The following is a 144,179-nucleotide window of genomic DNA, read 5'->3' on the forward strand; positions in this document are numbered from 1 at the left end:
AAGGGGCAGAAAAACTTTGCAAGAATTTATTTTTTAGATGATTATAAGCTAAACTTGAGATTAATGGATAGTTTACTTAAGAGTACTTAGAAAAAAAAAATCTTGGTAATACTCAGTAGCCAATTGTCAGTAAAAAATGTCAAGGAAAAGGGGTCATTTTATAATCAATATATTGTTTAACCTACAATTGGTTAAAAATGAGAAAGGAGCATGAAAATATCCTCAGACTGACGTCTTTTGCAGGAAGAATCTGGCAGCGGCATCCGGTACCAGCTGGCGTTTATGCAGGTTCCTCCTGGGCCAGAAGCCAGGAGAGGATTGCAGTAATCTAATCCTGAAATAACAAAAGTGTGAAAGACCACTTCAAGGTCTAATTCAAACAGACATGATTACAACCTAATAGGGAATTAAATATTTTAAAACAAAATAAATCTAGGAAATACAGAAAGCTATAATATTTTATGATTATTCATTTCTAGTAGCAATTAAAACATTTAGCTCAATAGAAGAGGAAAAGTTCAAAATAAACTACAATATGAAAGATAATTAAGACAAAAAAGGGGCATATTGCAGCTTTTATTATTTCCATAAGTATTCTTCCACAGTTCATAATTAATATATGTCATACAGTTATACTGTACATAATCTAGTTGGCTAAGTTGTAGGAACCAGGCAAATATATACTGCTACTGACTAACCTTTTTGCTATTGATTGGAGTTTAGCCCCACTAGAAATACTTTAAAATGTGCAAACATAGAAAGTGATACATTACAATGATGCATTAAGAGCTAAAAGCAAAATATTTGTAATAAAATGAAAAAACATATTTTAAAAAGCCAGCTGTATAACACAGACTGAATGAAGAAGAAAATAAAAGAACTCTTTTGTCAAGAAAAATAGTAAGTTAATGCTACAATGTGTGATCATAAATTGCTCTGATTGAAACAGTTGTATGTATTATACTCGATGTGAGTAAGTTTGCACATGCTTAGTCGTGTCTGACTCTTTGTGACCCCATGGACTGTAGCCTGCCACGGCCCTCTGTCCATGGGATTTTCCAGGCAAGAATACTGGAGTGGATAGCCATTTCCTTTTCAGGGTATCTTCCTGACCCAGAGATCAAACACAGTCTGGTCTCTGGCATTGCAGGCAGATTCTTTGCCATCTGAGCCACCGGACAAGCCAAAATTTGCCAAATGATGGTATGAAATATCCAAATGTTTAAATAATTAAATTTGAAAACATATCTGTTCATCTATTCCTTCTTAAAAAAGAAGAAATAGAGTCTCTTGTATTCAATCATATCTAACAATTTCTATTCACTAAACAATCACTTTGGAAACAAGGATTATGAGATTATAAAAACAGATCAAAATCTTAATAGATGCTTGAAGCTTCTATTTAGTGAAAATTTCAGTCATTTTGAAAATTTACAGAGGAACAGTTCTACATTTACTTTTGTGAATTTTATGTAAGAGAGCTTGAAGACCAATATATGGAGTATTATTAGAGTCATACTGAGGTTAGCACTCAAATACAAAGAAAAAAGAGTATAAAAACAGCTCTTTATAAAGAAAGTAGAGAAACAGAAGAGGAAGGGAAAAAAATGCAATAAGCTGAGTTCAAGCACATAAGCTCAGGAAGAATCGAAGTTTACTGAGTAAAGTGGTTAAAGTGTTCCCCCTGGACTGTTGTAATGAAGCCATGAAAGTAAACTATTTCTGGAGGGAAAAGTGGGTCTTTGATCTATACTTCACCTCAAAGCCTAAGGGATGCAGGTGGATTATATTTTGAAAGCAAGATCAGAAGACTGTCAAGAAACAACCAAAAAAGCTACCAGGAAATATTGGTGTTGGCAAAAGAAAGAGATTTTCTCTTATTTATTCATACTATCAAAAGGAGTCAAGATTCCCTGACTCTCAGGACAGTCTCTGATATAGACAAACCAGGGTCCTCTCATCTTATCTTTTATCATTGATTTTTGAACCTAAATAAAGACCTTCAGATTTATCATCAGAAAATCACTTTAAAAGGTAAAACCTTCTAGTTTGGGGAAGTCTTGCTTTTGACAAATCAAAAAGTAACAGAAGCACAATAGATTATCATCAATGATCTGTCTTCCTTCAGCACCTACACAGAGTAACTGTCTATTGGTAGGTGTTCTGCTGGTAACTATAACCCTCAGGTCTGTCATTAGACTACATGTCTACCCTGCAAGCCAGGAGGATAATTTTTTTTTTTTTTTTCTGCCTTTCAAATAGGGCTTCTCAGGTGGCGTTAGTGCTAAGAATGTGCCTGACAGGGTGCAATGCAGGAAACACAAGAGATGCAGGTTCAATCCCTGGGTTGGGACATGACAATTTACTCTAGTATTCTTGCCTGAAAAACGCCGTGGACAGAGGAGTTCATGAGGTCACAAAGAGTCAGACACGACTGAACACACTCACACACACCTTTCACATGTTGCCAAAATTTTGCTGACAACATTGTCGGGAAACATGATTCCTCTTTGCCAGTATGGTTTATAAAAGAAAAAAAAAATTCAAGAGGACATAGATGATAATTATATCAAAATACAGTAATTAGAAATATGTAGTTGCTAGTTAACAATCAAAACAACATCGTCAAAAAATTGTAACAAAATTTAGCTGCTGGATGTAGGAGCACAGAAAGACCCATAACTTTTTTTTTTTTTTTAGTCTAGCAGTACATATTGGCTAAAATCTGGAGAGGAAGAGAAGGGAAAGATGAACATCAAGAAAAAAAAAAGGTAGATTTATAATACTGAATTTATTCAGTATTATTTAATACCGAATAATATTTATTCAGTATTTATTCAGTAAATTCAATGCTGAAATTATTGAGGGAATATTTAAGATCCCTCCATTTTTCTGTCTCCTGTATAATTTTTAATTATACCATTGCTGAACACCGTTGATTTATTAAACAAATGGCCAAATACACTTTCTTTCCACAAATTACACACACTGGACAAGCCTGGGCTAAATAGATATTCTATCCCTTAAATTTAATCAGTGGTAAAGTAATACATAGGAGTGAAATGAGAAAGCAGTCCATTTCTACAGTTTGTAAAGAAACCATGTTAAACTCTCATAGATAGCTCATTTCCTATTTAAGAATAGATGTTTTCTCCTTAAATTCTGTCATATAATTCACATAATTCCAAAACATTCCTTTGTGTATACAGTAGGCAGTATAGTTATTGCTATTTCCAACCAATCCTAATCATACAGAAATTGTTACCAGAGAATGGATAGTCAGAATAGATGATCAGGGAAATGTAGACTAATCCGTAACATGATGGGAGAATAAGACAGTGAGATTCCACTAAATATCAGTTCTGAGCTTACTTGAATATTTCATAAATCTGGATACCACTGCTGTCCTTGAAGAAGACTGATGTATTACAGGAATCACATGACAAATATAGTTAGATTGTGTAGTGATATCCTTTATCAAAACATTGTCATTTCCTCCACTCATGAGTACATAGTAGAAAACATATACTCAGCTCCTAGAAAAATTCTAACATTAAATTATAGTAATTTTGATTTTGAGAGCTTAATAGAACATTTTGAATCTCTATCTGTGATGCACATTTCTGAATAACTGCTTGAAACATTCAACTGTAAAGACTTAAGACTTTCAAAATTAAGTAAGGCAGTGGCTGCAACTGCAACTGCTTTTCAAAAATTGATAAAGCTTCTGTCTTCTGGTATATGGTTATCAGCTTGACAGAGATTTAATCTGCAAGGAAAGTATATAGACATAAACACATGTATACATTAAAATAATGTGTATGTGTATAATATATATACACTATATTGGCAGATTGATTAAAGTTGATGAGCCAGTTATACAGAAATAAGGAGTTTATTATAGATATTAAACATATGTAATTGGGGGGTGAAGCTGATGGAGAAGTCTAAAAGGCTGTTAACTTCTGCATACCATGTTAGAATTTAAATCACCATGATAAGTGAGGCTGGTAGTCATAGGGTGAAATGGCAGAATGCGTGGAAAACCGAAACACAAAAGGGAAAACTGAAACATAATAATATGGAACTATTAAGCACGAAATGAGATGATGAATGAAAAACTGGAACTCACATATATCTGGTGGAATTATGGACCTGACTCATTACCTCATAAGAGGCCAAATGGTAAACGTTGAGAATTTGTTAAGGCAGTGAACATAAAATAGATCATGTGAGAAACTTTTCACCATGGAAATTGGCAGATTCTTCTAATTAGAGATATTTTTTTCTGGAAATCATAATTCAAAACTTTACTACGATAGCACTGCATCTACCTCCGACCTCTACCCTCTCCAGTGTTGCCACTGACTCATGTTACACCCTCTACCACTACAGAGACACACTGCTGCTTAGCCCAGAACTCCAAAAAGCTGAAAGAGAAAATCTGTGGGAGCTGGAACAGCAACCTGGGTGGTCCCACCATCAAGGAGATGAGTCAGCAACAACATATGATCTGATGTAAGCAGAACACCTGGCCCTGACCTTCAGAGCATAAAAGCAGCCATTGCTTCACTTCTTTCTCCAAATCTTGCTCAGTGTTTCTGTACTGTAAACCCTATTTCAGAAGTATTCAGGGAAAAGAACTCAAGAAAATGTAGTTTCAACTAAGTAAGGTGACAAAGCACAAAGCTACTACATAGTCGGACACCATACATTTGCTATAGCTCTTTTCCATTCTGTTTCAGAGACATGTTAAGTCTTTGAATAAGTACAGTTCTGCAGAATTGCTAATCATCTACCATGCTGATGACACTGTTGATAGAATCTGAAAAATGTGGCATTTAGATTTCCAATTAGGAGTCTTAAAATAAACCCTTTTGGTGGCCTGGATCACACTTACAAATAACACTGTGGTAGACTGAGTTTCATTTCCAATTCTTCGCTTCCCTTTAGTGCTACAATAAGCCACACACTTGCAGTGGTTTCATTGTGAGAGGAGCACATTTCCATTTTCCCAAGCCGTACTTTTGGCGAGGTCATTAACTTGCTTTAGCCCAGTGAAATGAGCGCATCAATATGAAATACGTGTGGATGTTTGGACTTAGTACTCTCGTACTTCTGCTACTGGAAAGTGAAAGAAATACTCCAGACAGCCACTATCCATGATGTCTGGAGCTGAGGCCAGCTGAGCCCAGCTGAAGCCAGCTGAGTTCATGAAAATTTAGCCAACCTGCAGATTTGTGACTTGAAGGTGAACCATATTAGCTAAACCAGAGAGGTATGGAAAAGAGGATAAATGCTTTTTATCAGATATCACTGATTATCCAGTGGTTAATAACCATTATTGTGACAAGGGCTAACTAGCACAGCTACTTTATAAGGAGGCTTTCTTTTGGTGAACAAAACATGCTTGAAATTAACTGAAAAAAATGGCTTAAACATATATTTGATAAAACTTGATTGTAACATATCAATTTGAATGTAGAGAAAGACATTTCCATTTAAAATGTTGAGAGTGACAGGACTTCCCTGGCAGTCCAGTGGCTAATACTCCATGCTCCCAGGGCAGGAGGCACAGGTTCAATCCTTTTTCAGGGAGCTAGAGCTCACATGCCACTATTAAGTGTTTGACTGCCACAACTAAACATCCGGTGCAGCCAAAAAAACAGATATATATATTTTAAATATTAACAGTGAGATTGGCTTTTAGTCGTGTATAAAATTAATGGTTTACTTCCTAGTCACTCCCAAAATTCAAATTCAGTACTACTGTCAATGGACTTCATAAATATAAAGAAGCAAATAGCTGTCTTTCCAGGACAGCATGAAACAACAGAACATGCATACAATTGATGGTAAAGATACAGCATCTGTAAACAGCCATTGTCAAATGCATTCTACTACCTGCTTCAGCTCTATGAAAAATGGACACAACTTGATACCTGACAACACATCACCGCGGCCTCTCTCTGCATTCAGCAGGTGCCTTCTGCCTTCAGTGGCAAGTATCACCTCTTTCATTAATTTTTTTTAACATCATCCTTATCTTTTGACCTGAAATGAGTGGAAATAGCTTTTAAATAATTTTTCTCAAACCTCTTAAGGATCTATATTATTTTCTTAGCTTTGTTATAACAAATCACAACATACTAGGTGCCTTGAAGCAATAAACATTTATTCTTACATAATTCTAGAGACTAAAGGTGTGAAATGAAGATGTTGCCAGAGTCAAGCTCTCTCTGAAGGCTTTAGGAAGGAATCATTCCTTCTCTCTTCTAGCTTCTAGCAGCTTCCAGTAACCCTTGGATTCTCTCCCTTGTGGCTGCCCTCTAACATCTGCCTCTATCTTTAAACAGTTTTTTCTTCCTCTTTATAGACACCAATCCCTGGCTTTAAGGTCTATCCTAATTCAGTACAATCTCACTTTAACTAATTACATCTGAAAAGATCTTATTTCCAAATAAGGTAAAATTCTGAGGTTAAAGGTGAACATGAACTTTTGACCACTGGTCAGCAGACTCTTGGTTCCCCTAAAATTCCCACATCCATTCCGCTTGCAAAATACATTCACTTTGTCTCAATGTCTTGCAAAGTCTTAACCTATTCCAGCATTAATCCTTGCAAATTCTAATCTAAATGACATCAACTGAATCTTTTCCAAATCTCATCATCTATATCATATATGGATGAAACTCTGGATATAATCTACACTGGAACAAAATGTTTCTCCATCTGTGGACCAGTAAAAATTAGGAAGCACAGCATCTGCATTCAAAATGTAACAGTAAAACAGGCATAATGTAGGCATTCCCATTAGGAAAAGGAGAAAATGAAAGAAAAAAATGGGATTAATGCTCCAAAGCAAGTTTAAAATCAAGCAAAGCAAATTCCATTAGATTTTAAATCTTTTGTGGCTTTATACTGTGTCTTCTGGGACCTTGGCAGCAGGGTTGGTTTCACTCTGCAGACCAAACCACATATAAAACTTTTGTCTTAAATGATAACTTATGATTATCACTAAAGATTCTGGGGGTTGACTTGGCACAGCTTGCAGTACTTGCTTGGATTTTTCATGCTGTTACAAATAATCTGCCGCTAGAGGCATCTTAATGCAGGACAAACCAGTTGGTTTGTTGAAAAGACTGATAATTAATATTTGTCATAGGATGGGACTTTTGCTAACCATGATATGGCCTCTCTGTGTGTCCTGGCTCTTGAAAAAAGACATCCATGTTCTAGGAACAAGAGTTTTGAAAATTAGAAATCTCAGCTACTAAGAAAATGAAAGGCTCCTTCCAGAACTACTACGTGCCACTCCTACCAAGTGGGATTGGTCATAGCAGTTACAAGTCTGCTCGGATTCAAGAGGGCTGAGAAACAAGAGCCGTATCTTGATGGAGGAGTTGCAAAGTCACATTGCAGAAGAGCATATCATATCAGAACTACTGTTTGGACATCCTTTTAGACATGCCAGTTAATTAATATGTATGTACACATACATATGTATATCCTATGTTATCTTGTTATATACTATATAATTTGGGTATATTAGTAAGGATTTTCCAGAGAAACAGAATAAATAGTGTGTGTGTGTGTATATATATATATATATATAGAGAGAGAGAGAGAGAGAGAGAGTGATAAAGAGAGAGAGAACTGACTCATATGATAATAAGGGTTGAGAAGTCCCATGATCTGTCATCACTAAGCTGTAGATTCAGAAAAGCTAGGATGTAGTTCTCATCCCATTCCCAAGGCCTGAGAACCCAGGGAACCTCTGCTGTAAATCCTGGCCCAAGGGCAGGAGAAGACAGATGTCCCAACTCAGCAGAAAAAGAGGAAGCAAAAAGGGCAAACACCTCCTTTCTTTGCCTTTTTATCCTGTTCTGGCCTCAATGAGTTGGAGGATGCCCACCCACATAAGGGAGGACAATGAACTTTGTTGATCCACCAATTCATACACTAAACTTATCTGAAAACACATGCACAAACATACTCAGAAATAAAGTTTAATCTGGGCACCTCTTGACCCAGTCAAGTTGACACATAAACTGACCATCACAGTGGGTCACATGTTTTCTCCAACATCCATTGAAAGATTTTCTTTTTTCCAATCTTCTGAAGGTTTTAGGATCCCTCCCCTATCTACAATCCTAAAACCAATGTCACATGATTTGCTGATCTTTTTTAAATAACAACATCTCATTCCAAAATGTAATTTCTGGAATTTCCAACTATCTATTATTGCATGCCAAGTTACCCTCAAATTTAATAGGTTAAAACAATTATTATCTTCTGTATTTCTGTGGATTGTCTCAGCCTAGCTAACAGGCATTTCTTAGCTCTCTTATCCATTAGGTGACAGATAGGACTGAAGCCATCAAGTAGGGTCACTGATAGGGCCTCTGGTTCTGTTTGTCACTCAAGAATCTCAGCTGGAACTTTCAGCCATAGCACTTATCTTTTTTAATGTAGCTTAGTCTTGAAACAGGATGGCATCTTTGTTCCAACTATGCTTCCCTGTGTTTAGTCATTCAGTCGTGTCCAACTCTTTGCAACCCGATGGACTGTAGCCCACCAGGCTCCTCTGTCCACGGGGATTCTCCAGGCAAGAATACTGGAGTCGGTTGACAGGCCCTTCTCCCGGGGATCTTCAAAGCCCAGGGATCAAACCCAGGTCACCTGCATTGTAGGCAGATTCTTCACTGCCTGAGCCACCAGGGAAGCCCTGTTCCATCTGGGAGTATCTCAAAAGTCAGCACCCCAAATTATGAGAAGCTGCAAACTTGATTGAGGCCTACCTCCAGAACTGGCAAGGTGATATTTTTCCTGATCTATCTGTTAAAGTAGGCCCAAGGCCTGCTCATATTCAAGGTATTGGAGAAATGAGCACACTTTCTTGATGAAAGAATAATGCCACTTAGTAGAATCACACACAGGAATGAACACATGGTTGTAACCATCTCTGGAAAAGATGACTGAGGAAGTGGTTTCTCTTGTGAAAGAGATCAAAAGATAACTGCTATGGTATAATGTTTTTGTCCCCTCAAAACTCATGCATTGAAATCCTTGCCACCAAACATGATGGTATTGAGACATGGGATGTTGAGGAGGTGCTTAAATCATAAGGCTGGAACCCTCATGATGGGATTAATGCCTTGTAGAGGGGCTCCACAGAACTCCTCTGTTCATTTGATCATGTAAGGATATAATGAGAATTTGTGACACAGAAGAGAACCCTCACTCAACTCTGCTGGCACCCTGGTCTCACTCTTCCAGCATCCAGAACTGTGAGAAATGAATTTCTGAATCTTATAAGCTTTGCAGAGTAAGGTGTTTTCCTATAGTATTCTGAATGGACTGGGAAGAGTAACCATCTAAATACATTTCCACTTCACTTGGGACACAGAAGGTATTTCTAGTTTCTTGAACTTTTAGGAATGACTATATCACTGACATGGTAGAATGAACTTAGAAATGTGTCTACTACTTCCATACTTATTTCCATCGTGCTATTGCTCACTTTTTTGTTGTTGTTGTTTGTTTTCTGGTTTTAGTTGGCTAAGACAGTGATACCCAGGGCAGTCTGGGAAACAACAATATGTTAAAGACCAAAGAATCTGTGACTCTGTGTCCTTAAATGACTGTGTGGATTATTGTTGCTTTTCAGTCACTAAGTCATGTCTGACTCTTTACTACCCCATGGCCTGCAACACATCAGGCTCCTCTGTTCTTCAATATCTTCTGGAGTTTGCTCAAATACATGTCCACTGAGTAGGTGATGCTAACTAACAATCTCATCTTCTGCCACCCTTTTCTGATTTTGCATTCAATCTTTCCCAGCATCAGGGCCTTTTCCAATGAGTCGATCTTCACATCAGGTAGCCAATGTACTGGAACTTCAGCAACAGTCTTTCTAATGAATATTCAGGGTTGATTTTCTTTAGGATTGATTGGTTTGATCTCTTTGCAGTCCAAGGGATTCTAAAGAGTCTTCACCACAACAATTTGAACACATCAATTTTTCAACACTCAGCCTCCTTATGGTCCAACTCTCACATCTATACATGACTACTGGAAAAATCATAGCTTTGACTATATGGACATTTGTTCACAAAGTGATGTCTTTGCTTTGTAATACTCTGTCTAGGTTTGTAATAGCTTTCTTTCCAAGAAGCAATTGTCTTTTAATTTCACGCCTGCAGTCAACATCAGCAGCGATATTGGAACCAAAGAATATAAAATTGGCTCCTGTTTCCAATTTCTCTCCATCTATTTACCATTAAGTGATGGGCCCAGATAGCATGATCTTAGTTTTTTGAATGTTGAGTTTCAAGGCAGTTTTTTCACTCTCTTTTTCACCCTCATCAAGAGTTCTCCTTTACTTTCTGCCATTAAACTAGTTATCATCTGCGTGTCTGAGGTTGTTGAAATTTCTCCTGGCAATGTTAATTCCAGCTTGTGAGTCATCCAGCCCAGCACTTTGTGTAATGTACTCTGCATATAAGTTAAATAAGCAGGGTGACAATATACAGCCTTGTCATACTCCTTTCCCAATATTGAACCAGTCTGTTTTTCCATGTCTGGTTCTGATATTTCTTGATTCATTATACAGGTTTCTCAGCAGACAAGCACAGTGGTTTGGTATTACCATCTCTTTAAGAATTTTCCACAGTTTGTTGTGATCCACACAGTCAAAAGGTGATGCCATGAAAATGAGGCACTCAATATGTCAGCAAATTTGGAAAACTCAGCAGTGGCCACAGGACTGGAAAAGGTCAGTTTTCATTCCAATCCCAAAGAAAAGTAATGCCAAAGAATGTTCAAACTACCACACAGTTGCACTCATCTCACAAGCTAGTAAAGTAATGCTCAAAATTCTCTAAGCCAGGCTTCAGCAATACATGAAACATAAACTTCCAGATGTTCAAGCTGGTTTTAGAAAAGGCAGAGGGAAAAAAAAAAGAAAAGAAAAGAAAAGGCAGAGGAACCAGAGATCAAATTGTCAACATCAGCTGGCCCATCAAAAAAACAAGAGAGTTTCAGAAAAACATTTATTTCTGCTTTATTGACTATGCTAAAGCCTTTAACTGTGTGGATGACAATAAACTGGAAAATTCTGAAGGAGGTGGGAACATCAGACCACCTGACCTGCCTCTTGAGAAACCTGTATGCAGGTCGGGAAGCAACGTTTAGAACTGGACATGGAACAACAGACTGGTTCTAAATAGGAAAAGGAGTACGTCAAGGTGGTATATTGTCACCCTGCTTATTTAACTTATGTGCAGATTACATCATGAGAAATGCTGGGCTGGAAGAAGCACAAGCTGGAATCAAGATTGCCAGGAGAAATATCAATAACCTCAGATATGCAGATGACACCACGTTTATGGCAGAAAGTGAAGAAGAACTAAAGAGCCTCTTGATGAAAGTGAAAGAGGAGAGTGAAAAAGTTGGCTTAAAGCTCAACATTCAGAAAACTAAGATCATGACATCCAGTCCCATCACTTCATGGGAAATAGATGGGGAAACAGTGGAAACAGTGGCTGACTTCATTTTGGGGGGCTCCAAAATCACTACAGATGGTGACTGCAGCCATGAAATTAAAAGACACTTGCGCCTTGGAAAGAAAGTTATGACAAACCTAGACAGCATATTAAAAAGCAGAGACATTTCTTTGCCCACAAAGGTCCATCTAGTCAAGGCTATGGTTTTCCCAGTGGTCATGTATGGATGTTAGAGTTGGACTATAAAGAAAGCTGAGTGCTGAAGAATTGATGCTTTTGAACTGTGGTGTTTGAGAAGACTCTTGAGAGTCCCTTGGACTGCAAAGAGATCCAACCCATCCATCCTAAAGGAGATCAGTCCTGGGTGTTCATTGGAAGGACTGATGCTAAAGCTGAAACTCCAATACTTTGGCCACCTCATGCAAAGCATTGACTCATTGGAAAAGACCCTGATGCTGGGAGGGATTGGGGGCAGGAGGAGAAGGGGGCAACAGAGGATGAGATGGTTGGATGGCATCACGGACTGGATGGACATGGGTTTGGGTAGACTCCTGCAGTTGGTGATGGATAGGGAGGCCTGGCGTGCTGCAGTTCATGGGCTCTCAAAGAATCGGACACGACTGAGTGACTGAACTGAACACAGTCAAAGGCTTTAGCATAGTCAATGAACCAGAAGTAGACATTTTTTTCTTTAATTCCCTTACTTTCCCTATGATTCAGTGGATGCTGGCAATTTGATCCCTGGTTCCTTTTCCTTTTCAAAACCTAGCTGTACATTGGAAGTTCTTGGTTTGCCTATTGATGAAGTCTAACTTGAAGGATTTTGAGCATAACCTAACTAGCATGTGAACTGAGCACAATTGTACAGCATTTTGTATTGTGTGGAGTAGACTAAGCCATTGCTGACATAAAGTCCTCATCCTGATTCTTCTATGTGTACTGTGTATAGAATTCTACTAAGACATCCTCCATCCTATGATCAACATCCTTGTCTAATTCGCTTTTGTTGAATGTGGAAAGAATCTATAAATATGATGAAATATTTCTTCCATGATTTTGCTATTTTATAACAAATGAGATTTTGCAGATAGTTTTCAAAATCAGTAGACTTTCATATAGGACAACTATTATAGGTGAGCTGGACCTAAGAGGCTCTTTCTTTAGAAAAATATTCAAAGATAGAAATTTGCAGCATAAAAGGGATTTGATGTGTTGAATATTCTCCATTGCTGGCTGTGGCAAGTAATCTATATGGCATTTAGGACCTAAGAGTGACTTCTGGATGATATCCAGCCAAGATATGGGGATTCCATTTCTATAGCTGCAAGGAACTGAATTTGGTCAACAACCTGAATGACCTTGGAAAAGTTTCCCAAGCTCCAGATGACAACAGAGACTTCCAAAACCTTGATTTCATCCTGACATGGCCCTAAGCAAAGATTGCAACCACATAGAACCTTGATTTCTGCTGTATAGAGTAATAAGAGTGTGTTGATTTTTAATTTGCTGTTGTCTTTTTTTTTCCTTTATTGCACAGGTAAATTAAGTATAATTTTTAAAATTTAATAGGCTTTTTTATATTTTATAAAAGTTTTAAGCTGACAAGAGCATTGTGCAGAAAGTTCAGGGAATTCTTTCTCTGCAGAGTTTCTCCTATTAATGTATCATATTATTGTGGCACATTTATTATAACTAATGAAACAACAATGATACAATATTATTAACTAAAGCAGTGTTAAAGAATCTGCCTGTCAAGCAGGAGATGTGGGTTTGATCTCTGGGTCAGGAAGATCCCCTGGAGAAGGAAATGACAATCCACTCCATTATTCTTGCCTGGGAAATCCTGTGGACAGAGGAGCCTGGCAAGTTACAGTCCATGGAGTTGCCAAGACTCAGACACAACTTGGCAACTAGACACCACCACACTGTAGTTTACTTAGGGCTTATTCTTTATGTTGAATGTTTCCATATGTTTTTACAAATGCATAATATCATGTATCCATCATTAGAGTACTATACAGAGTAAATTTACTGCTCTAAAATTTCTGTCTTCTGTTTATGCCTCCCTCTCTTAAATCTCTAGCATCCAGTGATCTATTTTACTGTCTGTATAGTTTGTCTCTTCCAGAAAGTAATTTAGTTGGAATCATACAGCATAAAATCATCTCAGACGGACTTATTTCAATTAACAATACTAATTTGTTTCATCTACATTATTTGGGATTTGATAGTTAATTTCCTTTTATCATTGAATAATATTCCTTTTCTATGGGTTTACCAAAGTTTATCTGTTTGACTATTGGAGAACATCTTGGCTGCTTCCAATTTGGGGCAGGTGTGAGTAATATTGCTATAAAGATTTGTGTGGAGGTTTCTTATGTAGATGTAAGTTTTGAATCCATTTTGACAGATATGTAGGAATATGATTGTTGGATCAAATTCTAAGACAATATTTAACTTTGTGAGAAACTGTCAAACTGTTCTGAGGTGGTTGTACCATTTTGCATTTCCATCAACAATGAATGAGTGCTCTTATTGCTTCATATCTTGGCCAAAATTCGATGATGTCTGTATTACAGATTTTAGTCAATATGATAGGTATGTAGTGGTAACTTATTTTCATCTTCAGTTCCCTAATGACATATGATGTTGAACATCTTTTTATTTGCTTATGTGACATCTGTATTTCTTCTTTGGTGAGATATCTGTAGAGATCTTCACTCTTTTTTGTCTTTTTTATTGTTGAGTTTAAAAAGTGTTTTGTATATTTGAAAAGAAGTCCTTTAACAGATATAGGTTTTGGATATAATTTTCTCCTAGGCTATGACATGTCTACTCGTGATAAGAGTAACTTCCACAGAAAGGACTATTTAATTTTAATGAAGTTCAATTTATTTTTTCATGGGCTGTGATTTTAGTGTAGTATTTAAAAAGTTATCACATTTGAGGTCATCTACATTTTTCCCATTTTTATCTTCCAAACATTTTATAGTTTTGTATTTTACTGCTATATCTATGCTCCATTTTCAGTTAATTTTTATGAAAGTTTTAAGGTCTAGGGAGCTGTGTCTAGAATTATTTTCTTGCATGTCCATTTTTTCTAGGAGCAATTATTTAAGGGAACATCTTTTCTTCATTGAATTACTTGTCCTTTTTGTTTGTCAAAGATCAATTGACTGTGTTTGTTTTTGTCTATTTCTTGTTTCTACTCTGTTCTATTCATGTTTTTGTTATTCTTTCCCTAATATGACAATTTCATAATTTCCATTAACTTATAACAAATATTTGGAGTCAGGTGGTGTCAGTCTTCTGACTGTTTTTCCTCTATGGATATTGTTTTAAGCATTCAAATTTATGGTTATGACTTACTCATCATTGGAATAGGTTAGAAATGAGTACACATTGTTATCCTTACAACAATGTTGGGTGTATGTGTTGTTGCAGTACAGTCTATCATATATACACCTCTTAACATTATCTAGAAAAGTTTGGTAATTTGGAATCTTTTTTTTTTTTCCATAAATGCCTTGTAGAAATCTCTGCTTAAAGCCTTCTAGCCTTAAGAGATGTTTGTGTAAAAGTTGATTACTGATTTGAGTTTTCTGAAGTTTATAGGCATATTCATTTACATGTATTCGTAAGTCAGTAATACAAATTTTGGTTTTAGTATTTGTCCACTTAATTTTGACATTCAAATATTTGGCATAAAATTTCATTTAATATTTAATAACTGATTTTTGTGTCTTTACCATCTGTTGTGATATCCTTTTCTTGTTGCTAATATTTTTATATTCACTGTCATTTTCATGATTTTGTAAAATAATTTTAGTATTATCACAGCTTTACAAAGACATTTTTGAGCAAAATGCTGTTAATTAGAATTTGGCCTTTCTGCATAGTCTAATAACTGTTCAATTTTTGTAAATACTTTATGTGTGCATGAAAGAAATAACTATGTTATCATAATTGGATGTATTTTTTCATATATGTATGTTAGGTCAATCTGTAATTTGCACTATGCAATTCTGTTATACTCATAATTTTGTCTTCTATCAATGACCAAAAAAATGAATTAAAATTTCCCAATATGATTGGGAATTTGTCTCTTACTCTTTATAGTTTCTCTTTCTTGCTACTTGTTTACCTCCCTCTCTCTATTTCTTTCTCATTTTTTGTCTCTTTCTCTGTGTATGTATCTATATCTCTGTGTGGGTGTGCTCAGTTGCTCAGTCATGTCTGACTCTTTGTAACTGTAGCCTGCCAGGCTCCTCTGTCCATGAAATTTTTCAAGCAAGAATACTAGAGCGGGTTGCCATTTCCTACTCCAGGGGACCTTTCCAACCTAGGGATTGAACTCGCATCTGGTGCACCTTCTGCATTAGCAGGTTGATTCCTTACCATTGCACCACCTGGGAAGCTATATCTATAGTGAGATAGATATAGATTGTCATTATACTTCTCATTATATATATATATGCAAGCATATATATCTATTTATATGCAAGCATTGTGCTTGCATGTATGCTAAGTCAGTTAAGCTGTGTCTGACTCTTTGTGACTCTATGGATTATAGCCTACCAGGCTCCCCTGTCCATGGGAGTCTCCAGGCAATAGTACTGGAGTGGGTTGCCATGCCCTCCTCCAGGGGATCTTCCTGAAGTAGAAATCAAACCTGCATCTCTTACATCTCCTGCATTAACAGGCAAGTTATTTGCCACTAGCACCACCTCATATATTATGGCTGAATAATATTCTATTTTATGTGTATAGATACATATACATACATATGCACATACAGATCACAGCTTCTTTACCCATTCATCCACCAATGAACACTTAAGTTGTTTCCAAATCTTGGTTATTGCTAATAATGTCTCTATGAACATGACAGTGCAGATACCTTTTTGAAGGGTATTTTTGTTTCCTTTGGGTATATTCCCAGAAGTAAAATTGCTAGGTCATATAGGAGTTCTATTTTTAATTTTTTGAGGATCATCCATACTGCTTTCCATAGTAACTGCACAAATTTACAGTCCTACCAGCAGTACATAGCATTTCCCATTCTCCACATCTCTTGTCTTTTTAATGATGGTCTTCCTAACAAGATTGAGATGATGTCTCATTGTGGTCTTAATTTGCATTTTCCTAATCACTAGTGATGTTGAATATCTTTTCATGTATCCATTGGCATTTTATATAGTTTCTTTGGAAAAATGCCTCTTCAGACTTGTTGCCCATTTTTAAGTGGGTTATTTGTTTTTGGTTTTGGTTTTAATTTTTTGCTATTGATTTGTAAAAAGTTTTGGATGTTCACCTCTTATCAGATATATTACTTACAAATATATGACTTTTCCATTCTGTATATTGTCTTTTCACTCTGTTTGTGGTTACTTTTACTGTGCAGAAACTTTTAGTTTGATGTAGTCTTACGATATATCATTTTTGAAGTATTATTTATGAGATATCTTTGAGGGCTGGGATAAAGATAATGTCTTCAAGAAAGTATTTGGGTATGCTTCTTGTAGACTCAAATCAATACATATTTAGTTTATAATTTATAACTTGAAGTTCATGGGACCCTGGTGATGCAAGCTTGGGCGGTAAATCAGTGTGCATGCCAAAAGTATCTGCTACTTCTTAAAAACAGTTTTCTTCTTCCTGCCATATATAAAAACTAAGAATACAAGTGTCAAAGTATTTACTACTAGTCCAGTTGTCTCAAGAGCACATATCCCTTGAGGATCCAGACTAAATATGGGGAAAATCTCTTTTAAGCTACTCAGTTTGGTAGTATATGAACTATGATTTCTAAACTCCTCACTCTACAAGACCATCAAAATTACAGTAAATTTATTTTTAATATTGGGAAGTTCTCTCAGGAAAAATGTGGTTTTCTGTCTTTCCTTCCTCTCTGTAACCTAGCTTTCTCTTAATTGTAATCTTTTATAAAGCTCCTATGATTTTAAGAAAACTTTTAAATTGCCCATCTACATTTCTATTTGTTTTCAGTAGGAGATTTGGTTTCAATATTCTAGTACATTCTATCCCTGCAAATTAAACCTTAAATAAAAATCTTGTTCACATTCACCTGGAGCAAAAGCTGAAGTGAGGCAAATATGCAAACTAATTCCTGGGCAGTGGCTGATTATCCAGCCAAAAGATAAGTAACCTGTCTGTAAGTAGATGACGAATGTCAAAGATGTTTTGGAAAAAAATTAAACCAAATAGACCTCTTTAATTACCTCAGCATTAAAACTAGTTGACTGAGCATGTGTATCAAGAGATTCAAATGACATATACGTTCTTAAGAGTCTGCTAGAGAACGTGACCATTCTTAGATTAATGAGCTTGTGAACAGAATGTGAATTGTGATAAGAATTTTGACTACTAATGGGCTACTTTTATGACATGTATCTTTAACTCTGCTTCAAAAAGTTTGCACAATTTCAATTTTCTTGAAACAATTCCCTCAAATATGAACCCCCAATATATTACAGTGGTCAATGATTTGTCTTACACTTAATAAGTAATTATTTTGTAATTTTAGTTAGTTCGATTTCTTTTGCACTGTTAAGATCTGGACATCCACTGAAGATCATTATGATGTATAGCATTGTACCTAAAAAGTAATTCATATCACAGTAGAAAGCTAGTTCCTGTGAATTATATGTTTTCTAACATTTACCTTGACAGTGGAGGCCATTTTATTTTACTATAAAATGTTAGTATGGCTTTGAAAATCAAGCCACAGCATAAACAATGTGACAACACATTGATATTTTTGAGGCTTTCCAGCAGAACATAGAATATGCTATAATAGATTTGTAACTTACATATGATTGTGTTCCTCTTAAGTCAAGAGTACATGTTGCTGGGTACCAAGACGTAAGGATAGATGAAGGGTCTATTATTATTATTATTCCTAAATATATTCCCTAAATATTAACTTTCCTATAATTCATGGGGTCGCAAAGAGTCGGACACGACTGAGCGACTGAACTGAGCTGAACTGAACTGATCAGTATACAAAGGGGTATGTTGGCATAAATACTTTCAGGAATACTTTCACCAGAGATAGCTTTTGAGACAGCAACTTTGCCATTCTCAAGTCTACAGGGCCCCAGGTTAGCTGGGCACAGCTGAGGTGATTGCAGCTGTTTGTTCAGATTTACACATGGAAGTAGAAATGCTACCTGCAGTTAGCACTGTGAAGCCCGCCAGGCTTCTCTCCCTATGGGGTTTCCCAGGCAAGCATACTGGAGAGGGTTGCCATTTTCTTCTCCAGGGGATCTTCCTGACCCAGGGATTGAACCCACGTCTCCTGCATTGCAGGTGTAATCTTTACTGCTGAGCCACCAGGGAAGCCTGGTAGTACTGACAGAGAATTAAACATAATATCTTCAGAATGGCAGCACTGGAGTAGTTGACCATCTTTCCTGGTGGTTCATGTTCTGGCAAACAATGCAGAATTCACATGACCTTTCTGACTTTGAAGTAATTTATGCAGTTTTATGTGGGTCAGACAGTGGAGAACTCATTTATGTTTATGAGTGTCTCCGAGAATTGGGGACCAAATTTAAAACTACCATAATGGAAATTATTTTTTATATATGAATTATAGTGATTCTGTTTCTCTAAAAAAAATCTTGTTACAGATTTTAGTACTGAAGATGGTTCAAAGTACAGAATTTTTAAGATGATTTTTCTGAATTGGTTTTGAGGTATGTGGAATTGCCTCTCTATCCTGATTAAAAATGTCAGTGACTAATTCTAGTAGTAAAGAGAACACTAACAGCCTATGGCATGAACTGGTCAGAGATATGCAAAATGTTTATGTTACATAACACTAATCTGTCACTTATAAGAAACAAGGAGATGAGTGACTGTGTGTGCCCAGAGGGAAATCCCTATCTCCTATGGCTTCAATACTGTAATTGTTGAAAATCAAACACAGAGTCTCATCCTGCAACTTGGTAAAATACAATGCAAATTGAGCTCCAAGCTTGGCAGGGTGTTTACTTTTATTTATTTATTTTTCAATTTATCTTTAATTTAGGCAAAATTGTTTCACAAAGTTATATTGGTTTTTGCCATACAAAATGCAAATTATCCATAATTATTCATATATCATTTCCCTCTTGAGCCTCCTTCCTCTTCCCAATCACCCCTGTAGGTAATCAGTGAGAAGGCCAGGCTGGGCTCCCTGTGTTTTACAACTTCTCACAAGCTGTCTCTTTCACACATGGTCGTGTATACTTGCTGATGCCACTTTCTCCATTCTTCCCACTCTCTCCTCCCTGTGCACTGTGTCCACAAGTGCACTCTCTGTATGTGAGCTCTCCATTCCTTCCTGAAAATAGGTCCATCAATACCATTTTTCTAGATTTCATTTGTATGTGTTAATATACATTATTTATTTTTCTCTTTCTGATTTCCTTCACTCTGTATCTCTGGTTTCATCCACCTCACTAGAATTGACTCAAATCCACTCCTTTTTATAGATGAGTAATATTCTATTGTATATGTGTACCATATCTTTATCCATTCAGCTGTCAATAGACCTATGTCCTAGTTATTGTAAGTAGTGTTGCTATGAACATTGGGGTACATGTGTCTTTTTCAATTATGGCTTTCTCAGGGTATATACCCAGTAGTGGGGTTGCTGGGTCCTATTGTAGATTTATTCCTAGTTTTTCAAGGAATCTCCATACTGTTCTCTATAGTGGCTGTATCAACTTACATTCCCACCAACAGTGCAAAAGGATTTCCTTTTCTCACATCTTCTCCAGCATTTATTGTTTCAGATTTTTTGATGATGTCCATTCTCTCTGTTGTGAGGTGATATCTCATTGTAGTTTTGATTTTCATTTCCCTAATAATGAGTGAGTTTGAGCATCTTTTTATGTGTTTATTGACAACCTGTATGTCTTCTTTGGAGAAAAGTCTCTATAAATCTTCTGCCCACTTTTTTTTTTTTTTTAATTGGGCTGTTTGTTTTTCTGATACTGAGTTGTATGCAGTGTTTACACATTTTGGATACTTTGTCAGTTTTTTAGTTTGCAATTATTTTCTCCCATTCTGAGTGTTGTCTTTTAACCTTGTTTATTGTTTCCTTTGCTATGCAAAAGCTTGTAAGTTTATCTAGTTCCATTTGTTTATTTTTGTTTTTATTTGCATTACTCTAGGAGGTGGGTCAAAGAGGATTTTACTATGATTGATGTCAAAGCATGTACTGTCTATATTTTCCTCTAAGAGCTTTATAGTTTCTGACCTTACATTTAAGTTCTTAATCCATTTTGAGTTTGTTTTTGTGTGTGGTATTAGGAAATGCTCTAGTTTCATTCTTTTACATGTAGCAGTCCCAGTTTTCCCAGCACCATTTCTTGAAGAGGCTGTCTTTTACCCATTGTATATTCTTATCTCTTTTGTCAAAGACAAAAAATGCCATAGGTACATGAGTTTATCTCTGGGCTTTCTATCTTGTTCCACTGGTCTATATTTTGGGTTTTTTTTTTTTTTTTTCTTTTTTGGTCAGTACCATAACATCCTGATTATTATAGCTTTGTAATATAGTCTGAAGTCAAGAATGTTGATTCCCTCAGCTCTATATGTCTTTGTCAAGATCTCTTTGGCTATTCCAGATCTTTTGTGTTTCCACACAAATTGTGATTTTTTTTTTTTTTCCTAGTTCAGTGAAAACTATCATTGGTAGTTTGATAGGGATTGCATTCAGTCTGTATATTGCTTTGGGTAGTGTGGTCATTCTCATATATTGATTCTTCCAATCCAAGAATGTGGTATACCTCTACATCTGTTTCTATTCTCTGTGTTTTCCTTTATCAGCATCTTATAGTTTTTTGAATACAGGTTTTTTGTCTCTTTAGGTAGGTTTATTATTAGATATTTTATTCTTTTTTTTTTTTTGCAATTGTGAATGCAATTGTTTCCTTAATTTCTCTTTATGATTTATCCTTGTTAGTGTATAGAATACAAGGGATTTCTGTGTATTAATTTTGTATCCCGTGACTTTACATTATTCATTGATTAGCTCTAGTAAATTTCTGGTGGCATCTTTAGGATTTTCTATGTATGGTATCATGTCATCTTCAAACAATGAGTTTTCTTTCATTTTTTTCCCAATCTGGATTTTTTTTTAAATTTCTTTTTCTTCTGCAATTGCTTCAACTATGAGGTTCAAAAGTTTGTTGAATAATAGTGGTGGATGTGGGCACCCTTGTCTTGTTCCTGATCTTGGAGGAATTGCTTTCAGGTTTTTAACATTGAGAATAATGTTTGCTGTGGGTTTAATGTATATGGTCTTTCTTATGTTGAGATAGGCTCCTTCTAAGCCTCCTTTCTGGAGAGATTTTTATCATAAACCAGTGTTGAATTTTGTTGAAAGTTATCTCTGCATCTATTGAGATGATCATTTTTTTTTAATCTTTTGATTTCTTAATATGGTGTACCACATTGATTTGCATTTACTGAAGAATCTTTGGATCCCTGGGATAATTCCCACTTTGAATTATCATGATAATTCATTATCATAATAATAATGATAATTCAATATCATTATCATGATAATGATCATTATAACATGCTGTTTGTTTCACTAGAATTTTGCTGAAGAGTTTTGCATCTATATTCATCAGGGCTATTGGTCTGTAATTTTTCTTTGGTGGTATGTTTGTCTGGTTTTAGTATCAGGGTGATGGTGGCCTCCTAGAGAGATTTCCTTCCTCTGCAATTTTCTGGAGGATTTTGAACAGGATAGGTGTCAACTTTTCTCTAAACTTTTGGTAAAAGTTAAAGCAATTAGCCTCCAACTAATAAAAATAAATGGAAAAAAAAAAAAAGTTGCTTGGGAAATCATCTGGCTCTGTGCTTTTTTGGGGGAAGATTTTTCATTGCAATTTCAATTTCCATGCTTGTGATTGGACTGTTCATATTTTCTACTTCTTCTTGGATCAGTTTTTGGCAGGTTATATTTTTCTAAATACTTGTTAATTTCTTCTAGGTTGTCCATTTTACTGGCATATAGTTTCTAATACTATTATTTTATGACCCTTTGAATTTCTGTGTTATCTGATGTAACTTCTTTTTCATTTATAATTTTATTGATTTGAGTCTTCTTTTCTTTTTCCTTGATGAGTCTGGCTAATGGTTTATCAATTTTGCTTATCTTTTCAAAGAACCAACTATTGGTTTTAATGATCTATGCTATTGTTTTCTTTGTTTCTTTTTCATTTATTTCTACTCTGATCTTTATGATTTCTTTCCTTCCACTACCTTTGGGATTTATTGTTCTCCTTTCTCTAGCTACTTTAGGTGTAACATTAGGTTGTTTGTCATTTCTCTTGTTTCTTTAGATAAGCTTGTATTGCTATAAATTTCCCTTTTAGCATTGTTTTTATTGTAGCCTATATCCTTCCAGTTGACATTTTCTTTAACTCATTGTCTAGATAGCTTTTGATTTCCTCTTTGATTTCTTTAGTACTTCTTGGTTATTCAGAAGTATATTGTTTAGCCTCCATGAATTTGTGCTTTTTACATTTTTTTTCCCTATGAGTGTGTGCTCAGTTGCTCAGTCATGTCCAACCCTTTGTAACCCCATGAAATGTAGCCCACCAGGCTCCTCTGGCAGTAGGATTTCCCCAGCAAGGGTACTGAAGAATGTTTCCATTTCCTGCTCCAGGGGATCTCCTGACCCACGGATCAAATCCACATCTCCTCTGTCTCCTATATTTTTCCTGTAGCTGATGTGTAATCTTATAGCCTTCTGGTCAGGAAAGATGCTTGAAATAAATTCAATTATACATTTTTTAAACTTACCAAGGTTTGATTTGTGACCCAAGATGTGATATATCCTAGAGAATATTCCATGTGCACCTGAGAAAAAAAGTGAAATCTATTCTTTTTTGGATGAAATGCCCTGTAGATATCAATTAGGTCCATCTGGTCCAATGTATCATTTAAAGCTTCTGTTTCCTTATTAATTTTCTGTCTGGATGATATGTCCATTAGTGGGAGTGATTTTTACCCCCCCCCCCCCCCCACTATTATTGTGTTACTATCAATTCCCTCTTTAATATTAGTTAGCATTTGCCTTATGTATTGAGGTGCTCCAATGTTGGGTACATATATATTTATAGTTGTTATATCTTCTTGGATTGATTCTTTGATCATTAAATAATCTTTTCCTTTGTCTTTTGTAACAGATTTTATTTTAAAGTCATTTTACCTGATAAGAGCATTTCTTCTCCTACTTTCTTTTGATTTCCATTTGCATGTTATATCTTTTTCTAACCCCTCACTTTCAGTCTGTTGGTGTCCATAGGTCTGAAGTGAGTCTCTTGTAGACAGCATATATAGAGGTCATTTTTCATATCCATTCAGCCAATCTGTGTCTTTTGATAGGAACATTTAATCCACTTGCATTTAAGGTAATTATTTATATGTGTGCTCTTATTGGGTTTCCCTGATAGCTCAGTTGGTTAAGAATTCACCTGCAATGCAGAAGAACCTGATTTTATTCCTGGTTCAGGAAGATCTGCTGGAGAAGGGATAGGCTACCCACTCCATTAATCTGGGGTTTCCCCTGTGGCTCAGTTAGTCAAGAATTCACCTACAATATGGAAGACCTGAGTTTTATCCCTGGGTTGGAAAGATCCCCTGGAGAAGGAAGAGGCTACCCACTCCAGTACTCTAGCCTGGAGAATTCCATGGACTGTATAGTCTATGGGGTCACAAATAGTTGGACATGACTGAGCAACTTTCACTTAACTTCATATGATCCTATTACCATTTACTTTATTGTTTTCACTATGTTTTTTAGACCTTTTATTTTCTTGCTTTTTTTACTGTCTACAGAAGTTCCTTTGACATTTATTGTAAAGCTACTTTGAATTTACTTAACTTTCACTTATCTGCAAAGCTTTTGATTTCTCCTTTGAATCTGAATGATATTCTTCCTCGGTATAATAATTTTGGTTGTAGGTTTTTTCCTCTCATCACTCTAAGTAGATCCTGCCACTCCCTTCTGGTCTGCAGTTTCCATTGAATGATCAGTTGATTACCTAATGAAGATCCCCTTATGTTATTTGCTAACTTTCCCTTGTTGCTTTTAATATTTTTGCTCTGTGTTTAATTTTCATTAGCTTGATTAATGTGTATTTTTGTGGGTTTCTCTTTGTGTTTATCCTGTATGGGACACTCTGGGCTTTCTGTACTTGGGTAGCTATTTCCTTTCCCATGTTAAGGACACTTTTGACTATAATCTCCTCAAAATTTTCTTATACCCTTTCTTTTTCTCTTCTTCTTCTGGGCCCTCTATAATTTGAATGTTGGTGCATTTAATGTTGTCCCAAAGGTCTCTGAAACTGTCCTCATTTTTTCTATTTCTTTTTCTTTATTTTGTGCTTATCCACCATTCTGTCTTCCAGCTCACTTATCCATTCTTCTGACTCAGTTATTCTTCTATTGGTTCTCCATAGTGTATGTTTAATCTGTTATTCTGATTTTCATTGCTGATTGTCATATACGTATATATATGTATATATATGACATATATATATGTATATATATGACATTGCTGATTGTCATATATGTATATATATGTATATAATCAGCAATTTTCATTGCTGATTGTCATATATGTATGTATATGTATATATATATGTATATATATGACAATCAGCAATGAAAAACATATATATTTTTTTTCTAGGTCCTTGTTAAACATTTCCTTTATCTTCTCAATGCATGCCTCCATTCTATTTATTTCTGCTTTCATTTTATTTCCAAGACTTTGGATCATCTTTACTATTATTACTCTGAATTCTTTTTTCAGGTAGACTGCCTACTTCCTCTTCATTTGTTTGGTCTTGTGAATTTTTACCATGTTCTTTCTTTGGCCACATGTTTCTGTCATTTCATTTTGTTTAGTTTACTGTCTTTAGGGTCTTCTCTCTACAAGCTGGGAAGTTGTAGCTCCTCTTATGAGTGGAATCCACACCCTCATAGGTAAAGTTGGACCAGTGCCTTGTGAAAGTTTCCTGGTTGAGGGACTTGTGCCTATGTTCTGGTGGAAGGAGCTTAATCTTGTCTCTCTGAAAGGCAGTGTCATGTCCAGTAGTGTGTTCTGGGGTGTCTATGGGCTTCAGGTCCACCTGTCTGCTAATGGGCAGGGTTGCGTTCCTGTTTTGCTGAAAGTTTGGCGTGATGCATCCAGCACTGGAAATTGTGGGTCTTTGGGTGGGGTCTGGTCTTAGTGTTGAGAAGGAGGGCTTTGGGAGAGCTTTCACTGATGAAGGATCCATTGGGTCAGGAATTATCTACTAGTCCAAAGTCCTGGACTCAGGTCTCCGACCATGGAGGTTCAGGCCCAACCCTTTACTGTAGCACCAAGACTTCACAGCCCATGCAGCACAGAAGACAAAATGCTAAGACTCATGGTGAAAGCATTATTCAGTATCCAATAACATCTAAAGAAACCCAAATATTTCTCTCTACAAAGAGAAATTAAGAGAATAAAAAGAGAGAGAAAAAATAATAAAAACAGAAATAAAAAATGAAGAAAGCAATCAAGCCCATAAGCAAACCTGTAAGTGAAACTGAACACTAAAAACTAGACCAACAAAAATACAAAATCAAGAACATGAAAAAAATGCAGTATAGCTAAATAATATTGTAAAAATAGGAAAAATAAGTTTATTAAAAATAAGATTTTTTTTTAAAAAAGGAAAAAGGCTAAAATACAAATTAAAGGATTAATAAAGAAAGAGCAATATTAGTATAATGCAAAATAGGAAAAAAAAAAAAAAAAAACAAGAAAGGGAAAAAAAATAGAGTGGCAATAAGAAGAATTTCCTCCAAATTCCTCCATTGCTTCTTCATACCACTAGACAGTTTGCCTACTCTGGAAGTCCTCCAATATTTCTAGGAAGGTCTCTGGGCCTGCTCTGGGTGCTGTGCGATGTCAACTCAGGTTAAATCTGGCCTTATCCCAGCTTGTATTTTCTCCAAAAGTCTGCAGTTGCCCCCTAAGTCCACAGTCTCAAGATCATTGTGGGGTTTTAATCTGCTGCACCTGTGGCTACAGGATTGCATTCCCTTTCTCTTCTTTTCTCACACAGCCCCTGGTGCTTTGCTATGGTTTTGAGCCCACCTCTGCCTGTAGGCCACCGTCTGGTGTTTGTTCCCCACCCAGACCAGAGGGGATAAAAGTAACTGCTTATTAGGGCTCATTTGCTCAGCTGGGCTGGGGAGAGGGAGGGATATGGCAGCCACAACTGTGGTGTTTGTGGAGTTCTTGCTGCAGCTTGTGGGAAGCCACTGTGTCTGAGGTGGGTTTTATACTCTCCCAGAGGAACTATCCAAAGGTCTTGTGTCCCTAGGCATAGCCAAGCTACATAGGTTCCCAGGAATTTTGGGGTCATAACTTGTGCCTGCTCAACACTTGGCAGCTGCTACCTCTGGGGTCAGGACTGCAGCAGCAGCATTTTGTTCCCTACCTTTGTCTCTTGCCCTGGTTTTGGTAGTGGCTGTCTTGTTTGCATTCCCCACTCTGGGATCATAACTGCAGTTGCATCCAGTCCTATCTCTGGCACTCATGCTGACTTTGGTGATGAGCAAGCATATCTAACTCTGAGGTTTGGCCATTCATAGCCTTTAATATGGCATTCACAAAGTTTGTTCTTGTTTTATGAAAGCAAGGAGAGTTAGAGGGCCCCAGTGCAATGATTTCTTTCACTCCAGGCTTTTCCCTGGACTCCCTCAGATATGCTGCACTAGCCCCCTCAGAGTATCCCTGGCATTAAACCCCAGTCTTCTCCATGGGGTCTGACCTCTGAAACCTGAGCCTCAGTATCTAGCCCCCACTTGCTGCAGCAGGCATGCAAGATGCTTGGCAATGATCCCTGTGGTGGATTCTCTCCATTTTGATTTTCAAGCTTCTGTTTTCCCCTCTGAGGTTCCAAAGCCCCACCCCCCGTCCCCACTTATGAGGGGGTTTCCGAGTATGAGAAAACTTTTCCTCCTTAATGACTCCCTTCCCAGGGCACAGGTCTCTGTCCTGACAGCCTTTGTCTGTCTCCTTTTTTATCTTTGTCTTTTGCCCTACTTCATTCTGAGGATACTGGATTGCCATTTTGGAAGTCTGCTATCTTCTGCTAGAATTCAGAAGGTGTTCTATAGACATTTTCCAAATGCAGAGGTATTTTTGATATATTTGTGGGGAGGAAGGTGATCTCCCCTTCTTACCCCTCCACCATCTTGAAAGTCACCCCAGGTGTTTAATTTTAAAGAGAGGGGATTGATTAAGAAATAATCTTTTAAATTAGTGTGATGACATATGGGAAGACCCTGATGAACCTGGAGATATCAGGTCCCTAAATTCTGATGAGACATTTTTGCCAGTGGAAGAGGCCTCCAGACTTTTAGGTATTGGCCTTTCCATTCCCACCTGCATTGCCTGAGGAAACTCTTATGGCTTCCTCGATGGCAGTGGCCACTCAAGGCAATGCTAATTCTCCTGAGGACCCATCCTCAGGACTCTTTTTTTTTCCTAGACCTTTAAGTAGACTCAAATCCCAACAGGCCTAAGAAGGTGAGGTACAAAGTGTATTACACTACAAAAGAATCATTTGTATTTCTAATTTATATAGAGAAATACAAAGAACATGCATAGGAATGTGTACTAAGGATGTGGGACCATAGTAGAGGGAAGATATGGTTGGATCACATTGAATTGATAGATGTGGTTTACTGAGCAAAGATTTAGCATTTAATGTGGTAGCTCCAGGAGTTAGATAGGTTTGTAACAGTTTCTTTGGTTGCCTTGATTCATGGACTGAAATGTGACCCACAGTGAGTAGACTTGAAATGCCCAATCTGCCTTTGCTAATGGGGAGGAAGGGATTCATGGGCTTAAGGAGACTGAAATTTTGATGACATTTTTCATTTAAAACCTACTCATTCACACTGGGAGGTCAAAAGACAAGGCTTCCACAAAGATTGTGAGAAGTTTGTGATGGGCAGTCAACTGGGAAGCTTAAGTGCAATGAGAGTTATTGTATCCCCAGGTATTAGATACTAAGTGGTGCCATTAAACCACTAAAGGAAAGTTGGGCGTGGTTACCTTAAGAGACAGGAGGGTCAAAGTAGCAATCAGAAAAGTGTTTCTCCTATTAACCTATGCCATCGGTGAATCAATCATGATGTTCCCAGAAGGGAAATAAGTATGAAGACTACTAAATTCTGATTTGATCTGTAGAAGTAGAAAAGTCCTAGATCAAGTGGACAAAATTCTAGCTTAAATCATAAAAATAATGAGTTATGATCCTTCGTTCAATTCCCAGACTTGAGTCTTTACAAAATCAGAACCCCTTAAGTGGAGGAGAGAATGGGTCTTCTTGAGGAAGGACCCTGGTTCATGCCCTAATATTTATACTGTGAATCCTTTTCCCAGCCTTTTCCAAAGAGAACTACTATCTTTTATCAGGGTAACTGTGCACTGGGGAAAAATAAATAATCAGAACTTTTGGAGACTAGTAGACACTGGGTCTGAACTGACTCTAAATCCAGAAGACAAAATACATCCTTGTGGTTCACTACTCAGAGTAGAGGCTTAAAGAGGTTAGATAACCAATAGAGTTTTAGCCCAGGTTAATTTCACAGTAGTCCCAGCATGGCCTCCAAACACATCCTGTGGCTATTTACTCAATCTCCAACTGGATTATTGGAAAAGACACACTTAGCAGTTAGTAGAAAATCCACATCAGTTCCCTGACCTATAGAGTGAGGGCTATGATGGTGAAAAGGGTAAAATGAAAGCCACTAGCTTGGCTCTACCTAGGGAAATAATAAATAAAAAACAATACCACATTCCTAGATGAATTACAGAGATTAGTGTCACCATCATGGTTTTGAAGGATGTAGTGGTGCCAATTCCTACCACATTCCTATTCATCCTCCCTAGTTGGCCTGGATCTCCAATAAAGACAATGCCTCTCCTGAGCTTAAGCAGGTGGTAATTCCAACTACAGCTGCTGTGCCAGGCGTAGCTCCATTGTTGGAAATAATTAATACACTCCCTAGGACCTAGTATTTAGTTATTAGTCTGGGAAATAGCTTTTTTTATTTTTTCTCCTCTCCTATCAATAAAACCAGCCAGAAGCAGTTCCTCCCCCACCCTAGGGGGCAAGGACAATAATACACCTTCAGTGTCCTATACCAATGGTATCAACTCTCAGCCTTTGTCATAAACTAGCCTGCTGGAGTCTTGATCACCTTTTCTTTTCACACGGGGTTATGCTGATCCATTACATTGATTGAACCTACTAAGCAAGAAGTAACAACTTATTCATTAAATGAATATTGGTAGTAGTACTTATTGCTAAGATATTTGTGTATCATGGGGTGAGAAATAAATCTGACAGAAATCAGAGACAACTATGTCAGTGAAATTTCTAGGGGTCTGTTGGTATAAGGCCTGCCAAGATTTCCCCCAAAGGTGAAGGAAAATTTGCTACACTTAATCCCTTCTATTCCCCCCAAAAGCACAGTGCATCTCTTTGAATTTTGGAGGCAGCATACCTGGGTGTGTTATTTTGACCTGTTTTCTGAGTGATGTGAAAAGCCGCTAACTTTGAGTGGTGCCTAGAAAGAAGGCTCCGCATCAGGCCCAGGCCGCCAAACAAGCTGCTCTATAACTTGAGTCATATGACCCAGGAGATCCAATGGTGCCTGAAGTTTGAGTGGCAGATAGGGATAATATTTGGAGCCTTTGGAAGGACCCTCAGACCAGGTGGGGGTCTGACAGGGTCCTTCAAATTTTAGAGCAAAATCCTGCCATCCTCTGCAAATAACTCTTTTTGATAAACAGCTCTTTGTCTACTGGGCCTTAGTGGAATCTGAATGCTTAATTATAGGCCAAAAGTCTCATTTTCACAGCAACACTCCATCATCAAATGGAAATGGTACATATATAATGGGGAATAGGCAGGCCCTGAAAGTGTAAGTAAGTTACATGAAGAAGTGTCCCAAGTGTCCATGATTCCCACTCCAGCCCACCACCTTCCCTCTTCCAGTCCACACACATGGCTGCATGAGGGATTTCCTATGACCACTTGACAGAAAAAGAGAAAACTCAGATCTGCTTTACAGATGGTTTTGAACTATATACAGGTACCATCTGAAAGTGGACAACTAAATCCCTATGCCCCTTTTCTGGTACATCTCTGAAGGACGTTGGTAAAAGGAACTCCTGTTAGAGGCATAACTTCAAGTGGTGCAACTCTTTGTTCATTTTCTTTGGAAAAATGGATGGACAAGTATGCAAGTATATATTGATTTATGGACTTTGACCAATGGTTTTGTTGAATGGTCACAGACTTTGAAACAACATGATTGGATAACTGGTGACAAAGATTTTTGGAAAAAGGTGTGTGGACTGATGTTTCTGAATTAGTAAAAAAAAAAAAAAAAAGTATGAGTATGTTCATGTTTTCTGTGAATGTTCACCAAAGGATGACCCTAGCAGAGGAGGATTTTAATAATCAAGTAGATGGGATGACCCGTTTTGTGGATCCAATTTAGCCTTTCTCCAATCAATCCTGCCATCATCCAGTGTGCTCATGAACAAAGTGGTCATGGTGACAGGGATGAAAGTAATGCACTGGCTCAGCAAAATGTTCTTCCATTTACCAAGGCTGCCTGACTATGGGCACTGCTGAGTGTCCAATCTGCCAACAGCAGAGATCAATACTAAGTCTCTGACATGGCATCATTCCCTGGGATGGTCAGCCAGCTACCTGGTGGCAAGTTGATTACTTTGGACCACTTCCATCGTAGAAGGAGCAGCCTTTTGTTCTTAATGGAATAAATACTTCTGAACATGGACTTGCCTTCCTTACACATGTTTTGTTGCCAAAGCTAACACCCGAGTAGTTACAGAATGTTTATGCAATGTCAAGTTATTTCAAACAACATTACTTCTGATCAAGGAACTTACTTCATAGCAAAAACAAAGAAACAAACAAAATCCTGCACCAATGGATCCATGCTCATGGAATTCACTGTTCTTGCCATGTGAGCCATGTTGAAGCAGTTGGTTTGACAGAAGTATGGAATAACCTTATGAATAGTTGGTTACAGCATCAACTGGGTGGCAATACATTACAGTGCTGGGGCAAGGTTCTCTATAAGGTTGTATATGCTCTGAATCGAGGAGGGCATGGCAAGCCACTCCAGTATTCTTGCCTGGAGAATCCCCATGGACAGAGGAGCCTGGCTACAGTCCATAGGGTATCAAAGAGTAGGATATGACTGAGTGACTAAGAGCAGTGCCTGCTCTGAATCAGCATCTAATATATTGTGCTATTTATTTCATAGCCAGACTCCATGGGTTTAGGAATCAGGTGATGGAAATTGGAGTTGCACTGTTTACTATTATTATTTTTCCTTCAAGTTTCCATGACTTTATACTCTGCTGGCCCTTAGTTCTTAGTTCCAAAGGTAGAAAAGCTTTCCACCAAGAGACATAAAAATGATCCCATTACTCTGAAATGTAAGACTGCTGCCTGGTCACTTTGGGTTTCTCACACCTCTGAATCAAATAAGGAATGTAAGGTAGTTACTGTGCTGGCTTCTGTCTATTAATGAGGAAATTGGACTGCTATTTCTCAGTGGAGTAAAAAAGAATATGACCAGAGTACAAGAAATTTCTTGGGGGTATCTCTCAGTATTATTATGCTATGTGATTAAGATTAACAGAGAAAAGATATAAACCAATCCAAGCAGGGCCACCAGTGACCCAGATCCTTGAGAATAAAATTGTGGGTCACCTTACCAGGTAAAGAATCATGATTAAAAATGATGCTTGATGAAGGCAAAGAGAATACAGACTGGGTAATAGAAAAAGTAATTACAATGAGAAGTTGAAACCACATGAATAGTTACCACAATTGTTGCAGTTCAATTGCTAAGTGGTGTCCAGCTCCTTGCAACCTCATGGACTGCAGTACACAGGCCCTTCTGCTTCCACTGTCTCCCAGTCTGATCAAATTTGTGTCTATTGAGTGGATGCCTGCTCAGCTTCTTCCATCATTTTGGACTTTTTGCAACCTCATGGACCAAAGTCCACCAGACACCTCTGTCCATGGGATTTTCCAGGCAAGAATGCTGGAGTGTGTTGCCCCACTCTCCTCCAGGGGATTCTCCCAACCTGGGATGAAGCTCACTCCTCCTACACTGCACACACATTCTTTACAGGTGAATCACCTAGGAAGCCCCATCCATTGAGTAGGTGATGCTATCTAACCAACTCTTCCTCTGCCAACCTCTTCTCCTTTTGCCTTCACTCTTTCCCAGCCTCAGGGTCTTTTCCAATGAGCCGGCTCTTCACATCAGGTGGTCAAATTATTGGAGCTTCACTTTCAGCATCAATCCTTCCAAATAATATTCAGGGTTGATTTCTTTTAGAATTGACCGGTTTGATCTCCTTGAAGTCTGGGACTCTCAAAAGTTTGCTCCAGCTTCATAATTCAAAAGCATCAAATCTTTGGCATTCTGCCTTCTTTATGGTCACATCTGAACGTGACTGCTGGAAAAATCATAGCTTTGGCTATATGGACCTTTGTTGACATAATGATGTCTCTGCTTTTTAATACACTGCCTAGGTTTGTTACAGTTTTTCTTTCAAGGTACAAGCATCTTTTCGTTTCATGACTGCAGTCACCATCCACAGTGAATTTGGATCCCAAGAAAATAAAATCTATCACTGCTTCCACTTTTTCCCATTCTGTTTGCCATGAAGTGATGGGACAGAATGCCATTATCTTATTATTATTATTATTTTTTAAGTTGACTTTCAAGCCAGCTTTTTCACTCTTCTCTTTCGCCCTCCTCAAGAGGTTCTTTAATTCCTGTTCACTTTCTACCATTAGAGTTATGTCATTTGCATATCTGAGCTTCTTGATATTTCTCCCAGCAATCCTGATTCCAGCTTGAGATTCCTCCAGCCTGGCATTTCTCAAGATGTACACTGTGTGTCAGTTAAATAATCACGGTGACAAGATTCAGCCTAGTCATATTCCTTTCTCACTATTGAACCAGTCCATTGTTCCCTGTCCCATTGTAACTGTTGCTTCTTGACCCATATATAGGTTTCCCAGGAGATAGCTAAGGTTGCCTGGTACTCCTGTCTCTTCAAGAATTTTCCATAGTTTGTTGTGATCATTACAGTCAAAGGTTTTAGTATAGTCAATGAAGCAGAAGTAGATGATTTTCTGGAACTCCATTGCTTTTTCCATGATCCAATGAAGATTGTCAATTTGATCTCTGGTTCCGCTGTCTCTTTGAAACCCAGGTTTTACACCTGGAAGTTCTCATTTCACATATTGCTAAAGCCTAACCTGAAGAATTTTGAGAATAATATTGCTAGCACATGAAATGAGTGCAATTGTACAGTAATTTAAACATTCTTTGGCATTGCCCTTCTTTGAGATTGGAATGAAAGCTGGCCTTTTCTAGTCCTGTGGCCACTGCTGTTTTCCAAATTTACTGACATATTGTGTGCAGTACTTGAATAGCATTATCTTTTAGGATTCTAAGTAACTAAGCTGGAATTTCTTCACCTCTACTAGCTTGTTCCTAGTAATGCTTCCTAAGGTCCACTTGATTTCACATTCCAGGATGTCTGACTCTAGGTAAGTAACCACACCATCTTGGTTAGCTAGGTCATTAAGATTTTTTTTTTTTTGTATAGTTCTTCATGTATTCTTGCCACCTCTTCTTAATCTCTTTTGCTTCTATTTAAGTCCTTAATATTTCTATCCTTCCTCATGCTCATCCTAGCTTGAAATATTCCCCTTTTTTACCTCCAGTTTTCTTGAAGAGATCTCTAGTCTTACCCATTCTATTGTTTTCCTCTATTTCTCTGCATTGCTCATTTAAGAAGGTCTTCTTGTCTCTCCTTGCTATTCTCTGGAACTCTGCATTCAGTTGGGTATATACTTCCCTTTCTCTTTTGCTTCCCTTTTTGCTTCTCTTCTCTTCTCAGCTATTTGTAAAGTCTTCTCAGACAACCACTTTGCCTTCTTGCAGTTCTTTTTCTTGGGGATAGTTTTGGTCACTGCCTCCTGTACAATATTACAAACTTCTGTTAATAGATCTTCAGGTACTCTGTCTACCTGATTTAATTCCTTGAATCTATTTGTCACCTTCACAGTATAATCATAAGGGATTTAAGCCTGCAATTTACAATAAAGAGCTCATGATCTTAAGCCACAGTCAGCTTCATGTATTGTTTTTTGCTGACTGTATAGATCTTGCCCATTTTTGGCTGCAAAGAACAGAATCAGTCTGATTTTGGTATTGACCATATGGTGATGTTAATGTGTAGAATCATCTCTTGGGTTGTTGGAAAAGGGTGTTTGCTATGATAGGCATGTTCTCTTGATAAAACTTTGCCCTGCTTCATTTTGTACTCCAAGGTCAAACTTGTCTGTTATTCTGGGTATCTCTTCACTGCCTACTTTTCCTTTCCTATCCCCTCCAATGAAAAAGTCATTGTTTTTTGGTTTTAGTTCTATAAAGTGTTGTAGATCTTCATAGAAGCAGTCAACTTCAGCTTTTTCAGCATCAGTGACTGAGGCATAGACTTGAATTACTATGATGTTAAATGGTTTGCCATGGAAATGAACCAAGATCATTCTATCATTTTTTCAGGTTGCACCCAGGTACTGCATCTTGAACTCTGTGTTGACTATGAGTGCTATTCTGTTTCTTCTAAGGGGTTATTGCCCACAGTAGTAGATATAATAGTCATCTGAATTAAATTTGCCTGTTGCTTCCAAGCATTCTCTGGTGGCTGAGATGGTAAAGAATCTGCCTGCAATACAGGACACCCGGGTTTGATCCCTGGGTTGGGAAGATCCTCCGGAGAAAGGAATTCTTGCCTGAAGAATTCCATGGACGGAGGAGCCTGGTGGGCTACAGTCCATGGGGTCCCATAGCATCGGACATGACTGAATAGCTAACACTTTTGCTTTCATTCCCTTTCATTTTAGTTCACTATTTCCTAAGATGATGATATTCAATTTTGCCATCTCCTGCTTGACCATGTCCAATTACCACATCCAAGTTACCACAGCCAGGACTGTAATTACCATGAGTAGTCCTCTTGTGTGTGTATATGTACGTGAATGGATCACAGATATCTGATTCAATGTTATTTCTGGGTGTGTCTGGGAAGGTATTTCTGGAGAAGATTCACTTTTGAATCAGTAGACAGAGTAAAGCAGATTGCCCTAACTAGTGTGGTTGGGCATCATCCAATCCCCTGAGGGCCTAAGAAAATCAGGAGTAAGAAGGATTCACTCTGTCTCTGCCTGAGTGGAACACTGATATTCTCTTTCTTCCACTGTTCCTGTTTCTCAGACCTTCTGGCTCAGATAGAAATCAGTACCATCTGGCTCTCAGGCCTTTGAACTACATCTCTAGTTTTCTTAGGTCTCCAGCTTGCAGATGGTGGATTGTAGGACTTCTCCATGATTGCATGATCCAACACTGTGTAACAAAATCAGCCTCAATCTCTCTCTCACATGTTGTATAAGGAAGGTAATGTACATGTAAGGAATGAGATTTAGTTGATTTCCTCAGGACAACTAAACCAAGTATCAGAGCCAGGGCATGACCCTACATATTCTTTTTATTTCTCTGTTATTTTCAGAATAGATGAATTGAAAAAGAATGAGTTATAGCTCAAATCACTTTTTTATTTTAATGTATCTGAACTCTCTATAAGAAGGAAAAAATTTGGAAAGACAGAAAGCCTAAAGTAGACTTATATCCATTATGTTCTTTCTGAATATTTTCTTGCACATAATTGAAGCTTTTGAGAAGTTCTTTCTTTTGGCATACTATGTTCTATTTGGTAAGTCTTTTTTGCACATGCATTCTGCTTTACAAATATGCAATTTTCAAGAATAAGAAGCTGATTTGTTTCTATCACTCTCCAACATTGATCACAATAGGTTCATAAATGCCATTAATTCCATTTAGGCAATTATAATAAAATGTAAAGCTTTTTATAAACAATCTGCCCCCTTATGTCTATTGTGTGTATATTTGCATTCAAATTTGAAATCTTCACATCATACTAATGACAGATTTTGCATTTACATTAAATGCTCAAATTTATACATTAATTAAATTTTTCTATAAACTCCTAACATTACCATTATTAAATTCTCATTTCATAATAATCAAGACAAAGTAAAATGTTGACATAGTATTTTAAAGACTTTTGTTTTCTTTCAAATAATCATAAAATCTAAATCTTACATTTGTATTAATATTCTACTATCTTGAAACAGGAAATAATCCGCCATAATTTTCATAGTTTTTTCTTTTTAAGTTATCTTCTTTCACGGAGAAGCTGTTGAGTAGATTTAAATATAAGTTTATATTTGTAAAACATTATTTTCTACATAATTTGAATAAAATCAGTAAATTAAATGAAGTTTTATTAAAAAATATTGGAAAAACATTGCTCACTTCAGCAGTATATGGTTTGCCTCAGTTAACACAACACATAGAATCTGATATGTAGCAGATGGTGGTATAAAAACAAAGTAGTGTTTCCCTTTTGGTTCTTTTATATTTATGTGCTCATTTATTGGGGAAGAAAACAGCTAATTTGCTATTTTTTTCAAAAGAGAAATGGAGTTATGAGAGAAAATTTCAAATGCATGATTGCTCTTTTGCATCTTATATTGAAGCTGCTACAAAACTGTAGAAATAAAAATAAAATTTCTTCAATTCACATAATCTGAGGGGTAAAAGAAGTGGCAAGGGCATTTTTAAAACTTTGACTGTGTTTGCAAAACTGTACCTGAAAACTCCTTCTTTGAAATCTTTCCACTACAGCATAGTATATAATGAATTAACTGACTGAACTTTGTTTTTAACACTGAACAGCACCATAGCAAGTGAACTCTGTGCATAAAAAAGGCTCATATCTCTGAAATGAATGAACTCGAATACACAAATCCTGTCCCTGTTTTTCTGTCTTGTATACAAATGTAGAGCACTTACATTTATATTGTTTCTTATGTTATTTTTCACAATAGCTTCATCTTATTTTCTTAGATAAGGAAATTAAAGTTTAAAAAGTTAATTTATCTGTTTATTAAGAATAAGCTTAATTAATATACCTATTTATTAAAATAAATTCAAAATGAATTAAATGCTTAAATATAAGATTTGAAACCATAAACTTTCTAGGAGGAAACATAGGCATTATGATCTTTGACGTTGGTCTTCAAAATATTTTTTGGATACATTTTCTCAGGCCAGAAAAACAAAAGTAAAAATCAATAAATGTGATTATATCAATCTAAAAAGTATTTGCACAGTGAAAGAAATTACAAGAAAAAACAAAATGTTTGCCTACTGGATGAAAAAAGATATTTGCAAATAATATATCAGATAAGGGGCTATATCTAAAATGTAAGAGGAACTCATACAATTCAACATCAAATAAAACAAAACAAACCAAACAAAAAACCCAACTAAAAAATAAGCTGAGCATCAGAACAGACATTTTCCCAAAGAAAACCTATATACCCAGAGGAATCAGGTGGAGAGGGAGATGGGAGGGGGGATCGGGAGGGGGAATACATGTAACTCCATGGCTGATTCATGTCAATGTATGACAAAACCCACTGAAATGTTGTGAAGTAATTAGCCTCCAACTAATAAAAAAAAAAAAAAAAAAAAAAAAGACTAATGGGCACATGAGAAAAAAAAAAAAGCTCAACCTCACTAATCATCAGAGAAATGCAAATCAAAATCATAATAAGATATCATCTAACACCTTTCAAGATCTCTATTATCAAAAAGACAACAAGTGAAATCATTGCTGTGGATATGGAGAAAAGGTAATTCTCCCCACTGTTGGTGAGATTATAAGTTGGTGCATCCACTATGGAAAACAATATGGAGATTCCTCAAAAAATTAAAAATACAACTATTAAATGATCTAACAATACCACTCCTGGGTATTTTGTCCAAAAAGTAAACAAAAACACTAATTTGAAAAGATATATATCCCCTTAGGTTCATTGCAACATTATTTACAATAATAAAGATACTGAAACAACTGAAGCGGACATCAATAGATGAATGTATATACACATATGTCTCACATTTTCCATATACTATTTAAAATAGAATATAAGTCACAAAAGAAAGAAAAGTCATTTATGATACATGGACAGACCTATAATGCATTATGCTAAGGGAAATAAGTCAGATAGAGAAAGGCAAATACTGAATTATTTCATTTATATGTAGATATCAAAAAGCAAAACAAATAAACAAATATACCAAATATAAACAGAGTTATAGGTACACAAAGTAAACAGGTGCTTAACGGAGAGGAGAAGAAAAAGAAAGAGGTGAGGGAGATTAAGTAAGTGATACAAACTTCCTGTTGTAACATAAATGTCAAACACATGAAATGTACAGTGTGGGGAGTAGAGGCAGTAACTATGTAATATGGTTGTCCTACAACATACTGTGACTAAAGATCATGGTGACCGGTTTGAAATGTATAGAAATGTCAAATCACTGTGTTTTGTAACATAATGTCCTAGGTAAATTAAATTTCAAAAATAAACAAACTCGTAGAAAAAGAGATCATATCTGTGGTTACCAGAGGTGGGATTGGGGATGGGGAAAACTGGATGAAGTCAATCAAAAGGCACAGCCTTTCAGTTATAAGATGAATAAGTACTAGGGATGTAACATGTTGTTTAGTAGCTAAGTCATTTCTGACTGTTTGGAACTCCATGGACTGCAGCAAGCCAGGACTCCCCGGTTCTCACTATTTTCCAGAGTTTGCCCATGTTCATGTCCACTGAATCGACGATGCTATCCAGCTATCTCATTCTCTGCCTTCCCCTTCTCCCCTTGTCCTCAATCATTCCCAACATTAAAGTCTTTTCCACTGAGTTGGCTTTTCACATCAGGTGGCCAAAGTATTGGAGCTTCAGCTTCAGCATCAGTCATTCCAATGAATATTCAGGGATGATTTCCTTTAGGATTTGCTGATTTGAATTTCCTGCTGTCGAAAGGACTCTTCACAGTCTTCTCCAGCACCACAATTCAGAAGCATTAATTCTTTGGTTCTCAGACTTCTTTATGGTCCAACTATCACATCCATACATGGCTACTAGAAAGACCATAGCTTTGACTATATGGACTTTTGTTGGCAAAGTGATGCCTTTGGTTTTCAATACTGTCTAGTTTTTTCATAGCTGTCCTTCAAAGGAGCAAGCATCTTTAAATTTCAGGGCTGCAGTCACTATCCGAAGTGATTTTGGAGCTCAAGAAGAGAAAATCTGTCACTGCTTTCACTTTTTTCTCTTCTATTGTCCATTAAGTGATGGGCTGGTTGCCATGATCATGGTTTTTTTTTTTTTTTTTTTTTAATGTTGGTTTTTAAACCAGCTTTTTCACTCACCTCTTTCACACTCACAAAAGAGGTTCTTTAGTTCCTCTTTGCTTCCTGCCATTAAAATGGTATTATAAGCTTATCTGAGGTTGTTGATATTTCTCCTGGCAATCTTGTTTCCAACTTTCAACTCATCCAGCCTGGCATTTTGCAATTTAAATCACTCTGCATATGAGTTAAATAATCAGGTTGACAATATACAGCTTTGCTGTAGTCATCTCCCAATTTTGAACCAGTCAGTTGTTCCATGTCCAGTTCTCACTGTTGCTTCTTTACCAGCATACAGGTTTCTCAGGACACATTTAAGGTGGTCTGGCCTTCCCATCTCTTTAAGAGTTTTCCACAGTTTGTTGTGGTCCACACAGTCAAAGGCTTTAGCATAGTCAACGAAATAGAGGTAGATGTTTTTCCAGAGTTCGCTTTCTTTTTCTATGATCCAATGAACATTGGATAAGCTTCCCTGATAGCTTGGTTGGTAAAGAATCTGCCTGCAATTCAGGAGACCCTGATCCAATTCCTCGGTCAGGAAGATCCACTGGAGAAAAGAAAGGCTACCCACTCCAGTATTCTTGGGCTTTCTTCATTGTTCAGCTGGTAAAGAACCTGCCTGAAATGCTGGAAACCCCAGTTTGATCTCTGGGTTGGGAAGATACCCTGAAGAAGGGACACAGGCTACCCACTCCAGTATTCTTGCCTAGAGAATCTCATAGATGGAGGACCCTGGTGGACTACAGTCCATGGGGTTGTAAAGAGTAGGACATGACTGAAGTAACTTAGCACACAATGAAATGCTGACAATTTGATGTCTTGTTCCTCTGCATTTTCTAAGGACTGTAACATACAACATGATAAATATAGTTAACAATGATGTATGTTATATATGTTATGCATGAAAGCTGTTAAGAGAGTAAATACTAAGACTTCTCATCATCATAAAATGCTTTTTTCTATTTCTTTAATTTCATACCTGTAGGTCATGATTTATGTTTACTAAACTTATTGTAGTAATTATTTTATGATGGACACAAATCAAAGCACTATGCTATACACTTTACACTTATACAGTACTACATGTCAATTATATCTCAATAAACATGAAGAAAAATTAATTTAAGTTTACAGAGCAGGTATGTGGTGGTCTGGAATTATGCTTCACATTACTACTTTCAAAACTATGCCATAAAATCAAAATTTAGGTGTCAGCTTTGACTTTCTATTTTGAGGTCTTGATGTCCTTCTTATTTTTTGAGAAGTCAGAATGAATTACTCAAACATGAGAGAAGTAGATTGTTATGACATTAATAATGTTTGAGTTTCAGGATCTCTTTGCCCTTTCTATATATAAAGCCTTGTAAACTAGGCACACTTTTCCTGATGACCCACCAGATTTTAATTTTCTTGTACTTCAGAACCTCCACTTACAGGTTCTCCACGTCATCATATGAATATAATCATCTATATTACAGTGCCTTACTTTGGCCTTGTGCTCTAAGATAACCTATGGCCATCTGAGGACTTCGATTATAATCACAGATTCTCCCCCAACCCCAGAATAATTTACTTCCTTTTTGAAGCAGTTCTCAGATTTCAGCTTGGTAGAGCTTTTAAGAACATTGGCCTTGAGTGTAAGAAACTTGAAGCAGAGTCTATGTGTTATTTATCATTTTACTCCTAGTACCTAGAATAGTGTTCATCAGTAAGTAAGTACCTTAATAAGGTTTCATCTTCAGATTTTATTGCATCATGCAACAGTACATTTTTTTCCCCACATTTCTTTGTTTGATGCTATATTTTCATTAACAGCAAATATGCACAAGGATACTCACACCCAATAGATACCTGGGCACCCTCTCACCCAACATACACACTTTAAAAAATCTTTTGGCCCTAGGCCTTTTATCTATTGGGGTCTTTATGTCTTTCTTTTTATTTTTTTATGATATTTCAGCATTATTAGAGTTTCATTAAAAGAACATTAAAAATCTGATTCACTTTGTAAGCTCAATTAAAGAACAGTAACTTTTAAAGGGAAAATGTCTCAACTGTGATACTTTTAGACAGCCCTCATTTATCAACTTTCTTAAAAGGAAATTCAGAGAAAAGCCCAGTCAACCATGCAAAAGTTGATGACCACAAGGGCAGGGAGAGTCAAAAGAATTAGACCTCTAGTGGAAAATCTTATATCATACACACACACGTACACAAGGGCTCTTGTATTTTAAGAATTTAAAGCATGTTCAATTACATTGGTGAGGTTTACAGAAATAATAGTGTTTGCAGCCATAATAAGATCACTAAATATATTAAAACACAAAGCAATGTACAGCAAAATTATGGTAATTTTTATAAAAGTATTTAAAAATATTGGTTTGGTATAATTTAGCAGATGCCATTTTATAATTACTCTCACCAATTGAATAAAGTATATCAATAAAAGGTGTTTGAAGATGTAATGTCCTCCATGAGCTGACCTTGGCCAACCAAAGTCCTTAGACTCAATACCTGACCAAACCAAGCCGTGTGCTTTCTCATTCTCTGACTTTGCACAAGATGTTCTTTTTATAGCAAATAACTGCCTAAGACTGGACTTAGCACTGCACTGGCCACAAGACTGGAAAAGGTCAGTTTTCATTCCAATTTCAAAGGAAGGCAACACCAAAGAATGTTCAAACTACCATAAATTGGCTCATTTCACATGCTACCAAGGTAATGCAAATCCTTCATTAGGCTTCAGCAGTATGTGCACTGAGAACCTGAGGATGTATAAGCTGGATTTAGAAAAGTCAGAGGAACCTGAGATCAAAGTGCCAACATCTGCTGGATCATAGAAAAAGCACGGGAATTCAAAAAAAAAAAAAAAAAAAACTACATTGCTTCATTGACTACACTAAAGCCTTTGACAGTGTGGACCACAGAAAATTGTGGAAAATTCTTAAAGAAATGAGAATACCAGACCACCTTACTTGTTTCTTGAGAAACATGTATGCAAATCAAGAAACAGCAGTTAGAACCAGACATAGGACAACATACTGGTTCAATACTGGGAAAGGGGTTTGACAAGGCAGTATATTGGCACCCTACCTATTTAAATTATATGCAAAGTACATCATATGAAATGCCAGGCTGGAAGACTCACAAACTGGAATTAAGATTGTTGGGAGAAATATGAACAACTTCAGATATGTAGATGATGCCACTTTAATGGCAGAGAGTGAAGAGGAACTAAAGAACCTCTTGATGAGGGTGAAAGAGGAGAGTGAAAAAGCTGGTTTAAAATTCAACATTCAAAAAACTAAGATCATGGGCAACTGGTCCCATCACTTCATGGTAAATAGATGGGGAAAAAGTGGAAACAGATTCTTTTTTTCTTGGGCTCCAAAATCACTGTGGACAGTGACTGCAGTCACAAAATTAAAAGACAGTTGCTTCTTGGAAGAACAGTTTTGTCAAACCTAGACAGTGTATTAAAAAACAGAGACATCACTTTGCTGACAAAGGTTTGTATAGTCCAAGCTATGGTTTTTCTAGTCATGTATGGGTGTGAAAGCTGGACTATAAAGATGGCTGAACACTGAAGAATTGATGCTTTTGATATGTGGGGCTGGAGAAAACTCTTGAAACTATCTTGGACAGAAAGGAGATTAAACCAGTCAATCCTAAAGAAAATAATTTCCTAAAGGAAATCATCCTAAGAATTCATTGGAAAGACTGATACTGAAGTTGAAGCTCCAATACTTTGGCCACCTGATGTGAAGGGCCAACTCATTGGAAAAGACCCTAATGCTGTGAAAGACTCAGGGCAAGAGGAGAAAGGAGATAGTAAAGGACAGTGAAGCCTGGCAAGCTGTAGTTCATGGGATGGCAGGGAGTTGGAGAGGACTTAGCAACTAAACAACATCAGTTGCCTAACCCCAACATGTCTCACTCATTCCTCATCCACATGATGAAACATCAGTGTAAGTATCTCCAAAGAAAGCTTTTATGGTCCATCGCTGAGCTAAATACTTCTCAGTCTCCTCTACTAGAGGAATGGTAGAGGAGCTATCATGTCCCATGATGTCACAGGTTATTTCTTTCTTCCATTAACCAAGGACACAGTGAAGAGAAAAGCATCCTTTCCTATTTATCAATGTGAACATTTTTTTTCTCCTGCTTTGTTCAGGACCCACCTCTTTTCAAAACAAAGATTCACTCCTACAGTGAAGCAACACTTCTTGTTGCAAATTTGCAGACCCAGCATAGAATATAAACAAAATGTAATTAGTTGAAGTATAAATGAATTGCAGCTTTTCTTTCCTTACTTGACAAGAAGAGAAGATAAATTCAATTACAAGAAAATAACAGTAACTTTGAAGAATATCTTAAAATACTATTTTGTAATATGCTAGAATTCATTATGAATTAATTATTACAAATTATTCATGTTTTAGAGATATAGAGTATTTGCTGAGTCTGTTTTAGTTTCCTTCTCTCATTTGCTATGTTAGCAAATTTTCTAACAAATACACTTGAATTTAAGAATTCTTATTCAAAAAACATGCATTTTCTTTACCTTTTAAAATTTGTTGGTGGGTAAGAATTCATTTAAACATGAATTACATGGCTTTGGTAGAATTATTTAGAAGAAATAAGAAAATTTAGCAGTGAAGAGAAGTTGACAGGAAATCAAGGTCTGAATTCAGATTCTGGCTCAAGCCTCACTTCTGATGCTTACTAACTTGTGACTTTGGACAAAATCATATTGAAGTTTCTTTCTCAGAAGGTGGGAATAATAATAGTTTTTCCACTTGTGGTTGTTGGAGAGACTCAATGAAATAAGAGTTATGAAAAAATTCACAGTGCCTTGGACTTAATAAATGCTAAATAAATATTAGCTATTCTACACTTTCATAATAAAGATGGAACTAGGATAGTCAATAGTGCAGGAAACAATGTGAAAAATCTAAATCAACCCTCACTACCCAGGATCTCTCCTCTAGCTGAGGATCCCAGGAAATACACAGTTATTAGATTATGAATTACAAGACAGATGAAAGTCTATGTGAAAATTGGAGACCGAGAAAGAAGGGTCTTACTAACGACCTTGGTGAGAAAAAACAATCTGCAGAATCACTGATCCATAAAGAATGCTGCAAGGTAGCCTAGAGGAGATCTTTCAAAAGAGAATCAGCACAGAGTAGAGTCACAGGATTACAGAATCAATTTGTAGAAAATCATTTTGAGAACTTTTGAACTGGTTTTTATTTTTACTTTCAAAGACATCTTGATGAAAATTCTTTAAATGTATTCTGTAATTATTCTTTTAAAGTCTAAAGGAAAGAAATCAAACGGAAGACTTGCTGACTGCAAAAGGAATTCTAAATAAACCATAAATATATCCTATTTTATTAACACATTTCATATCAAAAAATATATAGGTAACAGTATCCTTTCTTTGTTGTTGTGTCAATGATATATTAAGTCACAAATTGATTTTTTAAGAGAAAGTTAGTAGTTTGTTATTTCATGATTTTAAAATGTACCAACTTTTAGTTGATATCCATTGTCTAAGGAACTGATTCAAAACTATTAATTCTTTTTTAAAGCAGCAATGTGATAGTGGATTGAAGAACACATCTAAATGCATATTGCATAAAATGAAAATATTAAATCAATATACCTGTAATACAATGTAATCCTGTTACTGATATCCATGTTTTCAGTAGGTGTGCAACAAAGGTAAAACTTCTGTCTGGGAATAATTTTTATTTTTAATGGCATAATAAATTTTCCAGCTAAAGAAGCCGCAAACCATTCATCTTTCAGATATCTGCCTTTTATTATAGTAGAGAAGTAAGATGATCCAGAACTTGGTAGTTACACTCAATCCTGAAGGAAAGACCAAGCTGAATTGTTTGGTTCAACATCGTGATCACCTCATTTTTAGATAGTTTCTCTCTCTATGCCTTGGGTCTCAGGTAGTGTTGATACCTCTCTATCCTATAAGAATGAATAAAATACTTTTTAGTGCCTAGATGTTAGAAGTCATTTAAGAAAAATTATATAATCTAGAAAAACTATTTTGAACAAAGAAATTGCAAAAAAGATAAATAGCAAGTAGAAAAATTAAGGTATAAAATGCAAGCTAGCTTTATTTCAAATGAAACAAAAGAAAGGTAATTTTTTAAAACAATATATTTTGAACTAACTTCATAATTATAGAAAGATTGCCTCCCCCAAAAATGTGCAGAGATCTTATGTCCTCTTTGCACTGTTACCCAGGAGACAAAAGTTTGAGGAGAAACAGTATTTGCAAAATCTATCCTAAGATATTGGCCATCTACAAGAGAAATGGTAACTCATGTTGCCACTGAGAAACATGTTAGACATCAAATGCACCAGGTGCATAAGGTAAACATCTAATACAAGTCTCTATTAACAATGCCTAAAAAGTAAAGCTTATTTTTAACAAAAGGAAATCTATCACCAAGTGTTCCATAGAATATCTTAAATATCATATAATGAGAATCTCAATTCCCATCCAGTAATAAATTCTGCATCAGAAAACCCTAAAGAAAAACCATAAATATTATTTAAGAGCAATGGTTCTATTTACAAATGTGTTTATGTGATCTTCGTAGAGTTTTAAAAATGAAGACATTTTATAATAAATTGAGAGTTTTTATTTATTTTGTGCTTTTTTTGGTCTTTTGAAAACCTGTTTGAATTTACACATGGTAAGTGCCTTCTTTAGACAGAAAAATTCTGCAGTGAGGCCCAGTCCCCGCCACTTCCATGACTTTACTTTGGAGTCACTTCACTTTTGTATGTAACTTGTCTGGTTACATACACACTTGATTTTATGTCCCCCTTTATGTACCATTGTGCCACTTTGAATACATTTGTCACCTTAACTGCATGTGTAAGTATGTGCATGTATTTGGAGATTTTACATGTATACTAATTATTTGTTTACTTAAAGGAGACTTACAACAAACTTAATACTTCTCTCAGAAGATGCATAATTTGAATGGGACCATGGGAAGGTTACTGACTATTTTTTTTGTTGTACTTCTCTATTTCTGATTTTTTAAAATAAGTATGTATTACTTTTGAATTCAGAAATTTCATAAAAAGGAATGAAAGACCTAAATATAGAGAAGAAAAAATATGCAAATTATCACTGGGATTAAGAAGCATGGCTATACAGAGTCTACCAAGATCTAAGTGTGGGAAAGAATTCTACATAAACAGGCATAGTTTTGTCAAATCTCAGCATATAGTCAATATTAAAAGCTTATACAGTTAGCACACACTGGAAAAAGAAATTTCTGTAGGCTGAAGAGTCTAAATCCTTTTCCTTGAGAAATTTACAATTCATTGGGAGAATATGAATAAGAGCAACATATAAACCAAAAAGAAAAAGAAAAACAGAAATAAGCAAATAGATCAGAGCATATATAATTAAAACTGTAAAAAAAATGAATATAGTTTTCTAAATATGTGTAATATATATGTTTATAAGTCTACTTTTCAAGTCTATAACTCCATGAACTCAAATCATGTTCATAACATATTTAGAAAATAAAGAGGTATGTGTCATCATTCTTGTATTTCAGATGACACAAAAGTGCTGAGAAAGGAATTTAAATCATCATGCTTGCACCAAGCTGGAAGTAAAAGCAATATTGTCTAATTTTTCCTTATGCCACTTTTACTACAATAGTACATCTTAGAAAGTATTTAAAAATATCATATAATTAAGTATTCTATTTAACCATCATAAGATGGAGATGAATTCTTACAAAATTGATATCTGAACTTCATTTTGAGTGAAGGTCTATTAAGTTATCTTTAGAACTCTTTTTCCTGAAGCTGTCTGGCATTGGTGCTGGTGATATTGGTGGTGGTGGTTTAGTTGCTAATTCATGTCCAACACTTGCAAACCCATGGACTATAGCCTGCCAGGCTTCTCTGTTCATGGGATTCTCCAGGCAAGAATACTGTAGTGGGTTGCCATTTCCTTTTCCAGGGTATTTTTCTGATCCAGGAATCAAACCTGGGTCCCCTGCACTGCAGGCAGATCCTTTACCGACTGAGCTATGAGGGAAGCCCATTTCTGGCTTTGGTCCATTTCATTAGACTCTTCTGATGCTGATTAAATAAATAAATAAATAAATAAACTTGAATTTTCAGTTGATAAAATACAGGTTTTTAGCTGCAGTCCCATATCTGAATTAACAGGTTTTGGGTTTGTATAAAGATGTGCATTTTTAAACAAATTTAAAAAGTTTCCATGGTTAAGAAACTTCTGATTTTTATACAAATGCAAGACTTTTAATGCTAAAATGAAAATGGGAAAGAGACTTTGATATATGTTGAAAATGCGAGGAAAAATATATAAGGATTTTGAATAGGTTTTTTTTGGTGAAAGAACAACTATGTGTAGACAAACTTGCCTAGTGTGGAAAGGTGTAAAAGTTTAATCTGGACAACTACTGGAATTTAAAGCTATTGTCAACTGGGCTCTATCTGGCTGTGATTTTGCAATTTTGAGAGTAATTTCTCTTTCAACTCAAGGTCAACTTCAATGTAGTCTTAAAACATCAATGGAGTAAATTTAATTCTGTAGCAACCTGAGGCTATTACTTGTATTTCTCTGGTTTTGTGTCTATATCTGTCCGCAAATGACCATTCAAATAATTATTCACATCATAGATTAATAGCAAAACTTTAGGTTAGATACAAAGTTTTAAACAAGAGTGCCCTGAGAAAAAGTTATCCTGAATGCATTCTATAAACTTTGGAATAAAAGGAAACTTTTTAATCAGTGTTTATTATTTATGTTGCATTATTTCAGTTCAAAGAGTTTTGCAAGGTGGAGGGTCAATTAAAGGAGGGAATGATCAAAAACTGGATGATCAGGAAGAAAATTATTTTGCAATCCACATAAAATATAATGCAGATTTGAACTAATGTTAAATGGAAATGGAATAAAAAAACATGTGTGAAACTATATAGGATGAAAGATTTGAAAATATTTGATAATAGAATAAATATGGAAGTAGATAATCAGATAAATGTCAATAATGTCTCCAGTTTAATTTCCTAACAAAATCATGATACTGTTTTTCTTTTCTAAAAAAATAAAAAAGAAGGTCCAGAGAATAATCTAATTTTTTTAAAATATTGATGTTTAATTTAGAATTTAAAATTTTAAATTTAGAAATTTAATATGAGAAGAATTTAAGGTTAGACGGAGATTAAAATGATTTATAAACTTGAGTATTCAAAATTGACTATAAACTTAAGAAGCAGTTATGCATAAAGTCTCAGACATATGAAGAACAAAAAATGGTTCTTCATATTTTGTATCAAATTTTGTGGTCATTTTAAAACTTTTCCCCTGAAATTTTGGACACTCTCCCATTGAGATGTGGAGTGTATGGGCCATCTCCTTGAATCTGGGTTGTTCTGTGACTATTTGACAGAGTACAGCGGGAGAGACATTATCTGACTGCCAAATCCACTTGGTAATCTTGGGATGCTCTCTCTCCATCAACCCTCTCACATACTCTCCCTCTAAAACAACCACCATGATGCAGAAGTATAAGCCAATGATGAAACAATCTGTTGGCTCTTTGGTTTGTGGTCTCAGCTGAGCCCACTCCACAGCCATTCCAGACCTGGTTCCCGACATATGAATGACACAGACACCTTAGAAGTGGCTCCTTCAGGTTTAATTTGTCTACTCCTTAGTCATCTGAACCTTTTCAGGTATAGTTCCATCTTTAAATTCCAAGTACACAGAAACTGTGAGCTTAATTAAAAAAAAAAAAAAATGTGCTGTTTTACATAAAAAGATCAAGATACCGTGCTGCAAAGTAACATTAGCAGAGCAGCCTCGGTTGGTCCCCTTGTCTGTCAGATCGTCCCAGCTAAAGCCCAGGCATTATGGCACTGAACAAGCAATGTCTACTGTGTCTGTCAGAATTCCTGACCCACAGAATCCATGGGAATTATGAAACTTTTTATATCACTAAATTTGGGTAGCTCCTTATCCAACCATAATAAAAGCATATCATCTTTTGAAACTGTGATGAAATTTCATGTATGTCTTCCCTATATTGCAGCCATAATATTGCTTACTACTCTGAGGAGTTCTCAAATATTCTTGTTTTTATTGCAGTAATAAAAACAGTTAACATTGAACAGATGCTTATGGGAAAACCTTCCAGAACAACTTCTCTGAAGAAACTGATCTTAACAAATTGTGGAGGTAGGTACCCTAGTGATCTTAACATATACAGATCACTTCCCCAAACTCTGTAACATAATTATTGCTATTAGTTCAAGCTTACATACGTAAAAAAATTGAAGCTCAAAGAGAATAAGTAATTTTTGTAAATTTCTTTGACGATTTAGCTATGGGGAAAGTGTACAAATACACAGTTTAACTTGAAAATTTAAGCACCTATTTTTGTCCACATCCTGCAGCTTGTGGGATCTCTGTTCCCAGATCACAGTTGGAGCCTCTGCAGTGAAAGCATAGAGTCTTAACCACTGAACCACCGGGGAATTTCTGAGTCTCTCTACTCTTAACCTCTATGCTATGATGCTTCTCAACTTTAGAGAATAGACATACCTCGACTAGGATGAAACAGCTACAGACTGTGTCTAAATTAAATTTTAGTTTCTTAATTCTAATTCCATGCTTCATTCAGTCTGCCTCAACAAATGTCTAATTAACAATGATACTTTTCTTTGTGAGTTGAACAATAACTAAGTTAAGTACAACGTCTTTTACTAAAAATGTAAGACTGAAAAATGCAAGAAGTGTCTACACTGAGCATACAGGATACCGATTGGAGGCATCAAATAAGAATAAGTTAATTAAGGACATTAAATTGTTTATAGACATGGTGATCTGACCTAAAACTATACAGCCTTTTCCTGCACTGTTGTGCCCCTTTGGCTCTCTCCCTTTTGGAACTGTGCCCTTTTTGTGAATTGTACAAGGAATTGGAATTGGAATTGTGCCCTCATAGATCTCTCCCTTTTGGAAAAAGCTATGATATATCTGGAAGAAAATCAGAACACCTGGGAATATTTACAATCTAATGAAAATGTCTTGTTATTGAACTTGTCTTAAATTGTTTTCATTATGGATGTTTTAACAAGAGATGAATACTTATCATGAAGAAAGAGTAACTTTTTTCTCAAAGTTGATATTCCTTTAACTAGGAAGAATACATGTGAACCGGGGCCTTGAGGTATGTCAGCCAAATCAACTGATTCTCATTCTGTTGACAGAGGTACAGCTGTTCGTCTTAATCACTGTGAAGCACTCTTTCACTTCGCCATATTTCCACACTATCATCTCCACAGTTCCCTGGGCACGTGCTATCCCTTCTGCACCAGCATGCTGTGATTGAGCTAACATGGGTTGCTATAGAAGACAGTGGGCACATGACATTTGATGTGGCACAGTTTTCTTAGAAGCATCTTCAGCATCATGCTGATTCTATTATTTGTGGTCTTGTTCATTTTAATTATACAGTTATATATAAGCTTTCAAAAATTACACAACTCTTGTATATTTAATGATTTTGTTGTCATGCCTCTGCTAAATATTTTGTTTTGTGATAATATAGATCTTCAGTGCAATCAACTCTCTATTTCTACAGTTAAACTTCAAAATTTTCTCCATCACTCTTTTTACTATGACTCCCTTCTAGATATTTTATTTATTCTATAAATTGGTTTTATATTATTCATTCTATGCCTCTTTTTTTTTAACAGGAACTGATACACAAACTGATTTTTATCCATTATTCCTTAGGTTCAGAATAAGAGTTCCTTTACCACCATACCACATATATGTCATATACAAGAACACTGGCATCAGAAGAACCTTTGCAAAATCTTTTCTAACTACTTACTAAGACTTTTCCCACTTCTACAGTTTAATCCTTCATTCTTTACATTAAATTGATTTTATTATTGGATTTTATGTTGTTACAAAGTGAACATTAAGAATTCTCTAACCCAGTCTTTATTTTTACAACTTTTGTAGCATGCATTTCTCTTTGACATCATTTATTTTTTAAATAAAGACTGGATTTCCAAGTAACATTTTAATTTATTTTGATTTTGACTATTTATTTTTATATTTTATTGATTTTCTTATGATTTATATTATATACTATGCTCGTGCATATATATAACTTGTTATTTATAACAATGTAAGGGTAGACTTCATATTATATATTACAATAAACACATAATAAGCTGTTTTTTAATTAAAATATTATACTAATTCCTGTCTCTGCTAGTGACTAATTCAAAATGAATATCCCCTTTTGATCCCAAATCTAAATATCTCTTAATTATGATATATTTTTTAATGAGAAAGGGTGCATCATTTTTAGAAGTATCAAGATGCACATCAAGATTGTTTCATTCTATACAAAACCTTTCATTGTAGAATTCTTGCTCATTTATGCAGTTCCAGTCCTTGTAACTATCCTTTCCTCTTTATACTGCAGTAATAAGAAACTGTTTGTAATTTCTGAGATATAACAATTACATCATAAACTGTAAATGGTGACATCAAAGAAAAGGACTGTGTTTTATCCATTGTTCACCCAGTAACTAGCAGCAGAGATGTATAAATATTGTTGAAAAAATAACAAACAGTTTATCTTCATAGTATTTTCTACATAGTTACTTATTGACAAAATTAATAAGTGAATTTCTTTTAGATATTCCTTGTACTCAAAATACTTCCATAAAATCTTTTTTATTATCTACCTGCTTTCTTCTAAGTATGGGTCACTTACTCACTGAATTGAGTTTTATTTAATTCCATAGTCTTGGAGCATTTCAACTCCACAAGATGGTTTGGATTGCCTGAGTGACAAAATCAGGTCTATGAGACAGCTTGCTAACCTCTACTTTTTCTTTCTTTCTTTCTTTTTTTTTTTAAGAATGTCTAGGGGTCCCAGTTCATTATTTTGGAATATTGAAATTGTAACAATATTATTTTAATGTACTCATATACACAGATATTTTAATTCTGAGAAAGTGTTGATTATTCACAATGAAAAACTTCTGCTAAGTGAAAAGTAACATCTTTAAAATCCTTGTTGATAAGCAAGTATTGACAACTTTACTTAGCAGTTTTAATGAAAGAATTGCAGCAATGAGCCTGTAACAAAATCTTGACAAAAGTGCTGCTCTTTGTGCTGGGAATAATTATCACTCTAGAGTAGGCACAAAAATACCCAACAATAGTCAAACACCCTGAAATACAAATGCAAAGCAGAAAAATTTGTTGAAACATAATTGGAGGTACTATATAAAATGACTCAGTCCCAATAACCCTTATATTCTAATATCCTTCCAAATCTAATCAACATATTGGGTTCAAATGCTTTTCATAGTTAGAGTCAATGCAGTGGGATAGAGCACTTACCCTCATTGGTACAGGTACTTCATTAATTCAAACATCCACCTTTGAGTTTGCCAAGTCTTACCCTCCAACACTTTTCTGTCTCCATGCAGTCCCTTGATTAGATGGCCTTTTGTCCCTTCCAAAATCTTTCAGAAAAGGTGGACTGGGGAAAGCTCAAAGAAGCTCTTATAATGATACATTCAGGCAGGCATTATGAAAAAATACAGTTCTTAACTGGTTAATCATTTTTCTAATATTCCTTATTCCTTTTAGTTTTAAAGATCAACTCTTACTAAGCAAAAACTTATTAACACTTCATAACATATGATAATAAAGATGTGTGTCTGTCTGTATGTATGATAGAATAGTGTTTTTGGTTTTACATAAATTAAATGAATAAGATAAATTAAACATATTTTGTTTTGCTTCTTTATTACTTATTGTAAAATATTTATTAAGTATGCCCCTAGTGAGGTAGAGAACTAAAAAGCCTCTTGATGAGAGTGAAAGAGAAGAGTGAAAAAGCTGGCTTAAAAACTCAACATTCAAAAAATGAAGATCATGGCATCTGGTCCCATCACTTCATGGTAAATAGAAGGGGAAAATGTGGAAGCAGTAACAGATTTTACTTTCTTGGACTCCAAAGTCACTGCTGACAGTGAACGCAGCCACGAAATTAAAAGATGCTTGCTCCTTGGAAGGAAAGCTATGACAAACCCAGACAACATACTAAAAAGCAGAAACATCACTTTGCCAACAAAGATCTATATAGATCTGGTTTTTCCAGAAGTCATGCATCAAGAGTTGGACCATAAAGAGGGCTGAAGGTCGAACTGATGCTTCTGAATTGTGGTGCTAGAGAAGACTTTTGAGAGTCCCTTAGACAGCAAGGAGATCAAATCAGTCGATCTTAAAGGAAATCAACCCTGAATACTCATTGGAAGTACTGATGCTAAAGCTGAAGCTCCAATACTTTCGTCACCTGATGGAAAGAGCCTACTCATTGGAAAAGACTCTGATGCTGGGGAAAGACTGAAGGCAAATGAAGAAGGGGATAGCAATGGGTGAAATTATTAGAATATCATCACTGACACAATGGACATGAAATTGAACATATTCTGAGAGATAGTGAAGGACAGCAAAGCCTGTTGTGCTGCAGTCCATGGGGTTGCAGAGTCAGACACGACTTAATGACTAAACAAAAACAGGCCCTCAGTAAATTTTTTTAGTGATACAGAATGTGTCATCTTTATCACAAGAAAAATAGGAGAAAAATATATTTTATTATGCTTAATCTGGCAAGCACAGGCAGAAAGGATTTGTCAGAAAAAAAGACTAAATGCAAAGATTTAAGGAGAAAATTCAGAAACTTGCTCCTTATAATTTTACAGATAGTGTCTGGATCTCAGGCTCCATTCTTTCATCCTTAATTTCTGGATTTTGATTTCATTCAGCCCAAAGAGATTGTTTCGTATCTTTCCCAAACAACCTTCCTTAAGCATGGAATTCCACCAGCATCTCTTCCTCTCAGCAAGGTTTTCTGAAACCTTTTTGTTTAAGAAAAACTAGAGGCCATATCTTGAAACTGTTTTTCTTTTCCATCTTTAAACTTGCCCTGAAGGAATAGTGTCTTCTTATAATGAACTTAATTATACCACAACTTGTTGGCTAACTTGATCCTTCAGTTAAAATTTCTTTTAAATTTCGGTTAAATTTTCAATCTCTTACCCTCCAATGAGTCTTATTTCCTCCCATGAACATACATTTTAAAAGCAAATGACAATAAACAACAAGAAGTACTCATATTTCCAACTTCTGACCAGATTATATGCTATATTATTTAACATCAAATTTCCCGAAATTACTTATTATATCCTTCTCCTTATTTTATTTCTTCCTTAATTCCTTCTTAAATTCCTCCCTTTCACTATGTATTTCTTAAGTTAAAAAATGTGTATTAAGTACTTAGTACACACAGGATATTCAGCTAAGTCCTGGAACTGTGCAGCCAAAGGAAATAACATCCTTCTTGTATGTCAGTTTACTTGTCTGGCCAATTACAAATTACTACAACACACTGTGATAAGTACAATGAAAATACAGATATGAAAATAATTGAGAAATATATTTAGTTTCATAAATTAAACATTCTTTAATTATCAACTGGAAAAAGCAAACACATCCAACATATAATCAGGAATTGCACATTTATTTATTCCTTTCATTAAATGAACTCTTACTGGAAAACAACTATATGCTGAGTGTTGTCTTGGCAGTGAGTACAGAGAGGAGAATGAAGAAATGCCCTGGCCCTCAGATAAATAAATATTTAGTGAGGGTGATGGAGTAACTATGAAGGCAAAGGGGAGGGAACTGTATTAGCCTGAGGATAGCATAGGGAGATTCTGGGAGAGGGGGTCATTTGTGATTGAGCTTGGAAGTTCTAACAGGTGAGTCTATAGAGAGATCAAGTATGACACTGCAGAGGGTGTCTTTGGCCTCTCAGGGCTCCCTCAGAAGTCCCTCACAGGACTTCCACTTTCACATGAAGGTGTGTTTATCTCCAGCAGAAAATGGCTTAAATGCTCAGGGTCTCAAAGTGGTTTTGTATTGGGAACACTATTTCTCCATTTTGCTTTAAAAATACATGCAAATTGTACATATTCATGATAAGGATTTTAGTTTTTGTTTGTGTGATTTTTATGAATTCTACAGTCAAGTATTAATAGCAGAGTATATTCTGATTGAAAGTGATATGATTAAACATCACTCATCATGAGAGAAATACAAACCAAAACTATAACGAGGTATCACCTCATACCACTCAGAATGGCCATCATCAAAAAATCTACAAACCACAACTGCTAGAGTGGGTGTGGAGGGAAGGAAACCCTCTTGTACTACTGGTGGTAAGGTAAATTGATTCAGCCAATATGGAGAACAGTAGGGAGATTCCTTAAAAAATCTAGGGATAAAACTACCATCCAACCCATTAATCCCACTACTGGGCATATACCCTGAGGAAACCATATGAAAAAGCCCTAAGAATCCCAGTGTTCACTGCAGCACTATTTACAGTATCTAGGACATGGAAGCAACCTACATGTCCATCTAAAGATGAAGGAATAAAGAAGCTGTAGGATATATATATATACAACAGAGTATTACTTGGCAAAAAAAAAAAAAGGAATGCATTTGAGTCAGTTTCAATAAAGAGAATGAACCTAGAATCTATTATATAGAGTGAAGTAAGTCAGAAAATGAAAAACAAGTATATATTAACACATATATCTGGAATCTAGAAAGATGGTACTGAGGAACCAGTTTACAGGACAGCAGTGGAGAAGCAGACATAGAGAGCAGACTTGAGGACATAGTAGGGGAAGGAGAGGGAGAGACGAATTGAAAGAATAACACTGAAACATATACATTACTATATGTAAAATAGATATACAGTGGGAATATGTTGTATGACACAGGAAGCTCAAATCCAGTGCTCTGTGACAAAGGTGCAGGATTGGATGGGAGGTGGAAGGGAGCTTCAAGAGACAGGGAACATATGTGTATCTATGGGTGATTCATGTTGCTATATGGGAGAAAGCAACACAATATTGTAAAGCAGTTATCTTCCAATTAAAAATTTAAAAAAATATAAAAAAGAAAGCAACATGATTAGAGTTGATATTTAAATGCATCATTTTCTGAGCCTTGTTAAAAATAGGCTCAAGTCAGAGTAGATATGCATGCATGCTAAGTCCCTTCGGTAGTGTATGACTCTTTGCAACCCTGTGGCCTGTAGCCCACCAGGCTCCTCTGTCCATGGGATTCTTCAGGCAAGATTACTGGAGTGGATTGCCATGCCCTCCTCCAGGGGATCTAACTGACCCAGGGATCAAACGACATCTCTTATGTCTCCTACATTGGTAGGCTGGTTCTTTACAACCAGTGCCACTTGATAAGCCCCAGATGAGGTGCAGTTTGCTGTTAAGCTGTTTAAACAACACAAATGAACATGGTAAGAGGTGGGGACAAAGTTTGTGGCCCTAATAACCAAAAGAAGGGATAAGATTTGAAGATTAAGGAAATACATGATTTTCTCACTGAGGGCTATCCAGGCAAAGATTTAAGAAAGCAGGAGAAATCCCTGGAAACTCACAAGTTTCTGACCTGTGATTCTTTTTATATTTTATTTATTCATTATTTTAATTAAAATATAGTTGATTTATAATGTTGTGTTAGTTTCAGGTATACAGAAAAGTGATTCAGTTATACATACATATGTATCTCTTTTTTTCAGGTTCTTTTCCCTTACATATTATTACAAAATACAGTATACAGTTATTGTGCTGTAAAATAGATCTTTGTTGGCCACCTATTTTATATATATTAGTGTTTATAGGTTAATCCTAAGCTTCCAATTTATCCTCCCTCTACCCTTTCCCTTTTGGAAACTCCTAGAGGAAAACACAGGTAGAACACTCTTTGATCTAATATCATAGCATTATCTTTTTGGATCCATCTCCTAGAATAATGGAAATAAAAGTAAAAATAAACAAATCGGACCTAATTAAACTTGAAAGTTTTTGTATAGCAAAGGAAACCATAAATAAAACCAAAAGACAAGCTACAGAGAGGGAGAAACTATTTGCAAATGATATGACCAATAAGGGATTAATCTCCAAAATACACAAACATCTCGTACAGCTCAATATCAGGAAACACAAACAACCCAATCAAAAAATGGACAGAAGATCTAAACAGAAATTTTCCCAAAGAAGACATACAGATGGCCAAAAGGCACATGAAAAGAGACTCAACATCACTAATTACTAGAGAAATATAAATAAATCAAAACTATAAAGAGGTTAACCCTAACCCTCACAACAGTCAGAATTGCCATCATCAAAAGGTGAACAAATAATAAATGCTGGAGAGGATGTAGAGAAAAGGGAACCTTCCTACACTGTTGGTGGGAATGTAAATTTGTATAGCCACTATGGATAACAGTATAGAGTTTCCTGACTTGTTCTGCTGAGTGAACTGCTCCTTATGGAACTAGATAGCAGAAAAGAGGCTTTGGAGAAGGGGAGGGATTCTATTATTATCCATACACTGTTTCCTAAATGAATATATAAGAATCACATATGTACTTGTTAGAACTAATTATTCCTGACTAATAAGTCAGTTTTAAGACTTACAGAAACAAATATCCAGAATTAGAACCTGGGAGCCTGTTTAAACTTTCTCTGTAAGAATCTTATTATCAGTTTACTGAACACTGAGAGTCTATCTTTGCAAGAATATAGTATATAAAAATATATCTGAACTTCTAAAACTGGTCACAACATGACAATTTATATATTTCACAATCCCAAGTTAGTTTTGCAATAACCCCTATTTCACAGTCTATATCCAAACTTTGTCCCCCCAGAACTTCCCTGGTGGTCCAATGGTTAAGACTCTGTGCTTCTACTGCAGAGAAAACCAGCTTGCTTACTGGTCAGGGAAATTCTATGTGGTGCAACCAAATAACCCCAAACTTGGTCTTCCCAATGGGATAACATTAAGTATGGATTTGTTATTAGCTGTTGGTAAATTACTAATTGGTGAGAGATAATTACACACTTACATTGTATTCAAAAAGAAGTCCATCAAAGATTAGAGACAGATATAGAAGTATTATGGGTGAAAGGAGATAATATTAGACCTGTATTTAAAAGGGCTTCCCTGGTGGCTCAGACTGTAAAGAATACACCTGCAATTCAGGAGACCAGACTTCGATCCTTGGGTTGGGAAGATCTCCTGGAGTAAGAAATGGAAAACCACTCCAGTATTCTTACCTGAGGAATTCCATGGACAGAGGAGCCAGGTGGGCTACAGTCCATGGGATCACAAAGAGTTGGACACAGCTGAGCTACTAATGCTAATACTGTGTTTAAAAAATGGAGGGAGACTAAATTAAATAAGACTGAAACAATGCTGTATATATTCAAACTGTATACATGAAGATTTCTTATATTCCTTATTTTTATAAATGTTTGAAATTTTCTGAAATATACTTTAAAAAGCATTAAAGTTGTTGTTGGTAGAGGTATCTGTTCCTATACTTCTTGGCTCAGCAACAGACTATAGTTTCCAATCCTGTTGCATTTTAGAGATAGTTATCTAGTTAAATTCCTGAGAATGAAATATGAGCAAATGTGATCTTTGCTGTGTTTCCTGGTCTAAGACTTTGAAGAGAAAAATTTCCCCCCCCTGGTTTATTCTCTTTCAATTTTTTTTTTTTCCCCCTAAAACAACCTGGGTGTGGTGATCTAATCTCAAAAAGACACACTCCATGTCAATACCTTATGACACTGTTGGAGCCCCAAAGGAAAGACTGGATTTTGCTTCAACAATTGGAAAACAGTCATCTTCAAATCTTTAAAAAAAAAAAAATACTTTGCATGGCTATGTGAATAAGAAATTAAAAAAAAAAAGCGTTTGAGCCATTATGCCTTTGAGTCAGTTTTACAGCAAAAGTGAAAGTGTTAGTTGCTTGCTGCTGCTGCTAAGTCGCTTCAGCCGTGTCCGACTCTGTGTGACCCCATAGAGGGCAGCCCACCAGGCTCCCCCGTCCCTGGGATTCTCCAGGCAAGAACACTGGAGTGGGCTGCCATTTCCTTCTCCAATGCATGGAAGTGAGAAGTGAAAGTGAAGTCGCTCACTCATGTCCGACTCTTAGCGAGCCCATGGACTGCAGCCCACCAGGCTCCTCTTAGTCGTGTCCAACTCTTTGAGACCCCATGGACTGTAGCCCATCAGGCAGTTTAGCCTTTTTTAATGAATGTGAGAATTTGTTGTGTATGCTTCTCTGAAGACCAGATGAAACCAATTTAAAGGTTCAGAAATTTTAGAGAAAACATTAAATATTAATCCAAAATAATACTAATAGTATAATTAGTAGATTATTTACAAAAGTCATAATATATTTTGAGATATAAATGTGACTAATTATAGGTCATGTTAAATATAAGGAAATTGTGTTAATGAAGATATACTATTAAACTAGTTGTGATAAAATACATGATCAAATTATTGTATCACTATTGCATCATATACATTTGCTATAAAATTAAATCATAAAGCTCATGTTCATAGGACATAAACTGTTGAGTTTTTTAGGGAAAATAATATTAATGAGGAATAAGAATAGTTTATGTGATGTTTATTTTTATATTTTTATTCATTTACTCAAAATACTTTATTGAACACGTGGTATAAGCAAACCACTCATCACCCAGTCTTAGCAAAAAGGAAAACAACTTAAATACGGAAATATAGTGTGAAAGATTTAGTACCACGTAGGGCTAAATGCAAGTTACCACAAACTCAGCAGTCAGATAAATTTGAGACTTGGTAGGATAAGTTTAATTATGTTCTGTCCAAGAAACGAATGCTCAGAATTTTTGAACATTTCAGTAATATATAAGTATAATATATACATATAAATGTGTGTACACACACATTACAATAATGAAAAACATTTTAGTATCAATGAATTTTAGCTGGATCCTCAAAACAATAGATGCTAAAATCCAAAATGAATGTGAAACTATTGCACAGAATGTCTCAGGGTTTGTTGCTTGGCAATAGATGCCCTGATGGAATTTAGCAGACAGGATATTTGTTAGGTATAAGTCTCAAGGAAAAGAAAGGGAATGAAGCAGGATTGGGAAGAAGTTATCCTGAAATGAAGGCTCTGCAAACCCTCGGTCAGTCCCATCAAGAGCTCTGTAACAGTATGGCCTGTCAGAGGTGTCCTGCAGGGCCTCAAAATAGCTGCATTTTATATCTCTGGCTGATGCAGGCTGTTTAGGGAGGGGATTCATCGGTAAAAGTGGCTCTATGAAATTGAGAGAAATGAAACGGCAGATGAAAAATATATTGGTTCCTGGGGCAATTTAACAGGAATCTAGGTGGCACATCCCCTTTGTGCCAAAGTTCCTTTGAATTTTAAAGATGTAGTGAACTAGTCTTCCTCTGAACTAATATAACTAAAGAATATGAAGTGAAGCGAAAGTCGTTCAGTCTTATCTGACTCTTTGGGACCCGACGGACTGTAGCCCGCCAGGCGCCTCTGTCCATGGGATTTCCCAGGCAAGAATACTGGAGTGGGTTGCCACTTCCTTCTCCGGGGAATCTTCCCAACCCAGGAATGGAGCCCAGGTCTCCCACATTGTGGGCCAGCTCTTTATCATCTGTGTTACCAGGAAAGCCCAAAGAATGTGAATGCTTTATAAATGAACGGGCTATGAAAGAAGAAGAGGAGGCTGGGTTATAATTGCCCCCATAACCCATGGTTTCCAGAGAAAAGAATGCTTAGAACATATACCCCATGTGCCAGATAAGAGCTATGAATTGCTACAAAGCTAGCATGGGTTGTCGCAAAACTCTTCAAGATAGCTTGGTTGCTATGGGGATGAGAAGACCACGGTAGAAAGCACTGAGGTGTACCTCCAAGTATAGAGGTGTCAACAAAGAAGTTGAAAACAACAGATGAGAAAAAAAGAAACACGTGTTAATTTCTGAACTCAGTTGGTCTTTATGAATAGAAGTACCTAAAATAAAAAATCTCTTTTATTATCTGAAAATAATCGGAAGAATATAGAATCCATCCTAGTTTTCTTCTAGAATGATAAAGAAAATTTCATCTTGCAGAATAAACTAAATGGAGAGTGATAGAAAAACATCAGGTTCTTTTCTCACCATTTTCTGTGCGTCCTACTTGTTCAACAAAATGATTACTTACATTAAACTTCATATTTCTTTTTGCTTGTTTACATTATTTTGCTTAAACTATGTGTATAACATATTTTCTGAAATAGGAACAGATGCTAAGTTTATGATATGGAGTTATTCTGATTCATTTCTTCTTTATATACCTTTAACACTTTCATATTTTGAGTTATTTAAACAAAATCCCAGTAAAGAAAACTTCTACATAGCTTGCACTTTAAAACCACTGGAAATATCAAAATTAGGATGAGCCAAATGTCATGTTAAGCAAATTCAAGTGGAAGAACTTGGACTGTGTGCGGGATCCCTATACTTATATCCTTATCACTTGAAAAAGTTTATCATTTTGCTCAGAGAATAGAACAGCAAAGCCTTGTCTTTGATAATGACATAGCTTTGTTTAGACAAAATTAGGAAAAACTTTAATAAATAATGGATCTCGATGCATAATAATTACCTGAAAGAATGACTCTGTAAACTATGCTTTTTTTTCTCTTTTGCACACAGGTTGCTTATTAAACTACATAGTGGTCATTTAATCCTTACCTGACTAAACTGTTAGAATCTAAAATCAGTAAAACAACTCAGCTGTAGTTTCAACTTGGAATGTTTTCACTGACAAATCATAATAGAGTGCAATCAGAAATGTAAAAAGGAAATGACTGCATACTGCCTTTTTTCACCCACTTTTGTAAGTTACCATAATTCATAGTTAGTGAGTAACATTATTTCTGGGAATATTCACCATGTGTAAAAATAGAAATAATCACTAGAGTAATCATATCTTCAGGGAATAACAGCATAATAGAGCTGGAAGGATCTTAGCAATTATCTAATCCAGTGGTTTTCTAACTGGAGGTGTGAGAATTCATTTCTTACAGGAATGCCACAAGGATTGCCTTGGGAACAGGGGACCAATTTCTGGGTTTCATTCTGTTATCTCACCTAAAATGCATCAACTTTTTATCTTTTCAATAGAATGGAGGGAAATCAACTTGATTTGCTGAAAAAAAGAAAGAAAGAAAGAAAGAAAACCAAAACTCAGGAGAAAAAGTCTCCCAAGCAGGGATAAAATGAAGTTGTAGAAGAATAAAGCTTACATTGACACAGTCATGGATTGGTGGTCTGTGGCTTATTTAAGCAAAACTTATAACTTGAAATACTTCTTCATCACCATAGAAGTTTCCTATATCGCCCCTTTAACTCTTAGTATAATCTTTTTATTATTTTTTCTTTGTGACAATGGTAATAGTATCCTAACTTGCCTTATTGCCTATATCCTCTCCATCTCTGTTCCATAACCTTTATACTATTTCTTCCATTAAACTGCTACATCACTGACAAGATGCATTTTTAATGCCACAACAAAACTGATCAGTTATTTTATAACTAGTATCCATCACTCATTCCAGTCTTAGTTTTAACCATTCTATGCTACACTCCTAGTGTTCCCTGTTCATATAATGTTTTTCCATGTGATGCCCAGACACATTATTTTCATTTCCTGGAATAATAATCAGATATCTTTGCCTGTTAATTTTTCTTTTCAGAATCAAGTGTAAAGTCCACCATGAGGCTATCTCAGGCAGGTCTAGGCACTGCTGCCTCTGTGTCTTCACAGATGCTTTGGTTAAACAATACAATCCACACCTCAAAAGTATATGTGTGTCAGTATATTGAGTTGTGTCCAACTTGGTGTGACCCTCTGGGTTGCAACCTGGAAGGCTCCTCTTTTCATGGGATTCCCCAGGTAAGAACACTGGAGTGGGTTGCTATGCCCTTCTCCAGAGGATCTTCCCAACCTAGGAAGTGAACCCATATTTCTTCTGTTTCCTGAATTGGCAAGTGGGTTCTTTACCACTAGCACCATCTGGGAAGCCATATGCATATCAGTATATGCATATGTCAATATATACACATATATCACTTCATATTTGTGAATGAGATGCAAGCCTCGAAGAATATGAAATTCTTTCCACTGATCATTTGCCAATTAGTTAGCACATTACCATCCATTCGACTCCTTTTCTGGATCAAACCTGTGTCTCCTGCCAGGCAACTAATGAAATATGTAAGGAATTCCCAGGTTCCTTACTGGTAAAGAACCTGGCTATCAATGCAGGAGACACAGAGACATGGATTTGATTCTTGAGCCCGGAAGATCTCCTGAAGAAGGAAATGGCAACCCACTCCAGTATTCTAACCTGGAAAAATTCAGTAGACAGAGGAGCCTGGCGGGACTACAGTCCATAGGGTTGCAAAGAATCAGACACAACTTAGTGACTAAACAACAACATAAAAAGTAGACTTGAGAGCAAGAGAATGCGAAGCAAAGGGTCAGGACTATCTTATGATCAAAATCTTGGCAACTTGAATCAAGGATTCTGAGCTAACTGGACTAGTTCAGGCCTGGGACATCTTTTGAATACAGAGTGACTAGTAATAATTCACATAAGAAGAAATTTAGGCTAAACGAATACCCTCAACCATTATCATAGACTTGCATTGTTTTGATCTGGTAATATATAATTTATATTAAATACAGTATCATTACTTTAGTCCATAGAGAAGAACTGGTAGATTAATCTGGTATTCAGAAATCTCTAAGGTACATTTTCCTACATGTCTCAGGCAGAAAAGATTAATCATCTGGAGAACAAAGGTATAATCACTCCACCCTGGCAAAATTGAGTGGGATGTGATTAGAACATGTGCCTTTCAATGATTTCCTATTTATCTTCCTTCATAAGCTGGAGCTGTCAGTGAAAATTTGCTTTCTCACTCTTCAGAAAGAGGGTGAAACTTTTTGTTGCCTGACTCTTACACTTTAAATATTTTAGTTTATACCTTCTTACACTCAAACTAAGTATACGCACAAGCTGGAATCAAGATTGCCAGGAGAAATATCAATGACCTCAGATAGCCGGATGACACCACCCTTATGGTAGAAAGTGAAGAAGAACTAAAGAGCCTCTTGATGAAAGTGAAAGAGGAGAGTGAAAATGTTGGCTTAAAACTCAACATTTAAAAAACTAATATCATGACATCTGGTCCCATTACTTCATGGCAAATAGATGGGAAAACAATGGAAACAGTGGCAGATTTTATTTTGGGAGGCTCCAAAATCACTGCAGGTGGTGACTGCAGCCATAAAATTAAAAGAATCTTGCTCCTTGGAAGAAAAGCTATGACCAACCTAGACAGCAGATTAAAAAGCAGAGAAATTGCTTTGCCAACAAAGGTCCATCTAGTCAAAGCTATGGTTTTTCCAGTAGTCATGTATGGATGTGAGAGTTGGACTATAAAGAAAGCTGAGTGCTGAATAGTTGATGCATTTGAACTGTTGTGTTGGAGAAGACTCTTGAGAGTCTCTAACAGCAAGGAGATCCAACCAGTCCATTCTAAAGGAAATCACTCCTGAATATTCATCAGAAGGACTAATGCTGAAGCTGAAACACCAATATTTTGGCCATCTGATGCAAAGAACTGACTCATTGGGAAAGACTCTGATGCTGGGAAAGATTGAAGGTGGGAGGATAAGGGGACAACAGAGGATGAGATGGTTGGATGGCATCACTGACTCAATGGGCATGAGTTCGAGTAAACTCCAGGAGTGGGTGATGGACAGGAAGGCCTGGCGTGCTGCAGTCCATGGGCTCGCAAAGAGTCAGACACTACTGAGTGACTGAACTGGACTGATACTCAAACTAGTACTTATCATTTTTTTTTCTTTTGCCTTTAAGATTATATGTAAAGAAAAGTACCTATACCTTAGAGCAAGAGCACAGAAGAGTTATATGATCAATAAGTAGATCAGATTCCAGTTACTAGTGTTTTGTGATACATCTCTCCATACACTGAGCATATTTTAAGTACTTAGACTCATCAGATCAGTTGATGCTAAGCAATCATGGACTGATCAAATGCCAAAACATGCAAAAATATTAAATCTCCCTATCACATGATACAAATATATTTTAACTATTTAACCTTAAAACATGTAATGTATATTATATAGACCATTATATACATACTTCAGTTCTTCAAGGGCTATATATATATTTATTTTATTCATCTTTGTACTCTGTGCCAGGCACACATAGATATTCTACCAAGGTTTATTGAATAAATATGTAGCTTTTATATTTTTTAGGATTTCATTGCTGTACTTACATTGAATTTTCATTGGTTTTTTTTTTTTTTTTTCATAAATATTTCTAGGTCATATATACATAAGTCAAGTAAAATCCTTAAGTCTCTTTTTCACTTCTCATGTTTCGGTTACATAATTAGTGAATAAAATTTATGAGCATGGCACTCAACTCACGGTTTTATTGATGCTCATTTAAACGTAAACATACAGAATTCATGTAATTAGATTCTTAACAATATTAAATGTACTTCCATAAGACTATGTTAAAATAGATGAAATTTATATTATATGAATTTATATGAATTATATGAATTTTGTAAATATATGAAAAATTTATGATCCATGAAAACCATTATACAAGAACTATTTATTACTTCCACAAAAACTTGGTTAGAAAATATTTGGAAAAGCATGTTTCAAAAAACCAAATAGTTTATTTTAATATAGGATTTCAGAGACCCATTTAAAATACTCATGTGTACTGTGAATTCTAAACACAGATATGAGATGTAGATTTTTATGTTATCGTTCTCAATTCTGAGTTCCTTTTCTTTAAAACTACCTATAGTAAGGGAGTTTAGTAGAATACATACTAGGAAGCACCATCTTAAAATGTCCTAAACAGGAAATTATCTTCAATTTCCAACTAGTCTTAAAAACCCCCTTGCCTACTCCACCTAAAAGGCTCACCTACAAATTAGAATATTTTGTGTATGATTTTCTTTCCAATATAGTCAGTTCTGCATCTTTCTGCATATTCAAGAGGTTTGAGCTAACACCCAGGCTGTAGTTTTGTTCAACTATCTGACAAATCATATATTGTTAAACAATCACAGATATCAACTATATATATATATAACAAATTCCAGTTTGTGGTAGATGTTAAATATATTGGCTCATATGTGACTAGGAAATATTCGATGGTCTTAATTAAGCTAGAAATAGTATAAGACATCAACACAAAATAAAGAAGAAAAGTTCAGTATAAAGGCCTTGTCTAAATCAAGACATAGCATAGTAAATGCAAAATAAGCTCCATAGAATTGTTTTTATATTTCCCATTCCATGACATTAATATTAATATAAAAATCCTTGTCTAGGAGTTTCTAGATCAAACACTAAGATGCTTTATAAATAAGGGCATATTAATAGAATGTTTACATCTTATAGTATCAATATCACTAAAATTCTTTCCAAATATCAGATTCTATGATATAATTTTATCATCTATCACTTAAATTTAATAGTTAAACAAAATTAAGTATAATAATAATGTATGAATCATAAAAGTAATCACATAGAGTTAAGTTTAGAAAGAAATTTCTACTTCTATTTTTCCCTTCTACCTTCCCTAAATTCTCAAAGAGGAATTATCTCTTGGTGGACTTAAATGCTGTGACTCTTTTATAGTTTAAGCAAAACTTAAATTTCACTAGCAGAACTTTAAAGAAGTATATGATAAATAAAACTAAGCATCTACTGTTGAATTCTATGAAGAAGATGTTCTAATTGTCTTGTTTTATGATGAATAAAACTAAGCATCCACTGTTTTTCTAATATCTAATATCTAAAAACATCCAATGTTTTTCTAATATTCTAATATTAGAATATTAAAAGATATTCTAATGCTCTTGTTTTAAGGATATACCATTTTAATGTACATCTTGAATTGCCTATTAGAACAAAAAATAATAATTTCTTTAATCAATGCTTGCTAATTTTTAAAAATTACTGTAACTATATCAACCATATCATGAATAAAAATACCTCAGTCACACAATTTTCTTTAGCTAAATATTTCAAACTGTCAATTTGATCCACTCCATATTTTCCCTAATTTGAAGTATAAAATGTGATATTTTATAAACTGGTAATACTGTTGCTCTTCATCTTCTGACATAAAGTGAAAAATTAAATTGAAATATATGTGTTTGACTAACATTGAACAATAAAGTTTTCATAGTAATCAAACTGATTTAAATAAAATAAACTAGCTGTTGCTTAAGAGCGATCATCTTGTTACTGAAGACAAATTTGTTTCAAAAGAACTCAATACTATACAACTTTATAACAATCTGCTTGTGTAGTACTTGGTTTTTCTTATGTAAATATATGTAGATACAAATCTGAAGTATTTACTCACATATGCTTCTCACAACTCACTAAATAATATACACATCATAAATGGCACAAAAAAAGCATAAACAATACAGTCCATGACTGAGGTACTGTATACGTTGTCAGGGGTGAAATGACTTCCAACAAGAAGATTCATGCTGGTATACAAATGGGTATCACTGACATCCAGTTTAAAAATAAAATGTCACTAAAGGTAATTACAGGCAAACATATAAGTCTGTGAAGACATGATTCTGTTCATAGATACTGAGAATACAAAATTAACTTTATTTATAAGGAATATTGGTGTAAAAGAGCCCCAGAATTGAAGAAAATGGAATTTTGAACAGGTTACAAGGAAAACGCTCAGCTATGGGATTAAAAAAAGTCTCAATTATTAGAACTAAATTATAAGGCAAGGACTCAGTTATAGAAAAACTTTCTTATCCTTCTATTAATTCATCACATTTAAAGTATTAATTTTGAGAAATTTCCAGTAATAATTTTAGGAGCTGTGAGTACAAAGCTAAATGGACTTCCTCCATGGCTCAGCAGTAAAAAAATTGCCTTAAAAAAAAAAATCACCCATGCAAGAGACATGGGTTCGATCCCTGGGTCAGGAAGAACCCCTGGAGGAGAGCACGGCAGCCCGCTCTAGTATTATTGCCTGGAGAATCCCATGGACAGGGGAGCCTAGTAGGTTACAGTTCATATGGTCACAAAGAGTCAGTCACGACTGAAGCAGCTAAGCATGCACATACAAAGATAAATAAGGCATACTTCTCTCAAGTAACAGTAATATTGGGAATAGATGAAAGTATGGTACCGTGTGATGTGTGTTATAATTGAAGTCTACCTAAAGTGTTAAGAGACAATACAAAGCTAGAGTGTTGAGTGTGCTACAAAGACACAGAGAGCTTCAGATATGTGTTAAATCTTTACATTATATGATTTTCAGGGAGTCTCTGAATGATTGTGTTGAAGGATTTGCTAAAAAACACTTAAAAATCTGGAGAAAATAATAATTTCAAAAGGGTTCTTCATTGCAGCACTATTTATAACACCATAACAAAGACACGGAAACAAAATGTCCATTTACAGAAGAATGTATAAAGAAGGTGCAGTCCATATATACAATGAAATATTACTCAGCCATAAAAAAGAATAAAACAATGCTATTTGCAGCAAAATATATGGACCTAGATATTATGACAGCAAGACAAGTATTATAGGATATCACTTATACTTGTAATATTAAGAAATGATGCAAATGAACTTATATGCAAGGCAGAAAAAATTCCACAGACATAGAATATGAATTTATGATTACCAAAGGTTGGAGACATGCAGTTCAGTTCAGTTCAGTCACTCAGTTGTGTCTGACTCTTTACGACCCCACAGATTGCAGTACACCAGGCTTCCCTGTCCATCATCAACTCCCAGAGCTTACACAAGCTCATGTCCATCGAGTCGGTGATACCATGCAACCATCTCCTCCTGTCATCCCCTTCTCCTCCCACCTTCAATCTTCTCCAGCATCAGGATCTTTTCCAATGAATCAGTTCTCTGCATCAGGTGGCCAAAGCATTGCAGTTTCAGCATCAGTCCTTCCAATGAATATTCAGGACTGATTTCCCTTAGAATGGACTGGTTGGATCTCCTTGCAGTCCAAGGGACTCTCAAGAGTCTTCTTCAACACCACAGTTCAAAAAGACGTCAATTTGGCACTCAGCTTTCTTTTTTATAGTCCAACTCTCACATCCATACATGACTACTGGAAAAACCATAGCTTTGACTAGACAGATCTTTTTGGCAAAGTAATGTCTCTGTTTTTTAATATGCTGTCTAGGTTGGTTATAGCTTTTCTTCCAAGAAGCAAACGTCTTTTAATCTCATGGCTGCAGTCAACATATGCAGTGATTTTGGAGCCAAAATAAATAAATAAATAAATTCTGTCACTGTTTCCATTGTTTCCCCATCTATTTGTCATGAAGTTATGGGGCCAGATGCCATGATCTGAGTTTTCTGCATGTTGAGCTTTAAGCCAACTTTTTCACTCTCTTCTTTAACTTTCATCAAAAGGCTCTTTAGTTCTTCTTCACTTTCTGCCATAAGGGTGGTGTCATCCGGATATCTGAGGTTATTGATATTTCTCCTGGAAATCTTGACTCCAGCTTGTGCTTCATCCAACCCAGCATTTCTCATTATGTACTCTGCATATAAATTAAATAAGCAGGGTGACAATAGACAGCCTTGGCATACTCCTTTACCGATTTGGAATCAGTCTGTTGTTCCATGTCCAGTTCTAGCTGTCGCTTCCTGACCTGCATACAGATTTCTCAGGAGGCAGATCAGGTGGTCTGGTATTCCCACCTCGAGAATTTTCCACAGTATTTGTGACCCACACAGTCAGAAGCTTTGGCATATTCAATAAAGCAGAAGTAGATGTTTTTCTGGAACTCTCTTGCTTTTTCGGTGATCAATTTGATCTCTGGTTCCTCTGCCTTCTCTAAATCCTGCTTGAACATCTGGAAGTTCACAGTTCACATACTGTTGAAGCCTGACATGGAGAATTTTGAGCATTACTTTGCTAGTTTGTGAGATGAGTACAACTGTGCGGTAGTTTGAGCAATCCTTGGCATTTCTTTCTTTGGGATTGGAAGGAGAATTTGGGAGAGGTGTAGGGAAGGATAACTTTGGAGTTTGGAATTAAAATATACACACTAGTATATATAAAATAGATAACCAATAAGGATCTACTGTATAGCAGAAGGAACGAAATATCTTGAAAACCTCTAATCGAAGAAATGTAAGAAAATAATATGTATACATATATATAACTGAATCACTTTGGTGTACACCTGAAGCTAACACATTATAAAATCTCTAATATTTCAACAAAAAATAAAGAAAGAAAGAAATCAACAATATGTACAGAAACTTAGAAACATGAAAATTCCTGGCACTTTCTGGAAATGTCATGAATATCTTGACTAAAGCAAACAATCTGAGGGGTAAAGCAGCAGAGGATGCGCCTAGGGACACAGGACTGTGATCAGAATGGGAAGCGCTCTTTACATAGAAATACACTGCAGTTTTCATCTGTGACATGAAGGATCCTGAAAATTTCCACAGCAATGGTATATTGGGACTAGTGTCATATTTTAGAAAATCAGCTTAAATTCAGGAAAGATTGGTTTGGTACAAAGAATGGAGACAGCAAAATAAGGTAAGAAAATTTTCAAAAATTCAAAGCCAGAAGTAGATGAGGAACTGAATAAACATAGTCACCAACTTGAAGAGAAATGAATGTATTAGAGTTCTCTTTGGAACATTGATTATAAGATTTTATTTACTATCACAGGTGAGGTGAGGGAGAAGAATTGTTCATTACACTTGGATTTAATGCACTGGACATATCATCATCTAGTCTGTTTGACATCACTATTATATACCCATGGAAAATTTGAAGCTGAAATGGTTGAGATGCATAAGGTTAGTACAAACAGTAAAAATTAGGTCTTCATGCACATTTAACTCTTTGAAATTAGAGTTGGGAAGAATTTGTGTGTGTGGGCTGAAAAACACAGTTATTTACCAAAAACTTTTTAAAGGGGTCTAAAAGGCTTTGACTTTTAGGCAGAGTTAAAGAATAATAATTAGCTTCTGATTCATCTCGTTTGTCTCTCAACATCATTTTTAGTTTTACCAAGAACTGATTTATTGAGAAAGCTCAGTAATCAGAAATTGACATGCTTATTTTCACTCCTGGAAGTGAAACCCAGACTCTGAAGGATAGATTTCTAGAAATAGCTTTTTGGAAACTCACAGGCAATCTTTACAGAAAGTTAGCTAATTGCCATGACTTTAGTCTCCTAAGACATAAACTGTTGGCTATTCTTTCTCTGTGGTTTTGCTTTACTAAAAGCATTATAAATAAGATCAATCATATAAAGTAATTAGAATTCTCAACCTCATCAGGTGTCAAAGCTTTAAGAGTGGTCAATTTATATGAGACTACAAACCAAAACTGATCATATTTTGTTATTCTCTGAATTAATTCAACCATACATGAAAATAGCTAGTAATTCTGGGTCTTAAAAATAAGTGATATTACAGAAAGAACAAGTGTTGCTCCTTAAAAATGGAAATCCTTTTCAAAGACAACTTACTATTGCCTTTGTAGGATAAATTTAAACATAGATATTTTAAAATGCTAATTTTGGATGATCTGAATATTCCTTGGGAGAAAACCAGCAAAATTTATTGGAAAAACTGGGAGTGGAAAAGGTAGGAAAATATGTGGTTAAGAAATATTTAAAAAAAAAAAAAAAGAAATACTTGCCAAAATACATCTAAGAAAGTAGAAGTGAAGTAATTAAGAGGTTATGCAAATGTGGAACTAGGAAGAATTTTTGAGGGGGCTCTATTTTCATGTTTAGGAAAAGAAAATAGCAATTCCCTTTTGTGAGAACTAGATGGAAAAATAATTCATGTTCAGTTCATGCTGTCAGAGACCTTCTGGAAAGAGAGCAATTTCAGTAAAAACATGAGAGTTCTTTCTCTGAGAAAACAGGAATAGCAAAACAAAACAAAATAAATAAGGAACACAAAAAATATTCTATCTTGTCAGTGATAAAGGCTCTTACAGTGAACCTTGTTACTTCTGAAGTATAAGCCAGGGGAAACTAATTCAATAAATCAAGCTTTTCATTTGCACATTGCAAAGCTATCTCTGGGGCTTTCCAGATGGTGCTAGTGGTAAATCTTGCCTGGAGAATCCCATGGACAGAGGAGCCTGGTGGGCCACAGTCCATAGAATTGCAAACAGTTGGACGTGACTGAAGCAACTTAGCACACATGTATACACAATACTTTCTCTACTGACTGTCCTTCATCTGAAGTTTGTTTGAATTTTGGAATTTGAAATTGTCCAGAAGAGATGCCAGGATTCCAAGTGGCTATAGCATCTGAAAAAGCACCATGGCTTCTGGTGAGTACCATTCTTTTCTGTTTCTTTGCATCTCTAACAGTATCAAAAGTTCCTCAAATTGAACTTGTTTTGTCTGCTTAATTTCTATGCCCAGATTAACACTTAACTGTTAGTCATTCCTGATATGAATCACTTTTATTTATTTTTAAAACTCATTTCTCCTCTAGTGACCTCAATTGATGTTTGAACAATTTCAGCTCTAGTGTTCCCATCACCTATCTTCATTCTGTGATTGAGCTAATCTTGGAAAATCTCCAATATTACTTAAACTTTACCACAAACAGCAGGTAGCCATTTATGGCATGTGTTGCAATAGTTGGCAGCATTTCACCTAGGCAAATGTAGGATAATTTTCTTAGAGATTTCAAGTCATATCACTATTAGCTGCTTGTATACTGTCTTCTAACTTCTCTGAAGCCCAGACTGAAATACTAAAAAGTTCTGAAGAAAGACTCCAGGTATATTTGCGGACTTCCCATTTTACTTGATGTGGTAAAAACTAGAAGATAAGGCAACACTTCATAATTATCTTTATAATGACCTGATTACATTTTGTAAGCCCACTGACAATCGAGGCAGAGAAGTAGGTTAGGCCAGATATAGGACTAAAGGTCCTGTAGTTCGATATGAAAAAGTATGAAATATGACAAAGTTTTGAAAACTTCTACATTCTAATGATATATACAATTGCAAGCGCATAGTTATATCATGGGGCCAGGGATTATTCCAGCAGCTCAGAACTTGATTAAAACAAATCTATGGCCACCACTTACACTTACTGAAGAGAGTTTATGAGAATTTTCTTGAAATGAGTTTCTTTTAATATGCATAATAAATTAATTCCTCAACCTTGTAATTCATGCATCTTGGTGGAAGCAATGTACCTATCGTAGATATAAGTCTAAGCTGTCATCCTGTGTTAGCAATGTTGCCCAATGGGACCAATTTCAGAGATTTCATTGGTATAGCTCTGCATGTTGGCTTAGCGTGAGAGAAATATCACTCCTAATGTAAACCCAATACCAGTTAGTGAAAGACCAAACTTTGTTTTCACTGGTGCCAAACTGATCATTTTATTTGGGTATTATTTGAAAATTTATTTCTCTGCAACATAGAATTAATACAATTAGCCCTCTCTGAATAAATGTCTACATCCCTATTTGTTTTACCTACTACAATGTCCTAAGTCCTATCTAGCTCTTGAAGTTTCTCAATAATTTTTTGCTTAGGAATCAGAAACTCTGCTATATATTTGCCACATACACCCTGTCCCAGTTCACACTGTAAGCAAAGCATAACATCTATAAATCATTTATGACAGCTAATAGGTCAGTGTGGCCTGAAACCAAGACTGTATCTAAACTGCTGGCCGCTGACATTAGGAATACATAGTAGAAAACCTAGATTATGGAAATCGTGTTGTTCAGCCTTGTGAGGTTTTAGAAGCGTGATGACTTCAAGAATCTCCCAGACACAGTCCCTGCTAATCTAGAATGGCTGAGAACGCACTTCTAAATCTTTTAATTCAGTAGAGTACACTATGAAGGGGCTTCCTAGGCAGCTCACAAGGTGAAGAATCTCCCTGCAATGCAGACCTGGGTTTGAACCCTAGGTCAGGAAGATCCCCAGGAGAAGGGAATGACTACCCACTCCAGTATTCTTGCCTAGAGAATTCCATGGAAAGAGGGTCCTGGCGGGCTACAGTTCATGGGATCCTAAAGAGTTGGACATGACTGACTGAGTGACTAATACTACCTAGAAGTTATAATAGTCACGTGACCCAGAAGTGAATGACCAGCTAATGCAAACTGTTGTAGGATATTTTTAATGTAATCACATATACTGAGATAAAGATTTTCACATTTGTCTATCAATGCTTCAGTAAGGAAGCATCTTCTCATACTACATTACCTCCATCTCCTTCTATTTTCCTTCTTGCACAAACCACTGGTGCTAGAGAGGGGAATGTTCTCCTATGACACAACTTCTGCTTTCCATGGATGATGTGTCCTTTCTGTTTCCCCATTTTTCTGAACTATAATTTGAGAATAAATGAGGAGAGATGAACTTTAGCTTATAGATAAAGGAATATAGTTCTGAAGATAGTTTTGAATAGTATATATTAATATTATCAACAAAATATTTGCCCATTTGTCAAAACATATCCAGAATCTGATATCTTGCCACTACTGCTGCCACATCCAGGTCCAAGCCACTGCCATATATAGCCTGGAATATTAGAATAGCCTCAAAACTGTTTTCAGGCCATTGTTCCTATCCCTATCTAGTGTATTCTCAAACTAAGCAACCAGAGGAATTCTTTTAAAACATAAACCAGACAGGACTGCTTCTATGCTCAGGTAACTACCACCATCTCCCACCATCATAAGTGTAAGAGCAAAGATTTTACTGTGGCCTGTATTACCATGGCTTCTTCTGCCAAGGAACTTCACACCTGTAATTTTTCTGCCTTTCCTACCAGCTCACCCAACACTACTACCCCTGCCTTGTGCATTCTGCTTCAGTTTTACTAACCTTCTCCTTAGATCTCTGTAAACACATTAGTCCCTCACAGCCTTTATACTTGCTATGAAACTCTGTTTGCACATGTACCTCATCCACCAGTCTCACTCATTCAGATCCTTTGTGTCTCTATTCATATATTACCTTAAAGAGAAATCCTTCCCTGACAACACAAAATAAAACAGCAGGCCATTGCAACCTACTGAAGAGCATGCCTTTACCCGTTAATCACTGTACTTTTCTTCATAATACTGTGACTGATAGCTTTGTCTGCTTTTATTATTACACTGAAGGCAAGAATTCTGTCCTTGCTGCTTATTCATGTTCCTGTAGCACCTGGAATGATGCTTAGCATGTGATTGGTATTCAATTAATGAATGAGATTTGTTCAATAAATGAGTGAAATTATTGTTTAATGATGGAATTTCATAACTACTGGATTTAATAATTGCTTTTTTTTTTTCAAGTTTTCTACTTATCTTTTATTTATTTATTTATTTTTTTTATTAGTTGGAGGCCAATCACTTCACAACATTTCAGTGGGTTTTGTCATACATTGATATGAATCAGCCATGGATTTACACGTATTCCCCATCCCGGTCCCCCCTCCCACCTCCCTCTCCACCCGATTCCTCTGGGTCTTCCCAGTGCACCAGGCCGGAGCACTTGTCTCGTGCATCCCACCTGGGCTGGTGATCTGTTTCACCATAGATAGTATACATGCTCTTCTTTTGAAATATCCCACCCTCACATTCTCCCACAGAGTTCAAAAGTCTGTTCTGTATTTCTGCTTTTAAAACAACCTTAGGTTGAGTAGGGCAACTTCTTCACTTTAAAACCAATTTAATCCCTAGATGTCAAAATTATCTGAAGAGAAACCAGAGTATATATTTATGTGAAGGCATTTTTTATCAAAAATGTTTCTTTACCTATAAATTACTCTAAATTATTATATTTGCTTCTCATAAATATTGTCTCCAGAATACTCAGTTCACTGGCATAATGTGTGTGATACCAGGTAGTTTTTACTAAGCAGATGAACACATCCTATGCTTCTTTTCCAGTATGTTACAAATGCATTTCTGAAAAGTACCTTATAAATATAATGTGATTAGGATGTAAATAAAGGAATATTCAAGTATAACTAATCATTCCCTAAAAAATTGTGTTTTGTAAAGTGAAAACCTGTAGTATCTGTGACAAAAAAAAAAAAAAAAAAAAAACAGAAACCTTTGGGATTTCTTCTGTTTTTTTTTTTTTTTCCTTTTTTTTTTTTTTTTATTATTATTATTTTTTTTTTTCCCAGTGGGTTTTGTCATACATTGATATGAATCAGCCATGGATTTACATGTATTCCCAATCCCGATCCCCCCTCCCACCTCCCTCTCCACCCGATTCCTCTGGGTCTTCCCAGTGCACCAGGCCGGAGCACTTGTCTCGTGCATCCCACCTGGGCTGGTGATCTGTTTCACCATAGATAGTATACATGCTACTTTTTGAAATATCCCACCCTCACATTCTCCCACAAAGTTCAAAAGTCTGCTCTGTATTTCTGTGTCTCCTTTTCTGTCTTGCATATAGGGCCATCGTTATCACCTTTCTAAATTCCATATACATGTGTCAGTATGCTGTAATGTTCTTTATCTTTCTGGCTTACTTCACTCTGTATAAGGGGCTCCAGCTTCATCCATCTCATTAGGACTGGTTCAAATGAATTCTTTTTAATGGCTGAGTAATATTCCATGGTGTATATGTACCACAGCTTCCTTATCCATTCATCTGCTGATGGGCATCTAGGTTGCTTCCATGTCCTGGCTATTATAAACAGTGCTGCGATGAACATTGGGGTGCACGTGTCTCTTTCAGATCTGGTTTCCTCAGTGTGTATGCCCAGAAGTGGGATTGCTGGGTCATATGGCAGTTCTATTTCCAGTTTTTTAAGAAATCTCCACACTGTTTTCCATAGCGGCTGTACTAGTTTGCATTCCCACCAACAGTGTAAGAGGGTTCCCTTTTCTCCACACCCTCTCCAGCATTTATTGCTTGTAGACTTTTGGATAGCAGCCATCCTGACTGGCGTGTAATGGTACCTCATTGTGGTTTTGATTTGCATTTCTCTAATAATGAGTGATGTTGAGCATCTTTTCATGTGTTTGTTAGCCATCTGTATGTCTTCTTTGGAGAAATGTCTGTTTAGTTCTTTGGCCCATTTTTTGATTGGGTCATTTATTTTTCTGGAATTGAGCTACAGGAGTTGCTTGTATATTTTTGAGATTAATCCTTTGTCTGTTTCTTCATTTGCTATTATTTTCTCCCAATCTGAGGGCTGTCTTTTCACCTTACTTATAGTTTCCTTTGTAGTGCAAAAGCTTTTAAGTTTCATTAGGTCCCATTTGTTTAGTTTTGCTTTTATTTCCAATATTCTGGGAGGTGGGTCATAGAGGATCTTGCTTTGATTTATGTCGGAGAGTGTTTTGCCTATGTTCTCCTCTAGGAGTTTTATAGTTTCTGGTCTTACATTTAGATCTTTAATCCATTTTGAGTTTATTTTTGTGTATGGTGTTAGAAAGTGTTCTAGTTTCATTCTTTTACAAGTGGTTGACCAGTTTTCCCAGCACCACTTGTTAAAGAGGTTGTCTTTTTTCCATTGTATATCCTTGCCTCCTTTGTCAAAGATAAGGTGTCCATAGGTTCGTGGATTTATCTCTGGGCTTTCTATTCTGTTCCATTGATCTATATTTCTGTCTTTGTGCCAGTACCATACTGTCTTGATGACTGTGGCTTTGTAGTAGAGTCTGAAGTCAGGCAGGTTGATTCCTCCAGTTCCATTCTTCTTTCTCAAGATTACTTTGGCTATTCGAGGTTTTTTGTATTTCCATACAAATTGTGAAATTCTTTGGTCTAGTTCTGTGAAAAATACTGTTGGTAGCTTGATAGGGATTGCATTGAATCTATAGACTGCTTTGGGGAGAATAGCCATTTTGACAATATTAATTCTTCCAATCCATGAACACGGTATGTTTCTCCATCTGTTTGTGTCCTCTTTGATTTCTTTCATCAGTGTTTTATAGTTTTCTATGTATAGGTCCTTTGTTTCTTTAGGTAGATATACTCCTAAGTATTTTATTCTTTTTGTTGCACTGAATTCATTCCATAGCCCTGCTCCCTTTACCACAGATTAAATTGTCACCATTTTATTTAGAATCTCATCAGACCCTATTTCCTCCCAGATGCCATATATTTATAGAAAGAAAGTCAGCTTTTGGTGGTCTATCTTTAAGAATCAAGTTATATCAATTTTTCACCATTGAATGCATTCCCCAGGCCTTCAAAAATGCTGACACACTTGTGCAGTGATAATGAAAGTGCTTTGTCTACCATACAGTTCTTGAAAAATTAACTCTAAATTATTCTAGAACCTGAAGTATCAAGGGATGTTGTCTGAGTTATGCTGTCACTTTGGGTGCCACCAAAGGTTGATATGTTCAGCTAATTTCATAAGGAAAAAGAATAAAATTAGTGTAAGCTTGAGTGAGGACTCTTTTTATTTTTGTCTTTCTTAGCAGTTCTCAAAGTGATGGAGTCATCTCACTACACAGTATAGAAGGCCACCTTAAAAGTGATGGGTCTTCTGATGAAAACCTTTGGGATAGCTTTTAGCTCATCTTCTCATCTTTATTTTCATTAATGTTGATATTAATTTATATTCTTATACATAGCAATTTGGCTTATACATAAAAAATGAAGAGTCCATTTCTCAAAAATGTGATTTTGGTGAGGAATATATCCAAGGCTTAGTGGAAAAAATTTCAGGATGATAAATAATATTTTCATGTTTTCATCAACAAAAAAAATATGACTACTCCCTTATAACTGTCATAACTTGAAGGGATACCTATAGTAGCAACTCAATAAAACCAAATGAAAGCTTAAAACATTATTTATTTAAACCTTAAATTTTCACTGGATCTAAATACCAAAAATAAAAGCAGGTTTTCAGTGAGGAGTTTTCTTGAACAGATCCTGATTCTCCTCTCCTGAAACTTTGTTGCATGGTTTTCCTTAGTGCTCTGGACCAACGCTCTGAGATTTTTCTTTGTACTTATATTTGGACTCATCTGAAAAGCTGTTGGAAAACACACTCTCTTTGTAGGAGAAAAATCAAGATGGTAAAGTAGTAGGACATGGAACTTACCTTCCTGTCACAAATATATCAAAAATACATCTATATGTGGAATGATTCACAGAGACTATCTCATCCGTCTTTGAATGAAGACTGTTTCTCTCCTGATAGCTTATATTGAATGGTGCCACCAGATCGTGGTCTCCAAAGGAGAAGATTTAACTCCAGAACCAAAGACAGTCTCAGTTATTAAGGCTTTTGTGTAGATCTTATTTAAAGTGGAAGTGACAGAAAAAGCTTCTAACATAGACTTCAGAAGGGGGCAGGAGAGTACCCATCTCACTAGTTTGAGCAGGGCCTTATATACTTCTCAACTAGCTGCTGAAAATAGATTAAAAATATCTCAAGGCTGTGAGAACTTCACCCAGACCCTTTCCAGTAACATACATCCTGGGATGCCATCAGCATAAGATTAGCCAGAAGGAAGAGGTTAACCCAGAGCTTCAGGCTGTGGGAGTTTTACTCCTGCCTTCTCCCAAAACATTCATCCAAAGCTCAAAAAAAAAAAAAAAAGAAAAAAAGAAAAAAAAGGGATGGCATGTCTTTGAACAAGAGATATTGTTGCCTATGAGGCCTACTTGTCTAAGGCAAAAGAATGAGAAAATGTCTACCTCCTCCTTAAAGGGGTCTTCAGCTTGGACTCCTATCAATCTGCCTAAGTTAAGTCTCACTCCCATGGTTTGGTGGCCTGAAAGCTACTATAAAGTTACTATCTTTTTAGTCTTTACTTATTGCTTCTTAGGTAATATGGGTCTATGATTGGCTTCTGATTTATTCACTCTCAGTTAGTTCCTTGAACAACTAATCATTCTCAAATGTTCTTCTTTTGCTATGGTTCTCAAATGCATTGAATTCCTTTCTTTAATATCCATGTGCTTCTCTCCTATCTTGGTGTGGCTGCCTTGAGACTAAGAGTCTTGCATTAAAAGATTATATCTTCTTGGACTCCTGTCAGTTTTCTAACTAAAATATTTTATTTATTGGGTCTCTATCACTGAAAAGATGTTTAAAACTATCAAAAAAGCAGTGAGTTTCCCCAAAACTACAAAATTCTGAATCTATATAATGTTATTTTTTGCATTTTTGCTTGCAGACTGGCTCATGTCTATCTTGTCAACCTTGGAGAATGTAGCTGGTAATAATACAATACACTAGGAACATGCTTTTGAAACATTTTCTCTAAAGTAAGCATGTGGTCTGCCTCACAAGTGATTGCAGTTTTCCCTTTTACCAAGTGTGTGTTCCACTATACACATGTGTCATGGTCTTTCTAGCCCTTAATATTGATTATTCACTGCCTAATATTTCTCTCCTAATTAAATAAGAAATATTTTTAGAGTTTTCCTATATCTCTCTTCTGATACCAATTTCTGTTTTAAGTAAGGCTAGCATCACCAAATTTAAAAAACCCTAATTTTCAACTTATTATCCCCCACCCTGGAGGGGAAAATATAAAGTCTAATGCAAGTTGGGGCTTCCCAGGTGGCACTAGTGGTAAAGAACCTTCCTGATAATTCAGGAGACATGAGACATAGGTTTGATCCCTGGATTGGGAAGAACCCTTAGAAGAAAGCATGACAACCGACTCCAGTATTCTTGCCTGGAGAATACCATGGACAGAGGAGCCTGGCAGGCTATGGTCCATATGGTCACAGAGAGTTGGACAGAACTAAAGTGACTTATCACACACAATGCAGATTGGGCTGTCTTCTTTCTTCTAATTACGCCTTCTGAAATAAGCCGTTTCCAAGATATCTCTAGCAGAGAAAGTGAAGACAAAAAGATTGCATGAGATGATTTTAAGAGCCATGCCTAGAAGTGGTTTTAATTACTCCCACTCAAATCAAATGGGCCAAAATCTTGTCTTTTGAGATCAACCTAAAAGCAAGGAGTCTGGAAAATATAGATGAGTACACAATCATTGTTGAGAACTAGAAATGTTTGCCACAGTATTTCACTTGTGAAAGAAATACAGAAAAATAAAAGATAAAGCAGCTATATTCAAAGATGCAAGGTAAACTGATTATTGATTACATTGATTGTAAGGCATTTCTGAGATTCAAAGAGAAGGTAAAAAAAGAACACAGGTTACTTCCCTGGTGGTCCCATGGCTCATTGCAAGGGACACAAGTTGGATCCCTGGTTGAGGAACTAAGATCCCACATGCCATGCAGCACAAAAGGAACAAAAAAAAAAAAAAAGATAGACGTAAGTTTGAAGGAAGATTAAAACAAACAAACAAACAAACAAACTGCTCTAGAACAGAAGCCTAACGAGCTTATGATAGAGATTCACAACCTCAAAGTCACAAATGCACGTGAAATACAAAGAATTCTTGAGATATTAGAGTAATAGATTAAAAAACATTGTGAAAGTGCTGCAAGCTGAATAAGTCATATACCAAAACTTGGAAGAAGAACTATTTAGAAAATATAAATAGAAAGGTTAGCAAGAGTTTAGGAGACACAGCTATTATCACCAAAATATGTATTCATTATACTTAAGAAAATGCATTTCTTTTTTGGAAAATCATTTGGAGGGCAATTTTCAACACTAGTGATTTTGCAAAAGTGGTATTTCATCATTTTACTAAAGGTAAAGTCAGTATATTTAGGTATATTCAGTAAAATTTTTAAATCTCATTTTAAAATGCCATCATTGCAATTGAGACAAGAAAAAACTCTCAAAGAAAATCATATTATATTTGTTTCTAATGAGAGATGAAAGATTCCCTTTATTATGGTACTATATAATAATCTTGCAAGTATTATATACACCATCATGTTAGGAAATTTGAGTTGTAAAAGTATTACACATTCCACAAAAATGTATCTGTACAATTATTCTATGCTGGTTTATAAAATAGAAATGATCTTCTAAGAAATTTAAGAGAGAAGAAAGGAATGATGTTTAACCTAGTTCACAGAATATTTGTAAATGCTATGCATATACCTAAGAGAAAGGCACGAAGAGAACTGAACTTTGCTGTGAAACAAAAAGATTGCTGAGTAGTAACTTGCGGATCATGTGTCATTCATCATTTTCTTGAAGGATATTTTGATGTGAAGTTTAATTTGAGACATCAGTTACCATCTTAAAAAAAAAAAACCCAGAGTGCTTGTTTTCTACTATCCCTTTATGGCAATTGTCAGGAATGAAACTAATCCAAAATGCTTTTATAACCTACAATTTCAAAAATAATACTCATCCACAAAACTCAAATATTCACATGTATTTCTCTGACTTGTTTAAGAAATAATTTTTGTTATTAAGTTAAAAGGTCAATGTTTCTTTCTCAGTTAAAATATAAGAATAAATGCAATAGGCCTTCGCTATTTAAGACAACATTGAGACTGTGATGATGTTATTTTCTAGGCTGTGACTGGCAAAAGATGATGAGACTATTTTATATTCAAGACCAAGAATGATATTTAAAAGAAATGGGGACATGTCTCAATGTTACCTTTGAAAATTAAAATAAGTTTATTTCTAATAAAAGTGACATTGTCCTATATTACACACAATATTAGAATTCATGGATTGAATGCAGATAAAGAAATGTATCAAGGGAAACACATAGGTTTTCATATTAAAAATTGATATTTGAAATTTTAATTAGCAACTAAAGAATTCAATTTTATTGTCAAATAAAATACACTACAATACAGAAACCTAGATGGTGTTTTGAAAAGCAAAGGCCTTACTCTGCCAACAAAGGTATGTATAGTCAAGGCGATGGCTTTCCCAGTGGTCCCATGTGGTTGTGAGAACTGGACCGTGAAGAAGGCAGAACGCCAAAGAGTTGATGCCTTCAGACTGTGGTGCTGGAGAAGACTCCTGAGAGTCCCTTGACAGCAGGGAGATCAAACCAGTCAATTTTAAGGGAAATCAACCCTGAATATTCACTGGAAGGACAGATGCTGAAGCTGAAGCTCCAGTATTTTGGTCATCTGATGTGAACAGATGACTCAATGGAAAAGTCCCAGATGCTGGGAAAGATTGAGGGCAGAAGGAGAAGAGGGGATCAGAGGATGAGATGGCTGGGCAGTGCTACTACCGATGCATTGAACATGAACTTGGGCAAACTCTGGGAGCTGGTGAGGGACAGGGAGGCTGTCATGCTGAGTCTACCAGGTCCCAAAGAGTCAGACACAACTGGGTGACTGAACAACAACAATGTACAAATTAATTTTGAGTAGGTAAACAAAACTAAATACATTTTGAAAACTCAGAGATGCTTTATGTTCAACCAAGTGAAACTAATATTTAAACACTGCAGGATAATCTTTATTCTGAACACATGTTTAAGTGATAATAATCTTAGATTCTTCTCTGGGAATTTTCAATAGTATAGAAATCATATGCTGAAATGATAAGTGACATATTATCCAACTACATAGTTACCTGATTTATGTTAATATAAATGACTAAAGGCTTCTATGCCAAGATAATCAAAATTGTTCTCCTCATATTTCCATAGTGATACCCCAGTTCTTGAGCATATCAATATAACCCATTCAAATAGAAAACAAGCCATTAGCAGCAGTAATTTGTATTCAAAATTTTTCTTTAAAATTCCAGCGATGAGATATAGACTCCCAAGAAACAAATTAGAGAAGGCATGAAACATTGCTTATCATTTCTTCATCACAACAAACATCATTAAGTGTCTATTTACACATGTAGGAATATTATTTTGATTTTTTATTGCTTCTATATTAATGGCACTATCATTAAAAACTAGAAAAACCATTGAGTTAATCAACCTGAAACTAGTAACAATTCTACTAACCAACCCTATAGCCTCCGGTAAATCACTTAATTCATTTGGACAGTCTATAAATGCTTTAGCTCTTTTAAAATTTCTTTATTATTTTATAAATTAGTGATTCTTTAACCAGATACTTACAACATGTATAGACCACTAAATAATTGTTAAATAAGACCATCTTTTAAGGCTTTAAACTCCCTATATCTAGCTGAATAGAATGATTAAATGCATTTGTGCAGTCCCAAAAAAAGAGTTGCATTTAACAAAAGAGTCATAGCTTCCTTTCTTAGTATTGTAGCTTAATTTATATGATATAGAGCCTCTAAAATGACAACACAGAGCAGAGGTTAAGAGCGTGTACTTAGGGAGCTGGGGAAAGGAGGTTTGAATCCCAACTCTGTATCTTATTAGTTCTGTCATGTTGAGAAAGCTATTAAACTTCTATTCTTAGAGTTTTCTCATCTGTGAAGGAAAAAACAATAAATACATTTAGCTCACAGTATTGATGTAGGTAGTATATGATAAGAGTCTTTTCGAGTTTACTCTAAGCATTGCTTCCACAATTACTATATACATTTTCCCCACATTATTAAGAACTACCTAAAAAAGTACATTTTTTTTTTTTTTTTGTCTTCAGTTCAGTCGCTCAGTCATGTCTGCCTCTTTGCTGGTGGGACGTCGTGCATAGTTATAATTTGAAGACAGTTTTCAACGTGGTTTCACAGAAGTAGACCTGTACATAATTAGTTTTTTTTTGTTTTTTTTTTCATTTCAGAAAGCCTAGAGTATGGAATTGTATGGATTTTAGAACGTCTTAAATTTTTATAAACGTTCCATTTATTTCTACTTCTTTATCCCCCTCTATGATATCTAGAGAATGCTGTGCAACTAGTTAACACACTGTGAATACATATTACTTTTTATTGCACTGCATGGGTTTCAGTGAAATTAAAATTCCTATGTTAAATTAGACGATGATTGCATTTATGTGTTTTGACAAACAAAGGTATATAGGGGTCTTTAAATTTAGCTAGATAAATTAGATAATAAGGGATAGTTAGCACATACTCTCATACTTACCTAATTCATCTACTTGGCTTCAACAAAGCAGAGGCAGTGCCAAAAGCCTGTTTCAGAGAAGCTGACAAAAAAAAAAAAAAAAAAAAATGAAGTGTAAATAGCTGTCATTCTTTGCTTTGTATTTTTAGGCTAAGATTCTCTTAATTCTTTTGTATGTATTGGCCGATCGTATATAAGGTGGTAATGACTTATTTTGGACCAGGCCTCAACCATATTTTGGCTGTCATGTTTTAACCATCTGTTCAAAGAAGAAGCTGAGTAAATGATAAAGGTCTTAAAGAATTATGTAAAAGCCTTATCACAGCAACTTCTTGTTTCTTTTGTCCTTTTGAAGAAAGCTTGTCATAAACACACCATTCTTGATTGAGAATTTTTCAGTTTTATTTATTTATTTTTTTTACATATTGTCCTAAAACATAAAGAGGGTAACTATAATGCCTTTTGTTTTATGGATCTTAAAACTGATTGTTTAACTGGTGGGATAAATAATAGTAAAAATGTCAAATATTGAATTGCTCCATTTGTTCCCTTTATCTGTACTTATAGATAGAACTGGCTTCACTGATTTTCTTCTGAAAATGTGGACTCACCACAAAACTGAAGCTTTATCTATAAAGACTATGTCAAAACTGATTCTGGTTGTTACCTGTGTATTAATGTCAATCTGAATATATTTAGTTATGGCTTAATTGCTCAAGACACAGTCTAGTCTGAAAAAAAAAATTACACTGATAAAGGACTATGGAAACAATCTCCCTTTAGAATTTCACTAAACACTTTTATTTTAAGGGTAATCATTTCCTTGATCATCTATTTCCTGGGAGAGTTCCTCAAATGAGAACATGTGAGATTATTTTAGGTTGACAGCTCTCCAGTGGCAGCTTACTTAAACCAGTAATAAGCTCATTAAATCTAAAGATTTCACAGAAACTGTGATAAGAGACCCAATCAACTTAACAGCTTTTCAGGGGAAAAAAAATCATAAAAGTATACTTTAAAACAACTGAATAAGAGCTATTTGATTGCCATCTTTCCAAGTATCACCAAGTTACTCTTAGACTGGAGGATAATGAATACCAGAAATTCACCTGGCCCACTGATCATTTCATCAATTTACTCCTTGGTTGGAATGCTCTTCATTCCTTTCATCTATCAAAATCCTGTCCACTTACCAAGGTTGAGCTCAATATTTCTTTTCCATAAAAATCTCTCTGAATCAGACAACCTTCAATACATTTTTTTCCTTCTCTAAACTTCTATGTCCATTTTAGTTCTCATTATCTTATTTAGCATTTCATCATGGAATTTTGTTTTCAAGTTCTTTTTTAGTGCTATAGTCTTGCTTAGCATAATAGCAGTTCATGCCAAATTATCTGAGCTTCTCAAGTCTGAAAATACTTTGATCTTTTGTATGATGAATTCCCTGGAAAGCAAGCTCATATTCAGAGATTATCATAAGGGGTATTTATTAGAAACATGTATTTTAGGATAAAAGTCTGTGGAGACGGGGAAGGCAGATTGGAGGGAAAAAAAAAAAGGTTGTGATTTAGTCTTACAGTGATCTCATATAACCTCACAGGGAGCTCTGAAATTGGGATGACTCTTTAGAAGTGTCTTACATTGGAACAAGAGGTAAGTCTTTAAGTTCTGCCACTGAACAGAGAGTAGGTCATCCAGGGAAAGTAAGGAAGGCAACTCTCGCTAGTGAAGAGCAGTTTATGAAAGTTGTCAGCAGTATTGTCTGCTGACAGTACCAACAACTGCAGAATTAAGTCCTTCAGTTTTGCATAGAGATTTAGGTGGCATGTAGCAATACAACTGTATATCCTCAAATAAATATTGGAAAAAAGAAAAAAGTCAGGAAACAACAATTAAATGTATCAATGTTGAAGAGAGAATATTGGGCTGTGGGAAACTATACTAAAATAAACAGAAGATGCTAAATGGATCTATATGTGCCCCTCTGCAAAGCAGAATGATACTATAGAATCATTCTGTCTTCAGAGTTCTCCATGGGATTGTGACAGCCCCGTCAGGAAGCATTTAACAAGAGGCTTCCTGTGTGCTGTTTTGGATCTGTCAGGAACCCTCTGGCCCTTATTAATTCCTGAATATTCAGGAATTAAGAGGAGAGGCACGTCTTTCCGGGACTGAGGAATCCAGGCATTTCTCACTATGGTGATAAGTACCCTCTTCCTTTTTATCAGCCAGACGGTAAAAGGTGATTGTTTGCAACTCTCTCTTTGACAGGGATCACTTTACAGTATATATGCCCATGCCATGTTGATTAAAACACCTTTGCTCCATCAGAGCTTTGGTCCCCGTGTCTTTCTTTCCTTCTTTTCTTCTTTCCTTCCTTCCTTTTCCTTCCTTCCTTCTTTTCCTTCTCTTCCTCCCTCCGTCCCTCCCTCCCTTCCTTCCTTCCTTCTTTTCTTTCTTTTCTTTCTATTCTTTCTGTCTCTCTATTTCTGGCTAATTCCTGGGAGCACGGAGGCCTGCTGAGCTCACTTTCTTGCCCAGGCTTCTAAGACCCTCTCAAAGGCGCACTGTGCCTTCACCCACTGGAGACGGCGCCTGGTGCCTACGTGCAGCAGCGCGAGCCCTCAGAACACGGCTCTATTGGCTTTCCACGTAAACCAGGGAATATTAGCCTCTTTCCTTCTTTCACTCTCTCGTCGTCGACTCCGCACCACCAGGTTCCGGTCCATTAAAGGACCAACACAGCCCAACTTCTTTATCTGCCTAGATCTTTTTATTTTCTTTCTCTTACATACTTTTCCCAAGAACAAAATCCTAAATAAAATTCCTGTTTGATAATCTGCATCTCAAATACTAATTTAATAGTATAGGTGGCTTCCTGTGCACAGAAAATGGAAATATGGCTTGTTGCTTCTTTTCAACTTCCTGGAGAACTTGGATATGTCTGAGAAAGCACTGCAAATGTACTTTTAATCTAAAAGTACCATATTGAAGACATGACATGAAAGAATCCACTACACTATATATTGAATACTATATTTAACAGAAAAGTCGATTTTGGACTGCTGGGTCTTTCCTTAAGACACTAATAACTACTATTGATATGAAAATAGGAGGCAACAACCACAGGATACCTGTTTCTAGAAAGTATTCAATCTGATCAGTATCACTTTAATGAAATATCAACACTTAATGATAGGCTGCAGGTAGGGCCTCATTGGTAATCTGAAATTTTGAGTTGTTATGAAGAAAATATGCATCATCAGAGGGTTGTGTGGGATATGGTAGTTCTAAAAATGAAAGTAAGAATTGTTATCAGAGAAGAGAATTCAGAAGGGGAGTTCAGATCAATTCATTCACTCAGTAATGTCTGATTCTTTGTGACCCCCTGGACTGCAGCATGCCAGGCCTCCCTGTTCATCACCTACTCCCAGAATTTACCCAAACTCATGTCCAGTGAGTGGGTGATAACATCCAAATCATCTCATCCTCTATCGTCCCCTTCTCTTCATGCCCTCATTCTTTCCCAGCATCAGGGTCTTTTCAAATGAGTCACCTCTTCGCATCAAATGGCTAAAGTATTGGAGTCTCAGCTTCAACATCAGTCCTTCCAATGAACACCCAAGACTGATCTCCTTTAGAATGGAGTGGTTGGATCTCCTTGCAGTCCAAGGGACTCTCAAGAGTCTTCTCCAACACCACAGTTCAAAAGCACCAATTCTTCGGCACTCAGCTTTCTTTATAGTCCAACTCTCACATCCATACATGACCACTGGAAAAACCATAGCCTTGACCAGATGGACATTTGTTGGCAAAGTAATGTCTCTGCTTTTTAATATGTTGTCTAGGTTGGTCATAAGTTTCCTTCCAAGGAGTAAACGTCTTTTAATTTCATGGCTTCAGTAACCATCTACAGTGATGTTGGAGCACAAAATAATAAAATCAGCCACTGTTTCCCCATCTATTTCCCATGAAGTGATGGGAACAAATGCCATGATCTTAATTTTCTGAATGCTGAGCTTTAGGCCAACTTTTTGACTCTCCTCTTTCACTTTCATCAAGAGGCTCTTTAGTTCTTCTTCGCTTTCTACCATAAGGGTGGTGTCATCTGCATATCTGAGGTTATTGATATTTCTCCCAGCAATCTTGATTCCAGCTTGTGCTTCTTCCAGCCCAGCGTTTCTCATGATGTACTCTTAATATAAGTTAAATAAGCAGGGTGACAATAGACAGCCTTGACATACTCCTTTTCCTATGTGGAACCAGTCTGTTGTTCCCTGTCCAGTTCTAACTGTTGCTTCCTGACCTACATATAGGTTTCTCAAGAGGCAGGTCAGGTGGTCTGGTAACCCCATCTCTTTCAGAATTTTCTACAGTTTATTGTGATCCATGCAGTCAAAGGTTTTGGCATAGTCAGTAAAGCAGAAATGGATGTTTTCCTGGAACTCTGTTGCTTTTTTGATGATCCAGCAGGTGTTGGCAATTTGATCTCTTGTTCCTCTGCCTTTTCTAAAAGCAGCTTGAACATCTAGAAGTTCTCGGTTCACGTATTGCTGAAGCCTGGCTTTGGGAATTGTGAGCATTACTTTACTAGCCTGTGAGATGAGTGCAATTGTGTTGCAGTTTGAGCTTTCTTTGCATTGCCTTTCTTTGGGACTGGAATGAAAACTGACCTTTTCCAGTCCCATGCCCACTGCTGAGTTTTCCAAATTTGCTGGCATATTGAAATGCAGCAATTTCACAGCATCATCTTTTAAGATTTGAGAGAAACAAAAGGGGAGAGGAACAGTAAAAAGAAAATTTAGCTGTGGAGAGGCATATTAAATATTCAAAGGACACTGTATCACAGGCAGGGAAAGAAGTAGATAAAGGTATTGTGAACATAAGAGGTATGAGAAATTGATTTTGAGACATCATAGATGTTAAATAAAAGGACCAGTCAGTAAATCCATAGCTAATAGAATGATATTTCCAGTTTAGTTTTAAAATTGTTTTTTTTTTCTTCTTTTTTTTTTTTTACTGTTCTACAGTATTTTATTTTATTTTTTATTTTTTTTTATTTATTTTATTATTATTATTTTTTTTTTTCCCAGTGGGTTTTGTCATACATTGATATGAATCAGCCATGGATTTACATGTATTCCCAATCCCAATCCCCCCTCCCACCTCCCTCTCCACCCGATTCCTCTGGGTCTTCCCAGTGCACCAGGCCGGAGCACTTGTCTCATGCATCCCACCTGGGCTGGTGATCTGTTTCACCATAGATAGTATACATGCTGTTCTTTTAAAATATCCCACCCTCACATTCTCCCACAAAGTTCAAAAGTCTGTTCTGTATTTCTGTGTCTCTTTTTCTGTTTTGCATATAGGGTTATCGTTACCATCTTTCTAAATTCCATATATATGTGTTAGTATGCTGTAATGTTCTTTATCTTTCTGGCTTACTTCACTCTGTATAAGGGGCTCCAGCTTCATCCATCTCATTAGGACTGGTTCAAATGAATTCTTTTTAATGGCTGAGTAATATTCCATGATGTATATGTACCACAGCTTCCTTATCCATTCATCTGCTGATGGGCATCTAGGTTGCTTCCATGTCCTGGCTATTATAAACAGTGCTGCAATGAACATTGGGGTGCACGTGTCTCTTTCAGATCTGGTTTCCTCAGTGTGTATGCCCAGAAGTGGGATTGCTGGGTCATATGGCAGTTCTATTCCCAGTTTTTTAAGAAATCTCCACACTGTTTTCCATAGCGGCTGTACTAGTTTGCATTCCCACCAACATAGTTTTAAAATTGTGCTGTGTGTTTTTGCTATGGATTATGGGAAATTCACACAAAATTTTGTAAAAGAACAACATTTATGTTTAGTTGCTCAGTCATGTCCATCTCTTTGCAATCCCGTGTACTGTAACCTGCCAGACTCCTCTGTCCATTGGATTCTCCATGCAAGAATACTCTAATGGGTAGCCAGCCATTCCCTTCTCCAGGCGATCTTCCCACCCCAGGGATTGAACCCAGGTCTCTTGCATTGCAAGTGGATTCTTTATCACCTGAGCCACCAGGGAAGCCCAAAGCGCAACATTAATACTGACTATTTAGTGAGGATGCACCATAAAGGCCTTCCCTGGTGGGTCAGATGGTAAAGAGGCCATCTGTAATGCAGGAGACCTGGATTCGATCCCTGGCTTGGGAAGATCCCCTGAAGAAGGGAATGGCTACCTACTCCAGTATTCTTGCCTGGAGAATTCCATGCACAGAAGAGTTTGTTGTCTACAGTCCTTGGGGTCTCATGTGCCATATAATGTACTAGATATTGGGGATTCAATGAAATAATCACTAACTCAGCAAGTACTTATTGAGTGTCTACCATGTGCCTAAGTGTTCTTGAGGTTGAGGACACGGAATATACAAAATAGGCAAATATTCCTGCCCTTATGCCCTTTACATTCTAGTGAAAAATTAACTGCATTCTTGTAGATCTCTTATTCAGTTATTTTCTAAGGCATTTTCACATTTTGCAAAAACTAAAATATTAAAAACTGTATGCTATAGACTCTCTGTAGCTAAGATTCTAGGTGAAAACTAGTATGTTCTGCTTAGATGACCTTTCATGAGATTTGGAATCAGAAATGAAATGAAAACCATCTTCTGTTCTCTTCTTTTTTTAGCTCTTTTTCTTCTGTTAAGAAAGTTGATGAAAGTTTCTCTACATAATTTGAGTTCAAAATTGTATGCTGGGAGGCAATTGCAACAGCAGAAAGGAAGATTCCTTTTTTCCTTCTAATTTTATTGAGATATAATTGACATACAACACTGTATAAGTTTAAGATATACATATAATGATTTGACTTATATACATCATGAAGTGCATGCCACAATTAGTGAACATCCATCAGCTCATATAGATACAAAATAAAGAAAATAGACAATTCTATTGTGATGAAAACTCTTAGGATTTACTCTGTTAACAATTTTCATATATAACAGAAAACAGTGTTAATTATATTTATCATGTTGTATACTACAACCCTTCCGGAGTAGGAAATGGCTACCCATGCCAGAATTCTTGCTGGGAAGATTCCATGAACAGAGAAGCCTAGAGGGCTACATGTAGTTCATGGGGTTGCAGGAGTCAGACACGACTGAGCACACACATGCACACACACATACACACACACACAGAGTACATTCCTGGTACCTATTTATCTTAGAAGTGGAAATGTGTACCTTTGATCACCTCCATCCAATTTCCCCTGCCCCACCCCGCCTCTAATAACCACAAATCTGGTCTTTTTGTTTTTGATTTACAACAATGTTAGTTTTTTTTTTTTTTTTTTTTTTTACAAAACAGAGTTAGTTTATGTCTTTTATACATTTCAAACTAATTGCCATGATACATTTAGTTACAAAATGTCACCAAAGATATTGCATAGCTATTGACTGTATTCCTCACACTGCTTATAGCAATCTATATGTAATGTAATTATTTTAAGTTGCTGATCTATTAAGTTCAAACACATTTTTACAGCCCTGTATTTTAACTTCCTCACCCTCAATGTTTACTGTTTTTAAATCATATTTTATGTCTTTATTTTGTGTATCCCTTTGTTACTTATTGTGGGTATGCATTATTTCACTACTTTTATCTTTTAGCCTTCTTATTAGCTTTAAAAATGACTGATTTATCAACTTCACTGTATATTTGCCTTTACCAGTGAGATTTCTGCTTTAATAATTTTTATGCTTCTAGTTGTGACCTTTTCTTTTTCACTTAGATAAGTTCCTTTAACATTTCTTGTAAAGCTGGTTTGGTGGTACTGAACTTTATAAGCTTTTGCTTCTCTGTATAACCTTTGATCTCTCCATCAAATCTGAATGAAAGTCTTACTGCTTAGGTATTCTTGGTTGTGATTTTTTCCCACTTATCACTTTGAATGTATCATGCCACTCCCTTTTAGCTGCAAATTTTGTGTTGAAAAGTCAAGTGATAGCTTTATGGAAGTTCCTTCTTGTTTTTCCTTTGCTGCCTTTAGTATTCACAATTTTATCTTTAATTTTCTTTTTTTTTTTTTCCTTTTTAATTATAATGTAATTTGGTGTGGTTCTTTTTGAGTTGATCCTGTTTGGGATCAGAAGGAAAGATTCTTAATTCCAGCCTTGGGATTGAATTAAAAGTATATGTTCTTGATTTCATGACTTGTGTTGCACTCTCATGGATCATAGATTCCTAGGTGAGTCTGTTGTTTTGATTTTACAGAACTCATCCTACATACACAGTTTTTGATAGTCTTAGAGACATTGAAACAATTTTATTAGTATCTAATTGCCAGGATAAAAATCTCTTTTTGCTCAAAATGCCAACAGTGATTTCTGTTTCTCTCACTGAACTTGTGCTCATGGTGTAAGTACACCATTATCCTGTCATTCAAGATTTTTATAGCTAGAGAAATAGGTTAGCATATACCTCTCATTGGAGGTTGAATATATTTTCTTTTTACTTCATTAATTTAATTAAATTGAATCTATCTACATGAGAGTAAAATTAACCCAAATATGTAGAAAAGATAGTCTAATGTGCTTTGCTAGACTAAAGAAAATATAATATATTTTTAGTTATAACTATACTCAACTAGTTTCAGTGATAACAAAAACAATACTGAACAGCTCTGGTACTCATTATCAGTGGTCTTTATTTTTCCAGTGTAAATAAATAATCCAACTATTTCCTAATTCCTCAGTAAGAAGAATTCTTTCTCTTCCACTATTTGAATGTGTGTGTGTGTGTGTATTTAGGCTTTGTCATATTCAGCTCTTCATTTCCGGGTTAGTTAGGTTGCTTTTAAAAAATCTCTTAGGAAAATAAGAATAAAAGAGAAATAAGTACCTACCAGATATCAAAAGCATTTGATAAAGGGTTAACCTCCAAAATATAAGGAACTCTTACAACTCAATAGCACAGAAAATTAATAAATGATTTAAAAATCAACTAATAACTTGAATAGAATTTTTTCAAAATAAGATTTACAAATGACCACCAGATAGATAGATAGATATATTCTAAAAAGTTCAACAGTAGTAATTGTCAGAAAAGTGAAAATCAACATCATGAGATTTTACAAGAGATTTAACAAGAAATCTGTTAAAAAAAGACAACAAGTGTTAACAAGGATGTAGAGAAATCAGTATGCTTGTACACAATTGAATGTAAAATGGTGCAACCATTATGGAAAACAGCATGGGAGTTCCACAAAATCTTTAGAAAATATAATTATCACATGCTCTAGCAATCCCACTTCTAATTACTTATCGAGATTGCAAGCAGGCTTCAGTGAGATATTTGCATATTTATGTTTGCTGAAGCACTATTCATAATAACCAAGATGTGGAAAAAACCTAAATGTGCACCAACAGATGAAAGGATAAAGAAAATGTAGAATATATATGTCAACAGAATATTATTCAGTCCTTCTACAATTCATGGCATCACATATAAATATTGAGGATATTATGCTTAGAGAAATAAACCAGTCCATAGGAAGACATGATATCATGATTTCTACTTATCTGAGGTAATTAAAATAGCCAAATCCATAGATTAAAAGATTTGAATGGTGGTTTCCAAGGGCTGAGGACTGGGGAAAATGGAGCATAAAATTTTGGTTAAGCAGGATGAAGAAGCCCTAGACAGTTGTTGAACAATATTTAATTTATGGTCAACTGTAATGTAAACTTTAAAAAAGCTAAAAGGATAGAGCTTATGTTTAAGTGATTTTATGAAATAAAATATTTTTTATAAAAGCAGATTAGTTTTAATACTTAATAATGACACTATGTAAGCTTTCATATCAAAATAATGAAAAAGTGTAGATGCCTTCTATGACTGCTATTTTAACAAAAATAACAATGAGAAAGAAAAGTATGTGGAGAGAGAACTTTTAAGTTGAAACAGATTACAGATTCTTCTCCTCTTAAGAAATCAAAACAGAAGAGTAGTATGAAAAGACTGCAACACGATTGTTCATCATCAGTTCAGTTCAGTTCAGTTCAGTCGCTCAGTCGTGTCCGACTCTTTGCATGATTGTTCATAAATACTTTCTAATGAAATGAATGAATCAATGAGTGTATCAGAGAGTCTTTTAAAATCAGTGGCAAAAGGATAGCTTTTTTAAAAATATAATACTGGTACAATTGACCCTATAGAAAATGATTACATTAAATATATGCCCTACACAAATAGAAAGAGCCTTAAGTATGAAGATCAAATCTTGGAAACTAATAAAATTTATAGAAGACCACCTTATATCCTCAATAATAGTATAGAGAAAAATGCAACTCAATGAGGTAGGAATGGTTTAATTTGAATATACTATTTTTTTCACATAAGATAAATTACAAGCCTCAGAATTTGATGATTTTTTTCACATGTTAATACAAGCAAAAAGGCAAACAATCCAAGATACTGATAAGTAAAGGAAATAGACAAACAGTTCCCCCCAAAGAGAAAGATTTATGTGAAAAGAGACACAGCCTCATAAATAATTAGAAAAACATAAATAAAAATCTTGAGATATTGTTCTGCATACTTTTAATTAGCAATCTTTAAAATGAATGATAAAAATAAGTATTCAAAATACACTTAAATAATACCAGTGGAACTCAGAATTTGTATAGCTTATTTTGGATAGAAAACTAGGAGTTTTTAATACTGGATGATGTTGAACAAACATATCTGCTTCTGAGTAAAAATCCTAAAGAAATTCTCAAGCACCTACCCAAATTGACATCATAGCATTGTCTGTAACAGCAAAAGTGATAAATAATTTAGTACAATAAAAAAAAATGATGACCAAATTATACATTTTATAATAAATCATATGTAGAAATTAAGTGATATGCAATATATATCAGAATACACAAATTCTAAAAAAGCATGATAGTGATGAAAAATTACACCAGAGAGTGATAAGTATTCAGCATAATTCTTTTTTTTTAAATATTCAGATGCAGAAATAGTGTAAAGCATACAAGGAAATGCTAAATATCAAATTTACTCTGGTAATTAGAAGTAGAAATAAAATGAGGGTAAAGTCTGAGTGCTTCTATTATCTTGTAGTATTAAAAAAACTAGAAAGGAAAATATTGAATATCATGGTTATTTTTTGTTTCTTTGAAGATTATTTTAATGAAGATGATTTCAGCAGAAAACAATAATTACAGTTTTAAGATAGGCAATTAGTTACTAGGCATTTGCTGTGATGTAAAGTTCTCTAAAAGCAATAAACACTTGCTTCCAGTTAATTTTAAAGACCTTTGGTTCATCGTTACTATTTAATTTCAAATGTAATTTCCATGCTAATTAAAACATTTAATACCTGCACTGAAGGATCCTATCAAAAGCAACTTAAATTTTTATGAATCTAGAAAATAAATCCAGCCTTTAGAAAATTTGAAGTAACAAAATGTAATATTAGAGGAAGCATTAGATTATAAGGATAAGCACAGTTTTCTCATAAGCCACTTCCTCATCCTGATCTTTCCCCTCAGGCAAAGTTAATTACCAAGAGTCTATTAAATGACATGCGAATATAGAAGAACTAATGTTTGGAAACAAGTTCTCATGATATTTCCTTATTTTCAAAGTAATCATGAGCTGTTTTTAAAAGAGATATTTATGATTGGCTACAAAATCCCATATTAAAAAGGAGCTAAATGATTTGTATCTAAAATGTATTCAATTAAATTGTTTTGAGTAACAGATGCACATGTGCTGGAATCTGAGGCTAAAAACAGGGGAAAAGGTATAGTTTTTACCTTCAGGCACTCAATTAAGTTTAATTTATTTGATGGCAGTTGATATTAGAATAATTAAGGAAGTGTATGCATAGGAGAAGAATCTATTTTGTAGCTACTTCAACAAAAGCATCAAATCTAGCCCTGTGTAACATGTGATTTGAAACATCAGTTTTGGCCTATGCCTCCCACAGTTATGTGACCAGAAAACTTATAAATCTCCTTTAGGCTTTGATTTTCTTATTGGTAAAAAGAAGCTAATAATATCTCACAGGATTGTCGAAATGAAATTATATGATCCATTAATGTATGGAGTACAGTGCTGGAAACAAAGGCAACACTATTACTATTATTAAATTTTCAACTCAAAAATTTACAATGCCAGCAAAATTATTTAATAAGCTGACTATTTTCCATGTAATATACCATAGGCTGATTATAAACTGAAACCTCAATTTGTGAATAAAAACTTACTTTAATTATTATTTTCTTAAGTTCACCAGTGTGATCCTCATAAATGAACTGCCTTTTAATCTCTGAGCCAAGTGCAGTTTTGAAATATCATAGTTTGCAATATATGTCATATATGTGGAAAAATTGTCTTAGTGTTTAAAATAAATAAAAAGATCCAAAGCATAAATAAAAGAGAAAACAAACCATTTACCATGCCCTAAAGAAGAATATAGGTAAATTTTAACAAAAATAGTGTTATAAGCACAATAATTATGTTTTGATTAATACTAATTATCAGACTTCAGAGTTGATACTACCAGATGAACATTTACATTAAGATAATAAACAAAGTAGAAAAATGTACAAAAATAGGAAGTAAGTGAGTTTTGAAATACACTGAAACTAGAAAAGAATCTCCAACTGTGAAATAACATATTCACTACTAAGAATGGCATGAGATTTAGAAAATATCACAGTGAAAATGTCTGTGACTATGTAGCACACATTCCTTAGCGTAATATGTATGAAAGTGGAAGTGAAATTCACTCATCGTATTTGACTTTGCAACTCCATGAACTGTACATTCCATGGAATTCTCCAGGCAAGAACACTGGAATGGGTAGCCTTTCCCTTCTCCAGAGGACCTTCCCAACCAAGGGATCAAACCCAGGTCTCCCACATTGCAGCTGATTTCATATGTATAGTTGCTTTCTAAATCTTTGTCTAATTCTTTAATATGTGAACTATACATCTATACATGTACCATTTATAAATTTAATACACATTCACTAGGTGCCCACTATGCACCTGAAATTCTAATAGATGTTTTAAGAGAATTTTATATTTAGTTTGAAACCTCTATAACTGTTACATTTTTTGATGAATAGCAGATACTCAGCAAATATCTGTGATGGTCTCCAATGAGTAAAGGTGATATGATAGACTGAAATTTTAAAAAAAAGAAAATCCAACACTGCCATAGTAGATCAATTATTAGCCAAAATTACTTTATGGTAAAAAAAAAATATATATATATATATATATATAAAACATAAAGTTAAAACAAAATAATAGTAAGTCTATATGTTAAAGAATATAGATCTAGAAAAGCATGAAAACTTAAATATTATGCATATTAAAAGATCAAACAGATTGTTCAATAATAGTGCAGTGAACATTTGTGCATAACCTTTGAACTGACATTTTTATTTCTTCTGAGTAGATACCTAGGCATATATTTGTCAAATAATAGAGCCACCCTATGTTTAACATTTTGAAGAACAGTAGAACTGTTTTCCAAAGTGTCTACATCATTGTATAAACCAACCAGCAACCTGTCAGTTCAATTCAGTTCAGTACCTCAGTTGTATCTGACTCTTTGTGACCCCATGGACTGCAGAACACCAGGCCTCCCTGTCCATCACCAATTCCTAGAGTATACTCAAACTCATGCCCATTGAGTCAGTGATGCCATCCAATCAGTTCATCCTCTATCATCCCCTTCTTCTCCCACCATCAATCTTTCCCAGCATCAGAGTCTTTTCAAATGAGTCAGTTCTTCATATCAGGTGGCCAAAGTATTGGAACTTCAGCATCAGTCCTTCCAATGAATGTTCAGGACTGATTTCCTTTAGGATGGACTGGTTGGATCTTCTTACTGTCCAAGGGACTCTCATGAGACTTCTCCATCACCACAGTTCAAAAGCATCAATTTTTCAGTGCTCAGCTTTCTTTATAGTACAACTCTCACATCCACACGTGACTACTGGAAAAACCATAGCTTTGACTAGAAAGACCTTTGTGGGCAAAGTAATGTCTCTGTTTTTTAATATGCAGGTCTCTGATTTCTTATATGCTGTCTAGGTTGGTCACAACTTTTCTTTCAGGGAGCAAGTATCTTTTAATTTCATGGCTGCAGTCACCATCTCCAGTGATTTTGGAGCCCCCAAGAATAGTCTGTCACTATTTCCCCATCTATTTGTCATGAAGTGATGGGGCCAAATGCCATGATCTTAGTTTTCTGAATGTTGGGTTTTAAGCCAACCTTTTCACTCTCCTCTTTCACTTTCATCAAGAGGCTCTTTAGTTCTTCTTCACTTTCTGCCATGAGGGTGGTGTCATCTGCATATCTGAGGTTATTTATATTTCTCCCAACAATCTCGATTCCAGCTTGTGCTTCATCCAGTCCAGCATTTCTCATGATGTACTCTGCATATAAGTTAAATAAGCAGGGTGACAATATACAACCTTGACATACTCCTTTCCCGATTTGGAACCAGTCTGTTGTTCCATGCCCAGTTCTAACTGTTGCTTCTTGGCCTGAATACAGATTTCTCAAGAGGCTGGTCAGAAAATTAGGGATACCAAAGGAAATTTTCATGCAAAGATGAGCACAATAAAGGACAGAAATGTTATGGTTCTAACAGAAGCAGAAGATATTAAGAAGAAGTGGCAAGAATGCACAGAACTATACAAAAAAAGATCCTCATGACCCAGTTAATCACTATGGTGTGATCACTCATCTAGAGCCAGACATCCTGGAATGTGAAGTCAAGTGGGCCTTAGGAAGCATCACTATGAACCAGCAACCTATGAGGAGTCTAATTTCTGCACATCCTCATCAAAGCATGTTATTCTTTTTTATTATAGGTATTCTGAGTCTGAAGAAGCATCTAACTATAGTTTGATTTTTGTATATCTCAAATATCCATCAACTGAGGAATGGATAAATGAAATGCAGTAAATCCATATAATAATGGGAAATTATTCAACAATACAAAAAAGGAATGAAGTAATGCCACAGTTTGGGTGAACTGTAAATGTATACAGTAAGTGGAAGAAAGAAGTCCACCACAAAAGGCCATAGAGTTTAGGGTTTCAAATCCCCAAGTAGCTAATCTAGGTGATAGAAAAGTGGTTACTGATTGACTAGGGTTGGGAGAGGGGTAGGTGTTGATGGGAGGGAGAAGGGAGTGATGGCAAAGGGGTACAAGGTCTGTTCTGAGAGTGATGACAATGCTCTAAAATTAGATTGTGCTGGTGGTTACACAGCTCTGTAAATATACTAAAATACAATGAGCTGTATATTTTAAAAAGGTGAACTTTATGGTATGTAAGGTATACATCAGTAAAGTATGTAAAAAGAAGATTTTTAAAAATTGAATAAATTGTAATAGAAAAACAATTAAATACTGTAAATTATTTCAATATTGATTTTTGGATACAACAAAGTGATTACAAATTTTCTGAGTAATTCACTCATTGACATAATGAATATTGATTGAGAACCTATAACATGTCAGTTTCTACAGTGATATTAGAACAATAAAATAGATGTTTTCTTGTCATTATCCAAGTTAGAAATTCTTAACACCTCTGCAGACAGCACTGATTTTTATATCTTTAAACAGAATAACACTTTCTTCAATGGTACTTTTATGTATATGGACATATATATATGTCCAATAAGACTACTGTTCTTATTGAATCAAGGGAACCCTATCCATTCATCTTGCTCCAAGCCACCTTCTTTGTGCACCCTGTGAAATCTTGAATGCTTATGCCACAAGTGAAAATTACTGCACCATCATAGTTTATTGTCCAGTTTTTTCTAAGCATTTATGTTATACCAAAGAGAACACTTGGTACTTCCCTGGTGGCTGACGGTAAAGCGTCTGCCTACAATGCGGGAGACCCTGCTCCAAGCCCTGGATCAGGAAAATCTCCTGGAGAAGGCAATGGCAACCCACTCCAGTAATCTTGCCTGGGAAATCCCATGGACAGAGGAGCCTGGTAGGCTACAGTCCATGGGCTTGCAAAGAGTAGGACACGATGGAGCCAAATCACTTTCAGTTTCAAAGAGAATACTATTGTAATTGTATATAATAAGCTTTATAAATTTTCAATTTATTGTTTTGAAGTTAGCTTTAAAGTCTAATTCAGGGCTTCTGCTAATATCGCTTTAGATAATTCTGAGGAAATCTATGAGTAGAGCAGTAATTAAAACTCCCTCTGATAATTTTGGAGAAGCTTCACCTCATAGGCCAATGAAATATTAGATAATTCTAATTAGATAATTCTACCTTCCAGGAGAAGGTAGAAACTCAGAGACATAAGCTCTGATTTGTGGGGGGAGGATTTTTGTACCATAAACATCTGCAGATATGCTAAGAGACAGTGGAGAAATAGAGCTACTGGGGGCAGTTTTTAACCTTAACTTGGGTTAGGAAGAGACTGCCAACAAGAGGCCTAGTGACGACTCATGTGCACCCATGCACATTCACACAATTGTAATTTTTACCCTGAAAAGTTATACACTGAATGTGAGGGTGAACTGGAAAATAACCAGCTTTGCAGAAACCAAGGCTGAGGTTTAAACCCCTTTAATTTGCAATATAATTTGAATGTTCATTGGATTCAGTATTGCTAGATACCCTTAGATACCTGCTAGAAATCAAACATATATCTTCTTTGGAGACTGAAATTCCTGTCTGAGATTCCAAACTATACACAGGTTTACTGATTTTTTTAGACTTCCCTCGTGGTTCAGACAGTAAAGTGTCTGCCTACAATGAGGGAGACCCAGGTTCAATCCCTCGATCGGGAAGATCCCCTGAAGAAGGAAATGGCAACCCACTCCAGTACTCTTGCCTGGAAAATCCCATGGACGGAAGAGCCTGGTAGGCTACAGTCCATGGAGTCACAAAAGTCGGACATGACTGAGCGACTTCACTTTCATTGGTTTTAAGATGACCGTTTACTGTCTTTAAGGAAATAATGACGAGTCTGAGATTTTCTTCAGTGAACTGGAATCAATGCTACAGAACCAAATGGACATTCTATAACTTGAGAAATACTTAAAACTCCATGGATGTATTTAATAGCAGATTCATTTAAAAGGAAAAGTAATAGGAACAAGTAAACTGGAAAATAGGTTAACAGGTGCACTGAACTAGAGAGAGAGGAAAGAGTGGAAAATAGGAGCGAGACATAGATGTTAACAGTGTAGAGTTTAATGTGCATACTTGAAATTCCAGAAGGACTATTTTATTCCTAGTTATAATTGTTTGTGATTAATGTCTTTCTTTTAAATGATAATAAATAAACAATATTTAGCTATTAAAAACAACTTTCTCTTTTAACTCTATTGATATTTTTACCTTGTTTTGCCTCATATTCTTTTTTGTTTGTTTGTTTATTTAAGCTTTAAGGTAAAAAACTTTATTTACATGCTCCAGCCCTCATAGGATATGTCATTCAGGAACCTTAAATTTTCCATCTTAAGTTTCTGGGAAGACAAGAGAAAATAATTTATGTAACCAAAAATGTATGTAATTGAGAATATCTCTTGTACATTTTGATACTTTTGGTCTAAAACTACCAAGACTCCTAATTCATCTAAATATTTTCATCCTAATATTTAGTCTTTTAAAATAAATCAAAGAATAATAAAACTGGAAATAAGAAAAATAAGAACATATGCATATAAGTAAGTTACATATATATATATAATATATGTAATTATATGTTACATATACATATAACTGTGTGAACATATGCATATGTTTACTTACATATACATATATGTTACATATATAGTATATACTATGCATATTATAGTATACTATAAAATAATGTTTAGGAAATATGCACATAAATAACTTAAGATATTGAAAATATACAAATATTTATAGATTTTAAGTTCTTGTAAAATTAAAGTAGTAGGTTTTAGCTTTTCAAAACTATGAATTTTGTTATTAGAAAAATTAGTATGTGCTAGAGCTATCTTACTTCCTAATTCAAACCTAACAAGTTATTTTAGTCACTGATTCCCATGATCTGTGCATATGAAAGGCTTTTAGGAATCAGGGAATTATGACAAATTAATAATTATAAATTACAGTTTCATTCATATCCTTCAATACTTCATTCAGTATTTAAAGATTTTTTTGAACATTGACTATGGAAGTTTAATAATAAATTGAATATACTTATTAACTTTTGCCTCATATTCTTTAAGGTTCCCTCAAACATAGTTTTCTTTGTCAAGAGCAAAGGGTTTTTTGAATCCTGCCTGCTGAATGAGCTGGAAGAAACTAATTGCTAACCTACTAGGTCTTTGGTTGAACCTAGGGATAGGTACTGGTTAATTTTGACCACTCCAAGACAGGTTCTGCTAAAGCTTTCTGTTAATGGAAGATGTTTCTGTGTTTATGAATATTCAAAGCTTGCATGCTCAACCAGAAAATATTAACTGTTTTGTATCACCTCCATTCTCTCCAGTTTAAATGTTGATTCCTGTGGCTCCTGGTTTTAAGTTTTTTGATGGAGTGGGCATAGAAAAAGACTGGTTTCCTCTGTTGTTTCTATTTGCTTGCTGGTGGGTTTGCCTTTGTCTTTTTGTTCTTGCTATTGTTGTCAGTCTTTCCCTTTGATTATGGCTTTGTGTATCCACAACAAATCTGGGGTGCACTGTTTCTAGCTCAACACAGGTATTGAGACTCTGTTTTCATTTTCTTGTACAGCGTACCTCATTGTTGGATCTGGCCTCCTGGACAGAAACTGTACGGTGTCAGTGGAATTTCTAAGGCTTAAACAAGTTATAGGTCTCTAAATTCAAGACTTCATTCATTTAAAAATCATTCCTGGCATTTCTAATTGAACTTGAAATAAAAATGCAAAAAAAAAAAAAAAAATGATATACTGTCTTGTTTCGAGACAATTTCTGTCAAGGACAGCAAAGCAATAAGTAAATAAATTATAACATTGTAAAGTGTTTTCTTTGGATTGGATGATGGACAAGATATCATGAAAATATACACAGTATAAAAGTCACTTTTCATTTCCTAAAAGTACAAGAAGACTTTTGTGTATGTGATATTTCATGATCTTCCAAGGAATAGTAATTTAGGAAGAGTGAAAACTTGACAACAAAGCATCCTCCCCCCACCCCCCGCCCAAGTAAATTTCCCCTTCTAAGACATCTGAAGGGATGAAACTGTCTTTCACTCTAAGATAATTTAATCACTGAAATGCTAGAAATGCATGCGTTTGTTAGTTCTGCTGTCCAACTATCAGATAGAATCTACAGTCACTATCTTTTATCTGGGCATCCTGTCCTGGTAGTAGCATTTAATTTGGAGCAATTTCATTACTGTAGCAAATTGGCAGTCAACCAACAAAAATGACAATTTCTCTGAAACAAAATATGTGGACTGTGGGGAGGTGAAGTAGGAGGGTATACTGCAGATAGGGGTAATGAGACTCATTACTTAGAGTTCCTGCTACTAATCAGTTTCATAATGGGTTCGAAGCAGTGGAGGTTTCCAGGCCTTCACAGCCTGTACCTAATGAATCTTTTGCTGGCTTAAAACTTGACCTTCATTTTAATAGAACTGTATAAATACCAACTTTATCCCTTTCTTGGGAATTTCCACCAAGTTAAAGTTTTAACTAGAGAAGGCTTCTAATATTAAATGAAGTTGCCTGGTGAGAGATTATTATTAACATTCAGTCTTAACAAGGTAACTAAATATTGTGTCACTGCATAAGGGTGAAACATGTCTTTTTGTTATTGTTGATTGATAGACTTAGAATTTTGAAAGCCTTCTGTAACTTTATAACTCAGTCTGACAATCCTACCATTATTTTTATATTTATGCATACACACACAAACATATACAGAGTTGTAATAGATATTCAGCACAAAATGTATTTATATATTCAGTAAAGACTTGATTTAATCGTGTTATTTTAACATGTACTCTATAAATGACCTCAGAGTGTCAAGAATTGTGAAGGGCCTGAGAATTTCCCTTGCTTGCATCTATTGTCTTTGTCTGCAACATTTTCATGGATGTTGGCTGAAAACATAAGACTCCTGATCTGAGATGAAGGACTTTCTTATTCATGGCACAGAAAATAGCATAAGCGTGTTTACATGAGTTCAGCTTCTCCCCATGTCCTGAAGGTGCAAAGAGAGGAGCACAGATGGATGCCCATGGGGTTGAAAAGAGTCTAATGTGACTAAAACACACACACACAGACACACACACACACACACAAGTATGTTTACCCCCTTCTCTAAAGAGGGACATCAACATCATCAGCTAGAGAATAAGCACACTTGTCTTTTCCTCTGAAGGGAGATGATGTATCTTCTAAGGGTGTGCATTTTGCAAACATTTTTGAAAAGATGGTCTAAAGAAAGGAGATTATTAGTTAATGTCTTGCTCACAAGAAATGAACAAACATGAAGCATGGTAAACAAAGGTAGCATTGTCTATGAGCCTGCAGGTTGGTCAACCATTCTAATTAATCTGCCCTAAATATGTAAATGACACCACCCATGGCAGAAAGTGAAGATAAACTGAAGTCTCTTGATGAAAGTGAAAGAAGAGAGTGAAAAAGTTGGCTTAAAGCTCAACATTCAGAAAACTAAGATCATGGCATCTGGTCCCATCACTTCATGGCAAATAGATGGGGAAACAGTGGAAACAGTGTCAGACTTTATTTTTTGGGGCTCCAAAATCACTGCAGATGGTGATTGCAGCCGTGAAACTAAAAGATGCTTACTCCTTGGAAGGAAAGTTATGACCAACCTAGATAGCATATTAAAAAGAAGATACATTACTTTGCCAACAAAGGTCTGTCTAGTCAAGGCTATGGTTTTTCCATTGGTCATGTATGGATGTGAGAGTTGGACTGTGAAGAAAGCTGAGCACCAAAAAATTGATGGTTTTGAACTGTGGTGTTGGAGAAGACTCTTGAGAGTCACTTGGACTGCAAGAAGATCCCACCAGTCCATCCTAAAGGAGATAAATCCTGGGTGTTCATTGGAAGGACTGATGCTGAAGCTGAAACTCCAATACTTTGGCCACCTCATGTGAAGAGTTGACTCATTGGAAAAAACCCTGATGCTGGGAGGGATTGGGGGCAGGAGGAGAAGACAGAGGACGAGATGGCTGGATGGCATCACTGACCAGATGGGCATGGGTTTGAGTAAACTCCAGGAGTTTGTGATGGACAGGGAGGCCTGGCGTGCTGCGATTCTTGGGGTCACAAAGAGTCGGACACGACTGAGCGACTGAACTGAATTGAACTGAGACAGGTGGGCTTTCCAGTTGGCACTAGTGTTAAAGAACCCACCTGCCAATGCAGGAGACATAAGTGACGTTTGTTCAATCCCTGGTCAGGAATCCCTTGAAGGAGGGCATGGCAACCCACTCAAAGATTCTTGCCTGGAGAATCCCATGGACAAAGGAGTCTAATGGGCTACAATCCATAGGGTCACAAAGAGTCCAGCACGACTGAAGTGACTTTGCATACATGCATGCAAAGAGACTGGTGCTGGGAAAGATTGAGGGCAGGAGGAGAAGGGGTCACCCGAGGATGAGATGGTTGGATGGCATCGTTGACTCAATGGATGTCAATGTCAATGGATGACTCTGAGCAAGCTCCGGGAGATAGTGAAGGACCCGGAAGCCTAGCATGCTGCAGTTCATGGGGTTGCAAAGAGTCAAACACAACTGAGAGACTGAACAACAACAGATACTGGGACCATATTTGTCCAATTGTCTCATCTAACCTTTAATTAAGGCTACTATCAACAGTCCCCAAATAGTAGGATTAGGTCAACTTAAGTAATGACATCAACCATCCCCTCAAATTTCTTAACAAAATCAGCTGAATAAATTCCGTAAAACATAACAGTGTATCTTTAAAAAATTATGTCACTTCTTGTTAAGTTTCTGTACTGATCTTTCCACCTTCCCCAAGGCATTAACCCACATTTAAAAGGTTATTTTAGCAAATTCCTGGACTCCACCTTGATCTGGAAAAGAGAAAGGAGGGATAATTCCATCATTCATAACAATCCTGGATAAGGAGTTGAGAGTGACTTAAATCCCTTCCAGTTCAAAAGTCTTAATACTTAAAATTACATCTAAAGTCAGGGACAAATTCCATTACACCTTTTTAATTGGTTGACTCTCACTATAGGAATACCTTTACTTAGACTGCACATTAATAATTTGTTAGCTGTCCTTTCAGGAACACTGACTAAATTGCCAAAGATAGCTTCATTTTGGAGAGGTCTTTTCAGTCATCTGAAGGCTTGATGATCTACTGGTACTGTTTACCAAAATGTTTGAAGATCTCTACAACCCAGGGAGTAAATCATCATGTTTCCAACAGGGAGGCAAATTAATATCTTGTGTTTTACACAAAATGTTCATCCTGACTATGCACATGATCACTCTGAAAAGAAAGTCATGTATCTTTAATTCTTAGAGCTTTTCAAGTGTGATCTGTATCATTTGAAGACATAGATTGATAGGAGTTCCAACTTAATTTTGGGAATGGTAATTCATCTTAAAAGTCTAAGCCAAACCCTTGATTTCCCTGTTAAGTGTGGGTCCTGATGGAGAGACAGGGAGAGGATGCGCTGGGATGTGCTAAACTGCAGCAAAGGCTCAGAGGATGGCAGAATCAAGTCAGAGACACTGTAGCCACAACCATACTTTCCAGAGGAAGTCTATCTACAGGGACCAGCAGTTGTGTTCCCTCATGCTGAAAGGCCTCTTCTCTTGGATTCATAAATAAGGAACTCCGTTCATACCATCTATCACTCAGTCCTAGCGCTCCTGGGCTCCTCAACCTTACACAGTCAGTCACAGTGCTGCAGTGTTCCCGGAAGGAGCCAGCTCTGGTCCTGAAGCTGTTCTCAGAAGGAACTTCTAAGCCACAACTGGGGAGTGAACTGTGCATGTAAAGCCATGAACCAATATCCATCCAGGAGCCTTCAGTGGGCCCAACTTTGCTGTCCACATCTCTAGCCACTTCATCCACCCATGCTCTGATGGGTGTGTGTGGAACCAGAGCAGGAAAAACATCAGGGAATGCTGGCATATGTTTTGTGTGGAAGCCCTGCTGTTTCTGATAGATATGTCAGTAAGAACAAGATGGTGATGAAATCATGGTCAGTGAGATCTTTCAGAGGTTGAAAAACCCAGCAGTCAGTTAAACATTGTGCTGTAAGGTTTGGGAAACTTGCTCTGTAGTGCTTTTCTAATTTGAGGAAGACTTGGGTGAATTGTAAAGAGATAGATCATTAATGTCCCTCCTTTAGAACTCCTTGGGTCTAAAATTGTCATTTATATAACTTATATGCAGAGTACATCATACTAAATGCCAGGCTGGATGAAGCACAAGCTGGAATCAAGATTTCCAAGAGAAATATTAATAAATTCAGATATTCAGATGACACCACCCTTATGGCAGAAAGTGAAAAGGAACTAAAGAGCCTCTTGATGAAAGTGAAAGATGAGAGTGAAAAAGCTCTCTTAAAACTTGAGATTCATAAAAATGAAGATCATGGCATCTGGTTCCATCACTTTATAGCAAATAGATGGGGAAACAATGGAAACAGTGACAGACTTTGTTTTCTTGGCTACAAAATCACTGCAGATGGTGACCATAGACCATGAAATTAAAAGATGCTTGCTCCTTGGAAGAAAAGCTATGACAAACCTAGACAGCATATTAAGAAGCAGAGACATTACTTTACTGACACAGGTCTGTCTAGTCAAAGCTGTGGTTTTTCCAGTAGTTATGTATGGATGTGAGTGCTGGACCAAAATGAAAGTTGCGTGCTGGAAGAATTGATGCTTTTGGTGTTGGAGAAGACTCTTGAAAGTCCTTGGATGGCAAGGAGATCAAGTCAGTCAATCCTAAAGGAAATCAGTCCTGAATATTCATTGGAGGGACTGATGCTTAAACTCCAATACTTTGGCCACCTGATGCAAATAACTGACTCATTGGAAAAGACCCTGTTGGTGGGAAAGATTGAAAGCAGGAGGAGAAGGGGACAACAGAGTATGAGATGGCTCGATGACATCACTGACTCAATGGACTTGAGTTTGAGCAAGCTCCAGGAGTAGGTGATGGACAGGGAAGCCTGCCTTGCTGCAGTCCATGCGCTCACAAAGAGCTCACATGACTGAGTGATTGAAATGAACTGAACTGAAAAAACCTCAGAGAGGTATTTGCCATGACTGTTTTGGAGAGTTACTCAGTTCTCCTGGGTCTCTCCCATGTATGCTTGTGTGCTGAGTCAGTTTAGTCATGTCAGACCCTCTGTGACCCTATGGATGGTAGCCCACCATGCTCCTCTGTCCATGAGATTCTGCAGGCATGAATACTGGAGTGGGTTGCCATGTACTCCTCCAGGAGATCTTTCCCACCCAGGGATCAAACTTAAGTCTTTTATGTAAGTCTCCTCCATTGGCAAGCTAGTTCTTTACCTCTAGGGCCATTTGGGAAGCCCCCAACTTGTCTCATGTTAATTTAACTCTTAAGCCAGCAAGAAGGACATAGAAGAACAGAGAAAAATTTATTGCTTCCCAGCAATTGAAAACTTAATACAGTTTTTATTATTATTATTATTATTATTATTATGTCTTCATATACAAACCAATTGGAATTTCTGGTACTCAATTTATTTATCTTATCTTCAGAGACCTCAAATGCAAATTCCCACAAGGTCAGTAAATAATGTAACTAGTGAATCATGCTATTGTTTGTTTCATAATGGTGATTCAAGTGTTTCTAAAACCTGAAGAAAGAGAAATATATTTTACTGCTCTAAAATAATATGTCTTCTGTTTTTTCTTACTAATATTTCCATATATTGATACAAAATATACTTCAATTTCCTCTTAACTTCAGTGTTTGAAAAAGAAAATATTAATAAAAGAGATCAGTGCAAGGTTGGTGATAAATGATGATTCAAAGCTTTTTCGTCAGGACACAGAAGGGAATAGTGGATACTATATTAAACATCAGAATGAATGCTTCATATAAATGATGTGTGTGCTCCCAAGATTCAGAAAAATTCTGTTATGAGATAATATGGGTCTGATGTTATAGGATCTTCTCAAACCTTAGAAACATATAGAGATGTAAGGGATAGTTTTAGGCACTTGGGATTAAGTAATGATACAGATAGAAAGTCATACCTCATAGAATTCAGTCTACTGGGGAAACTACCAGCAATATGCCTACTAAATGAGCAAATTATATAAACTTTTAAAATATGATAACAGCTCTGGAGAAAGAATAAGAGACAGTAAAGGAGATAAAGGATAATCAGTGGGGCTGTAATTTTAAAGAGAGTAGTCAGTGTGATGATAACTTCAGGAAATGAGGGAACAAGTCATGTTGGTATCTGGGGATAACAGCTGCAGGCAGAAGCTGTTATTGTACAAAATGGTTTGCTGAAAGAAGGACAAGGAAGCCAACGTGGCTACAGCAGAGGAAGAGAAATAGGCAGTAAATTGGGAAGATCCTCTAGAGAAGGGAAAGGCTACCCGCTCCAGGATTCTGGCCTGGAGAATTCCATGGACTGTATAGTCCATGGGGTCCCAAAGAGTCAGACACGACTGAGCAACTTTCACTTTCAGAGAGGTAAGGTTAAGATGTGGGCAATTTTAGATTCCCACACAGCACTGTAAGGAAATTTGTTTCTGAATTAAAGCATTGAATAGTGTTTTTTTTTTTTTTTTTTCATGTGAAATCACAAACTTAAAAGTTGGCAAGTGTTTTTTTTTTTTTCCTTTTTAACACTGTGAGGGTTAATCTGAACACACTTATGTGCAGCCAAATTTGTGTGGCAGACAGCCAGTCTAAGGTTCTGCCACTAAAATGCTTTTTATTGCCTCATTCATTCATAATTATATCTTGGCTTTTAAACATTCTTTGTCTTGCATTTAAAATATTTCTTCTTATCATATTAAGCTCAATTGTTACACAGTCTGTTTCTATTTCTTAATGAATTTAGAGATTCTCCAGTCCTACCTACTGTGCCCTGTCTAAATTTTCTTTCCTGTTATGTCATGCATCCTTGGGCCAAACCTTGCCCTTCTCTGTGACTCTGGTTCCCAATTAGACTGCTAGCCAGAGCCCTTTCCCCTGCTTACTTGCAGTTCATTATGAGTGGAACATGCTCACTGATATAAATCTGTACTCCTGGCAGAGGTAGCTTCTTCTTCTGACACCTCTTGTCCCTCTGATTTCTCCCATTATAAATGTTGGCTCTTCAATCAGTTTCTCATACATTTGGCACTCTTAAGTGAAGTCAAGGAAATTAATCCACCCTGCTTCATTGCAAAACTCAAGTGACCCAAAGTGGACTTACTGAAATATTTTTAAACAGAGGGCAACAGAGATAGATTGGGAATAGTTATCAGCAATTTTACCTTCTTTTTTAGTTACAGAATGTTGTCAGTAGAAAATGGAGCAGCTACACATTTTGATGAGGCACTTTTGTAAGTAATGAGACCTTAGAATTTAAATGAGAGAGACATTTAAACTCTATTGCTTCTAAATTTTCAAGTTAAATGGTCAAAAAAAGTCATCACACATATAGCTCTGCTTAGGGCAATCAACCTGCCCCAGGCCATCAGAGTCAGAGCTGGAGTCTCTGAATTTTGCTTATAATTCATTTTGCTGCTAAAAAGACAATATTTCATTCTCAATTAAGATGAATAAATCACTACTTTCCAACTTCATTTAAAAAGGAATTAGATTAAGTGAAAGAGATTTTATTGAGTATTTACTAAATAAGATGTTTTAAAATTGGTAGCATTTTGGAGATAAAACAATAGTGGATTCCATGTTTACAGAAATCAGGTTGTGATCATTTAGACAAGAAATATCGTCTAACGAAATTCCTAGGTCAAAAAGGTAACTTCCATTTCCCTCAAAGAGGTAAAACCACATAGCAGGAAAATGGCATATCGTTATGCAAAGCTTGGATTAAAGAAATAATATAATAAACAATTTCTAGAAAATCTTAGGCTTTAGTAAAAGAAATTTTTCTCAGAATTTTAAAATTAATTCCATGGAGACTTTTTAAAGAACATACCTTTCTGAACATAATTCTGTATGATTTAATAGCAATAGATATTCTAGAAATACCTTGAAACCAAGAGACATTTACAAAAATCCAAAAATTATTTTTTAAAATAACAAAGTATCATAATAAATTGTGTTCACCAGATTACATATGAAGATGAATAAATTAAAAAAATAGACAAACATTCTGAAATGTTTTCAACATTAGTTTTGGATGGTTTCTCCTGTGGCTGTTTAAAATGTTATCAGGAACTCTGTTTTATTATTGTTGTTCTGTTTGTTTTTATGCACATAGGCTAAAAGGTTTACACTTAAAAGAGAAAATGCCTCTCTCAATCACTTATGCCACATAAAGTAAAACCATGCAGTTTGAGCTCATGTAGCACAAAAAATGTACTAAATGTAAAAACTAATCCCAGTGGCAAGAAATTAGATTATTGCTAACAAGAAATAATGCTAGATGAATTTTCCTAGGCTAAAAAAACATGTTAGAAGTTAATTTATAACCCTTTATGTAATGAGAAAGATAGATTTACTTCTTCATAAATCTGTGTTTCTGTGTCTGTTTTTCAAAGGAAGATGTATAATGACAGAAGGAGACATTCCCTGGCTTGTAACGTTGGAGCATGGGTGCATATTCAGTTGCTTCTTTTGTGCCCCATTCTTTGCAACCCTAGGGGCTGTACCCCACTAGTCTCCTCTGTCCATTGGGTGTCCAGGCAAGAATACTGGAGTGGGTTGGTATGCCCTCCTCCAGGAGATCTGCCCTACCAAGGGATCAAATCTGACTCTTCTGAATTGGCAGGTGGGTTCTTTACCACTAGTTCCACCTGGGAAGCCCTAAAGTTGGAGACACTGATCTTTTATTTCCCTGAACAGATTTATTAATACTTGCATTCCAAAGGGTGAGGGCTCAGCATTCTTCCTCTTAGATTTCTCAAAAGACTCTTCAAAGGAGATGGGAGACTTTCCTGTAAAAAATCCAGATTTTTGTACTTGGTCCTTCACCTACAATACTGATGCTGTATTTATAGGATGACATCTGGATTCAATGTACCACTGCATTAATAAAAAATGGGGCACAGAGGAATCACATGGTTATTATTTACTGTAAGTAGATGATTTGCTCTGCCCCCAGAAACTTTGTACATATGTTTAGGATACTAATAATAAATATAGATATTAAAAAGATAACAGAGTGAAATATATTGACTACTTAAAGTTAGAAAACATGATCTTGAAACACATCATAGTTAGTTACTAGTTATATTATTTTGCAAATTTTTAAAAAATTTCCTTGGACTTTTCTTGCTCTATGTAAGATGGTTATTTTTTCAGTGTCATTGCAAAATTCAATGAAAAAAGATGTTAAAAATGGTAATTTCTCAAGAACTATATAGAGAAAAGGAAAGATAATGAGGAGAAAGAGGATGGCCATGATATTGATGGTGATAGATAATAAGTAGAAATGATTTGGTAAATTATACTAATATCTCCAAAAGGCTTAGTTGGAGAAAACAAAAAAAATTGACATTGGATTTCTTTTTCAAAACTTTTCTTCCTTCAAAACCTGCCTTCTTGAAGTTAGATTATTAAACATGCTAAACTGTCAAATTATTGCCAAGCCAAAGACCTGCACATATTAATCTGTAAATGGTTTGGTATGTTGCTTATCATGATGTGATGCATAGATGGGACAAGAAGAAAAAGTCACAACTTTTTTTCAAATGATGCTTGACGATAAGAAGGGTGACCAGAGAAAGATGAGAAGTCAGGCCTGGATGGAAGATATGATTTTATACCATTTTGTATTTTGTATATTTCCTGATTTATATTATTTCTCCATGTTAATATCATTGTCATTCTCATGTCCATGGGAATATAGTATCTGGGCAAGAAATTTATGCAAAATGAAAGATAATCCAGGTTATTTAATTCTAAGTATAAATGGTAAACTTTGAGAGTGGAAGGAAAAAAAAATGGGTCCACTAATGTCTTTAAACGTAGTCACCTCTCTAACCACACAGTCAGAAACACACAGTCAGTCCAGTTCAGTTGCTCAGTCGTGTTCAACTCTTTGCGACCCCATGAACACGCCAGGCCTCCCTGTTCATCACCAACTGCTGGAGTCTACCCAAACTCATATCCATTGGGTTGGTGATGCCATCCAACCATCTCATCCTGTGCTGTCCCCTTCTCCTTCTGCCCTCAATCTTTGCCAGCATCAGGGTCTTTGCAAATGTGTCAACTCTTTGTATAAGGTGGTCAAAGTATTGGAGTTTCAGCTTCAACATCAGTCCTTCCAATGAACACCCAGGACTGATCTCCTTTAGGATGGACTGGTTGGATCTCCTTGATGTCCAAAGGACTCACAAGAGTCTTCTCCAATACCACAGTTCAAAAGCATCAATTCTTCAGTGCTCAGCTTTCTTTATAGTCCAACTCTCACATCCATACATGACTACTGGAAAAACCGTAGTCTTGACTAGATGGACCTTTGTTGAAAAAGTAATGTCTCTGCTTTTTAATATGCTGTCTAGGTTGGTCATAACTTTCCTTCCAAGGAGTAAGCATCTATTAGTTTCACAGCTGCAATCACCATCTGCAGTGATTTTGGAGCCCCCAAAAACAAAGTCAGCCACTGTTCCCCCATCTATTTGCCATGAAGTGATGGGACCAGATGCCATGATCTTAGTTTTCTGAATGTTTAGCTTTAAGCCAACATTTTCACTCACCTCTTTCACTTTCATCAAAAGGCTCTTTAGTTCTTCTTCACTTTCTGACATAAATGTGGTGTCATCTGCACATTTGAGTTATTGATATATCTCCCGGCAATCTTGATTCCAGCTTGTGCTCATCCAGCCCAGCATTTCTCATGATGTACTCTGCATTATAGGTAAATAGGCAGGGTGACAATATACAGCCTTGACATACTCTGGCATAAAATAATACACTAAAATCAGATACTTTTATCTCATTTTTAAAAGAAAATATTTCACATAATGCATTAATTTTGGTCTACTGAAACTGACTCCTTGTCCACAGAAATAATCCATAAATATTCTTTGAAATTAAGATACTTCAGAATAATTACTGATGTCTTTCACACTGAAATGAGCCCCAAAAGCTCCTAAAACCCCAACAGATATTTAAATACTAAAGACCAGTGAAAAATTTTCCCTTTTTCCTTCTTTTTACTCTTAAATTTCTACTTCCTAATGTATCATAGTATCTGGGACTTATTGAGTGGAAAGCTACAGGGTTTTCCTATACCTGAATTTTCAATTATTTCAAGTATCATAATAGGTTAGCATCATCAAGTGTAATAGTCCACTGGATATGATTTAATGAGATCCACATATATCTCAAAGGCACAGTGCTTTTACTTGAGGTACAGAAATTAGGCTAGATTAAATTGCTACATATCCAATCAGTTTTCAGAGTTTTGTTGTTCTGAAAGTTTTAAGAAACAGTTATGTTGTGAATTATGTTACTTACAGGTACTACATATTTTACACTAACTAGACTGGATCACTTGGGCCAAAAATTAATGCTATTCATAAAGCCATTTGTCCAGTTACTACTACTGCTGACAAAGCCTAAATTAAACAAGACACAGGTATACCAACAAAGTCTATCAGTTCAAAAAATCGTACGAGTACATTCGCTTGGTCCTTGGAAGAAAAGCTAAAACCAACCTAGGCAGCATATTAAAATGCAGAGACATTTCTTTGCCAACAAAATTCTGACTAATCTAAGCTATGGTTTTTCTAATAGTCATGTATGAGAGTAGGACTATAAAGGAAGCTGAGTGCTAAATAATTGATGCTTTTGAACTGTGGTGTTGGAAAAGACTCTTGAGAATCCCTTGGACTGCAAGGAGATGCAACCAGTCCATCCTAAAGGAAATCAATCCTGAATATTCATTGGAAGGACTGATGCTGAAGCTGAAACTCCAATATTTTGGTGACCTGATGCAAAGAACCGACTCATTGGAAAATACCCTGATGCTGGGAAAGACTGAAGACAGGAGGAGAAGGGGACAACAGAGAATAAGATGGTTGGATGGCATCACCGACTCGATGGGCATGAGTTTGAGTAAGCTCCGGGAGTTGGTGATGGACAGGGAAGCCTGGCATGCTGCAGTCCATGGGGTCGCAAAGAGTTAGACACGACTGAGTGACTGAACTGAACTGATACAATATTCATCTGCTCAAGGCAGTGACTCATTTGGGAGAAAGTCCTAAGGACATAAACTTCAAGGCTGACTATGCCATTGGGATTCATAGTCTGGTTTGCCAGACACTTACCTGATTTTTATCAATGTGGCTTCTCCTGATTTATAGACTGGGGATTGTATGGAGATTTGTTGATTTCCATATCTTACTGAAAAGCTCTGTTTCAAAATATTCTGAGAACTGTGTCATGATATCATAATATATATTGTGATATGTGATGAAAAGCAATTGGACAAGTAATGTGTGAATATAGTTACTGCTATATGGTAATGGTAATGATAAGAGAGAAACCATATATTGAATGATTGCTATATGCCATATGATAGATATATTACTATCTTAATTGGTTCAGGTTGCTATAACAAACCACGCTATACTAGATAGTTTATAACCAACAATAATTGTCTTGAGCAACAACTGCTGGCTTTAGTTGAGATGGCTGACTAGTCTCCTTGTCAAACAACTGTTTGGACATACCCTCAGTTTTTGCAAAATGACTAAACAGAGTTTTCCAAATCTTTACTTTTTGCTTCCTTATTGATGAACAGTTCAATCTTTAAGTACTTTCTCCCCTCTCATTACATTGCAGAGGAAACAGGCCACCCCATCTAAATTTCTAGACATTTCGTTTAGAAATTTCTTGCTAACTATTCAATTTCATTGCTCACTACCCTAGAGCATGGCAATCTATTCAAGTTCTTTGTCACTTTATAAGAAAAATGACCTTCCCTCCATCGCTGAATAACATTTCTCTCATTTCCACCTGAGAGCTCATTTGAATGCCCTTTTCTATTCATATTCCTACAAACTTTTTTTTTTTTTTTCAGAATTCCTTAGATATTCTCCAAGATTAATGCTATCTCTATAGCTCTTTGTTTTCCAACTGAACTCTCACCAGAATCTCTTAATGGTTCATTCATAGCAGTGTAGGCTTTTGCTAGCATGCACCTCCAAAAGCTTCCACTCTCTACCCATTACCCAGTTCCACAGCTCCTCCACATGTTTAGGTTTTTGTTAGAGAAGCACCCACTTCTGGTACCAATCTCTGTCTTGGTCTGTTTGGGCTGTTGTAAGATACTATCATAGACTGGGTGACTTATAAACAAGAAAGTGTTTTTCACAGTCCTAGAGGCTGGGAAGTTAAAGATCAAAGTCCTGGAAGAGTTTGGTGAGGATACCCCACTTCCTAGTTAGAAAGGATAGTTGGTGAGGACTCCCATGATAGAAGGGATAAAGGAACTCTCTGAAGCCTCTATTATGAGGATTCTAAGCTCATTCCTGAGGACTGTGTCCTTATTATCCTAATCACCTTCCAAATCACCCAGATATCATCTCATTATGGAAGATTTCAGCATACAAATTTTGAGGGGACACAAACATTTAGTCCATCATGTTTTCCCTTATGATCCAAAATTTTTAAAATATATGTTTTTATTATTTAGAGTTAAGGGACTTACCTAGAACTATACACTTAGTAAATGACATAAAATTTCATCTCAGATAGCTCTTGCTATAAGCCTACAACATTTTCCCAACATTAGGTTTATTTCTTACACTCTGAAGCAGGACACAAATGAATGGTGATTTTTAAAAAAATTCCCTCCTCTACAATTAACAACTTGTAATGTACTACCTCTGAAAACAACCCATTAACCTATGCATTGTTTAAGAGAGCTCTATAAAAGTCAATTGCATGATAGCATTCAAAAGCTGAGCTGAAATACTTTTTTCCTAGATAAACTGAAATAAAAATAATTGCTCTGCAATATCATAAATGAAAACTATTTTTGACATATCTTTCTATTTGAGAGTAACCCTTTATTCTCAAAGAAATATTCATTTGTTTCATAATATTTTGTTAATAAAGTAAATACATTTTTACTATAGGAAATGTGCCATTTGCTCTGTTTAGTATGTGTAAAACATGCCAAATAGTGAGTATATCAGGCCCATGAAAATATACTAGAAATCATTCCATAAAATCAACACACCTGCTTAGATAAGGGATTCAAACCTGGGAGACTCAGGGTTCCTTCAGATTTAAAAATAAAAGCATTGTGTTGACAGGAGTTTGTGTCCTGGTTACTTCTCCTTGAAGCAGTATTTCTCTAAAGGATTTAACATCTAGAACGGCAGCCTTGTAGCCAGGTTACAATCATTTCTCCGGGTTAACAGCAGCCTATCTGCTTATATTCCTCTGCTCCTGGTGGGATCTTTCAGTACCAGAAAAGCCCTGAATGGATACTGACTATTCAACAAACCTTGCTTTGGCTGCGTGCTCTCACCTCCAAGACATAGATTAAACTCTTTTTTCCTGAATGACTAGAGAAAGGGGGGTGGGGGGGTGGAAATCAGGGAAGAAAGTGAAGAGGATGAGAGTAAAGAGGCAAAGAAGAGGACGGTCTTTAGCCTTCCAGTTGTGCTGTATGAAGTTTGTTTTTTTCCAAACTGTTTGCAGCTTATCAGGGTTGGTCAATATTTTTGGTAGAAAGTATAGCTGACTATTGATTGAATTAAGGAGAGTTGAGATAAAGTTCAATTATGCACAGGAAAAAGAAATTGCAGGAGAGATTCAGATAAAGTAAAAATGTGTGCCAAAGAGACTACAAAGGAGAATCTGCAAAGGGAGTAGATAGCTTTAAAGTGAGAGGGTGAGGCATTCACAGGAGGAAATTCTTATACATTGCACAACTGGCTAAAATCTTAAGTGCTTCATAACATAGGAAGAAAACTTTCAGTAAGTGTAATAAATGTTTTCCTCCCCATTGGTGCTGTTTTGCCATTCTTTACATTTGACTCCTTAACAAAAAATAAAGCTTCATTCAGTTTTCTTCTTAAAAGACACAGCAATCATGGCCACTGCATTATAAGGTTGTAAAATATCAATGTCGTATCATAATATAAACTTATGTGGGGAGGCACTATTGTTATCTTAGTACAAAATAATTCGAAGAAATATTTATATTCCTGTATTGAAACAGAAGGGAAGAGGGCAGGGCATAAACTTTAAAAAAAATGACATAGCTTGAGGATGCAACATAAACTGATTAGAATCAAATAGGTACAAGGTGTTAAACAAGTCAACTTCCACTAGACTTTGAGCCTCAGTGTACACTCATTGTAACACATAAGCAAGCTAAATGATACACCCATAGGCACTACGATGGCTCCGAGATCAACCCTCAAGACCAAAAAGTAGTCTGTGGCTCAATTCCTAGAAATCTCCCCTCTTTCCCCAAAATAGTTGAAAGAATGTTCCCACTCATTACACAGCCTATGAAATTACACGGCCCATAAAAGCTAACCACATCATACTTTGAGGCTGCTCTCTCCGAGATGACCCACATCCTGTCTGTGGAGTGTTTCTTTCTAAATAAATCCACTTCTTACCTACTACTTTTGTTTCTCACTTAATTCTTTCTTCAGTGAGACAAGAACTTTGTTGTTTCTATTCAGTTGCTAACATGTCAAACTTTTTGCAACTCCATAGACTCTAGTATGTCAAGCTCCTCTATTTTACACTATCTTCCAGTATTGCTCCAATTCACATCCATTGAGTCTGTGATGCTATCTAAGCATCTCATCCTCTGTTGCTCCCTTCTTTTGTCTTCAACCTTTCCCAATGTCAAGGTCTTTTCCAATGAGTCAACCCTTTGCATCAGGTGCCAAAGTATTGGAACTTCAGGGACCTAAACTTAAGTCCTGAAACCAAATGTGTAATTTCAGTTGTAAGACCGTGGGTTTTAGTCAGGTTCTAGTCCTTGCCACGTGGATTCAAGTCTCAAACTGAGTTACCTGTTTTTAGCATAATGTGTGGAGAAGGCAATGGCAACCCACTCCAGTACTCTTGCCTGGAAAATCCCATGGACAGAGGAGCCTGGTAGGCTGCAGTCCATGGGGTTGCAGACAGTCAGACACGACTGAGTGACTTCACTTTGACTTTTCACTTTCATGCACTGGAGAAGGAAATGGCAACCCGCTCCAGTGTTCTTGCCTGGAGAATCCCAGGGACGATGGAGCCTGGTGGGCTGCCGTCTGTGAGGTCGCACAGAGTCGGACACAGCTGAAGCTACGCAGCAGCAGCAGCAGCATAATATGGCATGAGTTAAATGTATGAGAGACAGCATAGTGAAAACTTAAACAATTATATGCTATTAGAAACCCATGTTTTTTAATTCTGTCACTAGAGGGAAGAAATTTGACATTAAAAAAATTGCAACATAATTGGAAAAGAAAACTTTCAGTCAGACTGTCACTTGTTTGAATCATAGCTCTGTTCCTTATTTTTTGTGTGTGTGTGATCATGTGCTGATTACTCCAGCTCCAGGTTTAACTTTCTCATTTTAAAATGGACACTAAATAGGACCTATACCTTCAAGTAATTTCTGATTGATGAATGAAATAATACACTAAAGGTTTCCAGGGTGGAGACTGGCCAGAAGAAGTTATACATAGCTAAACATCTATAACCATAATTGACATTATTACTATTTTAACTATCATCCATCCCTCTGACACATAGATCTCTATCTCTACTATTAATCTCTCCTTTGAGGTATGTGATTGTGCATGCATGCTCAGTTGTGTTTGACTCTTTGTGATCCAGTGGACTGCAGCTTGCCAGGCTCCTCTGTCCTTGGGATTATCCAGGCAAGAATACTGGAATAGGTTTGTATTTTCTCCTCCATATGATCTTCCCAACCAAGGGATAGAACTCTCCTGCATTGGCAGGCAGGTCGATTACCACTGAGTTACCGGGAAAAGCCCCTTGAGTTATATATTGAATTTAGTATCCAACTGTCTTTTCAAACATGCCCACTTGAGTATAAAATGCACAACTCATATAAAGATATTCTAAATATTACATTTCAATTCCTGCCTTATTTGCATCTCCTTCCTTCTTCCCATTGTTCTGAACAATACTATCATTTCCATATTTTGCTAACACCAGAACATCAGGGGAATCCTTCAGCTTTCTTTTTCTCATTACACACTTCTAATCTATCAGCAAATCCTATCAGTTCTGGTTCCAAAACACAGCCTATTTAAAACCAAATTTCACTATTTCAACTGAAAACCTCTTACCCAGGCCTGTATCACATCAGTGCATGCAACAACTTTTTACCTAGTATCCTTTGTGGTTTTTCTCAGCTACATTTTGTTCACACAGAAGCCAGAGAATTTTCTAAAATGTACATTTTAGTGTACCATTGCCTTCTTGAATGTCCTTTGTTTACTGATATGGCTGGTGACATTTTTTGTCCACATTAGTTCACAAGTACAATTACGTTGGACTCCTAGAGATTCATCATGCTCAGCAGGACCACTCATTGCCCTGTTGACTGAAAAAAAAAAAAAAAATACACAGCATAACATTTGACAATTATGTTTTATTTTGAAAACATACTGAGGACTTAAGTCTGAGAGACAACCTCTCAGCTAGTTCTTAGGGACTGAAAATGTCAGGCAAGAGCCAGGATATATACGGGTTTTTGCAAAAACAAACAAACAACCCAGATAGTTGGAACATCAAAATATTACTGCAAAATAAACTAGGCATCTCAAGTTAATGAATGTGGCATTTTTCTGTGTATGGGAAGATATAGGAGTCTGGGCTTTTGAAATCATTTCTTTGACATGCACCTTGAATATCTAGGTGCATAAACACAGTGTTCTGCTTTTCTTCATCCTGCATTCCTTCAGGGTACACAGTTAGGGTGGCTGTACTGACTAATGATTGATGTCCTCAATGTCCTTTGTTTACTGATATGGCTGGTGACATTTTTTGTCCACATTTCTTGAATAATGATATCTAATGTTTATCGGGTGCTAAATATGTTCCAGACACTGCTCAAAACACTTTCTATGGTTTAATCCATTCATTTCTCACAACAATATAATCTAATGAGGTAGCTACTATGACTGGCAGCAATTTATGTGAAGTGAATTTGAGGCTTGGAAGGGTTAACAATTTGTCCAAGGTCATAAAATTAGCAAATGACAGAATCTGAGTTCAAAATCTGGGCACTGTTTTCCAGAACCTGCATTGTTCACTTCTGCTTTGTGCTATATTTCATATTTATTTTCAGACTCTTGAAGACTTTATATTTTGTATTCTTGCAAATGAAATTTTTAGTCATTCATAGTCTTAATATATGGTAAATGATCGTAGTGAGGTTCTCTTCTTACTCTTCAAAGTTATCTTTGAAGATAATGGGACTTTTGAACCTTGTTAATTTCCATGTAAATTTAAAATCTGTTTATCAAATTTGATCAAAACTTCTTGAATTTTGACTAAGACTGAAGTAAATCTATAGATTAATTGAGAGAAATGAGATATTTACTATTTAGTTTTTCAGAACATGAACATACTATATGTCTGTTCCTTCATTTGAGTCTTATAACTGTTCTGTCACAGACATTTTGTAGTCTTCTATACAAAAAATTGTATATCTTTTGTTAGATATATTCCTAAGCATTACAACTTTCATGCTACATATGATCAAAATTATACCCGAAGTTTATCGTTGATATGTAGAGGCACAATTGATTTTTATTTATTGATTATGTATCTGCCAATGCAAGAGACTCAGGAGATGTGGGTTCAATCCCTGGGTTGGGAAGTTCCTCTGGAGGAAGACATGCCAAACTATTCCATTATTCTTGCCTGGAGAATCCCGTGGACAGAGCAACCCATGAGTACATAGGGTTGCACAGAGTGAAACACAACTGAAGTGGTTTAGCATGCATGCACTCAACAGTATAGCTGAATTCACTTTTTTATATAACTTGGTTTCTTTCTCTCTCATTCAGCCTATTTCTGACAATAAATATGAGTGTTCTGGATCAGAAACAGGTAATTTTCTACCTACAGCATACATTATTGTCAATTATTCATGCCCATTTTCCCTCAAATGTTGACCTGGTGTGAATCAGTTGAGCTGTGCATGTTCAGGGTTGATATGCTAAAAGATGATGCTGTGAAAGGGCTGCACTCAATATGCCAGCAAATCTGGAAAATTCATCAGTGGCCATAGGAGTGGAAAAGGTTAGTTTTCATTCCAATCACAAAGAAGGGCAATGCCAAAGAATGTTCACACTACCACACAATTGCATTCATCTCACACACTAGCAAAGAGTAATGCTCAAAATTCTCCAAGACAGGCTTCAACATTATGTGAACCATGAACTTCCAGATGTTCAAGTTGGATTTAGAAGAGGCAGGGAACAGGAGATCAAATTACCAACATCCACTAGATCATCGAGAAAGCAAGAGAGTTCCAGAAAAACATCTACTTTTGCTTTATTGACTACACCAAAGTCTTTGACTGTGTGGCTCACAGCAATCTGTGAAAAGTTATTCAAGAGATGGGAGTATCAGACCACCTGACCTGCCTCCTGAGAAATCTGAATGCAGGTCAAGAAGCAACAGTTAAAACTGGACATGAAATAACAGACTGGCTACAAATCAGGAAGATAGTAGGTCAAGGCTGTATATTGTCACCCTGCTTATTTAGCTTATATGCAGAGTACGTCTTGTGAAATTCCAGGCTAGATGAAGCACAAGCTGGAATCAAGATTGCCAGGAGAAATATCAATAACCTCCGATACACAGATGGCACCACCCTTATGGCAGAAAGTGAAGAAGAATTAAAGAGCCTCTTGATGGAAGTGAAAGTGAAGTATGAAAAAGTTGGCCTAAAAAACTGAACATTCAGAAAACTATGATCATGACATCTGATTCCATCACTTCATGGCAAATAGATGGGGCAACAATGGAAACAGTGACAGAGTATATTTTTAGGGGCTCCAAAATCACTGCAGATGGTGACTGCAGCCATGAGATTAAAAGACACTTGCTCCTTGGAAGAAAACTATGACCAACCTAGACAGCATATTAAAAAGCAGAGACATTATTTTGCCAACAAAGGTCCATCTAGCCCAAGCTATGGTTTCTCCAGTAGTCATGTATGGATGTGAGATTTGGACTATATCTCAGAAAGCTGAGTGCTGAAGAATTGATGTTTTTGAACCGTGGTGTTGAAAAAGACTCTTGAGAGACCCTTGGATTGCAAGGAGATACAACCAGCCAATCCTAAAGGAAATCAGTCCTGAATATTCATTGGAAGGATTGTTGCTGAAGCTGAAACTCCAATACTTTGACCACATGATGTGAAGAACCAGCTCATCTGAAAAGACCCCAATGCTGGGAAAGATTGAAGGTGGGAGGAGATGGAGACAATAGAGAATGAGATGGTTGGATGGAATCACCAACATGATGCACATGAGTTTGAGTAGGCTCCTGCAGTTGATCATGGACAGGGAAGCCTGGCGTGCTGCAGTCCATGCGATCACAAAGAATAGGACACAACTGAGCGACTGAACTGAATGTTGTATGGGAGAGGAACCTCAGTATTATGAGAGCTGAAGCTCATAATTCTGAATATATGACAGCTTGGACAGCTACACCTTCTCCCCTCAAGAGAAAAGGAGAGAGGGAGAGACTGAGAAAGAGTGAGCTTGCAAGGGATCATGGTCACTCATCTTTCGAAGATCTACAGAGTCTCTCTAGGAATAGGGAAAAAAAAAAAAAAAAAAAAACCACTTTAATCAATCACTCTTTGAAATGTAAATAAATGGCTCCAGCGGAGATAAACCTGCAAATTTCTCTGACTTTATTCACTATCTCTATTCCCCAAGGTTTATTTGCCCATTCAAGTATCCTTTAAGCCATGTAGTCAGTAATTTTGCTCTGAAAGTTCTTACCATGAAAAGACTTGGAAGAATTCACATTGAACCTAAAAAGGTATAGCTATAGATTTGCTTTTAGATTTTCTTTTTACACAGAGATTTTTTCTTCTATTCCAATCCAACACTTTTAAAAGGATTTTCTTCCCTTATCGCACTGCCTTAGACTTCCAGTATAATATTTAATAGAAGGTGCATAATTTTCTCATTTATCATCTGAGAAAAGTGTTTAATATTTCACCATATAGTATGATGTTTGCTGCAAGACTTTTAGAGTTATTTTTCATATGTTTCTGTGAGGTACTTTTTATTCCTCATTTGTTAAGGATTTATATATTACAAATGAGTGTGGTGTGTGTGCTAAGTCTCTTCAGTCATGTCTGACTGTTTGCGACCCTATGGACTGTAGATTGCCAGGCTCCTCAGTCCACAAGATTCTATAGGCAAGGATATGGGAGCGAGTTGCCATGCACTGATTCAGGGCATCTTCCAGACCCATGGATTGAACCCACATCTCCCATGGTGCCTGCACTATAGGGAGATCCTATACAGCTGAACCACCAAAGAAGGCCCAAATGAGTGGTAACTTTTGTTAAATTAAGTATCATTTTGGAATTTCTTGGTGTTCCAGTGGTAAAGAATCCACCTGCTAATGCATGGGACACAAGTTTGATCCCTGGTCCAGAAAGATTCAACATGCCATGGGGAAACTAAGGCTGTGCACCCTAATTTCTGAGCCCATGTTATAGAGCCTGCACTCTGCAAAAAAACGAATGCAATGAGAAGCCCATGCACCACAACTAGAGAGTAGACCTTGCTTGCCACAACTAGAGAAAAACCGAAGTGCAGCAGTGAAATCACAGCAGAGCCAAAGTAAATAAAGAAATGCAATGAATACATTTTTAAAAAAATCAAATATTTTTGTCTTCATCTTTAAATTTATATTGTTTCTAAATTTACTTGAGAATATAATAATCCATATTATCTGTTAACATTTGAATGTTAACTACACTTGAATTTCTACAATAAATCCCCCTTGGCCAACTTTATTTTTTATATTGCCAGATTTAATGAGCTTATATTTTGTTCAGGATATTTCTATGCAATTGATTAGAGACTCTAATTTTCTTTTCTTGTGACACTTTTGTGTTTTTCCCTTTTTTTTTTTTATTACTATTATTCAAGGCTGTGATGGACTCTGAAGAGCATCTGTGAAATATTTCTTCTGTTAATAGTTTCTGGGTGAATTTGTGTAAGATTGATGCTATTCTCCACTGGAGAAGAGAATGGCAAACCACCTGAGTATTCTTGCCTTGAGAACCCCATGAACAGTAGGAAGTACCAAAAAGGTATGACACTGAAAGATGAACTCCAAAGATCTGTAGGTGTCCAATATGCTACTGGAAAAGAGTGGAAAAATTAGCTCCAGAAAGAATGAAGAGACAGAACCAAAACAAACAAACAAACAAAAAAAAAAATGATGAAAGTAAAGTTTGATGCTGTAAGAATAATATTGCATAGTAACATGGAATGTTAGGTCCATGAATCAAAATAAATTAGGAGTGGTCAAACAGGAGATGAAAAGAGTGAACATGGACATTTTAGGAATCAGTAAACTCTAATGGACCAGAATGGGTGAATTTAATTCAGATGTTTGAGAACTTCCAGATGTTCAAACTGGATTTAGAAAAGGCAGAAGAATAAAAGATCAAATTACCAACATCCATTGGATCATAGAAAGCAAGAGAAGTCCAGAAAAACATCTTCTCTGCTTCACTGACCATGAAAAACCTTTGACTGTGTGGATCACAACAAAGTGTGGAGAGTTCTTCAAGAGATGGGAATAGCAGACCACCTGACCTACTTCCTGAGAAATCTGTAAACAGGTCAAGAAGCAACAGTTTGAAAGTGTTCTAGTTTCATTCTTTTACAAGTGGTTGGCCAGTTTTCCCAGCACCACTTGTTAAAGAGGTTGTCTTTTTTCCATTGTATATCCTTGCCTCCTTTGTCAAAGATAAGGTGTCCATAGGTTCGTGGATTTATCTCTGGGCTTTCTATTCTTTTCCATTGATCTATATTTCTGTCTTTATGCCAGTACCATACTGTCTTGATGACTGTGGCTTTGTAGTAGAGTCTGAAGTCAGGCAGGTTGATTCCTCCAGCTCCATTCTTCTTTCTCAAGATTACTTTGGCTATTCGAGGTTTTTTGTATTTCCATACAAATTGTGAAATTCTTTGGTCTAGTTCTGTGAAAAATACCGTTGGTAGCTTGATAGGGATTGCATTGAATCTATAGACTGCTTTGGGTAGAATAGCCATTTTGACAATATTAATTCTTCCAATCCATGAACACGGTATGTTTCTCCATCTGTTTGTGTCCTCTTTGATTTCTTTCATCAGTGTTTTATAGTTTTCTATGTATAGGTCCTTTGTTTCTTTAGGTAGATATACTCCTAAGTATTTTTTTCTTTTTGTTGCATGGTGAATGGTATTGTTTCCTTAATTTCTCTTTCTGTTTTTTCATTGTTAGTATATAGGAGTGCAAGGGATTTCTGTGTGTTAATTTTATATCCTGCAACTTTACTATATTCATTGATTAGCTCTAGTAATTTTCTGGTAGAGTCTTTAGGGTTTTCTATGTAGAGAATCATGTCATCTGCAAACAGTGAGAGTTTTACTTCTTCTTTTCCTATCTGGATTCCTTTTACTTCTTTTTCTGCTCTGATTGCTGTGGCCAGAACTTCCAACACTATGTTGAATAGTAGTGGTGAGAGTGGGCACCCTTGTCTTGTTCCTGATTTCAGGGGAAATGCCTTCAATTTTTCACCATTGAGGGTGATGCTTGCTGTGGGTTTGTCATATATAGCTTTTATTATGTTGAGGTATGTTCCTTCTATTCCTGCTTTTTGGAGAGTTTTAATCATAAATGAGTGTTGAATTTTGTCAAAGGCTTTCTCTGCATCTATTGAGATAATCATATGGTTTTTATCTTTCAATTTGTTAATGTGGTGTATTACATTGATTGATTTGTGGATATTAAAGAATCCTTGCATTCCTGGGATAAAGCCCACTTGGTCATGGTGTATGATTTTTTTAATATGTTGTTGGATTCTGTTTGCTAGAATTTTGTTAAGGATTTTTGCATCTATGTTCATCAGTGATATTGGCCTGTAGTTTTCTTTTTTGGTGGCATGTTTGTCTGGTTTTTGAATTAGGGTGATGGTGGCCTCATAGAATGAGTTTGGAAGCTTACCTTCATCTGCAATTTTCTGGAAGAGTTTGAGTAAGATAGGTGTTAGCTCTTCTCTAAATTTTTGGTAGAATTCAGCTGTGAAGCCATCTGGTCCTGGGCTTTTGTTTGCTGGAAGATTTTTGATTACAGTTTCAATTTCCTTGCTTGTGATGGGTCTGTTAAGATCTTCTATTTCTTCCTGGTTCAGTTTTGGAAAGTTATATTTTTCTAAGAATTTGTCCATTTCATCCAAGTTGTCCATTTTATTGGCATAGAGCTGCTGGTAGTAGTCTCTTATGATCCTTTGTATTTCAGTGTTGTCTGTTGTGATCTCTCCATTTTCATTTCTAATTTTGTTAATTTGGTTTTACTTCTGGGCATACACACTGAGGAAACCAGATCTGAAAGAGACACGTGCACCCCAATGTTCATCGCAGCACTGTTTATAATAGCCAGGACATGGAAGCAACCTAGATGCCCATCAGCAGATGAATGGATAAGGAAGCTGTGGTACATATACACCATGGAATATTACTCAGCCATTAAAAAGAATTCATTTGAACCAGTCCTAATGAGATGGGTGAAGCTGGAGCCCATTATACAGAGTGAAGTAAGCCAGAAAGATAAAGAACATTACAGCATACTAACACATATATATGGAATTTAGAAAGGTGATAACGATAACCCTATATGCAGAACAGAAAAAGAGACACAGAAATACAGAACAGACTTTTGAACTTTGTGGGAGAATGTGAGGGTGGGATATTTTAAAAGAACAGCATGTATACTATCTATGGTGAAACAGATCACCAGCCCAGGTGGGATGCATGAGACAAGTGCTCCGGCCTGGTGCACTGGGAAGACCCAGAGGAATCGGGTGGAGAGGGAGGTGGGAGGGGGGATTGGGATTGGGAATACATGTAAATCCATGGCTGATTCATATCAATGTATGACAAAACCCACTGGAAAAAAAAAATAATAATAATAAAAATAAATTTAAAAAAATTAAAATAAAAAAAAGTGGAACTGACAGAAAAAAAAAATAAAATAAAATAAAAATGTAAAAAAAAAAAAAAGAAGCAACAGTTTAAACCAGACATAGAGCAATGGATTGGTTCCACATTGGGAAAGAATTACATCAAGGCTGTATATTGTCATCCTGCTTATTTAAATTATATGGAGAGTACACCCTGCAAAATGCCAGACTAGATGAAACACAAGCTGGAATCAAGATTGCCAGGAGAAGTATCAGTAACATCAGATATGCAGATGACACCACCCTGATGGCAGAAAGTGAAGAGGAACTGAAGAGCCTCTTGATGATAGTGAGAGAGGAGAGTGAAAAATCTGGCTTAAAACTCAACATTCAAAAAATTAATATCATGGCATCCATTCCCATCACTTCATGGCAGACAGATGCAGAAACACTGGAAACAGTATAAGACTTTATATTTTTGGGCTCCAAAATCACTGCAGATGGGTTACTGCAGCCATAAAATTAAAAGATGTTTGCTCCTTGGAAGAAAAAACTATGAGCAACCTAGATAGCACATTAAAAAGCAGAGATATTATTGACAAAGATCAATCTAGTCAAAGCTACTGCTTTTCTAGTAGTCATGTATGGATGTGAGAGCTGGACAATAAAGAAAGCTGAGTGGCAAATAATTGATGCTTTTGAACTGTGGTGTTGCAGAAAACTCTTGAGAGTTCTTTGGACAGCAAGGAGGTGAAACAAGTGAATTCTAAAGGAAATCAGTCCTGAATATTCATTGTAAGGACTGATGCTAAACCTGGAGCTCCAATACTTCGGCCACCTGATGTTAAGAACTGACTCCTTAGAGAAGACCCTGATGCTGGGAAAGTTTGAAGGCAGGAAGAGAAGGGGACGACAGAGGATGAGATGGTTGGATGGGATCACTGACTCAATGGACATGAGTTTGAACAAACTCTGGGAGTTGTTGATCAATAGGGAAGCCTGGCATGCTGCAGCTTATGGAGTCACAAAGATTCAGACACAACTGAGCAATCAAAGTGAGCTGAACTGATGTTACTCTTCCATAGATATTCAGAAGAAATTATTAGTGCAACTATGAAGATCTAGTTAGTTTCTGCTGTTACTTTGATTTTGTTTATTTGAGGTTAAGGCTATCCTTTTCTCAGGATATCTTTGAGATACAAATTAGTTCATTATATTTCAGTGTTTCTTTTTTACCCATAATATTTAAGTCTATGCATTTCCTTGATGTTTAGCTATATTTGTCCAAGTTTTGATATTTTGCATCTTTAATCATGTTAAAATATTTTCTGATTGTTTTAAATAATTTGCTAACTACCTGATGGTTGAAAATTTTAGTTATCTTTTTAACATTTTTACTAGTTTAATTTTACTATGTTTAGAGAGAATATTTGAAGTGATCTAAACTCATAACCTCAACTCTGTTGAGGTTTTATATCATTAGTGACTATTTGTGTATCAGTACATAGGGCATGAGTTTTTCTGTTTTTTCTTTTTTCTTTTCTTTATTATATTCAGTAGTGAAGAACAAATCATAATGATCTGATTTATTATCAGAAAATATTATCAGTGAATACCAATAATATTTCTGGTAGTTACTGACATAGAAAAATGAAAAAGAACTGAAAATCAAGAAGAAAAAAATTAGAAAAGTATCACTATTTGAAAGTGATACCAAAGTAGTAATTTATGAAAGATGCCTAAGCACTTTTTACCATAATACTTATTATTTAACGGGTTTTACATTACCATTGGGGCTTCCCAGTGGCACTAGTGGTAAAGAACTTGCCTGCTAATGCAAGAACTGTAACAAGTGCGGGTTCAATCCTTGGGTCAGGAAGATCCCCTGGAGGAGGGCATGGCAACTCACTCCAGTATTCTTGCCTGGAGAATCCCCGTACAGAGGAGCCTGGGTGGTTACAGTCCGCAGGGTTGCAAAGAGTCCAACATACCTGAAGCGACTTAGCATAGCACAGAACAGTGTATTATCACTATTGTAAGCTTGATGAGAATGCAAGTTATGTGCTCATTTGTTGTTTATCACAAATCTTGTATTTTCATTCGTGAATTTAAGCATTATTATTATTATTATATATTTTATAAGATAATTCAATATAAGCTTTTATTCCTTTACAATTTCAAAATACTTTTAAAAAGTAACAATCAACATGGTTTATACCCTAAATAAAAGAAATGTGAACATTAAAATTTGATGTTCTTAACCTAGGTTAAAAAAAGTTTTGAGAGAAACTGCCTCATTGGTAGAGTTTCTGTTGAGAATGCAGAAGAGTGCAAATCTCTGAAACTCATTATTACTGAGGAACTCATTTTATTGCAAATTAATAATATCTTAATGTTGCAAAGTACTTTTCAAGTCACAAAAAATGGTTTTACTTGTATTTCTGGATTTTACTTAAGCTGCAAACAATATTCAGTTTGGAAAAGTTAGTTGGAAGGAGCTGGTGATTTCAGTATTTTCTTATAGTTTCTCACTTAAAAAGTGCTAGAGTTAGAATGTGATGAACATATCTGAAGTAAATGCGTGTTTCAGTTTGCTATTCCTGCTGACTACTGAACTGATATTCTGCTGACTAATATTCAAGTTTATGTTCATTCACATCATGAATATTTATTAAATGCTGATTATGTGCATAAATAAAGTTTTAATATTAGTTACTGATCGTTATTTGTAACTTCATGAAAGTGTATATGCATTTTAAGAGTTGGCAGTTACTTTCACTTTACTAATTTTCATCATTTGGTTACATTTTCACATGTTAGTTTTAACTCAAACTCATCTTATGCTGCTAATCCATGTTCACTATAATGTGATTAGTAAGTTACTCACATAATTTCTTCTTTGGTAGGATAGGCAATATAAAGGCTATTGTTGTCTTAAAAATGAGATGCCTATATATTTCCTTTTGGTTTGTATTTGGATTTTTTAGTGGGCCTGGAATAAGAGGAATAAATTATCTGATTTTACTTCCTTCCTTTGGAATGATTTGGGATAATTTTTTGCTTGGGAAATAAGGATGACCTGGCAGCAAGATTAGAGGCCAAAGAAAGGGAAAGAAGAGAACCATTCTTTTTGGTACTGTCCTGGTCATTGAATTAAACTCAAGTGATTAAAAAAAAAGCTAGCTTTAAGCTCCACACATTGTTCAAATTATTTTACTAAGGGTAGAAAGGAAAGTATCTAGGATGAAGCCAAAGTAAGTAATAAAACGGGTTCATTTTCCTTAAATACAATTCTAATATTAAGTAGTTAGGAAATTAGGATTTGTAACAAGCCAAAATCAAGACTGTTGATTTCCAACCTGGCTCCACATTAAAATCGTTGATCAATTCAGTTCAGTCATTCAGTCATGTCTGACTCCTTGCGACCTCATGGACTACAGTAACCAGGCCTCCCTGTTCATCACCAACTTCTAGAGTTTACTCAAACTCATATTCATTGAGTCAGTGATGACATCAAACCATCTCATCCTCTGTCGTCCCCTTCTCTTCTTGCCTTCAATCTTTCCCAGCATCAGGGTTTTTTCAAGTGAGTCAATTCTTTGCATCAGGCGGCCAAAATATTGGAGTTTCAGCTTCAGCATCAGTCCTTCCAATGAATATTCTGGACTGATGTCCTTTAGGATGGACTGGTTGCATCTCCTTGCAGTTCAAGGGACTCTCAAGAGTCTTCTTCAAAACCACAGTTCAAAGGCATCAATTCTTTGGTCCTCAGCTGTCTTTATAGTCCAGCTCTCACATCCATACATGACCACTGGAAAAACCATAGCTTTGACTAGATGGACCTTTGTTGGCAAAGTAATGTCTCTGCTTTTTAATATGATGTGTAGATTGATCATAACTTCTCTCCCAAGAAGCAAGCGTCTTTTAATTTCACAGCTGCAGTCACTGTCTGCGGTGATTTTGGAGCCTAAAAAATAAAGTCTTTCACTGTTTGCTTTGTTGAAGTGTTGGGACCAGATGCCATGATCTTAGTTTTCTGAATATTGAGTTTTATGCCAACTTTTTCATGCTCCTCTTTTCAGTTTCATCAAGAGGCTCTTTAGTTCTTCACTTTCTAGCATAAGGTTGGTGTCATCTTCATACCTGAGGTTCTTGATATTTACCAAGCAATCTTGATTCCAGCTTGCATTTCATCCAGGCCAGCATTTCTCATGGTGTTCTCTACATATAAGTTAAATAAGCAGGTTGACAATATACAGCCTTGGCGTACTCCTTTTCCTGTCTGGAACCAGTCTGTTGTTCCATGTCCAGTTCTAACTGTTGCTTCCTGACCTCATACAGGTTTCTCAAGAGGCAGGTCAGGTGGTCTGGTATTCCCATCTCTTTAAGAATTTTCCAGAGTTTGTTGTGGTCCACACAAAGTCTTTGGCATAGTCAATAAAGCAGATGTTTTTCTGGAACTCTCTTGCTTTTTTGATGATCCAATGAATGTTTTCATTTTGATCTCTGGCTCCTCTGCCTTTTCTAAATCCTTGAACATCTGGAAGTGCATGGTTCATGTACTGTTGAAGCCTGACTTGGAGAATTTTGGCATTACTTTACCAGAATGTGAGATGAGTGTAATTGTGTGGTAGTTTGAGCATTCTTTGGCATTGTCTTTCTTTGTGATTCGAATGAAAACTCACCTTTTCCAGTCCTGTGGCCACTGCCAAGTTTTCCAAATTTGCTGACATATTGAGTGTAGCACTTTAACGTCATCGTCTTTTAGGATTTGAAATAGTTCAAGTGGAATTCCATCACCTCCACTAACTTTGTATGTAGTGATGCTTCCTCAGGCCCACTTGTAGTGGTGCTTTCCTAAGGCCCAAATCATTGATAGTCTGTCTTAAAAACATTCATTACCAATGTTTGAGTCTCCCCACAGACAAACTTAAACCAGTTCTCTGAGGGTAGGGCCCAAGCAATTATGGTTTTTAGATATTTCCCAAGTGATAGAAATCACTATCCTACTCAACATGTAAAAAGCACAGGGACTTCAAATCAGGTGCTCTATGACAACCTAGAGGGGTGGGAGGGGGTAGGAGGTGGGAGGGAAGTTCAGGAGGGAGAGGACATATGTATACCTATGGCTGATTCATGTCAATGTATGGCAGAGACCAAGAGAATATTGTAAAGCAATTATCTTCTAGTTAAACATATATAAATTTTTTAACAAGGTAAGCACTCTCCCACCAAACAAAAATAAAATCTAACAGTCTTATGCACATGCAACTCTAAAACTAGCAGAAACAATGAAACTAAAAAGACTATTGGTTGAAGGCAGGGCATTGTGTGTGTGTGTGTGTGTGTGTGTGTGTGTGTGTGTATGCATATATAATATGTTTATAGAACAGTTCTGTACAATTGCAGACAAACATTTATGGCCTTTCAAGATCAAAGCATATTGGTAGTTTAAAGAGGTCTATTACTGTTGTAACACAAGTGTCAAGGTACTTCTCATATTTATTAGAAAAGCAAACAAAACAATGAAGCCATTTCTATGTATTTAAAAAAATTCAGTTTCTGTGAATTCTGCCTAGATTATTTTTAAAGGCAAAGAAAGGTGCTTTTCACTTGGAAAGAGGCTCATTTATTCTATTTAGCTAAATGTCAGCTCAAAATACCTAATGGTTTTGAATGGGCTTAAATTGGCCTTTGAATTAAATATATGCATGAAGCAGTTTTTCTAATACATAAAATCTAAGGAGAAATTTATTTTATTCATCAAATGCTGTGCTATCTGCTTAACTACTTAAAAGTCAGAATGTGAGAAAAAACAGTTTAGTGACACAAGCTAGCAAGATATTCAGAAATTTACTGTGATATCTGCAACTAAGTATATGAGACTATAGAATTTTCTTCTATAAATGGAAAACAGAGAAATCAAGTTTTTTATGTTGTTGTTGTTGTTGTTCCTATGATCTATAATTTAAGACAGCATGGGCTTTTTGATAGAACGTCTTAATCTAAAGCTATCTAAAAGAATGAAATAAAAGTTTTTGCAAACCAACAGATGCTGTGACTTTGTCACAGCAGTCTTTGGGAGATTTTGTAAAGAACTATAGATTTTTTGACCAGGAGCAGGATTTTCTAAATCTGCATCATTTCCCGTTTAGACTGTGGAAAATATTGTTTCAATGTATTTAGGAAACAGCCAATTTCAGGTGATTAGATAACTTAAAATCTAAAATAGAAAAATGTATTACCGTTTGCAGTCCTAAAAAATATTTAGTAACAACATAAAAGCATATTTGTAAAACAAAGCTATAAAACCGTCACCATGCTAATTTATATCCTGATGTACTATTCAGAAAAGTTCATTACATTATTAATATTTCTATCAAAAGTATTTCTCTGAAATTCTTTCTGAAAGTTCAGATTCATTGAACTATGAAACTCAAGAATAAATTTGAATGATGTTTAATTCATGAGTTCACTTGTTTTACATGTATTACTGCCTTTCCTTTAATTATGAAAGTGAAAGAGAAGTCGCTCAATCATGTCCGACTCTTTATGACCCCATGGACAGGCTCCTCTGTCCGTGGGATTTTCCAGGCAAGAGTACTGGAGTGGGTTGCCATTTCCTTCTTCAGGGGCTCTTCCTCACCCAGGGATCAAACCTGAGTCTCTCGCATTGCAGTCAGACATTTTACCATATGAACCACCAGGGAAGCCCCTTGCCCCATCTTCCTTGTTTAATATTTTCACTCAAATCATAAATAACTCTTTTTTTTCCTTGACACTTATTTCTTTGACCACGGGGTCTTCTCTTCCCTGGCGGGTCAGGCGGTAAAGCGTCTACCTACTATGTGGGAGACCCAGGTTCAATCCCTGGGTTGGGAAGATCTCTTGAAGAAGGAAATGGCAACCCACTCCAGTATTCTTGCCTGGAAAATCCCACGGATGGCGGAAGCTGGTAGGCTACAGTCCATGGGGTCGCAAGGAGTCGAACACGACTGAGGGACTTCACTTTCTTTCTTTTCTGTGCGTTGGCCGTGCTGACAGGGGCAAGTGTGTGGTGTTTAATTGTCAGGTGAAAATCATCATCTAGTGGGAAATTCCACTATTTAGGTCACCGATATGTATTGGTACCAAATGTGAGACTTTTTATACAACAGAATACAATGAAAAAGACTCTGTAGCCCAAAAGAGGGAACATCAGATGTTTCAGTGTTACCTTCATGGCAGAATTTCTGTTTAATCTCCATTTCCTTAAATTCTAGAATTCTAATCCCAACCTTAGTGCCTCTGCCCTATCCAGGCAGTACTCAAGATGTCCTAAAACTTGACCAAGGTAAAGATCAATAAGAATAAAACAAAGTGTCTATTCTCAGATTTTGAATTTTAGCAGATATTTTCAGAGTTGAGACTTCATATATGGCAGAGTGAGGATCTCAGCAAAACTTCCCCCCAAAATTAACTATAAATTTAGACAAAGTTGTCAATAAGAACAATTTCAGGGCTCTGAAGTTGATGGGAAGTTTACAATGGTTGAGGCATGTTATTCTTAAAAATCTACTAAACAGTTGATCAGTGGGTGCTCACAGCATTCTTGGCTAAACATCCCTCCCACAGGTTGGTGAGAGGAGCTAGAAAAACAGCCACTTTGCTGATGGATGGAGTTTACTTGACTTCAATTGGAGAAGAATAGCCACCAAGATTTCAGTACCTAAATAACAGGGATGACAAGTGACTCAGCTAGCTTTAGGCTGTAATCCTGATACAAGTATTTAAAAGTGAGGTATTGGAAGTGAGAAATCCATCAAAGACTGTGAAGAGGTCTCCACACCTTCCTGGCTTTCTGTGAACCCTAAAAATTTGTGCAGAGGAGATGTGAGTCATACAGAAAACCAAAGCTGGAAAATACTTTAAAACTGCCTGAACTTTGTATACACACCCCAATCCACACACAGATCTGTTGGAGTGATGAAAATATTCTAGTTTTTGATTGTGGTTTTTATTGTATGAATCTAAGTATTTACTAAAAGTCATAGAATTGCACACTTACAATGGGTGAATATTATGGCAGGTAAATATTTCTTTAATAAAAGCTATAAAATTTGGTGTGATAAAGAGAATGGGAAAAGAAAATGTATCTAAAGGTTTTTTGTCCCTTTATTAAAGTAAATAAGCAAATTCCTTGTTTTACTGGAAATTGAGGTGGAAAAGCAGACACAAAAATGAATATGGTGTATCAATTGGAAAAGATCCCTGTGGCAGATTTTGAAACTTCTCATAAACTCCAGGACCATAAGGATTGCACAAGTGATTTCCAAAAAGTCATGGGTGGGTAGATGCCATAAAACCAGCAGAAATGAGTTATAATTGTAAATACCATCAAACATAAACAAGTGGATTATACCGAGCATGAGCAGTAGATTATAAAGTACTCTGTGTCACTCCCCAGCACCTTGACCACATGTAATCCTCCCCAGAATTTAATAGAACCATAATCTAGGGGAAAAACCGAATTAAGTTAATTAGTCAATGTATATTCAAATTGAATAATATTAATTTCCAACAATCATTGAAAAAGCACTTAGATGAAAAAGAAGTCCAGAAATATGAAAGTAGAATATTTATATATCTTGTAGACATTACTTTAAGGCCAAAGATTTGTACTCTCTATGTATTAAAATGTAAACAGGACAATGTTCAAGGAAACAAATAAGTACAGAAAGACTGTCCAGTGAATTAAAAATAGTTTTATGACTCTTCACCACCTCATATCAAATAAAAAAAAAATGACTAAGTATCATCATCAGGAAATACCTCCGAAAATTTTAATTTTCACATTAATGTGTTTTGTCGAGTATATAACAGTAAAGTTTTTGTTGTTGTTGCCATTTGCTGTTGTTGTCATTTATTTTTTTTCAGTATTTATTTTTTTCAGAAAAGTATTGAAAATATATTGAAAAAAGTATTGAAAAAATATTCAGTATTGAAAAGTCATTGATATTTAAGTTAGAAGAATTAGGTTCCAAATGACATTCTGTTACTAATTAAACCTGAAAATAAAAATTTAAATCTCTGAGCCAATGCTTTTTTTTTCTCAATTTTGTAATTGAGACATGAAGCTGGATGATCTATAATCCTCCATCCAGAAATTTTATTACTAGAATATAGGCTATATGCTGCTTCAAATACTTCATGCAGCAAGATTGGATATTTAATTAATTAATCAATCTATTAATTAATCAGCATTGTCAGAGATAACTAAACTGACACTGACAAATACGTAACTTAAATAGAATGAATTGTTATGTAAATTAAATTTATTATATGAATTAAAAGGTACTAATGATATTAAGAGACAATGATATTTTATGACATGATTCATAATAGTTTAGTCAGGTGATAAGAATCTGAATGCAACATAAGTCACCTATTTTTCTGAATGAAAATATTTATGAGGAATAATCTTGTCAGTAGTTTGGCTTCTTCTAAAAATATTTGTACTCTCTATGAACAGTAAAAAATATATATACATTTAGATTGATATCACCCTTATAAGTAATTTCTGAAAATGTACAAGGCTCTTTTCCAAAGAAGTGCAAATAAATATGTTCAACAATTTCTGATGAAAAGAAAAGTTATTGACAGAGGTTACAAATGTGACCTGAAGCTACTGAGACCACAACTACATTTAGTTATGTTCCAAACAATGAAACACAAATGAAATTAACCTAATGAGGAGACAATTGGATTACTAGGAGAAAGTTCCTGAAAATCTAGTGATTAAGTTGGCAAAAAAAGTATAATAAAATGCTACTCGTACTTACTGAAACACAAAAAGGCAATTATGCAAAAAGACATTTAAAAGTTGTGCTGCCAAGAATATAGTCCTAATCTTTCTTAATACTAATAATACCTCTTTCTGTCAAGTACAATTTTCCCAAAATTTTCTTCATTTTAAATTCCTTTCAGAAATATATGTTATGTTCACTCTCAGGTAGCATTTAGTGAATCAATTTTTCTGTCTATTGTCAAATTTAAATAATACTCCTTTCACTGCTCTAAAATTCATACTTGTTTCTTCTGAATAATTATCTTAAATTCTTTTTTACATATTCTTTCACCTTTTATCTGTACCAGTACAAGCTTTTAGGAATCCATAAAATAGAAATAGCTGTTCCTTATTTTAAATTCAATATTCTTGTGGAATTTTGGAAATTTGAAAATAAGGAACTTTCAAGATTCTATTTCATGTCTCATATCTTATTCATGTCTAATATCCATCACCTATCATTAGGCTTAACATAAAATCAATGTGTAGGGAAGCAAAACATGCCACCCCAAGACATGTCTAATGTAGGCTGATTATTTTTAAGAAACAAAAACTCAGGAAGTTTTTATTTTTCCTTCCCCTTTAACTGTCTAAAAGAATTTAGATAAAGGGCCTATTCTTGGAACAGAGCTAACACTAGAGATATCTATAAAGAATATGGGCTTCGCTGATGGCTCAGCAGTAAAGAATCTGGCTGCCAATGCAGGAGATGCTGGAGACATGCGTTTGTTCCCTGAGTTGGGAAGATCTCCTGGGGGAGGAAATGGTAACCACTCCAGTATTCTTGCCTTGGAGAATATTAAGGACAGAGGCGCCTGGGAGGCTACAGGGCATGGGGTCACAAAGAGTCAGACATGACTTAGCAACTAAACAACAAGAGATCAAAGTCTGTTACATTGTCTCTGCGTGGCCCAGCAAAAAAACATTTGTTTACCAAACATTTGCTTTTCTGGAGTTTCCCAGGTGGTGCTAGCAGTAAAGAACCTACCTGCTAATGCAAATAAGAGCCACTGGTTCAATTCCAGGGTCAGAAAGATCCCCTAGAGGAGGGAAGGGTGACCCAATCCAGTATTCTTGCCTGAAAAACCCCATGAACAGAGCAACCTGGCAGGCCACAGTCCACACAGTCACACAGAATCAGACACGACTCAAGTAACTTAGCATGCATTGCATTTCTACTTCTATATGAATTGACTTTTTCACCTTTGACGCCTCAACCACTACCTCCAACATTCTTTTTTTGTCTTTAGCTGAAGATAGTTCTTAAGGTGAGGGTTTTGGCCATTTTAAAATTTACTCCATTTTCCTAGGTCTCTTCCATGTCATCATGTGATTAAACATTTGATTTACGTTAATTTAGTTTGTGACCAGCCAGAACTTAAGAGAGTAGAAGAAAAATTCCTCCTCTCTGGCAAATGCAACCTTATTTATTAACAACAGCTACAATTTTGTCTATTATAGCTTTATGTTAGTCACTTAGTCGTGCCTGACTCTGTGATCCCATGCCTACCAGGCTCCACTGTCCATGGAATTCTCCAGGCAAGAATACTGAAGTGGGTAGCCATTTCATTCTCCAGAGGATGTTCCTGACCCAGGGATCAAACTCAGGACTTCTGCATTAAAAGCAGATTCTTTACTGTCTGAGCCACTAGGGAAGCCCATAATAAATGTAACCAAATGAACACTGCTGTAGACAAAACTGAAAGCCAAAGGATTTTACTGAAATGGAATATATTGCTGAGTATCTGAGGGTACCTCAAATGGTATGAGGATGCATAGAGTGAAACTAAGCAGAACCCTGTGGGGTTTCTGGGTATGAAAGCCTTTCTGTTCCCCATTTCTCATTTGTGGGGATTAGACTCCAGCCTCCATGACCTTCCTTGAGTTTCAAAGAGTAGATAGGAAAAGTTTCTAATCAAGGGACAAGTGGCCAAGAGACCACCTGAGGAAAGATTAAAGGAGTGTGTCCTTGTAAACACTCCTATCTTTGAACCATAAAGTGCCTCATTAAATCTTCCTGGGTTAGGACACATAGATTTTTGGGGGTAGGAGGCACTGAGTCCTTCTTTGCCTGTCAAAGCAATAAAGCCATTTTTTTCTACCTCAACCAACTCTTTCTGAGATTTGAATCTGCATCAGCACACAAAGAAGGAGCTTTCAGTATCAAACCCACTAATTTAAGAGGCCAATACACTGCATAAATCCAACTGGAAGTAAACATGTGCTCAGAAAGGAGAATCGATTTTAGCAATGAAGTATATCACAATTATAGCTTTGTAGCTGGTAGTGCACCTCATTATTTTTTAAATCATCAGCTCACTAACTCGTTATTTACAGTTTGATTAGAATAATTTCCTTGTAACAAATTAGCAAATATTTTATTATGTATATATAACATTTTTGATAGATGGTTTTCATTAACTTTGCCCTTGAATCTTTCTACTTGGTTGCTTGATTTACTCTCTTTTGAAGTTTTTAGTTCCTTCACTTAGTAAAGGTTTATCTATGTGGTTTAATAAATATTTTTAATTGTAATTTCCTCTGCCCAAAATTTCAAAAGTGATTATGAAAGACAATTTAGTTTAGTTAGGAAAAAATGTTACCTTTTCTTAGCTACAATAATATATATTATTAGTGAAACTTTTGAAAAAACCATTTACCTACACCTCTCTTATAGTATAAAAATCTGTCTTATATATGACAACTAATTGAGCACCTTATAAGTCTTGGTTTATTTTTTGTTTAATGACATGTTTTTAGGCATAGTTATTTTATTCAGTTTCAATTCAGGTTGAGAAATAAGAAAAAATAAACATTTATCTCATAGTTTAACTTTTTGTGAAAAGCAGTATAATGGAATGACTGGGCACAAACTGTGAAGTTAAACTATAATTTGAATATAGCTAAATCAGTTCTCAGTACTGTGGCATTCAGGAAGTTACCCAACCTTTGTGTACTTTAGTATTTACTTCCTTAAAATTGATCTAATAATAGAAATTCCTTCATATAGTTGTTAAGCTAAAATGGTATATAAAATACCTAGAAGTATCTGACACAGAGAAACTACTGTCAAGTTTCTCCTTACTTTAAATCTAGGTTAACAAAAATATATTTCAAGCTTGCAATGTGAAAAGATTAAAATGAATAAAAATTTGGGAATTTGAAAAACCAAACTTAGAGTTAAAACAAACAGAAAAAAAGTGAACATGAGAAGATTTTCTCAGTCAGTCAGTTCAGTTGCTCAGTCCTGTCCAACTCTGCGACCCCATGGACTGCAGCACGCCAGGCCTCCCTGTCCATCACCAACACCCGGAGCTAACTCAAACTCATGTCCATTGAGTCGGTGATGCCATCCAACCATCTCATCCTCTGTCGTCCCCTTCTCCTCCTGCCTTCAGTCTTTCCCAGCATCAGGGTCTTTTCCAATGAGTCAGTGCTTTGCATCAGTTCGCCAAAGTATTGGAGTTTCAGCTTCAGCATCAGTCCTTCCAGTGAATATTCAGGACTGATCTCCTTTAGGATGGACTGGTTAAATTTCCCTGCAGTCCAAGAACCTTTCAAGAGTCTTCTCCAACACCACAATTCAAAAACATCAATTCTTCAGTGCTCAGCTTTCTTTATAGTCCAACTCTCACATCCATACATGACTGCTGGAAAAACCATAGCTTTGACTAGACGGACCTTTGTTGGCAAAGTGATGTCTAGGCTTCTCCAATTTGATGAAGCCCAGAAATGTTAGAAAACTGAAAAGGAGAAGAGCATGTAGGCGATTTCTATTTAAGATAGAGAAAACAACAAAGATAAAAATAAAATGAGAAAGGAGGACAAGACAAAGGATAACTACAAGAAGGAAGCAAATCGAGAGCTGATTTTGAAACTGGAGATATGTAGAGTCCAAGATAGAACAATAATAGGCTGATCAGAGAGGAATAGCCAAGTAGTGAACAGGAGATAAATAATGT

Source organism: Dama dama, chromosome 30 (assembly GCF_033118175.1).
Source record: "Dama dama isolate Ldn47 chromosome 30, ASM3311817v1, whole genome shotgun sequence".
Lineage (NCBI taxonomy): Eukaryota > Metazoa > Chordata > Mammalia > Artiodactyla > Cervidae > Dama > Dama dama.